The 144,179-nt window shown below is 38.8% G+C and overlaps 2 protein-coding genes and 1 long non-coding RNA gene across 5 annotated transcripts; 2 read left to right on the top strand and 1 right to left on the bottom strand.

Annotated features, from left to right (window-relative positions):
- Window positions 1-14,957: 14,957 nt before the first annotated feature.
- LOC102959165 (pregnancy zone protein-like) lies at window positions 14,958-59,860 on the top strand. 2 transcript variants are annotated; one of them, XM_015542908.2, is made up of 36 exons: window positions 14,958-15,040; window positions 17,139-17,322; window positions 18,037-18,190; window positions 18,349-18,401; window positions 19,451-19,471; window positions 19,941-20,109; window positions 21,370-21,454; window positions 23,564-23,687; window positions 25,031-25,145; window positions 26,961-27,070; window positions 29,207-29,368; window positions 30,217-30,444; window positions 31,943-32,006; window positions 35,874-36,016; window positions 39,442-39,591; window positions 42,499-42,663; window positions 44,874-44,964; window positions 47,723-47,882; window positions 48,262-48,490; window positions 48,797-48,923; window positions 49,126-49,247; window positions 49,473-49,524; window positions 51,714-51,797; window positions 52,313-52,489; window positions 52,779-52,866; window positions 53,511-53,667; window positions 54,054-54,128; window positions 54,417-54,600; window positions 55,026-55,249; window positions 56,084-56,302; window positions 56,456-56,586; window positions 56,961-57,051; window positions 57,743-57,811; window positions 58,144-58,246; window positions 58,623-58,664; window positions 59,307-59,860. In XM_015542908.2, exons 1-36 carry the CDS (start codon window positions 14,958-14,960, stop codon window positions 59,327-59,329), a joined length of 4,458 nt encoding a protein of 1,485 aa, XP_015398394.2. In that variant the 3' UTR covers window positions 59,330-59,860. The 2 variants fall into 2 exon arrangements, with proteins under 2 accessions (XP_015398394.2, XP_042847676.1); XM_042991742.1 differs by lacking the exons at window positions 14,958-15,040; window positions 17,139-17,322; window positions 18,037-18,190; ... (2 more) ...; window positions 19,941-20,109; window positions 58,144-58,246 and having other exon boundaries at window positions 21,375-21,454.
- A 15,173-nt stretch (window positions 59,861-75,033) lies between these two features.
- Window positions 75,034-122,270, top strand: LOC102959444 (PZP alpha-2-macroglobulin like). The gene is made up of 36 exons (XM_015542907.2): window positions 75,034-75,173; window positions 80,439-80,622; window positions 81,756-81,915; window positions 82,094-82,146; window positions 83,163-83,183; window positions 83,442-83,610; window positions 84,227-84,311; window positions 91,058-91,169; window positions 91,489-91,603; window positions 91,754-91,863; window positions 92,725-92,886; window positions 94,760-94,987; window positions 95,240-95,303; window positions 98,450-98,592; window positions 99,163-99,312; window positions 103,233-103,397; window positions 103,888-103,990; window positions 107,665-107,800; window positions 108,446-108,674; window positions 109,563-109,689; window positions 110,111-110,232; window positions 110,917-110,968; window positions 111,932-112,015; window positions 112,297-112,473; window positions 112,751-112,838; window positions 113,944-114,100; window positions 114,452-114,526; window positions 114,941-115,121; window positions 116,011-116,234; window positions 117,785-118,003; window positions 118,168-118,295; window positions 119,303-119,393; window positions 120,078-120,146; window positions 120,900-121,002; window positions 121,480-121,521; window positions 122,083-122,270. The coding sequence occupies exons 1-36, from the start codon at window positions 75,088-75,090 to the stop codon at window positions 122,103-122,105; spliced, it is 4,437 nt and encodes a 1,478-aa protein (XP_015398393.2). The 5' UTR covers window positions 75,034-75,087; the 3' UTR covers window positions 122,106-122,270.
- LOC107180729 lies at window positions 94,473-125,193 on the bottom strand. 2 transcript variants are annotated; one of them, XR_006219778.1, is made up of 4 exons: window positions 125,043-125,193; window positions 123,676-123,731; window positions 95,094-95,285; window positions 94,473-94,510 (listed from the first exon to the last, which is right to left on the bottom strand). It is a non-coding gene; the product is annotated as an uncharacterized LOC107180729 (long non-coding RNA). The 2 variants fall into 2 exon arrangements; XR_001511488.1 differs by lacking the exons at window positions 94,473-94,510; window positions 95,094-95,285 and adding an exon at window positions 118,010-118,091.
- Between the last annotated feature and the right edge of the window lie 18,986 nt (window positions 125,194-144,179).

Raw genomic sequence — 144,179 nt, 5'->3', positions numbered from 1 at the left:
ACCGACTGAGCCACTCAGGCGTTCCTTTATCTACTTTTTCTAGACCCATGGTCTGTTCGTTCCAAGCCTTTGGTCCCAGTCCTATGGAGATTATATCTTTGCATTCTGCTCTCTTGACAATGAGCAGTTTTCGGTTTCACTTTCTATCCAATTTTTTTAGTACATCATTTAATAAACTGAGTTCTTTTTTAAGTGTGTGATCCTCCTTCTTCATATTTAATACTGTTTCTTTTTCATACTCCCCTTTATAAATATTTTTATTCATCTTCAAATGGGTAGGATTCTTGCCAGACTCCGGGGCTAACAGGCATGTAGATTTCCCTTGGCTTATTGCATTTGATAAGCATATGTGTGGGTTGAAAGCCCTTCTAAGAGCAATATCTACCCGTCACTTTGTTGTCATTAGCACTTACCTCAATTCCTAGTGGTCTACCTCAAATCTTTCATCGAAGGCAGTGTTTGTTAAACTAAAGATCACAACGTATTAACAGAGCCTGATATCACTTTAGAAAATCACACCTAAAAATGTCGATGTGCATTGCAGGTAACTGTGTAATGACTGCTTAGCCATGGCTGTTTTCAGTTGTATGTATGTGTTCATGCATATGTGCGTAAAATGCGTTTCTTACTGTGGTCATAGTCACAATTGTTGAAGAGCACTGCTCTTGGCTGGATGTGCTCTGCTAAAATCGGTTGATCCCTCAGTCCCACTGCCTGTTTCTCGAATCTTTTGAAAGACAGGAATGTAACAAAATTTAAATCCACCGTCTGACGCACGTGTTTGTCACACATCAAAAGAGAATAAAACTTTCTCTGATACTCTGGCATGTCTCTCCTTCCCTATTTCCTCAACGCTGCTGGCCCTGGCCTTTGCAAAGACTGCTTTTCAACACAGTGATAAAGGATTAAATGCAATGGACAGCGTCCACAGTTCAGGGATAACTAACTGTTCCATATTATGCTTTCATAGGACCCTATATATCTAAACAAGGGAGAGGAAAGGAGGCAAGAATAAAGTATCTTTCAGACTCCTCTCAGGTAGATGGAGCCACTGTATCTGTTTACAACCCATCATCACCACCATCTGTGAATTCAGTGGAAGGAAATCATGATTTACTATTAGTCTTTTACTTAACTTTTTTTTTTTTCCAAACTCGTCTGTTTCATGCTACATATTTCTTGGAGAAACTGCAGTAAAATTTCTAGTCTGATGACATTTGAAAGCACTTATTTTATTTTTTTAATTTCTTTTTTTTAACATTTATGCGTTTTTGAAAGAGTGACACATTGTGCGAATGGGGGAGGGGCAGAGAGAGAGGGAGACACAGAATTCCAAGCTGGCTCCAGGTTCCAAACTGTCAGCACAGAACCCCATGCGGGGCTCGAACTCATGGACCGCAAGAGCATGACCTGAGTCGAAATCAGCTGCTCAACTCAGGTGCCCCTTTTTTGATTTTATTTTTAAGTTTATTTAATTATTTATTTTGAGATAGAGACATCACAAGTCGGGGAGGGGCAGAGAGAGAGGGAGACAGAGAGAATCCCAAGCAGGCTGTGGGCTGCCCCCACAGAGCCCGATGTGGGGCTCTGACTCACGAGAAGGTGGGATCATACCTGAGCCGCAACCCACAGTCTGACACTGAATCGACTCAGCCACCCAGGTGTCCCCAAAAGCACCTATTTTATGTATTTAAAATTGTCACTGCCTGTTTTATGTATCATTATGTCCACTTTTCTTCTCTCATCTTTTTTTCTCTTTCATTTTGTGTCCTTTGCAACTTGTGAAAGAATTTCAACCTCAAATGGACCCAGAAGATCCAAAAGGAAATATCTCCTGCGTACGTGCTCTGCACTTAGGAAAACAACGTGTAAGAACTACGGGGCTGATTTTCCATAAGTGCCCGATTTACAGAAAACTGATAACATTGACATCATCTGAAATGATAGGGAATTGGTCAGGGGTTACCTTGTGTGACCCTCATGATGTGTTGATTCACCTACAGTGTCCAGACACGTGAACAAGAAACGCCCCCGATCAGGTGGGTCTCACCAAAGAAGCCCAAGTGAACTGCATTTGGATGATTGGATTGCTTTTGTCCACTGGGGGAATTTTCAAAGCTGGTCTCTGTTTTTATTTAAAGAGATTTTGAGTCAACTCTCCCCTCTTGATCCCCTGCTCATAATCACAATGGTAATATCCACTTCCTTCAGGATGCATACGCTTCTGCCTTTAGAAATAATTACAGGACAACTGAAGCACTTAAGGCCCTCCCCACACACACTAGTTCTTACCCACAACTAATGAAAGGGCATATACTAAATCAAGCACTTAGAAAACATTTACGCTCTGGTAGAACAATCTTTCCACAGTCCATTCCAGATGAAGACACACATCACAACTTACAGCCTGGAAACTTTTTCTATTGGAAAGACAGCTCCAAAAATACTCTTCAACATCACTGGCAAGGCCTCTACCAGCTATTATTATTAACCAATCTCTGTGCACCCAGACTTCAAGGCACACACTCCTGGATTCATGGGTCACACCCCAAGTAAACCCCACATCTGCATGGACTTGTACACCAACTAGTGACCTGACACTGAAAATTTCTGGGAACTGAAGCAGACAGCATCTGAAGTAGACAACTTATCCGAGATATACAGACCAGACCTGTATAACTTGACATTTTTTTAAATTACTCTATGCTTAATATTTCATCCCATTCAGGACTTCCATTGATCTTTCTCTAGTTTTCCTGACATTCTTTACTTTCGCTTTAACACATCATTTTATCCCTACCTTACAGAAACTCTGATTCTGCTACCTTACTGATTATTGGATTTGTGCCAGAGCAAATAATGCTCATGATGAACCCGAATTGTGGCGCAAATATTGTCTTTAGAAGGATGGCGAAACCTATCTGGCAAAGATAATGGATCTTCCTGTGGTAACTTTGAAACCATTCATGTCCTCTTTCTAGAAGTCTGGCACTAAATATTATGGCTTTCCATTGGGTTTCCCTTACTCATAAAGGGATACCCTCACTCAGGTCTGGACTCTTACCCAAAATCTGTTTTGAAAACGATTATGAAAGTGGAAACACTCTAGGATATCTCCCACTAACTACTTATAACTATGTTATTTTATATAACCTAAATAAACATGAGGGAAACTTAATTCAACTTGCTTCTTCCCTAGATATCTTTTTCCCCAGATATCCAGACTTCCAGCAAAATCTTACTGATATTACATCAACTCACTTGTTACTTCAGGTCTATACAAATTTAAGATGTTCACATAACCATTCCCATAATGCTAGTAAACCAGATTATCATATGCTCCATGTAAATGATTCTATTTCTGATCATGCTATTCTCTCATTTTAGGAAAAAGAATTTGGTCAAAGGGACCCAATTATGCTCGACTATGCTTTATGCTTAGAATACATTGGATATTTCTTTTTATGTGGGAAAAAAAAAGGTATATTCTATCCTTTCCCTTAATTGGAAGGGACATTGTGGGATCATTGCCCTCACTCCTGATGCCAAAATTAGAAACCCTCTTTCCTCTATTGCTTATATATCTAATCTAGAGTCTTTCTCCTATCAACTTAAAAGGACACAGCAGAGCTGGGAAGTTTATAATTTTGAGTGGATATCTACAAATAACCCTATAGAAATGGTTTGGGGCATGCATTCTCCAGGGACTTTTGAGCTTGGATTGGAGTAGCAGACCTTGAAAAAGCAATCTGTGGTCTTTCTAGAATCATGTCTACCACTTTCAATGCTTCTGTCTGAGCTTTTAACTACCAACAAGCCCAAATAAGCCTCGCAGGAACAAGCTTTACTACAGCTTTAGGCTGCAGAGCCCTAATCCTGCTTAGCAGGGGGGAGCATGTGCCCTCCTTAGAAAGTAATGTTGTTTTGATGTCAGTAACCTGGAAAAAATAACACAAGCACTAAAAATAATGAAAGACACTATCGGGCAGAATACTGCCTTCTTCTGCTAGCGGAAGTTGGCCAAACTCTTGGAACCTGGGACACGTTTGATCTACTAAGCATAGGCAATTGGGCAAATTGGCTGAGAAGTACATTTTAATCACTAGCTATCATTGAGGTTTTGGTCATCAGTTTACTTGTTTTCTTAAATCTCTATTGTTTTAGTAAGCAAATGTCTTCTTCCCAAATGTAGGTACAAATAAAATTCTTTCCTTTTCAAAGGCTTTTCCTGGAACTCAACTAACCATGGAAACTAAACCATACACCCTAGAGGGACATAACTGGGATTCTTCGTTTTCAACCCTCTTGTTCAAATAAGGCCAGTGAAATCCCATATCATGTTCCTCCTCTGTGGGACAAGATGCGAAAAGATGGTCCTTCTCAGCTTCATGGAAAAAGACCCCTGCACCTGAGAACAGCCCTTCTCAGCTCCATGGAACATACAATACAATCTGCATTGTATACAAATGAATACAATGAATTGTAACAATGAATACAACCAACATTGTTTTCTATGAAAGATCTTGATCAAAGGAGGAAATGGGGGGGGGGGGGAGAAAGGAGGAGAGGGATATGAAAGAATTTGTAAATGGAAAGTGGAGAATGGAAAGTCTCATGTATGTGCCCTCAAGGGGAAAAAACATAAGGAATGAGAGAGAGACTGATTTCCCATAAATGCCTGATTTACAGAAAACAGATAATGTGGAATTTTCTTAAATGATAGGGAATTAGTCAGGGGTTCCCTCTCATGAGCATTGTGGAAATTTTTGCTTATGGTTTCCAGAGACACGAACAATGAACCGGGTCAGGACAATCTCACAAAAAGCAGACTTGAGCTTTATGTGTATGATTGAACTGGTTTTGTCTGCTAGGGGACTTTTCAAAGCTGGTCTATGTTTTTCATTCTAAATGAATTCTCCCCCTTTCTATTCCCTGCCCATAAATGCAGCCAATCCCAAACCCTCAACAGTAGCTTGCTAGAGTTTGTGTGTCCCGCAATGCGATTTCTCTGTTATTCCCAAATAAATTCATCTTTTTTGAGCCTGCCCCCGTTTACTTCTTTACTAGGTCGACAATTTCTTTCTATTTTTTACTACTTTACCTTATATTTCATATTTGACCTTTTTTCTTTAGCATACATCTATTTTCTTCTTTTTCAGTTTTCACTTAACTTGTTCATTGTTTTAATAGTTTGTTACACTATTTTAACCATGTCTCTATTTATTTCATCTTTTCATGGACTTATCCATGTTTTGCATTAGAAAACGTTATCCTGAAAGCACAGTTGTTTCAATTTCTGGACTTTTCTTCTCACAATCTCAAAAAAGTTCTAACTTCCTTAATAGTCACTCTGTTATCTCACTTGCAACTTCCCCTTTCTCAATCCCCATGCAAAAAATTTGAAATTATAATTCTAAAGATTTATAATCCAAAATCTGCACCACGATCCCATGATACTCACACATCAGTGACCACTGTAGTGTCTTTTTTTTTTTCCCCACTCCACGTGTAGTCCAATTCTTCCAAGAGAACAAATGAAATATAAAATACGTAATATCTTACATAGGATCATTCAGCACTGATTAAATCCTGAAGAGGCATTACTGCATAATAGGAAAGAGAGATTACAATTTATGAGAATCTTCAAAATAAATCTCAGATTTAACCGTTAAGAGTAATCAGCTTACTTCCAAAAGCTTCGTGAGGGTTGCCTTCCCTGTTTCTTATAATCAATTTGTCAGTTGATTTGCCAACAGATAATTAAGAGTAAGAACCTATTTCTGTTACTCTACGTTTTTGGAAAATAGAGTTCCATCTTTCTGTTTCTGATTTGGTGAAAAAAAATAATAATAATATCATAAATACAATAATACAATAATAACGTTGGATTGATTTCTCAGGCAAGATGTGAAATGAAACGCATAAGAGGCTCTTCTGGAATTTATTTTAAACACTTAAAACTTTGGGGGCCTGGGTGTCTCGGTCAGTCATCCGACTCCTGATTTCAGCTCAGGTCTTGACCTCAGGGTGGTGAGTTCAAGCCCTGCATTGGGCTCGGTGCTGAGTGTGGATCCTAACTAGAAAGAAAGAAAAAAAGAAAGAAAGAAAGAAAGAAAGAAAGAAAGAACAAATAAAGCACAAATGACAAAATAAACAGTTTTTTGAAAAAAAAAAAAAAACAACACTTAACAACTTTGCAATATTGTGCTGTCTCAGAATCTTGACTCTGATAAATCCCCACAGGAATCTGTGGAAAATCTGGAAATCCTGCACAAGGAAATGGAGGGTGGAGAGGGGATGATCATCCATGCAACTGCCCTTGCCTTGCTTCCTGGCATGAAAAGTTTCAGCAGGCCTGATGTTCTCAGAAGTCTTCGATGGAAAGATAGCAATTCCTCTGTTCGTGGATTTTCCTTGCCCGAAGGAGGGACATTTGCCCTGATGCAATTGCCCCATCCTTGAATACAACCTCGTAGTTGGAGAAGGCGCCTAGGGCTTCCCAACATCTGTCCCTCTGTCCTCTAGCTTGGAGCTCCTTTAGGAGATCTGGGTAACTAAAACATCCCTTTTAAAAAGATTTTCAACCTAGAACATCTGTCTCTGAAAACAGTAAGCTTATCTTTTCTGAGTAGTTCCTTAAAAATGTATGCTTATTGGGGCGCCTGGGTGGCTCAGTCGGTTAAGCATCCGACTTCAGCTCAGGCTATGATCTCACGGTTCATGAGTTCGAGCCCTGCATCAGGCCCTGTGCTGACAACTCAGAGCCCGGAACCTGCTTCGGATTCTTTGTCTCCCTCTTTCTCTGCTCCTCTCCCACTCCTTCTCTGTCTCTCAAAAATAAATAAATAAATGTTAAAAACAAAAAAACAAAAAAACATTTTTTAAATGTAAGTTTATTGTCTTCTTAGAAAATTGCAAAATAGCATCTCTCAGACTCACATTTTCGTCTGGAAAAAAATCAGCGTTCAAAGATTGTTATGTTACTCTTAGTTATTGCTGTATAAAATCATTTTATTACAAAATCAATCAGGAAAACATGTTTATCACTGAAACTGACCTTTGACATCGACTCTCCGGTCATTCACTGACTATGGAATAAGCTACCTGGACTCAAAAAAGAGTTTTATATCATTTTACAAAATCTTTATTTTCATACTACCTCAAAAATATTATTACATAGCAATATTCCACCATCAGAAACAATAATAAAGTGGAAGAGTGCAACAGAGAACTGCCTGTCTATCTTTCTTCCATTAGCTAATATCTTAACCATTTAAAAACATGCTTACAAAGGGGCACCTGGGTGGCTCAGTCGGTTAAGCGTCCGACTGCAGCTCAGGTCATGATCTCATGGCACATGCGTTCGAGTCCTGCGTCAGGCTCTGTGCTGACAGCTCAGAGCCTGGAGCCTGCTTCAGATTCTGTGTCTCCCTCTCTCTCTGCCCCTCCCCCTGCTCAAGCTCTGTCTGTCTCTCTCAAAACTAAATAAAAAATTAAAAAGAAACATGTTTACATGTACAAGATAATGTATTTTTACCCGTGTCCTTAGCAAAAAGGAAGGACTGTTGTGTTCTGTTGATAAAAGTATGTAATTGAATCTTGTTAATTGATTTCTTGCAGAAAGACAAGTTTAACAACATATTAGGTAAATCTTAACTCATTCTCCTTGAAATATTATTGTTCCATATCAAATATATACATACAGTTCAATGGATTCCTTTATAATTTTTATTTATTTTGTAAGAGAGAAAAAGCAAGTGTCACATCTCATGGGCCCATGATTCTTCATTCATTTACTCAACAATGATTGAACGCTTGCTGTTATTGGATATGGTTCCCATTCACAAGGATCAGTGATCCACAAAACTGCATTTAAAATGGCAGTCTACCCCCTATCTTGTGGCATTACTGACCTCCCTTGTTCTGCTAGGAACTGCAAGCATTAAGTCATTATTGAATAAATGGATGAAGAATCATGTGCCCATGAGACAGGACACTTACTTCTCATTGAGAAGATGACGGGTGAGCAAAAGCAGAAGAGAGGAAGTTAGCCATGTCAGTATCTGGGAGAATACTGAAGGGTGAAGGGAATAAAAAGCACAAAGTCTTTAAGGCAGGAAAGCTTCTAGGTTCTGGAGGAAAGCAAGTGCCGTATGGCTAACGCAGACAAGGTAGAATCAGCAGTTTGGGCGTGAGGAGACTGGGGATCACAGGACCGTGGGGGAGGGTTGTGCGGGCATAGAAAATGGCACGCTCCTGAACAAAATTTCCAAAGATTATTCAGAGGCAGGAAATTGAGCTGCATCGAACGTTATTTTGCCACTGGGGCAGTTTTTAATGATGTCCATGAAGAAAATACTACTGCCATCTAAAGGAGGAATCACAGCTCAGCTGACAAGCCCATTGGCCTGATCTCTGAATCATCATGGTGACATTAAACATGAGTCTTTCTAATAAGACCCCCCCGAAAAGCATCTTCTTTATATTCTTATTATCATTCACCTTGCTTCTCAAAATCTGACTGGAAATCCTTAATGGATAGAAATGTGTCCTTTATGCTCCCGAATTTTCCAGCTTGCTCTCTACTGTAAGGATAAAAATGTGTCCTTTATGCTCCAGAATGTTCCAGCTTGCTCTCTACTAAGCCAAGTATTCACGGGGAGAAAAATATATATATACCCCAAATCAGCAAGTTACTATAGAGGATAAATTATCACAGCCAGGATTTCTGGTTCTTTCATCCATTAAAAGCATCGCTATGAATGTCCCACGTGTGTTAATACAAGTTTCAAGTTTATTCTACACCTGGCAATGCTTCTAACTCTACCCCCCTACTCCACGTACACTAAGGTGGCAAGGACACTCATTCACATCCGCTCACGGTTGCTCAATGTTCTGTAAACATACTTTTCTTTGAAAATAACATTGGTTTAGAGCTATGTCCAAAGGTAATGATGTCTTTCATAGAGTTTTTTTAATAGCTTTATTTTAAGAATTGTTAAAAATGTATTTGTTCAATTAACATTATATCAGCATTGGGGCACCTGGGTGGCTCAGTCGGTTGGGCGGCCGACTTCGGCTCAGGTCATGATCTCGCGGTCCGTGAGTTCGAGCCCCGCATCGGGCTCTGTGCTGACAGCTCAGAGCCTGGAGCCTGTTTCAGATTCTGTGTCTCCCTCTCTCTGACCCTCCCCCGTTCATGCTCTGTCTCTCTCTGTCTCAAAAATAAATAAACGTTAAAAAAAAATTAAAAAAAAAACATTATATCAGCATTATCAGTGATACAAAGTCGACTTTTCATGTTTACTTACTCTCCTCTAGTCTTCGTTTATGTAAATATTTAATGCCATTATTAGAGCCATAACTTAGCTTTTGTTCTCTTTTTCATGTAGCAGTAAATAGCAGTAATAATTTACATGTTAACTAGTGTAATCCAATCATGCAGGAATTATTGTCATTAAGTCAATGTTACAGGTGAAGAAGCAGAAACACTGAGAGGTTGCGTAATTTGCCCAAGACGGCACAGGAAGTGAGGAACCTGGGATTTCATCCCAGACGGTTCGGCAAGTGAGTCTATTGTGTGAACCCCTGTGCTGTCCTACCTTAAGTCCAGTTAAAATATTCTCACATTGTATTTCAGATTTCTTCTTTTCCAGACACTTTTCTTGCTTATATGAACATGATTTTAGCCAGGAAACGCTGTCAAATTATTTTATTTATTACTGCATTCAACAAATATTTATCAAGTGTCTATTAAACTGATGCTTGGAATTCCGTTACTGTATGTTCTTTCATGTGAGTTTAGTGGCTACCTACTATTACAAATTGGAATGCTGGGACACTGATCTCTGACCTTAACATTTGGCTAAAACCTGCCATTCGGGTTCAGCCTTGGTCTCAACCTATTTCAACATCATTTCTGGATCCCTCAAATTGTGCATGATCAATAATCCAATGGTCTTTGTGGGTCATAATTATATAAAATCATTATCACAATGTTGATAATATAATCCAAGTATAATTTGTGGATCTATTTTAATATAGGAATTTTCACTTACAGTTATATGTATTTTAGACCTATCTTGCAGTGGAAAACTTCTTGCTCATCTCTTCCAAAAGGACAAATCAAAATATTGATATTTGCAAAAACTCCCTTGAGACATCAAAGCCCACTGTTGACCTTATTCATCCATCTGTCCTAAACATATTCCTGGTATAAAAAATATAACATTATAAATGGGTAAATTAGGCTCACTTTTGAATTTTCTGTACTCACACATTTCATAAGGGTGGGTGGCAGATATAATGACAACTTTTATGTAAATCCCCACCTCTTTTCTGCAACTCTTGTCAATGTCTATTGCCCCTGAGAGTTCTGTAGGAATAAAGCAGAGAGCATGGGAAGAAATACTGAAGCCTGGTGTCTTCATCTAGGCAACAAATCCCCAGCAAGACCCTACCTTATCTCAGAATTTAGAAGTCAGACAATTGCCACAGGGATGTATATTTATCGGTTTAAGAGAATTAAAAATGAAGCAATATCTGTCCTATCAGAAATGTTTCATTCGACCAATTATTTTGACAATGAGGACTGGCTTTGCAAAATTAGCTTATCGGTAAACATTTTCTAGAAATGTAATCAGCTAAATGTGTAAGTCATCATTTAGAAAATAGGTTAAAAAATTTTATAAAGTTTTATATTTTAAAAGTATAATTGAATTAATATTTCAATTTTCCAAAATTTCTTGAGTATATTAAGTGTGTGTCTTTAAGTGAGAAAGTAACCATCAGTAGCCATTTATAAGTGCTGATAAGTCTTTTTCTAGAGACTGAATATGAGGATGATTCTAATGGCTGAGTTCCAAATTCTTTAGCAATTGACCTAGTTTCCAGTACTTTGCTTTCAACAAAATTAAGGAGGCTATTTTTTTTTTCAGCTGATAGATAATTAAAATTATATTTAATGATGATTATAATGTGACTTTTGGTTTATAACCTAGATGCCTAAATAATTAAATGATATTGTTATAATAGAACTTCTCTCATATTTGTCTCTTTATGTGAAAAAGTTGCCTTGGTGTCTACACCTTTATGACAGAAAACAGAGCAGGAATATTCTAGAATAGAAGTAGAATAGGATTGGGGCGCCTGGGTGGCGCAGTCGGTTAAGCGTCTGACTTCAGCCAGGTCACGATCTCGCGGTCTGTGAGTTCGAGCCCCGCGTCAGGCTCCGGGCTGATGGCTCGGAGCCTGGAGCCTGTTTCCGATTCTGTGTCTCCCTCTCTCTCTGCCCCTCCCCCGTTCATGCTCTGTCTCTCTCTGTCCCAAAAATAAAAAAAAAAATAAAAAAAAAATGTTAAAAAAAAAAAAAAAGAAAAAAAAAAAAGAAGTAGAATAGGATCAGGTTGCCTGCATGGCTCAGTCAGTTAAGTATCGACTCTTGCTTTCAGCTCAGGTCATGATCTCATAGTTCGTGGGTTCAAACCCCACATTGGATTCGCCCTAACAACGTGGAACCTACTTGGGATTCTCTCTCTCCTTCTCTCCCTGCCCCTCCCCTGCTCATGCTCTCTCTCTCTCTCTCAAAATAAATAAATAAACATTAAAAAGATTTTTAGAATAGAATAGAAAAAAACAGGAAGTAAATAAAGAGTGGAAACTTGTCTCAAGCAATAAGTAATATTCATCCAAAGATAAAAAATCTGATTGGGGGAACCAGATGGATGAAATATACAATTTCTTTCATTAAGAAATTATTTTCATACAAAATTTTATCTCTTGTGTTTAACATTTATTAAGATTGTAGTAGATATGTATGATCTTGATAAGTAATGTACTGATAATATTTGTAATGATAACTCAACCCAAAAAATCGTATTCCTACTCAGAACCTTATAGCTACAAAAAACTTTTTTTATAATTCTGATTATCTTTAGTTATAGAAATGAATGATAAGGTATTCATTAAGGTGTATTGAAGAATAAAACACCAGGATAAAATTATGTGGGGAGTTAGAATGGAAATACAAGATCAAGAAGAAACAAGATTGATGTAAAATTTCCAGCTGGTAACAAAGGAGTTCATGTGTGTTTTAAATGGATGATGACTATACCAATAAATGACTGCGGTATTCACATTTCACTGCATGTATTTGAAAAGCGATATTACAGTTTTATTTTTAAAATATCATTATTTATAACATGGTTTTTGGCATCTTGCACATGATGAAAAAGTTTTAAGTTAAAGAAGTGTGAGGATTTATATGTTTAATAAAATTCTTTTAAGGAATATAAGAAAAAAGGTTGAAGACCAAAGTGTATAAAAGCCATCATTGAGAATCCTGAGAAAGAATTATTTACAACATATAATAAATATTTTAAGTGTACCTAATAAAATTTGCAATTAAAAATCAAAATGATAGGGGTGCTGGATGGTTTTGTCGGTTAAGTGATTCACTCTTGACTTCAGCCCAGGTTATGATCTGACAGTAGTGGGATTGAGCCCCGGGTCGGGCTCCATGATGAGCTCCAGCCTGGGCTCTCTCCCTCTCTCTCTCTGCCCCTCCCCTGCTCATTCTCTCCCCCCCCCCGCTCTCTCTCAAAATAAGGAAATAAACTTAAAAAGAATCAAAATAATAAAGTTTTCATGACACCCAATATGTTCTTCCATTCTCAAAGTTCAAGCTATGAGTTTTGCTTCATCCAAATATGGATTTTTATTTTCCATTATTAGGCATTTGGCCAACATATAGGGTTGTTGCACATCCAAAAAGCTTAATTATGCCTGGGGAAAATAACATGGAGACCTCTTAACATCATTTATTATTTATTATAAGTTAATTTATCCCACATGAAGTCTGTAGAGTGTAAAAGTATTATTTATGACAGTGCAGGAGTGAAGGAGGAAAGCACTGAGGAGATCGGTAGAAAAGAACATAAAGATTCTAGTGAGGGCACAACCCAAAATGAAACAGAAGAGATTTGTACTCATTCAGCAAGCATTTACTAACTACTAAGGGCCAGGACAATGTGTTATTATGGTTTATTCTATTTGACTTGGCATTATATCTCCCATTGAATTTATTACCCTCCTTGAAGTTTTAATATCTTAAATATCTATAGTTTTACAGTTCACAAGAAGTGCCATGTAAATTATCTTCACTTCTCACTCTTTCAGATTATTTACAAAAATGTATGTCAAAAACAAAATATACTTCATCCACAGAAATGCCTGTTTCTCATCACATCATATTTTAGAGTTTAAATTGATTCTCTATTCAAAACATGCACACTTCATTTCGGGTGGTGTTAAATTCATGTAATAGTATGGATCTTTCATATTTTCAGGATTTCTTACAAATAGATTCTAACACCGGAATAGCTCTTGGGAAATCAATAGGATGCTGAGTCACTATTGATAAGATATTTTTATATTGCTCAAGGTAAAATTAAACAAGAACGTTCATCAAATAAAGGTCATTTCCTTAGGGAATAAAATGAATTAATTGGCTTTATAGTCTAGATGTTCAGTGAACTAAGAAACAATAAGAATGTATTATATGGGTGGTATTCTAATGAACTACTATTTTCTTTATAAACAAACATAGGGTTACTATAAAACGCAAGCTTTAAACTGCTAAACAAGGGAGAGATTGTCTTTAGAGTTATTGTGTTTAAAATCCTGTGATAAATTTCACTTCTTTGTTTCACCAAAGAACCATATGTATCACCCAATAATTGCACTACTAGGCATTTATCCACGGGATACAGGTGTGCTGTTTCGAAGGGACACATGCACCCCCATGTTTATAGAAGCGCTATTGACAATAGCCAAAGTATGGAAAGAGCCCAAATGTCCATCGATGGATGAATGGATAAAGAAGATGTGGTAAATATATACAATGGAGTATTACTTGGCAATCAAAAAGAAGGAAATCTTGCCATTTGCAGCCCTGTGGATGGAACTAGAGGGTATTAAGCTAAGTGAAATTAGTCAGTCAGAGAAAGACAAATATCATATGACTTCACTCATATGAGGACTTTAAGATACAAAACAGATGAACATAAGAGAAGGGAAGCAAAAATAATATAAAAACAGGAGGGGGACAAAACAGAAGGGACTCTTAAATACACTGAACAAACAGGGGTTGTGGGAGAAGGGATGGTCCAGATGGGTAGGGGCATTAGGGAATCTACTCCTGAAATCATTGTTGCACTATATGCTAACTAACTTGGATGTAAATTAAATAATAATAATAATAGATTTAAAAAAACTTAAAAAAAAATAATAAAGAACCAGATGGGATAAAGCTTGTTCCCTGAACTACCAAGAAGATATTTAGGACATGTGTTTACATTAATAGCTATTTTTTAAAAAATGAAAGTCAAGAATATTCACTGAGGGACACCTGGGTGGCTCAGTCGGTTAAGGATATGACTTCTGTTCAGGTCATGATCTCACGGTTCACAGGTTCGAGCCCTGCATCAGACTCTGAGCTGTCAGCTCAGAGCCTGGAGCCTGCTTGAGATTCTGTGTCTCCCTCTCTCTCTGCCCCTCCCCCACTTGCATTCTATCCCTCTCTCAAAAATAAATAAACATTAAAAAACCTTTTTAAAAAGGAATATTAACTGTTTTCATCAAGTCATATAATTTATTTTGCTTCTTCTTCAAAATAGGTTAGGTACTGATTAATAATCAGAGACAGTGTAGCCTGAAAGTAATATTTTTCAAGGACAGAACATTTGAGAAAGCGGATAAAAGAATACTGATGGTCATAGAAATAATCTGGAATTGATTTTTTTATACTGGAAGTAGTTAATATGTTACAAAAATAAAGGGTTAGCAGTTTACTTTCACTGCCCATCAGGTAAAATAAAAACCAGTGATTCTAGGACAAGACCAGAGTTCAAGGAATCAAGGGGCTCAGATTCCTGTTATTTCCTATTTCTCTCCACACCATGAGGAGAAATCAGCTGCCCAGTCCAGTCTTGATTCTACTTTTCCTGCTTCTTCCCAGAGATGCTTTCACTGCTTCAAAACCGTAAGCAACAACATTTTCAGAAAATTCTGTTGTCCTTCTCTTTCCCATTGTTTTATCTGCTTCTTAATGTCTCTCTTATTTGTTTTCTGATTTCCTGTGAATTTATCGGCTGTTGAAGGGGCTTAGAAAGGTCAATAAGTTGTTATTGGTCATGTGGAAGAGGCATCCTCTAATTCTAGAAAACACAGAGACATGGGGCAGTAACGTTTACGAAACATTCACCGAATAAGAATACAGAATTATACAACATTTATTAAATAATAATATAGAACTCCTGCCAAAAAGAAAAAAAAAAAAAAAGGATACATCCTTCATTGGCTCACGAAAAGGGCTGCAGTGTCCATCCAGTGTGAAATAACTCAATCTCTGTATTTTCCCCTGGTCAGAGATCACCAAGATGAATACATGACTTTCAGAGAAGCCAGGATTTTTGTGTCAGATCACTTAAATTCTTGAGCAAACCCGTAGGGGCTGGTGTTTAGATCTTGGGAATACACAGATTAACACAATGTGGACCCTGTCCTCAACACTTCACGGTATAGAGAATAGAAAAAGTGTGCAGGGAAAGGAATACAGTGCAAAACCAGAAGCTAGCCTTGCGGGATTCTGTGAGAACAGTCGCAGAGAAAACTTACCTCCTCCTGGAAGCTGTGAGCCATATAAGGGAAGGGACGTCGCCTAAGTCTTCAGAGAGAAACTTGTTTGGAAAGAAGTCTTATGAAGCAAATAGAACTTATCCAGATAGACAAGGACACTTCAGGAAGAGAGAGAGAGAGGCATGGACAACCAGAACATTGCAAAGTGAAGCATGTTTGGTGGTAGTAAATGGTGGGCGAAACAACTGGAAAGTGGTAGTTTTTCTGGGTGTGCATGTTAATATATTTGGTGACTAGCCTCGCATGGCTCGATCGACTCCGCTTCCCTCATCACAGAGTGAAAGAAAGAAAAGAGCCAACATTGCTTCTGAAATAGTACTGAGAAGCAATGCCACTCCTCCTTATCCATTAAATATCATCTATTTAGTGTCCTAGAATAAAGAAATCCATATCGCCCACATGAAACCCAAGACCACATGTAGACAGGTTCTTAAGGCTTTCGATGATAATTAATGGGTTAATCACATTTTGTTGTTGCTCAAACAAACAAACAAACATTGTTTTAGCTTCATAGGCATAAAATTGACAAAATTATGAAATATTTAAAAAGTACAACGTGATGGTTAAATTTACCTATATACTGGAAAGATTCCTCCCATTGGCTTAATTCACACATCCATCTCTTGAGTATTTATTTACTCTTCCTTTTTGTGTGTGTGAGAACAGTCTAATTCTCCTTCCAGCAGATTTCATTCATGCAATGCAGAGTTATCAACTGTAGTCACTGTGTCACACATTATATCTTCAGACTTTATTCATCTTATTATAACTGAAAGTTTGTACCCTTTTACCAACTTCTCCCTATTTCCTTCAACCGCGCCCCCTACCCTGCCCCACCCCTAGTAATCACAAAACCATTGTCTCTTCTGTTTCTGTGAATTTGATTTTATTTAAAAGGGTCTATATAAGTGACAGCATGCAATATTATCTTTCTCTGGCATATCTCACATGTATATATTTCTTTAGAGAGGGAGGGAGAGTGCACATGAATGGGGGAGAAGGGCAAAAGGAGAGAGAGAGAGAGGGAGAGAGAGAGAGAATCCCAAGCAAGCTCCACACTCAACACGGAGCCCAACACAAGGCTCAATCCCACCACCCTGGGATCACAACCAGAGTCGAAATCAAGAGTTGGATGCTCAACTGACTGAGCCACCCAGGCACCCCTGGCATATTTCACTTACAATGTCCTCAAAGCCCATCCATGTTGTTGCAAACAATGGGATTTCCTTTTTTTAAGGGTGAATAATATCCCATTATACATCATCCCATTTTCTTGATCCATTTCCAAATTTCAAAGCACATAATGATTCATGGATTGCTTATCCATAGCTTAGGAATAGTTCTATGATTGGTGATTACAGAAAAGATTATCTAGAAAACAGCCACAATCATGACGTCTTTTTAACCTTTCCATGGTTGACCCGGAGCCCTCTTCTCCACAGGCAGTACCTGGTGCTGGTCCCATCTCAGCTGTACACTGGGGTTCCTGAGAAGGCCTGTGTCATGCTCAATCACCTGAATGAGACGATGACACTGAACATAATTCTGGAGTATGGAATGCAGATCAGTACCCTCCTCACCAAGCTGGTGACAGAGAAGAACTACTTCTCCTGCAGCCCCTTCATTGTCAGTAGGACTCTTTGGGATATGGAGGCTCGTTAGAGAAAGAGCGTATTAGCTGATGCCTTGTATTCTGACCCCCAGCAATAAAAAAGCATAATGAAGAAACACATGAGAAGTACAAAGTGAAAGTTTCTACTGAATATGCTTTCATAATATTTACAAACAGTCCTAGTGCAATATATGAAAAGTAATGGTAGTTATAGGAAAGGTTTCATTGGCTCCTACAATTCGGAGATGAATAAAGGCCATGCCATTACCCATTACAAACACTGAAATTCATAAATTTAAGTGACTTATTTAAGATCTCACATGTGATTGATGGTTAATGTACTGTCCTTCTAACTTTTTGCTACATAAGGTATTAAATAGTTAATCACACTGGCTTACTACCAGTGATAATATGTAACGTTGACGTTGACCATTGGAAAATAACATTTGATAATTACTTCAACGCCATCATACTGCTGTGGAAATTAGAGTTTGTCATTGCCTTCACTGTCATGACTATTTGAAGACTTAGTTGGTTTTATTTCGGTGACATTTTCCCTTTAAATCAACAAAGTGTTCCTGTCATGTTACAGAAGCGTGAGAGTCTATAATTCTTGACTTATCCCTTACTAATTCTCTGGGACTAACCAGAGAAAGAACAAAGTCAGAAAGGCTGAGACATTCAGACATGGGTCTGGGCAGATTTTTCAGTGCTTTTCTGTTTTACAGATTCCAAAGCTGTTCACTTCCTCAGGGTTCATTACCGTGGAGGTGAAAGGGGCAACCCAGGAATTCATAAAGAAGAACATAATACATGTAAGGAGAGCAGAGACCGTTGTCATTGCCCGAACAGACAAACCCATCTACAAACCAGGACAAAAAGGTATAAGGAACCAAGCTGGCAAGAGCGACTTTAAGGGGTGGGTGTGTGGATATCTATTACTTTATTCTGCAGTCATGAAAACACAAGCATGCTGTTATCTGTGTTACTGCCTTGGATTCCCGCAGTAGGGTTTCATGGGGAAAATCTCTGTGTTTCAGTGAGATTCCGCATCGTCTCTGTGGATGTCAATTTTCACCCTGTGAATGAAACGGTAAGTCTCCTGACAGTGGATGAGTGTGGGGAAAACAAGCACAAACTTAAGGCCCATTCTTTTGAAAAACATGAGACCAATATGATCTAAGTGGTACCACTGCTGGAGAATGAGATCAGTTCATCAACCACATTATCAAAATAAAATATTCCGTTGAAATTATCTTTTTAAAGAGCCCAGTCATTTTGGGGGTGCCCAGGTAGCTCAGTCTGTTAAGCGTTCAACTTCAGCTCAGATTATGATCTTGCAGTTCCTGAGTTCAAGCCCTGCCTCAGGCTCTCTGTTGTCAGCCCAGAGCCCACTTAGGATCCTCTGTCTCTCTCTCCGCCCCCCTAACCCCCCTCCCTTCCTCTTCTGCTCCCGTGTGTGCACACACTCTCTCTCTCTCTCTCTGTCTCAAAAAATAAACATTTTAAAAAATGTTTTTTAAATGTTTATTTATTTTTTGAGACAGAGAGAGAGAGAGACAGCCTGAGTGGGGGATGAGCAGAGAGAAAGGGAGAGGCAGAATCTGAAGCAGGTTCAAGGCTCCCAGCCATCAGCACAGAGCCTGACACGGGCCTCAAACCCATGAACTGTGAGATCACGACCTGAACCGAAGTTGGATGCTTAACCAACTGAGCCACCCAGACGCCCCAAAAATAAATAAATATTTTTTTAACCCCAGTAACTTTTATTAAACAAAGGAAAGTAAGTGAACTTGATTTCTCTCTTAGAGAGATGGAGAATTTCTCAGAGATAAATTTCATCTGCAAAATAAACTCACTCTTTTGACCTTTCTACTTAAGTGTAGGTTTCCTCCATTGTACATTATTTCATAAAAGGAAAGTCATGACTTCTCAAGAGATATATATGAGAACTAAACATGTAAAACTAAACTAAACATGTAAAATGCATGTGAACCAAATTGGGGCACATTTCCTTGTTTGGATAAAAAATATATACAGACTCACTTCCCCTGATCCAGATAGGCTATCAATGCTGAGATCATGGCTTTCTTTTTCTAACCTCCATCCCACACTCATACTATCTTTTTTTTTTCTTTACAGTTCTCAGTGGTTTATATTGAGGTAGGTAAGATCTTATGCATCTCCGTTGGGATGTGAACTTACTACAAGTTAGGTTCCACTGCCTGTCCTGCCTCCTCCCTCCCCTCTAGCACTCCACCAAAACTAAACACTGTTTTCCCTATCTATCTTAAATCCTCTGGAGACTGGGTAAGATGTAAATGAAAGAACAAAATCCCCTGAGATGATACAATTTAGTGACTTTTCCAGTATTTCTAACCAAAATGGATACCCGTTGTAATCTTTAACATCTCATAGCTAGTAACCTTGATGTCCTTTTCTGAGCATAGAATTCCTAGAAAACTTTGTTCACTACCTTTGATTTGTAGCAAAGTACCTTTGATTTGATTTGATGTAGTCAATTTGCCAACTGTCTACTATCCGACTCCCAATGTGCCCTCCCTGGAAAGCTGCCCCTCTACTCAAAATACCTATTTCAATGGTTTCTATGAACTCATGTTTTTACCTATAGAATCCCAAAAGGAATCGAATTTTCCAATGGCAAAATGTCAGACTGCAAGGGGGACTCAGCCAGCTCTCCTTCCCACTCTCGGTGGAGCCCACCCTGGGTACCTATAATATTATGATGCAGAAGGAGTCAGGGGGAACACTACAGCACTCCTTTGAGGTGAAGGAATATGGTAAGAATTCTGCATGTGCTCGAGACATTTATGACATTAGAGTATTTAAGAGCTTAAGAGTTTTTATACATAGGTACAAGCAAAAATCTAGCATATAGTAGGTGAAAATTAGCAAGTTTTTTATTTATCTAAATATTCACTAAGTGCTTTTCATGCGCTATCTTGTTTAATCCTCACATCACCCCTCTGAGGCAGAGACTGTATTATCCCCATTTTACAAATGAGTACATGAGTACTAGAACTGTTAGTAATTTACCAAAATCACAGAGCCAGCAAGAGGCAAGAAATATTTTATTAAGTCCATTTGACCCTATTCAATCAGAAATTGTTAACCAATACAATAAATATGTGCATGCATCTGTTGATCTATATCTTATAACTGAGGGTACCTCTGGGCCGCACCTATGACCTAGACCTATACTACTCCAACCAAAGTAGTCAGACGTTGAAGCCACCTTACCAGTTATCAGTTATGTGGATTTTCTCATGCCAATTGAACGTGGGTGAGGAGACTTGATCAACAAAAGCACGATTCCCCAAATTCACCAGACCTGCCACGGGAATTATAGAACAAGGATCTCTTGCAGGAACAGCTAATCTTACACAACTGTGAGAGAGGCCGGAAAAGTAAGGGTCCAGCAGGAGGAGCTAATGAGTCAGAGGAAATTACTAACCAGTTCTCCGGAAGCATGGGTGGGGACAAATAAGTTAGCACCCGCAAGGGTCCCTTCAGATGCCAAAGTGGACCCCCAAGGGCCACCGCCATAGAAGAATCTATGGAAGGCCGTACGTATACATATCTCTTCATATCCACTGCTTCAGTATTTCTGTAGTCAAGCGTCTAGTGGTAGATCTTGGGCCTCTATCAGTCAGCAGGACTCGCAGCTGGGAGGAAATGGACACAGAGAAGGACAGAATTAGGACAAATTGGAATCAACTGGCTTCTCTGTACCTTTCACCACATCCAACCATGTGGATCTTTAGAGACTCAGGGTGCTTCTTTCCTTCCGTCTTTGAAATCTTAAACAAATTCAGAGGAGATGCTAGGAAAGGTAATCCCAGCTTAACCAAGTTAACGCAGGACAGACTACCCGTGGTCGGAAACACATCACCCTCGTCAGAGGTGGCTCTGCTGCTCCTTATTGCAGTTGACATCATTTCATGTGATCTTACATTATAAGGTTCTGTAATAGAATCATTACTAATACTTGCGAGATATCCCGCCCACCTTCATGTCTTTCTCCCTTCTGTTGACAACAGTTTTGCCCAAATTTGAGGTCCAAGTGAAAATGCCCAAGGTTATCGGCTTTCTAGATGAAGAATTTGTGGTATCCGCCTGTGGCCTGTGAGTTACATTTTTTTTTTCATTCCAATTCTATTTCCCGGTTCTATTTGCATTGGTAACTGGACTTCAAGGTATTTTAATTCGAGAATGACTTTCTCCAACTAGGGAGCATGAGAGGCAGCATAAGACATCCTACTAATAATAAAAGTATTGCCTGACCCCTGAAAATGTGCAAGACCGTGTTTTAAGTGCCTTGCCCCTGTTAACATTTATTCTCACACTAACCTTGTGAGATGGGGATAGTTATCCTTAGTTTGCAAATGAGGAAACTATAACACATAGAGGATAAAAAAAACTTGCTCAAGTTTCTACAGATAGTAAATGACAAACTGGAATTTAACCCAACAGTCTGGCTCCAGGGCGTGAACTCTTCACCCCTATCCTATATTCCTTCTGCAATTAAATAAAAAAAAAAAAAATCTAGTTTCATGAAACTTTCTACAACCGAAATTGAATGCAAGATGTCCAACTCAAGGTCATGCTCATGCTCATAAATTCTGTGTTAATATGTGTCATACAATCCCCATTTTTTTATTGCCCCTGATTTCCTAAACTATGGGAAATCAGAAAAAAATTAAGAACTTTTCTTAAGTAGATATATAGATATATAACGTATAGATATATAGATATATATAGATGTATACATGTGTCACAGTTATTTCTTCCCTGGTTACCTTTTGGTGTAGTAAGACACTCTTCACGTGTACTGAAGAGACACTTTACCTCTTGGTTTTGAAAGCAGTGTGAGGATCATCATATCTTCATCTTTCTCGCCAGTTTTGATGCCATAGATCTTTCCCTTAGAAGGGGGAGCACTTTCAGTCAGGTTTAAAGATTCCTCAGAGTGAGAGTTAGTAAATCATTTATTGCTTTATCAGCATTGCTAGAAACTGGGGTGGGGAGGACTATAAGAAGAGGAGACTCGGGGCCATCGAAGCCAACTGTCACCTACCCCACAGTTTTGGCTAAAGCAATAGGTCTCAAACTTAAGTGAGCAGCTGGATCTATTGAGGTGATTAGCTAAAATGTAGTTTCCTTGGCCTCTGGAGATTCCAATCATGAACCTAAGGAAAGATTGAGGACTCCGAATCGCAATACCTATCTCAGGTAATTTCAGGGTAGATGGTCCACGAAGCATACGTTAAGAAAGAACAGACTAACCTGGCTTCACATCATATCTTCATTCAGCCTGCTCTGACACATACCACAGAATGGTTAGTTTATAAACAACAGAAATTTGTTGCTCACAGTTCTAGAGGTTGGGAACTCCAAGGTCAAAGTGCTGGCATGGTCACATTCTGGTGAAGGTTCTCTTTCTTGCTCATGGCTGGTTGGCTTCTTGCCATGTCCTCATATGGTGGAAGGGGCAAGTGATCTCTCTGGAGCCTCTTTTATAGAGGCACCAATCACATTCATGAGGGTTCCACCCTCATGATCTAAGCACCTCCCAAAGACCTCACGCCTAATGCTTTCATCCTTGGTGTTTAGGATTTTCACATACAAATTTGGGGGGTGCAAACATTCAGAGCATACCATAGCATATCCTTCCTCAGATTTGGCAGAATCAGACTAAGTCATTATGATACTGTTCATTTATAACATTTCTGTTCGATAGCTAGTGCTTTTGAATATTCAAATTTCCAGTTAAGTTCTCATTTATCTTCTTAAAATATATACGAATTAGAGATGACTTAGAAATACACCATCTACAGACCCTTAAATTTTTCCCCCAAACAATTTAGGAGGCATTGTCAAAGGTGGAATTATAACTTAGATAATCTGATGGCAGAGAAAGAAGGAAATAAGACAGAGTAAAACCCCAACTGGAAAGGAGGAAAGATCTGAGAAAAACCACATTGTTAATTTTTCATTTGGAGGTGTTTCAAAAAGTTTCAGTAAGTATTTTCTCTTAGAGTTGTAGATGTATATCCACTTGGATAATTAAGACGGTTTCAGAACAAGTGCTTCTAAAGAACAAATTCATATGGAAGGAATTACGACAGCTATAGATGAACAAGATGGATATACGAATGGATCAAATTATGTGAAAAAATATCTGAGTTATTTATATTAAACATATTCTCATCTATAACTGCTTGACTGTCATAGATACACATATGGAAAGCCGGTCTCTGGTCTGGTGACAATTAATGTATGCAGAAAATATTCACGATACCATTCCAACTGCCATGGAAGATATTCACAAAAGATCTGTGAAGAATTCAGTCAACAGGTATATGGAAACCACTCTCCCCAGGACACTAACAACAGATCTTGTTTTCTCAGGGATTCAAATGCAATAAGGAATATCATACAATAGAATACAATATTGTATTGTGAAAACAGTATAACAAAGAGTAGTGTTTGAAATGGTCCCCTAGGAAAAAATGTAGAATAAGGGAAACATTGTAAGATTGCCTGGCAACGTTAGGAGGTTTCTTGATAGTTGGGTTCATGAATTTATACTGGTATTTATGCGGCCAGCAGAGAGTGGCAGTGAGTGGGCCCTGTAAGGGTATGGAAAAGAAAGCTATCAGAGCTGCAGAGAGCAAATGAATGAAAGGCTAGGATGATGAATATGATAATGAATGTCAAGACAAACATCAATAAGCAACATAAACATGAGAGGAATTTAGTTACAAAACCTTTAAAATATCAGGCATAAGGGATGAGTTTTTATTTTCAAGTGAGTAAATTAAAATACGATTAAGTAAATTAGACGTAAATTAACTATGATTACATTTTATTATGCAATGAATATTTTCATGGAGATAAATAAAAAAATGAAAACAAATCTTTCTTAAGGTATGGATCCCAATATTTAGTTGGGAAATCTATTATAATGATTCATATATTCAATGAATATATGTTTTTATTAAGGTCCTAGACATGGAGAAATACAGTGAAGAAAACATAATCCTCAGTCGATGTTTAGATGAAGGTGGTCACAGAGGAGATGTTACATCTTTTTTTAATTAATGTTTTATTTATTTATTTTGAGAGAGAGAGAGAGAGAGAGCAAGGGAGAAGCAAACAGAAAGAGAGAGAGAGAGAATCCCAAGCAGGCTCCACGCTGTCAGCACAGAGCCTGATGTGGGGCTCGAACTCACAAACTGTGAGATCATGACCTGAGCTGAAACCAAGAGTCAGATGCTTAACCGACTGAGTCACCCAGGCGCCCCAGAGATATTATGTCTGAGCTGAGTTTAGAAGAGTAGTAACCGTTAGCCCGGATAAGAATGGGAGCAATAACGTCATCGTCTGAGGAACAGCATACGCAGAGAGGCAGAATTACAAAATACGGTGGCGCATTTGGAAACTAGGAAGTTTAATTGGGCAGAAGCAGAATAGGCTTTCAGAAGAGGAGAGAGAAGCCAGAGGCAATGAGTAACTCGATTAATGAAGAAATATGATGTCTTCTTTGGCTTGGGAAGGGATAAGCACCTGAAAGATGTTCAGAACATTTGTAAAATCTCCTTTGGCAGGAAATGTGGAGCACAAAATTTTCATAGATTGCTAACTGTTTTTTGTGGCAGCAAATCAGAGGACCCAGGAATTCTCTTTCTTTCCTTTCAGGCAGACGGTAAAGGCTGTTTCACACAACTCGTACAGACGAAAATATTCCAGCTGAGACAAAAGGGGTATGACATGACAATACAAGTGGAAGCCAAGGTCAAAGAGGAAGGAACAGGTTGGCATTGTTTTTAAATATTGATTAATTCATTAGGTTACTAGTTTATTACCCTTTTTTCAAGGTTATGTATGTATGTGTGTGCATGTGTATGTATATATGTGTGTGTATGTGTGTGCATATATTTATAACCATAATAACATTTTCACAAGAAATGTAAAAACTAGGAGCCCCTGAGTAGCTCAGTGGGTTAAGCATCAACTCTTGACTTCGGCTCAAGTCATGATCTCACGGTTGGTGAGTTCGTCAGGCTCTGCACTGACAGTGTGGAGTCTGCTTAGGATTCTCTCTCTCCCCCTCTCTCTCTGCCCTACCCACACTTGCACTCTCTCTCTCAAAATAGATAAACATTAAAAAAAAAAAAAGAAATGTAAAACCTAAAGGCCAAATGAGCATGAAGAGAATTAATTCTAATAGAGAGGCAAAGTTTATAAAGTAGCATGTGGGCTGATTTGTACAGAATGGATAATATTTTGAAAGCTAGCAATGGACTGAGAAAAAAGCATGATTCACGTAAAATAAATGTGTTTGGTCTCAGAAGGATCTGAAAATGCAGGTAGGGGCTAAGATGTGTAAAAAGTAAATCATATGCCAAAAAGGTTAGACTTTATTATGAAAAGCCTTGGATATCTTCAGATATATTGGAGTAGAATGTTCTAAATAAATTGATATTTTAAAAATACAATTCTAGCAAACATGAAGGGGACAGGCTAGATGAAACAATTTTAAGGTATCACAGTGTGATACAGCAGATTATTCAAAATGGCTTCAAAGATTACAAATCTGGCGCCTGGAAAATGGAAATGCCATTAACCAAGATAAGGAGTAGATGTGAAAAAGTTATGGTAATGAGAATGTGTCAAAGATAATTAATTATAATCTGGAATACCAAAGTAGAATATGATTCGTTCATCCTCAAAAATAATTTTAAAAGAAAACCAGAGCAAAATCAGAACCATAAATGTATATCTGAAACAATTCCTATTGTATCTATACCCTTGTAAGGGTAAATGCAATTGTTCTGAAAGAGAACTCACTTAGCTTTGCTAAATTGAGGCTAGAGGCAGACAAGGAGAGGCCCAAGGACAGAAATAACTACATTTAGGACATAGTATCAAATCAGTCAGAATAATAAAATTAGAAGTCATAGGGATGGGGGGAAATAATAAAATAGAGTTTCTTAGAAGACACTGGAAGGGTTTCAGTGGTACTGATGTATGAAGTATTTCTGAGAACTCACTTGGATGAAGTCTGAGATGAAAATACTATAGTGGGAGAAAATAAGGGATCTTTTAGACTTTGATAGAACAGTGCTTTAGATGATGAAGATAAAACACAGATTACACTTCAATAAATGGAAAGGCACCAGGTGTTGGCTATACCTTGCAAGGGCCATACAAGTGAAAAGAAGGGTCTTTCTGGGTAAGAGGTTTGTGATAGAAAATAAGCATATTTTAAACATGATTCCAATGTAAAGAATCATGTTGCATGCAGAAAGTCATGGGGAGAGGGCAAGGATCTGAGAGAGATGGAAACAAAAATGGTGCAAGATCACAGAAGAGGTGAGGAGCTTAAGAACGTAGAGCAAGTAGGATACTTGCGAAACCAGAGGAATTGGGGAATGAGGTAAAATAATTTTTTATACGAACGTGAAGCTAAGGTCATGTTGCTTATATTTTCTAAGTGTGAGAAATTCTAGAGAGGAGAAGATATAGAATAGAGATAGTAATTTGTTATGATGGAGTGAAGCTGGCTTGGAGGTAGGAGGTGAGTTGAATATATAGAACAGTTCAACCTCGCTTATTTCTTTTTCAGAGTTGGAATTAACTGGGCATGCATCATGCATAATCACAAGCACCTTAAGCAAATTGAAATTTACAAAAGTGGATACATATTACAGACATGGGCTCCCTTTTTTTGGACAGGTAAAATATCTTTTCAATAGAATCATAATTTGGGGGATGTGGCCTTTAAGAAAATGAATTTTTGTACCCCAAAGTATAATTTGTTATAAAAATAAATATTTATTTTGAGTGAGGAAAGAAATTATGGCAAATGACAAACTTAAAAGGCAAACACTATCACATGCAGAAAAATAAAGCACACTTACTAACTTCTAACACACCTCTAGAATACATTTTTCCCTGTGTAGTTTGACTGCAGACTCTTTACCTGTTTATAAACAATGATTTTGTTTTATAATTTTTTAAAGATACTCTTTCATCTAGATGATTGAGATTGAATTTTTCATATTGATAGTTTTAAACACATTTTTGTCAGCTTCAAAGATCAGTATCGGTAATCACATTGGTAAATTTTCAGACTGATATCCAGCTAAGTAAGTAAGCTATCAGTTTTCTTTCATATAAGAGATAGAAGTTTTCTGGACATTTAAAATTTTCTTCTTTAGTAACTAATCTTTAACCTGACAGTTGATAGACAATTTCCTTATTTTAGTGATGTTGTGAATTGTATATTTTCTTCATTTATTGCAGTATTTTGCATCAAATTGGCAAAAAATAAATGTATAGATGTGGTTGTGTAAGACCATTTCAAACCAAGAGGAGTACATGAGCAAACTGAGGGCTTAAAAGATGAATATGACTTGGTCAGAAATTTAAGAAAGAGGGGAGAATGGCCAAGGCTCTAGGTTTTAAATAGCTTTTAAAGACCAAGGAAGCGGGGCGTCTGGGTGGCTGAGTCAGGTGAACGTCCAACCCTTGATTTCGGCTCAGGTCATGATCCCACAGTTCATGAGATCGAGTCAGCGTCAGGCTCAGAGCTAACAGTGAGGAGCCTGCTTGGAATTCTTTCTCTGCACCTCTCTTGCTTGTGTTCTCTGTCTCAAAATAAACAAATTTTTTTTTTATTTAATTTAACCAAATTATTTTAACTGAAGAGCGAAGAGCTAAGAGGTAGCCAGGGTGACTGGCTGAGATAGAAGATATAACTGGATGGACTGTATAGTTGTAGGTAAGCCAGAGCAGCCCTTGAGGGCCTTTTAGAATAAGCTCAGAATTTTGTACTGAGGAGTTACTAAAGGTTTTAAGGAGAATAGCATGATCAGTTTAGCTGAGGCAGTATAGAGAATGGTTTGAAGCCAGCAGGAAGCAGGAAGAGGGCGAACTGTGTAAGATTCAATAAAATGGTATTGGAAACCAGACGGAGAAAAATATTGTGTCCTGTCATCTGAGAAAAGAGGTAGAGTTAAAATAAAAACAAAGCTTTTCAGAATTGCAATTTGGGAAACATGGATTTGGGCAACAATTCAAATAGCCTGGCCTGCAAAAACAAAAATCAACAGTTTTTCAAGACAAAGGGGAATTCTAGTACATGTCTTTTATGAGGAATTTCGATTGGCGTTGGTGGCAGAAGACTAATCTTGACTGAATGTAAGCGGTTACTAAGGATATCATCGAGCAAAATCTCCTGTAGCAGGTGGCAGGTGTTCGGGCTGAGTTTGGTCCAGTTCCGAAGTTCATGGTTCTTCTGCTGAGGACCATCAGCCTGAGTGCCTAAGGCACTCAGTGCCTAAGTGCCTAAGGCTGATCTCCCTAATGGCCTCCCAGCTCCATTGTAAACCTTTTGATAAGAGACCTCATTTTATTTCACCTTTCACAGGTTTTAACTGGAATGGCAGCAATGAATCTAGAGAGAAATGAATAGGAATAAAATGCGTTCAACAGGGAAAGAGATAGCATTTGGCCAATGGTTAGATACAGTCAGTCAAAGAGAGAAAAATGATTTAAAAAGAGAAGAAAAAAAGCCTATGGGATAAATAGAAGCACCATATACTGAGACAGAGAACAGCGGGGAGGAAGAAAATTGGGAAAGGTAATATCACGAGTCCATTCTGGGATATTCGCAGTTGTTTCAGGCTCAGGGAATATCTATATAGAAAAGCCAAATAGTCTAGAGCCCAGAAAACAAGTCTAATTTTCAGATTCTAAGATCTTCGGTAAATGACAGCAGCCACGAGGTCAAGAGGTGAATGCAACAAAGAACGGAAGATGCCATTGCCACGTAACCCTTGACACCAGCTATCTCTTCCTCACTTCTAGGTTCTTCTAGTCAATGAGAAGGATCAGCCAATCCCCAATAAAACTGTAGTCGTCACTGTGGATGGAAATGCATATCATTCCAACTTTATCACGGATGACCATGGTTTGGTAGACATTTCCATTAATACCACCAGGTTCACATCTTCTTCATTCACAGTTTCGGTAGGTGGGAAGGGGCATCTGGGGCTGCAAAAAGATTGCTGAGGCTGCATAATTTAAGGGTATATGGGAAGCATGTAAATTCTACGGAAAAAGAAATGGCAACACAGAGGAAAATAGAAATTAAGCAATGTGGAGACCTAACTCAGAAGAAAACATGATCTGCCAGAAACCTTTTACTTTAGATTGACTCCATTTACAACCTGCCGTAGACATTTATTGGCTCATCTTGACCTTCCCTCGTAAAATTCAATGTTTTCACAATTCTGTTACAGATTAGATTTTCTTGATTTCTTCGATGTGCCGCTATTGTTTGTTTTCTGTAGAAGGTTCAAATAACTTTATGCAGTTTATAGGCATAAGGGTATTAAGAAAAAGTAATTGGTCTTGACTGTGAGTGAATATCATCTACTAAATCAGTATGGCACAAGCATGAATAAAGTTAAGGAAAAGTCACTCACAGATTATGCTTTATTTGGGAAAACAAACTATAATGGAGCCAAATAAACATGGTTCACATAAAATCTTTAGTAAATGAGGGAAACCCTGGGTGGCTCAGTCGGTTAAGCGTCCGACTTCAGCTCAGGTCATGATCTCACAGTCCGTGAGTTGGAGAGCCCACGTCGGGCTCTGTGCTGATGGCTCAGAGCCCGCGTCGGGCTCTGTGCTGATGGCTCAGAGCCCAGAGCCTGCTTCTGCTTCTGTGTCTCCCTCTCTCTCTGACCCTCCCCCGTTCATGCTCTCTCTCTGTCTCAAAAATAAATAAACATTAAAAAAAAGAATCTTTAGTAAATGACAGAGTGACCAACACGTACATAATGTATTTTCAAGACCTTTATTCTTTCCACTAGGTCACTTACAAAAAGAACACCCGCTGTTTTGATAACTGGTGGCTTGAAGAATATCATATGCCAGCACAGCACACTGTAAAGCGTATTTCCTCCCCGAGCAAGAGTTACCTACACCTTGAACCCGTTACTGGTACTGTGGCCTGTGGACAAATCCAGGAGATCCGGGCACACTACATCCTGAATGAACAGATTCTAAAGGATGAAAAAGATTTGACCTTCTATTATTTGGTAAGAATAGAAGTACCTCTTCCTTATTACAAGACCTCAAAAAGATTGAGTTCTTATCGAAGTGATACGCTTTGTAAGACATCAGTGAAAACCTTTTCTTGTCCTTGTTTTTATGCTTGAAGAGAAGTAGCTTCCTAATACATTATCAATGCTTTCATTTCTCATTTATGCTCTGGTCTCCACTGGAATTTCTAAGCTTTTTTCTGAGTTCCAATGGAAAATTATTGAAGGAGAGAGGAAAAAGCCAGGGAGAATGCCTTGTTAGACAAAAATAATGTTTTTCTTAGAACTCAATAGATAAATAAGCAAAGGGCAAGAAATCAAGAACTTATTCAACAGGAAATAAAATTATAAACAAGCTTCTGGAAAATATTCAGTTTTGACATTAATTGAAGAAGTGAAAAATAAAACAATAAAGCAGTAGCAATACACCTGTAAAGCTTCTAAATAGTTACAAACCTTATGACCAATGTTAAATGAAGGGAAAAAGGGCATTGACAGGCATATCGTAAATTGATATGATACTTTTGAGGCCAATAAACCTATTTGTGCCCTGAGATTAAAAATATAATCCCAAACTGGCAGTTACTCAGATAAGTCACTTTTAGAAAAAAAAAAAAAAAATTACATGTAAGAGACTGTGTATAGGAAGATTAACTGTAGACAATATGTTTTTAATTTTTTTAATGTTTTTATTTATTTTTGAGAGAGACAGAGACAGAATGTGAGCGGGTTAGGGGCAGAGAGAGAGGGAGACACAGAATCCGAACCAGGCTCCAGGCTCTGAGCTGTCAGCAAAGAGCCCGACGCGGGGCTCGAACTCACAAGCTGTGAGATCATGACCTGAGCCAAAGTCAGATCCTCAACTGACTGAGCCACCCAGGCGCCCTGTAGACAATATTTTTAAAAATTCTATTGAAAAGTTTTTTAAAAAGTTGACAGTAAGTCAGAATCTTAGTTTTATTGCTTGTTAGTTACGTGACGTTGGGCAATTTACCTGATCTCGTTTGTAAAGACAAACGTCAATCATCTTACCTGAATACTAGGGATGAGATTTATACCCACTTCATGGGAATACTGTGCACATTAAATAAAATCCTATAACTAAATAATTTAGCTCAATGCCTGGCACAAAGAGAGTGTCAATACCTTTGGCTTTTTAACAACAAAGAATACTTACATATATTTTATATCTATCTGCTTTTAGTACATATTGCCTTGTGTATGTTTAAAATATTTGTTGAAAGAATATGCAAATTTGAAATATCAATATTCAAGAAAAATAGCAAATACTAAATAAAATACTAAAACATTGCAAAACATGTATTTGTTATTTAAAGTATGTAACTCTACATATAGGAAAATACTGAAAGAGAACTTTAGTGTTCAAAACTTCTGGGTTGCAGTAGTGAGATAATTTATTTATATATTTTGAATAGGCTCTTGTGAGTTTAATATGTGCCTTTTAAAACGATAATGGATATCTTTCCGTCTTCAGATCAAAGCAAGAGGAATCATCTCCCGATCAGGAATCCACGTGTTGTCCATTGAGCACGGAGAAAGTAAGTACTTCCAGGATTTCCCCCTTTTTTTTTTCCTCTCGTATACTCAAATTCTGTACATTTTAGCAAGACGGAGCTACTTTTACATTTTACATTTACATTCTACAGAGGTCATGGTCTCCAACCTTCTTCCATCAACCAAAGACGAGGATAAGCTAATACAAAACAAATAAACATTTTAAAGGTTGCGGGGGGGGGGGCGCACCTGGTGGCTCAGTTGGTGAGGTGTCCGATTTTTTATTTCAGCTCAGGTTGTGATCTCACAGTTGTGAGATCTAGCCCTGTGAGACGGAGCCTGCTTGTAATTGTCTCTCTCCCTCTCTCGCTCTCTCTCTCCTCCTCTCCCCCACTAGCCCTCTCTCTCTCTCTCTCAAATAAATAAACATGCAAAACGATAGCATACTAGGTTCATTTTAGTCCATTTAGTAATTTCTCTTATTTTTGTAACATTTCTATATTTTAAATTTTATTCCTAAAGTAAAATATATTCATTTTATAATTAAATGTTTTAAAATGCATATATTTTTATTAAAATGTTAATTTTATTAACGTATTTATTTGAAAGTGCAGAAAATCACCAAGGAAAAATTTTACTGTGTACGTCTTTGAATTCATTTCCTATTGCTGCCGTAATACATTACCACCCACTTTCTGGCTTATAACTGCAAATTTATCATTTTATACTTCTGTAGGTCAGAAGTCTCACTGGGTTAATATCAGGGTGACAACAGGACTGGCTGCCTTCTAGTGCTCTAAGGAGTTACCCGTTTCCTTGCCTTAGAACCTCCTGCATTCCTCAGTTTGTGGCCCCTCTGTCTTCAACCCCGGGAGCACTTCATCTTCAAATCTCTCTCTTACATTTCTGCCCCCTTTTTAAAGATCACTATGATTCAGGGGTGCCTGGGTGGCTCAGTCGATTGAGCGTCCGACTTCGGCTCAGGTCATGATCTCACAGTTGTCTCTCTCCCTCTCTCTCTGCCCCTCCCCGACTCATGCTCTGTCTCTCTCTGTCTCAGAAATAAATAAACATTAAAAAAAATTTTTTTTTAAGTAAAGATCACTATGATTCCATCGGGCTCACTTGGATAACCTAGAATGATCTCCCTCTCTCAAAGTCCTTGACGTAATCACATTTGCAAAGTCCCTTTTGCTGTGTAACATAACATGTACACAACTTTTTCAGATTATGATATCTTTGGGGAGGACGTTAATCTGCCTACCACAAACTGCCCTCTGGCCCCAAAGATTCACATCCGTCCCATGTGCAAAATGCACTCACCCTATCCCAACAGCCTTAAAAGACTCCATCCTTTACAGCATTAACTCAAGTCCAAAATCTCATGTAAGTCTCATCATCTCAAAAGTCCCAAATATCATCTTATTGTCTAAGTTAGATATTGGTGAGGCCTTAAGTGTAACCCTTTCTAGGACAAAAAGAGTTATCAGTCCCAAGAAATTTTGAAAGCCGTTTGGACAAACAACGTTAGGTTTCAGAATACTGCTTAAGCTGCATCATACAAGTATTTGCATGTGATATTTTCATTTGTGCTCAGTTCGAAACATTGTCAGATTTCCCTTTTAATTTCTTCTTTGGACTCTGGGTGAGTCATAAAATAAGTATGTTTTTTAGTGTCTAAATATTGAGGTATTTTTCAGAAACTTTTCTTAGTGATTTCTACCTTCATGCCATTGTGGTCATTTCTTTTAAATTTACTGAGACATGTTTTATGGCCCCACATATGGTCTATCTTGATAAATGTTAGTATTTCTATTCTTCTGCTCTTCAGCGTTTTCTAAATGTCATTTAAGTCAAGTTGGTTCACAACATTTCTATATCTTATACGGCACTTTCCTTCTGAATTTTCTTGAATCACCAACATCTCTCGATTTCTGTTATCCCAGGAAGGATAATTAACCTTAAAAAAAAGGGGGGGGGTCTGTTCCAAAAGGTAAATACATTTGGTCTGTTTATTTGTTACATGTCCCTAGGCTAAATCTCATAAATAGCTTCCTTTTTTTCTGTTCATTTGATAATTATAAGCTATCATTTTACAAAAACAAAATAAAAATAAAATAAAAACTTTTATTAGCAGCATATTTAGGAATCAAAAAGCTCATTCACCCAAGGTGAATCAGTATATGCAGGAAAAAAATGAAGAGTACCCATTACAAAAATTAAAATATGTTTGTCTTTTACCTTTGAAACCCCATTTCCGTGTCCTTGGCACGGAGTGGGCACACAAGAAATATTTTTAAAGTAATTCATAAATAAAGGATAAGATATCTCTTTGTCTACAATCTGTGGTAGCTAAACTTTATTTGAAGTTTACATATTTGAACTATATTTGAAGAGAACTAACTTTGAAAATAATATAGCTTCCTGTCCTGATATATCTCTATAATAAGAGTTTTGGATAAAAAGTCCATGCCCTCAAGATGTTGTTATGCTATTTTTTATGTTTATTTATTTTTGAGAGAGAGAGAGAGAGAATGCGAGCAGGGGAGGGGCACAGAGAGAGGGAGACACAGAATCCGAAGGAGGCTCCAGGCTCCGAGCTGTCAGCACAGAGCCCGACGTGGGGCTCGAACCCACGAACTGCGAGATCATGACCTGAGCCGAAGTTGGATGCTTAACCACATGAGCCACCCAGGCATCCCTGTTGTGACACTTTTTATGTGCTCTTTATATGGTTTTAGTATTATGGTTTCAAATTACTTTATTGAAGTATAATTAACACACAGTGTTATAGTAGCTTCAGGTGTCCAATATACTGGCTTGACAATTCTTTACATTATTCGGTGCTCACCACGATAAGTAGAGTCACCATGTGTCATCATACAATGTTACTACAATATCATTGACTATATTCCCTAGGAGATCTGGCCATTAGCGGCAACATGGATGGACATAGAGCATGTTATGCTAGATGACAGAAGCCAGAAGTTTCGAATTTATTTTGACCCTGCTGTTTCCGTGCTTCTTCACCCCAAGCTGCCCTCCAACTTTCTAAAGACACGGGAAAGCTATACTTTTGAAAGAATTTCCTGCTACCCAGAACTTAGATCATTTACTAGAAAATTAAGTGTGGACATCACATAAGCACTATGCAATGCACACAGAAAGAAGCAACTAAGATAAATATAGGCAATTCCCTGATAAAACTCAGATTCACACCTGGTTTTGTCGGTAATTATTCGTACCCGTATCTCTGCGGTATTGAAAATGGCCTGAAGGTCAGATGAGGTTGCGTTCTTTGCCTTTTCTTCGTGCATATGACAGGAATTGTGTTGATGTGGATCAGAGGTAGAGGTAATTAACGATATCTAGAAGTTCTTCCCTCTTGATTTCTTTCTTAAGAAATCTTTTTTTTTTTTTCCTTCCAAGATGTTATTCAAATTCAAGTTAGTTAACATATAGCGGAGCCACTGGCTTCAGTAGAATTTAAGTGATTCCTTACTTCCATATAACACCCAGTGCTCATCCCAACGAGTGCCCTCCTCGATGCCCATCCCCCATCTAGCCCATCCCCCACCCACTCCCCTCCTACAACCCTCAGTTCGCTCTCTACAGTAGAGTCTTAAATCTTTTTTTCAATTGAAAAACAGAAAGGCGCATTAAATGCGTTTTTCGACTTGGGCAGAGGAAATGCACAATGTATCCTACACTTTTCCGGAAAAACGTCATTGGCTCAGCATGTCCGCACTCAACACAACTGCATACACGATGGTGTAAATGCAAGTCTTCTCTTCCTTTAGTGTGCTCCAAATGTTAGAAGGAGTTAAGTCATTAGAGGGTCTCTTCTGTATAAAGTTGAGAACTCCTCCCTCTTCCTAATCAAGTATCTTGAACGTTTTCTTACTCTCCAGTGAAAGGAGTATTTTCCTTCTCCTTTCGAGTGGAGTCGGACATCGCTTCTGATGCCCTGTTGCTGCTGTATGCTTTTTTGCCTGATGGAGAAATTATTGCCGACACGGAGAAAATCAACATCGAAAACTGTTTTGCCAATAAGGTGAGTCACCTGTATCAGCAGTCCTTTTATTCATCTCCCCTTTTGAAGGGCGGAAAAGACAGATGTCGTGGCCGTTTCTAAAACTGCCATATAGTGTTCCTGGAACTTTCCTCCAAAGGACATCCAGAGGCCGAGAGTGATGCCATACCCTGAGAGGGCTGGTGAAGAAGTTCAAAGCAGGTGGCCCTAGACACACAATGTTTGACAAGTTTCTTGTTTTATCTTAAAATTCATGTGCAATTCAAAATCTATTCTGTTATACAACCTGAATAGTTTTAATCTTGACGTTTCGTTCCCTAAATTTTCAGTCAAAAATGATGTCTCCCGAGGATGTGTCCATTTTATCCCATCATACCCCCGACGCACCTCAGTGTGCTATTGCAGAAACCACTAACTCATTGTGAGTTTAAATTCAGTTTGATAATACAGAACAGGGGTATATGTATGTGCCCCATGTTGAGAAACACAGCCTGGGCACTCTAATAATGACTATAGCATAAAAATATAACATACTTGCAAATGGAGTCTTCTCGTGTTTCCAAAGAATATATAGTTGTAACAAGAAGCCTTTATCCCAACAGAATTTGGTGCTTAACATGAACAATCAGAGAGCATCCACCAACTTCACTTATCTTTTTAAAAATATACCTAGGACTCTTTAACATGAATTTTATGAAGATTCAAACTATGCAAGGTACCTGGGTGGCTCAGTTGGTTAAGCATCCGACTTTGGCTCAGGTCATGAACTTGCAGTCCGGTGGGTTCGAGCCGCGAGTCCGGCTCTGTGCTGACAGCTCAGAACCTGGAGCCTGCTTCAGAATCTGTGTCTCCCTCTCTCTCTGCCCCTCTCTGCTCATGCTCTGTCTCTCTCTCTCAAAAATAAATAAACATTTAAAAAAATGTTTTTAAGAACAAACAAAAAACTACACATTTAGGGGCGCCTGGGTGGCTCAGTCATTTAACTGCCTGACTCTTGATTTTGGCTCAGGTCATGATCTCACAGTTCATGAGTTCAAGCCCCACATTGGGCTCTGCAATGAGAGCGCAGAGCCTGCTTGGAATTCTTTCTCTCTCCTTCTCTTTCCACCCCTCCTGCACGTGCCCGTGCTCTGTCTCTCAAAATAAATAAGGAAACTTAAAAAAAAAAGAAAAACTATGCTTTGATAGCAAGTGAACATTTCTGCAATGCGAACTACATTAGATTATCTTTTTTAAAAAACATATAATGATCTAAGAAAAATACACAATGGATTCTGATATAAAATTTTAATTCTATCGTACTAAAGAATGCTAGTAAACAGGACAGGTGTCCAAGGGCATAGTTTCTTCTGCTCTATTTGGATGTTCTTTGTGTTCCATGTGAACCTAGAAGAGATTCCTGTCTCAAACTTCAATGCCCTTACTGCTAATCGTGGGTAGTTGGTTGTTGGTTACACCTTGGAATGGCCACGTTATGCTATAGCTTTCGGCACACTTTGCTTATTCCAGCAGGGGTTTCTTGCTGGTAGAAAACAGGTGACCATTCCTGAGTAACACCAGAAAATTTCCACAGAGGAGTGCAAGCCCCTGGATATCATTCTCAGTCTCTTCATATCAAATATCTCGTAACTTATTCATCACGAGTAGAGAGACGCTGTGAAAACCAGAAAAGTATTTAGAAGAAAGGTGACTATTTTCATTTACCACCAGCAGTTAGAAAAAAAGAGGTATTAAAAAGTTAAAAACTGAGGACCTTAGAAGGTAGATAGCCTGGCAGGCTGATGAACAAACAGAGGCAAGAACAGGCGGAGAATGGGAGGGAAGAACCAAGTCAGTCTGAGATGTGTGTTCCCTCAAACCAATAATATACTTCAAGTATTCTCTTCAGTCTTCATTAGGATAGAGAAAAACTGTTTTCTATCCAAAATTTGTATCTCTCTTTCTTACTTTAACAATAACAGATCTAGTATATAGGTTAAATACCACATAACACTTTGCCTGTCATTCTTAACTGGATTGAATTATTTACGAAGGATAACATTGATTAACTCTCTCTCTTTCACAAATAAATAAACATCAAAACAAATTTTTTTAAGGGGCGCGTTAGTGATTCAGTCGGTTAAGCATCTGACTTTAGCTCAGGTCACGATCTCATGGTTCGTGAGTTCGAGCCCGGCGTCAGGCTCTGTGCTGACAGCTCGGAGCCTGGAGCCCCCTTCGGATTCTGTGTCTCCCTCTCTCTCTGCCCCTCCCCTGCTCATGCTCTGTCTCTCTGTCTCAAAAAATAAATTTAAAAAAATTTTCTTAATTTAAAAAATAAATAAACATCACAAACATTTTTAAAGGATAACACTGATTAATATGGATAAGTGCAGACTCTCCAACTATGCCTTAAAATCCTTTGTTTGTTCGCGTATCAGTAAAGCATTTTACATTTTCTAATGTAGTCACTTCTTGATTAATAGTCGTTTCGGTGGATTATAATGCAAATAATTCATGTGTTCATTTGAAATAGGCACTCACAAACATGTTTTCATACGCTTAAATTTTCTGAAAACAAAAACAAACACGTTTAAAACAAAATTCTCCATACGCCATGTTTTCATAATATAGTGAACTACAGTGATGAATACTTCCTCATTTTGAGAATAAATCTATTAATTGTTTTTCGTGTAGCTCTCATGATACACGAATCCAATTGTTACATTAATTCACAGACCACATAGCGGGATGATCACGGTTAAATTCAGCAACGCAAGTGAGATATTATTTTAACTAAGCATACTGACATTTCATTCCAATCCAAATCACCTTGCCGTTCAAGAACCTGGAAAGTTTCCTGGTGCTACTACAGACTCTAGATTCTAAATTATTTTCTTTTCTATATTGAATATAAAATAAAACTCAGACTCTGCTCCAGAAATATTTACAGAAACATGAAGAACGGATAGGTTCACTTATCAGTGAGTTTCTCCCGGCCGAAGCGGCCCTGCACCCCTTTAGAATGTCAGACGACTAAGACTGCGACCTGGAGGAGGCTTCAGGTGGTCTCAGAGGTGGAGCGTGACTTTTCATGGCACCGTGCAAACTGTGCGCATTCACCACGAAAACACCGCACGGAGATAGGTCAACTGCATCAGAGTATGTATCTTTGTTAGCAGTGTGCGCTCTTTTTCCCGTCGGGGATTCTGTCTCAATGTGATCAAAACCAATGTACATTTCACCAGCTACACGAGGACCAGGAAATCTCAGTGAACTGGAGCTACATTTCCAATTTACCCCAGAGATCGTTCACTGGTAGTCCCTACCAGTTCGCACCTCTTAAGCCTGCTCCAAAAAGGATGAAGGGAAACCAAGCGTAGAAAGAATTAGTCCTCATCTGGGGTAGAGGTGTTGAGGCTGTAATACTTAGAACATTTGCTGTCATAATCATATCCTTTTTACAGGTCAATTTGAGCTTCTCCTCAGCCCAGAGCCCACCGGCCTCAAACATCAACCTGGAGGTCACAGCCACTCCCCATTCTCTCTGTGCCCTCCGTGCGGTTGACCAGAGCGTCCTGCTCATGAAGCCTGAAGCTGAGCTCTCGCCTCGTTTGGTGAGTCCCCTTTCAGCCTTGGATTTCAGAAAATGCACATATGCTAAGACCAGTTATAACTGAGAGGACGTATCCTTCAGAGTGTCAGGCATACTCTGGTAAGTTATGTATGAATTGGACTTGAATTCAGTTCCACAAAAGACATTGCGCCAGGTGCTTAACATAATCTGCTCTCACTTCATTCTCTCTCGTGATATATTCTCAGTGAGGGAGCAATATTGTTCCCCACTGCATTCACCGCCTAGCACAGTACTTTATGAATAAAAGGTGCTCAACACATTGTTAGGAAATCAACACATGAGTAATAATTCCTTAAGGTGGTCATTATTACCTTAATTTTATGAATGAAGAAAACACAGCTATACAGATAAAGCCACTATAGAATATATTAAAATATAATATCTATTATATATAACGTATATAATATATACTATATATAATATATATTATATAAATTATATTATATACATTTAAATATAATATATATAATTTATATATAATATATTATATATATAATAACATATTTAAATATAATATATATATTATATGTTATTATGTTATATATATAATATATATTATATATAACATATATATTATATTTAAATATAAAATATAATATACATCACATAAAATATATGTATTACACAAAAATATTATATAGTATATATTATATAGAAATATATATTATATAATATATAATATAATTTATATAATATATATTTATATTTATATTATATTTATATAATATACTATATTTATATTTAATATAGATTATATATAAGTTATATTATATAATATAATTATAATAATTACAATAATAATATAATATATGTTGTTTATAATATATAATAATTATAATTATATATAATATATATTTATATTTATATTATATTTATATAATATACTATATTTATATTTAATATAGATTATATGTAAATTATCTTATATATAATATAATTATAATTACAATAATAATATAATATATGTTGTTTATAATATATAATAATTATAATTATATATAATATATATTATATTATATTTATATAATATAATATATATTTATTTATGTATACATAAATATATAAATATAATATATATTTATGTATAATATATTATGTAAAATATATAATATATATTATATGTAAAATATATAATATATATAAAATATATTTTAAGGGTGGAGTTTGAATCAAATCTCATTCCATGCCACCTTTAATGCACCACATCAAGATAGTATGTGAAATGCCTGATTTTTCAGCTTCCCCTAAAATCTCGGTGCTTGCTCACCGGTTTGAAGTATGGACAAAAGAGAGTTTCCATTCAAACTTGTCTTTTACAGATGTCTCTTGTAATAGAGCACTTTCAAAAAGGCCTTATAGTTTACTTTCTCTGTCTGTTTATTTATGTAACAAATCTTCACTGCCTCTTCCCTAGAGGCTGGATCCTGCTCTGGGAACAGGAGTTCTAATGGTAAACTTTCAGATGTCGGTTTTGACCATCTTAGACTAACGGTCTTATGAGGCATTAACATAAACAAGTAAGCAACAAAAACATAAACATATAACAGTTCCCAATTTGGGTGAGGATAGTGAAAGAAATAAAAAAGATGCTGAGATAAAGAAAAAAAGAGTTGGACATTGTTTCAAGTGGTGATTGAGAGTGTCTTCTCATGGTCAGAGAATGAAGGAAAAAGGACAAGTATTATGAAGAATAAGGGCAGCGCGCCCAAAGGGCTTGAGGTCAGAACAAGACTGGAGTGTTCTAAAAGGAAAAGGTAATAACCTAATAAGTAATGGGGAGAGACGAGGATGCTAGAGACTGTAGGTAAAATGGAAAGTAAGGAAGATTGTGACGAGCTGTGTTAGCCTGGAGTGGAGTTTGGAGGTGACGGCAAATGCTATGGTAAATCTGAAGAGTTGTAAACAGAAGAGTGCCAATTCCGATTTATCTGTTAAGGAGATCCTGTTTGCTGCTGAGCGAATGAGAGCAAGAATGAAAGAATGGGAACAATTAGTAGGTTATTGTAGTAGCATAGGCAAGAGGTGAATGCAGCCACATTAGAAGGTCTGCGTGGAGGCCTGTGTTTATTTAATGGCCTGGGTACTATGTGACTGAGCAGGTGGCCTGACACCAGGCTCTGGGCAAAAACTGAACTGCAATTGATTTATTTCTAGGTTGCCTGGGCACCTAGTTTTTGGTCAAGCTAGAGTTGGAACTAAAATAGTAGACTAAAACAAACAAAAACAAAAAACTCAGTAAGAGTTAAAAAGAACTTAATCATAGAAAATGGGAAAAGGAATGAATTGGGAATGTACGGAAATTATTTCTGACTGTTGGGATTATGAGTGGCTTTTGTGCTCCTGTCACACTTCGCTATGCTGTCCACATTTTTGGCTTCCTTTTAAAAGCAGGCATTTGGGGGGCACATGGGTGGCTCAGTTGGTTAAGCATCCAACTCTTGATATCGGCTCAGGCTGTGAGCTCATGGTTGTGAGATCGAGCCCCATGTTGGGCTCCACACTAGGCATGGAGCCTACTTGGGATTCTCTCTCTCTCTCTCTCTGCCTCTCTCAAAATAAATCAATAAACTTCAAAAAAAAAGATAGGCATTTGGTGTAGGAGACAGGAGACGAGTTTTATTCTTACTCAACCAAAATGGGCTCTGAGACTTTGATCTATTAATTTCATTTCTCTATGTATTAATGTCTTTTGTACAACAACAGGATTAGGATCCCTAACATTTATTATCTCCCCATGATTTGTCTGTGGTTCTTTGTATCATTGGCATGGGAGTATTCAATAAACACCACAATCTTTTAAATCCCAGATTGAACATTATCACACTAAAAATGAACTTAAAAGGCAAGACAAAACAAGAAGTTTCCCTTTGTTCTCTCAACTTTGCAGGTCTATGATTTGCTGCCACCAAAGAGGGTCCCTAGCCTTACACACGGAGGTCCCCTGAATGCATATGGTGAAAAATGTATCAATGCAGAAGACATAGTTCACAATGGAATTGTTTACACACCAAAGTGGGCCATAAAAGAGGATGACGTTTACAGTGTTTTTGAGGTAATTCACCTTCCCAAAAGTATAAACAACATTGAGTTTTAAGTTTTTGTTGAAGTGGAGAACAAATGGGCTTCTAAGCTCTAGAATCTGATCCTGCACCCCCCCCCAAAACAAAGCTAAGCTTAACAGAAAAACACTGAAACCTCAGAAGCACGGAGAACTTTGTACACATACGGATATTCAATCATCAATGTATCTCGCACTCTTTAGCGCAAGTGGTATGCTTTTAGGGCCCACAGCCTCAACCAGGTTGATCCCAAAGCTGTTTACGACTGCCATAGCCCCCTCAGCAATTGTCAGAGATTCTAGCAAAACATAGAAATGTTTCATAGAAACATAGAAAACTAGTGTGAGCATAGTGAAACATTTTCCACAGTGAAAGGTGAGTACCTTATTGGCGGCCATTATCGTCAGTCTGTTGCACAATACATACAATGTTGAATAAATAAATGACTGAATACACAAAGTATAATACTTTCATCATCTTTACTGCAGTAAAATTTCCGGGAAAACTGAAAGTAGTCTTTCACAAAGAAAAGATTTACAAAACTTGGGTCGGAATGTGAGCAGGCCTGGGGCAGGTTACATAAAATGCCTAGCTTTCAGATTAACTGTAACTAGACAGTGTTACGAAGGGAGAGTTTGTCCAGCTTTGAGATGAAGTCTTATCACACGACCAAAGAGGGCTTAAAACCCTTATTGTATCTTGAGGAAACGTGCCCTTCTTCCGCAGCATAGCGGAGAGCAATTTAAATCTCCTTCTTCTAGAGCCTCCGGGATCTTAAATCAGTTGGTGAGAGAGGGGTAGGTAGAGGACTCTTTAGGCTCATTAGCTAACTGTTTAATCTTTAAACATTTGCTTCTGACTTCTTTCTCCCTATTTCATGTCACTGCCACCACTGATAACTGTGTCTCAGCCTCGCACAGTTTCCCGCGTATTTGGAGGCAAGACAGCGAGTAGTATTTCCTGGTGACAAATAGTGAGGAAAGAGGCCTCTGGGACCAAGTGGACTCGAGGAATCAGGCTACTGTAGGCATCTGCATGTATGTTTTGGATGCAGAGATTCAAGATGCTTGCAAGAAAATGAGAAAGAAAAGAAGCAAGACTAAATTAGGAAAGTGATGGGCTGAGCATAGATATTTAGGGAAAGACACATTTTCCAATAGAACTTAAACAACACAAAGTGTAACTAACTGTGAAGAAAAATCTCCAATGTGCAGCCGTATAATTTCAAATGAAAAGAAACATAAACAATTATTCTGTGCACACACACACACACGCGCACACACACACACACACACAATATATATTTGTTTGGAGAAACAAATATTAGTTGGTTGGAGAAAAGGAAGGGAAGATAAACATACAGGTCAAAATAGTTTCTTGGATGCAAAAGATAATTAAAGAGGCATCAGCATATAGCAACAAAATTCAGAAATAGGAATCAGTAGAATCAGGGTTCTAATCCCAACTCCTAGTCACTAACTGGATGAACTGGACTGTCTGTGACTCCGTTTTCATATTTGTAAAATAGCTCTCTTCCTTTTTGTGTGGCACTTTCATGATGATCCTATGGGCTATATGCATGATAATAATGAAAGTGTGATCATGTAGGGAAGGAAAAATTCCTCCTCTGCGCCTCAGGGTGTTCCGGCTGGACTAAGAATTAGATTTCCAGGAGACAGATTAACAGGAGAGAAAAACGGTTTTATTACATGCTCTGGGGGCCCAATAATGAAATTGAGACCTAAAGAAATGAACAAACAGGAAGCTTTTGTACTTTTTAGCCAAAGAGAAGACAAATTTGTGGGAAACTGACAGGATAAAGAAAGCATGTTCGGGAGCTTTAGAATTCTAAATGGAATTTGGGCTGAGGTCATAGATTAAAAAAAATAATAACGGGGTTTGTTTCTACAACATTCTTGGCTTTAAAGTTCCTATCTCTGGCGATAAGGATTTTTATTTTCCTTACCTTTTCCATGAAAGGGTACCTTTCATGTGGGAGATTTATTTACTGCTGTGAGGAAGACAGAGGAGGGATTGAGTGTCCTTGAACCAAATGTTTCCCAACTAGCCTCAATTCAAAATAATCAATATGCTATATTCGCTTTGGGCAGCCTGCTCTTGACCCCTACAGTACAAATGTAAGAAAAGATCCCATTCTCAGGATTGGATTGCCAATATGCTTTAATAATCCATTTTCTTCCAGTCTGCAGGATTAAATATTTTTACCAACTCAAAACTCCACAGTCCATCTTTTTGTTGGCTGCCTCCGCCATATCCTATAGCCTATGAAGACGGTAAGGGGGAGATACCTTTGCCTGCTAGGATAATAGGGGAAAAAAATGATGTTTTGCTGGGGTGGGGTGGGATGAAAAGTTATTTTTCTGAGTATTGAATCTTGTGACTCTTGTGAATCTGCAGCGACTTCTTGGTGAGTTTTCTTCAAATAACACCCCCTCCCCTCCAAAAAGAAACAATTTTTAAAGCAATTATCGTTTCATTTTTTTTACTCTGTCTCTGAAATCAAAGTTGACTGCCTTTTTGTCCTAGCCTGCAGTAGTCTTGCGATTTCAAATCCTCCTTATCCAGTGTGGGTTCAACACCTCAATTAGTCAGCATAAGACAGATTTTACTGCAATAACAACCAAACTCCCACAGCTCAGCAACTAAGATGATAACATTTGCTTTTCTTTGTTCGCTCACACAAAACTGCATATGCATCCAGTAGCTGTCCAGAACGGCTCCCCCGCAATCAGTGAGTTAGGGGTACCCTTTCTACTTTCATCTTGTGACTCCATTTCCCATGTGCCATCCAAGACCATTACCATGGGAAAGGAGGGAAATGATTATTTTGTCCTGCTGTGGAAGTGGGATATCTGCCCTTCCTGAAAGGAAGGCTGAGAAATGTGAAAGATTGTATGGACATTAATTGTCTCTGTCATCTTCTTTTTATGAAAATCAAAGTGACTTTGATATGTTGAATGAAATAGAATAGCCCAACTTTTGGCAGTTAGACTACTGGTCTCCTTGTGTGTTTCCAGTATACCTGGCAATGAGGAAAATTTGAAAAGATTCTGAGTATTCTTTTCTATTGCTGTCACGTTTAGAGAAAGTTTTCTCTACGCATTTGTATATCCACTAGTCCTACTTTCTAATAAGAATGTTCTAGTATAAAGTGTTCCTTAAAAATAAAATAAACACGGACTTGACTACAGTAGACATTATTTACCTAAGAAGACAAAGAATAAAGTTCTAGTTGGCAATAGAGGAGCAAATCAGAATATTCCCTCAACAGAAAGAAAATTCTGTATAGTGAAAAAAGCAGTGTGCTAAGGGCCAAGGGACATGTTCTTATCTGTGTGGTAGGTCATATGGGACTTTCCAAATTCACAGACTAAGGCTCAACTTCTTCAAATCTGAAATCAGAATGACAACATCAAAGTTACTGAGCATGTGTTGTGAGCATAAATGAAAAAATATAATCATGTTGCCATGAATAGTATGTTTAAAAAAATAATTGAAAAGAGGGGTGACTGGGTGGCTCAGTCAGTTAAGCTTCTGACTCTTGATTTCAGCTCAGTTGATGATCTCGCGGTTCGTAAGTTTGAGCCCCGCATCGGGCTCTGCACTGGCGGTACAGAGCTTGCTTGGGATTCTCTCCTCTCTCTCTCCCTCTCTCTCTGCCACCCAACCCCCTCAAGATAAAGAAATAAACCTAAAAAATAATAATGATAATAATAATAATAATTGAAAAGCACTATTACTTTATTTTCCTATCCCTCTTAATACCAAGTGTGTATTTTCTTTCCAAACATAAGAGAAAACATGCTCATAGAATGATCCAGAAAACCTAAAAACAGAGTAGTGTCATTACATTCTTACCCCAAATATTCTGTAAGACTCTATGCAAACTTTGCATTTGTATTTGTCACCTACCCATTCTTTCCTTTTCCTTCTCAGTTATACCACCTTATTCTTGTGCCTCATTATTTCATAACGAAATTACTTACAAACTACCCTAATTTACTTTTCTTGCCTCCTGTCCTTCTTCACGTCAGTCTATCCTGGATACTGTGAAGGGCACTATCACCCTTAAACGTTGCTCTTATCATGTCACTTATTTCCCATAGATGGTCACCATTTCCAGAATTCATAGAATTATTGTACTTAAGGTTTTAAAAAGGCATGTTCCACTATATTATTTTATGTGTATGTAAAATATATATCATATTTATATTTATATATTTACACCTGTGATCTTTGGATCTTCTGATCTCTAGAGTGTCACTTTTATTTAAATCAAGCTAACTCCTGCATTAACAGATCTACTTTATTTGCCCTAATCTTCCTGGTACTTCATTATATAACTACACCTACTGTTTACTCAACAAACCCTCAAAATAGACATCTCACTCCCTTTTCCCTGTGGAGCATCCCTTCTGACCTCTGTGTACATACTTTTAGAGCCCTTTCCTTCAAATATCTCCTCGATTCTCCTTTGTTTCTCATCTTTCAATGATCATCTAAAATTCTACTTTGGTAAAGTCGTTTCTGGTCACTCCCAAGTTAATTTTCTGTCCTTTATTGAGTTTCTGGGGTCTATAACATCCTCTACTGTATTCTAGTGTTTGTGTCCCTATCTCATTCACTGTCAAGGAAAAAAGCGTTTCTTAAATCCTTTCTGTAGCTACTAGTCATTCTTCTCGTTCAGTTCTCACTGCAAGTGGAGAACACGTGATCATCCTTTCAGTGTAAAGGCACTATTGGGTGTGTTATTCCTCCCTTCGCTAGTTGAATAATCCACAGAGAGCTACATTTGTTTTCATTTCTGGATAAAAATACATTTACCTCCAGACTCTTTGAAGGAGATAGGATTAGCTTTCCTAGAGAGCAAATAGGTAAGTGAACAAAGTAACAAGCTGATAGGTTAAATTGCTCTGATAATGAACATTCCCTGAGCAAATGACCTTATTCTGCTTGAGAAACTAGGCAACACGAAGAAATTCATGATAAAAATGAGGTTTCTGTTGGGCCCTTCGTATTGTCTTTCCACAGCCCTTCCACAAGTCTTACCACAAGTAGCACCTGGTGTTGGGGGAAGAGCTCAAGCAATAACAATGAATGAGAATGTTCCAGCCATGGTAGAACATCCCAGGAAAGAGACAATCCGAAAGTACTTCCCTGAGACCTGGATCTGGGACTTGGTACCCCTCGAGTAAGTTGTGTGTTGCCCAGAATTTAGTTTAGGAAAAGATGTGACTCCTCCTCTTTGATTCTGGTGTTAGCATTGGTTCCTGAGCCTTTCAGTGCTGTTCCATTTCTTTCCGGTAAACATTTAGGCTCATAGTTCATTGACCTCGTAGATCAGCAATGCAAATTTTTTTCTAATTTCATCCTGAGATATCTAAAACAATGGAAAGTGGGAAGCTACCCTTGCCTCTAAAAAGAAAAGAAAAACTTCCAGAGACCTCCTGAGGAGTCCCAAGTTTGGCATTGGCCACACCGGGTTACTAAGATACCCCGCTCTAGAATCAGCTATGGCCCGTGTTAAAAAATGTGTTGACTCACAGTGTTCCTCTTTTTTCCTTCTCCAGTTTATCAGGTAGAAGTGAGTTGGCAGTGAAGGTCCCTGACACCATCACTGAGTGGAAGGCCCATGCACTCTGCTTGTCTGGAAACACAGGGCTGGGTCTCTCCCCCATCATCTCTCTTCAAGTGTTCCAGCCCTTCTTCGTGGAACTCACTCTCCCCTACTCTGTGGTTCGAGGAGAAGACTTTACCCTCAAAGCCACCGTGTTCAATTATTTGTCCCACTGCATTCGGGTAAGGGCCCTTCTCTGGGAGCAAGCAAGAGTACAAGGAAGGCACCCAGTCGCCACTCATTATCCCGGTCTCCTACATAATCCCCCGGCAAATCATAGCTGAATAATGATGTAGGCTAATTTTGGAATGGAATAGGTGCTAAGAGCAAAGCTACCTGGCCCGTCCAAGGTGGTAACGTTATATTTGCTTGGGGTTCTATATTTTCTGTGTATTCCTAAATTCAGATATTATTTCCACCTGATTCCTTCTTCCCCCCCCCCCCGCCCCGTGTTCTTTCTCACACTTGTGGGCGGGTATGGGGTTCAGGTCAGTGTGCAGCTAGAAGCCTTCCCTGACAACTCGGCCGACCTAGTGAGAAAGAATGAAGCCAATCACTGCGTCTGTGGAAGCAGGCAGAAAACGGTGTCCTGGACTGTGACTCCAAAGTCACTGGGTGAGTGAAAAGGTTGTTGGCAACTCCCACTTCCTGCGTTGTAGTGATTTGCTTTCCACCCTGACCCTGACGTGGGGTTTTTCCCTCCTCCTTCAACCATGATGCACTGAAAGAAAACCATTATATCTCCTGGAGAAACTTAAAAAGAGAAACCATTCAATATGGAATCACTGTTTAACTCCTTAAGGATCTTATTTTCCAGGCAAGGTGAATTTCACAGCTACCGTGGAGGCCCTGCAGTCTGAAGAATTGTGCAGCAACGAGGTGCCTACAGTCCCGGTGGTTGGGCAGAAGGACACTGTAGTCAAGCCCTTATTAGTTGAGGTACGTGGGTAAACTTCCTGAGTCTCAGAGGCCTTATTATATTATATAGCATTACCTACTATGTATGTGAGTGCCATTTCGTTCCCAAGAATAGAAATGGATCTGCAACTCAGTGTCTTACTAACATTTTCTCCTCTCCTTTAGAGTAATTGGGTTTTTTTTTTTCTTCTACACTCAGTATGACTTTACTTTTTCACTTTTTTTTTTTTTTTTCCCAACGAAAAGCCTGAAGGAATAGAACAGGAGGAAACTTTCAACACACTCCTCTGTGCATCAGGTAAGGGTCAAAAGTAGACAAAATTCTCAAGTTCAGCCACTCGCGCCCAAGTGTAGAGTTGTAGAATGCCATATGCGGTATGGTTTCCTCTGGAGAAAAAATATAACATACTCTCCCAAGGGCAAACCTCAGGGCATTTGATTCAGAATGGTCTTTTCCAGATGAAGACTCAAAGAAGTTAAAAGACTTACCTAAAAGCTTCCGGCTAATAAGGAGAACCAAAGCTGATGACCGCAGAACAGGATCCTTTCCAATGCACCTGCGTTTATCAAACTTCTCCCTAAATAATTTTCAAAGTATTGAAATACCTGTGTGGCAAGAGTAGTCATTATTCAATGACTAGCTTAAATGTACTCAAATTTAACTTACTCATGTAAGTCATTTGAAGAAGAACTTCAGGTCACTAGCATGTATAAAAAACCAATATTTTACTAACACTATCAACAAAATGATATAAAAATTACCATGAAAATGTTCAACTCTGCACCATCTAGAATCATCTTGAGAACAGTGCTCCGTGTGCAGATCTCTCCTGTAGGTGAGCATCCCTTGATAATCTCATTCAGTCCCAGAACTTGAATAACTTGAATAACTCCAGCTTTGCACTGGAGACAGCAAAGTGTACAACTTGGGTCCACACTGCTTTCTTAATTCAGACTCGTGTATTCAGCTGCCCACTTATCAACTCCACTGACGGGCCTGTGGACTCATAGGTATTTCAAAACCAGCATGTTCAAAACTACACTTCTCCTGGTTCCCACAAACCTGCTCCTCCTGCCATTTTTTTTAAATCCATCTCAGATGATAAAAATCCCACTCTTCTACTTGCCTGAAGGAAAAATTTCATAGTCATCCTTCACCATTACTTCCTTACATTCCACACCCAATCTGTTTTCAACTATGATCGGCTCCACCTTGACATTTTATCCAGAATCTTCTTACTTATCGCCATGTGCACTTCTACTCTAGTCTTTTCTCTCCTGGATCATCTCAATAACCTCCTAACCGGTCGCCTGGCCACCTGCCCTTGATCCCTGACAGCAGGAGGGATTATTTAAAGCACACTTCAGATCATGTGCCCCGTCCGTTCAGACCTTCCGAGAATTTCCCATGTCCCCAAAAGTTACAGCCTATTCCTCCAATGTCCCCTCCAAACCCTCACGATTGCCATGACTTCATACCCTGTGACTCTCTCCCTCACTCACCCTCCTCTGGGCACAGTGGACTCCCAGTCTGGTCTTGGAACACAGCCAGCATACTCTAATCTCTGGAGTCTTTTCGCTTTGTGTTCCTTTTCCCTGGAAGTCTCTTCCCCCAGATATGTGTAAATCATATCCCTTGACATCCTTCAAATCTCCGGTCACCTATGATTTTATTGAAGAGAGGAGCTTACTTCACACCAGCTCTGTCTTTGCTTTGTCTTACCAGCTGTCCCATATTATAAACATTCTGCTTTAATTTTCTCTATAGAACTTCTTTTTTTTATAAATTTTTTTTTTAACATTTATTTATTTTTGAGACAGAGAGAGACAGAGCATGAACAGGGGAGGGGCAGAGAGAGAGGGAGACACAGAATCGGAAGCAGGCTCCAGGCTCTGAGCCATCAGCCCAGAGCCTGACGCAGGGCTCAAACTCACGGACCGCGAGATCGCGACCTGAGCCGAAGTCGGACACTAAACCGACTGAGCCACCCAGGCGCCCCACTATAGAACTTCTTAACGCCTATCATACTAAATATTTGTTTGTTATCTGATTACTCCCATTAAAATGAAAACTCTGGGAAGTCAGGAATTTTTTTTTTTTTTTGAAAATTGTTATATCATTGCACTTGAAGCAGAAGCCGGTATATTGCGTGCACTTAATGCATATTTATGGAATGGAGGTATTTTTTAAAAAACATTCATCATATATATCAGCATAAGCAGTTAAGGGAAGAAAATAGTCATAACATAAGGCATGTGCTCAGAAGGAAATCGGTACAAATTTAGCACAGACATATGTTAATATGGACTTCACTGCGAGATGAACCATGACTTTAGGAGAAACTTGGACGGCATCAAAGAAATTATACAGTGATCCAGAGAAAGGACAGGTGGGAATTTGATCAAAAAGGGGAAGAACTTGAAACAAAAGTAGGACATTGCTCTCTTGTTGTCCCTCCCTTATACATATTTGTCTTCTTTCATTAGAAACTGGAGTGTCTGAAAAGCTGTCACTCAAAGTTCCTTCAGATGTGGTTGAAGGATCTGCCAGGGCGACATATTCGGTTTTGGGTGAGTCTGCCAGCCCGAGGCAAACAATTTTCCATCTCACTATTCTTGTGCATGCAGCCTCACTATCCACAGTTAAGACATTGGCTGTAGGCATTCGTTTGAGAGAAAGAGTGCTAAGCTAAGAATCGCATTGGGTATTAGTCAGAAGGGGGCTGAACAGATGTTGTGCTACCTTGACACACTCTAAAAAGTACCAAGGGTCACCTCCCGGTGCCCTCATCTTCAAGAGACTGACTAGGTGGTGAGGCATCCTGAAAGTCGGTTTTTACCGGACAAGTTGTTCATCAGAAAAGATGGCTCCTGCCATTCAGTTTTTTCCATCCTTGAACCACTGACTTTATTTTTCCCACTTTTCTCTATCCTTTCTATTTCTTGTTTTTCTTCGCCTCTTATGCTTTCCTGTCCTTCTCTCCATAAGTGATTTGACCTCACACTTTGCTAGTAATCTATCTTCCTATCCCAACATAGACCAGCTCTGAGTGCCTCGGATTTTTTTTTATGTTCTCATTCCCCAGGTGACATACTAGGTTCTGCAATGCGAAATCTTCAGAATCTTCTCCGGATGCCTTATGGTTGTGGAGAGCAGAATATGGTCCTTTTTGTCCCTAACATCTATGTTCTGAACTATCTGAATGAGACAGGACAGCTGACGGAGGATATCAAGTCCAAAGCCATCAGCTATCTTGTCAGTGGTGAGAGATTACCCCGAAAGGAGAAATCTTAACTGATTCCCTAAATAGCTCTTTCACTGAACTCCAATCAGTTTCTCCTTGGTTAAGATTTTAAAAAATCACCGTTGCCACGATAACCAATCAAATGTCCCACTATACCTCCAGAAAATTCAATGGCATTATCCAGTCTTGGAGATATCTTGATAAAATGGTAGTTTTCCTAAGATTCCTAACCAAGTTTTGAGGAAAAGACTGATTAATTCTCCAATGTTTCTGCTGTTTCCTAAACCTATGAATACTTCCTTTTCAGGGTACCAAAGACAGTTGAATTACAAGCACAAAGATGGTTCATACAGCACCTTTGGGGATTATGATAGTAGAAGTCAGGGAAACACTTGGTAAGATAATTATTTCCATATGCTCACTGTGGATTCATTCTATTTGGGAATTCTGGAAATATTGATTCTCTGATACCTGGAGTTGTTTCATGGAATGCGCTATCCTTTAAAACTCCACAAGCCTGTCATCACTATCGTGTGATCTCACCAATTCATGTATGAACACTCACCTGTAAAATAAAGTAAATAGTAAACAGCAAAATAAAGATCCCCCAAAATGGAAATATAAGGCAGGAAGCATTGTAATGTGAATGGTAAAAGAAGCTTCTATACTGTGTATTAAGGGAAGGAAGAGGGAAAGGACAGAAAGGGACTGTGATGTGATAAAGAATCATTTAGGAAATGGCAGTTTGGGTGATGGACAGCGTTGTCAGGCAAACATTGTGCACGAAAAAAAAAGTGAAAAAAAAGTGGAAAGTTCTTCATCAACTCTGAAGAAACCAGTTAAGTCGAGAGATTCAAGAAAGAACTCAGATAGTTGCTGCACAAACAAAAGAATATTTAGCGTGCATGTGTCCTGTCCCCACCAATTCCCCCAATGGTTGCTCCCACTGAGTTGTGAAGACCAAAGTCTGAATGCCGTTGCCCAAAATGAGCTTTGAACGTGAGATGGTCCTCATGTCTGTCTCTTCTGTGCTGGACAGGCTTACTGCATTTGTGCTCAAGTCCTTTGCTCAAGCCCGGTCGTACATTTTTGTGGAGAAGTCGCACATCACGGATGCCCTCACTTGGCTCTCACAGAAGCAGAAGGAAAATGGTTGTTTCCAACGCTCCGGATCACTGCTAAACAATGCTATTAAGGTGGTGCCATTAATTTTGTTCTGGTCCCTGGAAATAGTCACATGTAGGGACAAAGATACTCCTACTGATTCCTCAAGTCTCGGTGACATAGATTTGAGGTAGGGCAGTAGGTTCTAAAAGCTTCTGCAACCTGACAACAAATCAGTAGTTTTTTTAGGGAATTAAAATAGTGTGCGAAACGCCTCAGCATGTTACTAAGAGTGAGGGTGAGTGATTTGGAACCGATTTAAGAATTTTAGGGTGGAGGAGAAAGAGGGGAAAATCAATCATACTGCACAAGAAAAGATGCTTTCTGGTGAAAAGTGAGCAAGGGGAAAAGTAGAGTTAGCCAACTCCGGCTAATGAATATTGGAATGTTTGAGTATCTCTGCCTGTGATCTTTACAGGGTGGGGTAGACGACGAAGTGACGCTCTCTGCCTACATCACCATTGCTCTGCTGGAGATGCCACTGCCTGTCACTGTATGTACCAGCACAGTCCCTATATCCTGTCTCACAAATATAAGGAATACAAATCACGAAATTATGAATCTCTGAGGACAATGAGTCGTGGTTTTTATGTTATTTAATTTTGGTATATTTTCACTGGCACATAAAAGACTAGATACTTTTGGAAGCCGCAGAGGAAATTATTCTCGGGTCAGAACCGTGATGTTACGTGACACATGGAGACTATTAATCCGGTGTTAGCCTGGAGACCGTTCATTAGCCTGGTTGTGCTAGATACAGATCTTTTTTCATCTGCTTTAGCACCCTGTTGTCCGCAACGCTCTATTCTGCCTGGAAAGTGCCTGGAGATCCATCTCAGAGTCAGAGGCCCAAGGAAATCTTGTCTACACCAAAGCATTATTGGCCTATGCCTTTGCCCTAGCAGGAAACCAGGCCAAACGAAGTGAGCTGCTTGAATCACTGGACAAAGATGCTGTGAAAGAAGGTAAGAGCTGCTACGGTGAAAGGAGGTAGAATTTACCTCCGGAATCACCAGTGATCAAAAGAAGGAAGAGAACCTATCATGACTATAGTACATCACATATATCACATTATATTATTATAATGATGATAAAAATAATTATCATTGATCCAACGCTTCAATTCTGTAGGTGACATGGAATATTTTTTTCAGTTCACACATTATAGACTCTGCAGCCCGACCTCTAATATCACACCAGTATGTAATAGACACAAAGAAAAAAAACTGTGATTTACTGGAAACGTAAATTGGCAAAGCGTTGCTTGATTGGTGATTACTATTTTTACACCGGCTCACTACTACGTGAGCTCTAACGCTAATGAATATTCATGAATCAGATTTAAAAGTCATTCTTTAAGTTGAAGATCATACTCTTTTCCCTTTCAAAGATGAGTCGATCCACTGGCAGCGTCCTGGGAAAGTTCAAGAAATTCTGTCGCTCTATTATCAACCCCGGGCTCCTTCTGTTGAAGTGGAGATGACCTCTTACTTGCTCCTTGCCTATCTTACTGTTTGGCCTACCCCATCTTCGGAAGATCTGTCTGTGGCTTCACGTATTGTGAAATGGATCACCAAGCAACAAAACCCCAATGGGGGCTTCTCCTCCACTCAGGTCTGTGGAGAGGCCCTGGGAAGAAAAATAAATACCTGACTACATATGTAGACACAACCATATTCTAGGAGTTGGATAATTGGATAATATTTCTAATTCATACTTTCTCCATTCCTCCATCAGCAGAAGGGTTCCAGCCCCCTGTCTTAATATATTCATTACTGCGCTGCCCTTTGTACAGTCTTTCTTATCTTCTCTCCTTAGTGGACCCCCAACTGTAAAATAGATCAATCTTTTTAACGCAATATTTCATAAAATTACTTCCTCGTTAAAATAAATCTTTTTTTCACCCAAAGACTAGAATCGTCTAATATTTTATGCAAAACATTTCCTCTCCCCAGTAAACACGAAGACTCCTATCTGCTTGGGCTGATCCCTTTGCTTTTTTCTGGAATTGGCTCCCTCCTTTTTCTGTGTCTTCCCACCCTGGTAGTCCCTGATGCCCCTCTTCTGTCTATATAAACCCTTCTCATAATTCATCCATACTCTTATGTCTAACATTCTTCACAGTCTCCTCTATCTAGCTCCGATTTCTTCCTCTTTCTTCGAATGTGTACACATGTATTATTATATAAATTTATAAATTATCGAGAAAGCCTCTGCTTTATGTCAAATATCTGGGTCGAATTTCCATGTGTTGAGTGTAAATTACTTGAATGGGGAAACTTTTTAATGTCCCCCCCCCCACCACCAAGGACATAGAATAGTTTATGATTAATAACAGGTCTGCGTTTGTCACTAAATAACTCCGAGAGAGAGTAGGGTTGATATGATTTACATCCAGTATGATTTTGGTACCTTCTCTCCCATGATTTCTGCCCCATCTCTTTTCAGGACACAGTGGTAGCGCTTCAAGCCCTGTCCAAATATGGAGCCGCAACATTCAGTAAAATGGAGAAAGCTGCTGTAGTCACTGTCAAGTCTTCGGAGACCTTCTCGGAAAAATTCCAAGTACACAATGCCAATCGCCTGTTGCTTCAGGAAATCAGGTTGCCAGAGATTCCAGGGGAGTACAGCACGACCGTGTCAGGATCAGGATGTGTGTACCTCCAGGTGAGACTACCAGGGTGTAAGGGAAAAGTCTCAAGAATTAGATACGAACCTCCAAATGGAAAAAGGCATGTGGGCTAAGAAGAGATATGAATCATCTAGAAGAGACAGACTATTAAAGTGCAAAGATAAGGGATGTTTTTAAATTTGTTCTAGACATCCCTGAGATATAATGTCCTGCCCAAGAAAGAAGGGAAAGTTCCCTTCGCTCTGAAGGTTGATACTCTCCCCAAGAATTGTGATGGCGTAGAAGCTCACAGGAAACTCCAGATTCACATCAACATTAGGTAAATCCTTGTGTAGGTAAGACCTTTCGTAGAATATTGAGAAACCGATTTTCTTGTGCGGGGAACTTCCGTTGTCCAAGATCACACATTGTGAATGTGTAATTCTTGCAATATTTACTAGCGAGAAAATGTTCTTCACTCTTGCTGAAAAGCCTTAACATTGAGAACATGATGTTGCCATGCCTGCGGAGTGTGAGTTCATAATGGTGGGTTTTCCAAAAAACAATAGCAGAAGCAAAGAAAGTAGATGGGGAAGCTGCGTGGTGGTTCAGGATAGAAAACACCAGAAATAAAAGAGAAGGGGAGACTTCTGTCTTGAACAAACTCCAAAGGATTTTGTTTGAATGCCTTCTCCCGATGCCTTGACTTTGTAGTTACACTGGAGAACGACCAAGCTCCAACATGGCCATTGTTGACGTGAAGATGATATCAGGCTTCATACCTGTGAAATCATCAGTGAAAAGGGTAAGCCCTATATCCCTTACAGATATCAAAGTCATGATAAATACTGGCATTTGTGCTTGTCAATTTTATTTTACCGATTCAGTTTTACTTTATTTTACTGATTCAATTTTCAAGAGGTACTCCCTCAAACTTACTTCTCTAGAGTGTGCTTACGTCATTTTAATAGTGAATCATCCCTCTTATGTGGTATCAGGTATAAGACGTAAGTCCTAGACATGGTGAATAAGGCTCCAGCAGGCCCGGAGACATCTAGATATGTGGAGAGGTATTGAATTATCTTCCAATCATGTATGTTAAAAAGGGAAAATATATCACATATATACACATGTATATGATATAAAAAGATGCCAGAGAGAGAGAGAGAGAGAGAGAGAAATGTGATACTCTCCCTTTTTCTTTTTATATGTAAAGGATAATTCTCTCTCATATATTATGAAAATATATATGTTATGGATAGATTAGTTAGATGACAGATTGACAGGTAGGTAATAGATAGATACAGAGATACAGAGGTATAAATAATGGTAGATAATATAGAAAGGGCTTAATACATATTACTATATTCCTGAAGAAATCACAATTAGCAATTTGGATGTTTCCGAGCAGCCCATTGGATCATAAATACCTGAAAAGTACTCTCAGCCTGGAATTTCCTCATCTCATATATCTGCCTTATGGTCTTGATCAACAGCTCCAAGAAAAGCCTCAGATTCAAAGGACTGAAGTGAGCACCAACCATGTCCTGATTTACTTTGAAGAGGTGAGATTCTGTAGACTCTGCCAGATCCGGGAACACTACTAGAGGTTCCAACACACCAATCCAGATCCTAGATAATAATGTTTTTCAGACACACAGGTGAAGGAGGCTGAACCAGTCAACAAAGTTCAAGCTTACTACATTTCACTGTCCATAGAATCATCTTTTTTGTCCTTCCTGTATCTGTCACTGAGTCTCAAAATGCCATTCTCTCCAAAGGTTTTGTTACAGACGGATAGCGTAACCATAAGATTTGATGATATCGTAGGAAGAGAGGATGGTAACTGGTAACTAAGTTCATCTTGGATTCCAATTTGGTTTTCCTGTCTCTCCAGCTAACCAATCAAACCCTGAGTTTCTCCTTCTCAGTGGAACAAGACATCCAAGTAAACAATTTAAAACCAGCTACTGTAAAAGCCTATGATTATTATGAGACAGGTAAGTGGGATTCATACATGCTGAACCTTAAAAAGAAAGAACTAACCTGGTAAAGGGTCACCTTCACTGAAACAAAACTGCGCAGTCTTTCCCTGGAGGAAGAAGTGAGTCTGCGGTCATTGGATAGGTACAGCTCCAATAAGAAGAGCAGGGCTGCGAAGAGGGCTACCCGGTGTCCAAAGAAAGACAGCCTTCCATTTGTGAAACCTGGCCCTGAATTCTGTATCCAAGCCTAACTTCTTCTTCCTCCCCTCTCCACCAATCCTACATGGTTTAGCACAGAAGTTCTTAGTTTACAGCTTATTTATAAGTAACTGCCCAGATGCCTGTTTACTGGAGGTCTTCACTCTTTCTGTCTTCTCATTTTGTGTTTCAGAGGAATTCACTATTGAAGAGTACAGTGACCCCTGCAGTGCTGGTAAAGTATAAACAGTAAAATCTAGTGCCAAGATGAAAAAAAAAAAAAGCACCTGTCGTCTGCATAAGGCTGTTGCTTGAGTCTATCCTTATCATATTATAAAGGTCCATGGTGTGGCATTTATGAAGCAAACTGTTTCAAATGTATTATCAAATTTCTCAGTAAGAAAAACATGCATGTAAAGTATAATTTCTGAATCTGGGAGTACTTGTTTGCAGATGAATCCAGGAATTTGCCACATATGAAAACTAAATCATCTAATATTTAGTTTACATTGTATACCCAATGGTGATATATTTGTCACCTATGACATTTTTAGGATGTTTCTGCACTTATACCATTTAAGGTCAGGAAGTTTTTCCCTGTAACCATCCATATAGCACAGCATAAGAGATAGGACCTACAAGATTTTCCCTTAGGCTGGTCAACGGTGTTCATCTTTGACAATATAACACTTGCTTTGAGACCTTCAGTTTTCCATTCTAAAATTGGCGGGGGGTGGGGGGGGGACAAGAACATCCCTATCATTGACAGTAATTAAAATTTATTACATTTGAATATTTATGATTGAAATATGAAAATTATTCCTTTAGTAGATGACAGAATTTCCTTAATTTTCCTACCTTTTATTCTACTGTTTAGAATCTGAACACAGAAGTGTTTAAAAATGGAAACTTGTGGACCTCATCAGATGACCTTCTCTAGCAATGAAGAACAAAGATTGATCAGCAGAAAATATAGAGAAACAGGAGACAGGAATCGGAATACATAAAATTTGTATGTGGAATAAATTTATGACGTATACACATCTACAATTTCTTTTGTTCTTTATCAATGTTACATTTCCCTTCTGAAATCTGTATCTATTCCCCATAACATTTTTAAAAACACTATTAAAGCTCTACAAAAAGCTGCACTCAAAACACTATAGATAAATCAAAATGGAATTCCAGTAAGTGCTCAGATAACCCACAGGAAGGTAGGGTAAAGAAAGCAATGTTTCCAAATATTGAAAACATCCAAAATGTCCATCAGTAGGTGAATGGTTATATTAACTGTGGTGCATTCATGCCGTGGAATACTACTCAGCAATAAAATGGAACAAACTACTGATTTACACAATAATTTGAATAGATCTCAAAAATATTACGCTGAATAGGGGCGCCTGGGTGGCTCAGTCGGTTGAGCGCCAACTTCGGCTCAGGTCACGATCTCACGGTCCGTGAGTTCGAGCCCCGCATCGGGCCCCTGTGCTGACAGCTCAGAGCCCGGAGCCTGTTTCAGATTCTGTGTCTCCCTCTTTCTGACCCTCCCCCATTCATGCTCTGTCTCTCTCTGTCTCAAAAATAAATAAACGTTAAAAAAAAAAAAATATTACGCTGAATGAAAATACAGCCAATTTCAAAAGGTCATAGTGCATGTTTCCTTTTGTCTAACATTACTGAAATGACAAAATGATAGAAATGGAAAACAAATTAGTGGTTTCCAGGGGTTATGGATGGTAAAGCAAGGGAGAATTGGCATGACTATAAAGGGCTAGCTTTAGACAGATCTTTGGGTTGATGAAATCCTGTGTGTGTTTCCTTCACAAGTAAAATTTTTGAATTTGTGTAGCTTAATAAAATACAGCTTTTAATAACTATTATGGCTGGTCTGTCTCATTTCTCTGTTTGCATCTTTTCTTTGCAATACTGTTTATTATTTACTCCAGGTAAAACTTTAAAATCCTTTGTGAAGTTAATTATCTCCCTAGTTTTACTGGGTACTATTTAGTATTGCATTTAATATTAATCAATTTCTAATGATTGTGAAAGTCAACATTTTATGATATTTAGCCTTCCCTATTCAGACACAGTTTATCTTCATTTATTCAGTTCACAAGAAAGTGAATTCTAAATTTGATTTACTCTCTGATTTTGGACTAAACTACAAAGTTAAAATTAGAGGTTGACTTCATAAATATATATAGTGTGATAAGTTAAAAGCATGAAGTGTGACGCCTGGGCGGCTCAATCAGTTAAGCACCCAACTCTTGATTTTGGCTCAGGTCATGATCTCATGGTTTGTGAGATCCAGCCCCATGTCAGGCTCTTCACTGACAGAGTAAAGCCTGCTTGGGATTCTCCTTCTCCCTCTGTCTCTCTGCTCCTCCTCTGCTTGTGCTCTCCCTCTCTCTCAAAATAAATATTTTTTAAAAATAAAAATAAAAAATAAAAGCATAAAACAATGTATATACATGGAGACAAATTAAAAGATAAATGCAAGAATAAGGTTACGAGGGGCTCCTGGGTGGCTCGGTCGGTTAAGTCTGACTCTGGCTGAGGTCATCATCTCACAGTTTGCGGGTTCGAGCCCTGCATGGGGCTCACCTGAGAGTGCAGAGCCTGCTTGGGATTCTCTCTCTCTCTCACTCTCTCTCTCTCCCCTCCCCTCCCCAAGCTCATGCTTTCTCTCTCTCTCAAAATAAATAAATAAACTTAAAAAAAAAGAATACAATTACAAGATAATGAAAGACTAGAAACCGTTGAAAGATTTTAAAGCGAGAGAATATTTCAGACTTGCATTCTGAGAGTTCAACTCCTTGGCAAAGGGAAGAAAGGAGCTTTTGCTGATGTCCAAATACACAGGCCATTTGTGCACAGCCAGGCTATCTTCTTCACGCCTGATCACATGGTTTAGCACACATATCTCTCTTCCACACTTCTACACACTTCATATAAAACAAACTAAAAGATTATTTTCCTCTCATCTCCGAATCAGATCTCTTTGAAAACAAAACCTGGGAGCGCCTGGGTGGCTCAGTCGGTTAAGTGTCCGACTTCGGCTCAGGTCACGATCTCGCAGTCCGTGAGTTCGAGCCCCGCATCGGGCTCTGTGCTGACTGCTCAGAGCCTGGAGCCTGTTTCCGATTCTGTGTCTCCCTCTCTCTGTGACCCTCCCCCGTTCATCCTCTGTCTCTCTCTGTCTCAAAAATAAATAAACGTTAAAAAAAATTTTTAAAAAATAGAAAGAAAGAAAGAAAGAAAGAAAGAAAGAAAGAAAGAAAGAAAACGAAACCAGTATCTTAATCATGCCTGCGGCCTATTCACTTAACACAGTGCTGTGAATATCGTAGGCTCTCAGCAAAACAAAAGTGTGACGGAACAGGTCCCTGAGTGAGCCTGTTCCCAAACGTGGGTACATGCAAGATAAATGGAGTAACACAAAGGTGTTGGAATACATCAGGAAAGAAAATGCACTAGAAAGATCATTTCACCCCAAGCTGAGTTGAATTGCTTAATGTGTCACAAATGTGTTACAGAAAAGATTTTCATACTTTTCCCAAGTCAAGTAGATGAGGAGAACAAGGAATTTGGCTTATTTATGAACACCTTAAAACTTGTTTAAAAGTACCTTTTATGCATTCACTGAGCTCAAAGAGGAAAATTAGCGCCTCTGGCTTGCAAAACTAGCTGTCAGCAATCACCAAAGGGGTAAAGACACATTATCTCTGTTGTGGGTTGAATTGTGTCCCCCCAAGAAGATACATTGAAGTTCCAATCCCTGGTACCTGTGAATGTGACCTTATCTGGAAATAGGGAATATCTGTAACTGGAAATACATCTGCAGATGTAATTTTGATGTAAGTTAAGACGAGGAGCACCGGGGTGGCTCATTCGGGGTTAAGCGTCTGAGCTCAGGTCATGACCTCGCGGTTTGTGAGTTCGAGCGCCACATGGGACTCTGCGCTGACGGTTGGGAGCCTGGAGCCTGCCTCAGATTCTGTATCTCCCTCTCTCTCTGCTCCTCCCCTGCTTGCTCGCGGTCTCTCTCCCTCTCTCTCAAAGAAATACACAAACAAACATACATTAAAAAAGAAAGGTGGAAATTAAGATGAGATCAGACTGTGGTAGGATGGACCCTTTATCCAATACTACTGTTGTTCCATAAGAAAAGGTGAAGATACACAGAGGCAAACATGCACAGAGGGAAGACGATGCCAGACTTGCAGGAAAAATGCCACGTGGTGATGGAGCAGGGACACAAATACCAGGACTGCTGGCAACCAATGAAGCTAAGACAATGGCACGGAAGAGATTGCCCCTGAAAGCATTTGGAAGGTGCATGGCCCGGGTCGGTCAATACCTCGATTTGTGACTTCTAGCCTCCAGAACTACGAAAGAACAAATTACCATTGTTTTAAGCCACCCAGTGTGTGGTAGTTTGTTATGGCCGTTGTAGGAAACTGCTGTAATGTCCCGGGGTCTAGTTTTTCACGTCTGGCTTTCTGCCATGTTGACAGCTTCTCTCATAAAAGATGAATCAGTTCTTGTTATTAAAGTTCTCCAGGAGGAAGTTCTTGTAGATTTCTCCTGTGGTCATAAGGAAAATAAAATGATCCAAAATAAAAATAAAGGAATCCATGGGTCATTCATATTACTTGACTTCAAGGCACATTTGGGTGAAAATGCTGGCAGATTTTAATCGGTTCTGGTACACTCCCTCAAGAAATATTTGGTACTTAATACAACACAAAAGTACTGTTGTAGACCTTTCTTCTTCGTGATTCTAAAAATATAAAGAAGTCACTGTTATTTAAATGGTAATAGTGTGCAAAATATCCTTACGCTTTTCACTTAATATCCTCAGGTATTTTTCTTATAAAATTGAGGAATCCGAATTCATGAGATAACATTAAAGAACACTCAAGCCACTAAATGCACAAGCTGTGCAAGGATTCACGTTATGGTTGAACAAAGCTTCGCCTGAAAAAATCTGTACCAAGATGTAATGTGTACTTAATCTGACAAAATGAAACTTGTCATGTTCAGTAAATGATCTTTGATTACCCAAACTCTGTTAATATATAAGCCACACAAAAGACTTTCATCCTCAGCAGGCTTAGCTATCATTTGGCCTAAAGGTTCTCTCTTCAAAGACAGTGAGCAGCCGAATATAAAATTAAACTGCCTCTTGATTATCAGATATCGAAAAAGAAAAGATTAAAAATAAAAGGGAATGCTTTTCCCAATTTGTGTAAAATAAAACAGCACCCTCTCTGTAAATTTTTTTATAATTTATACTGGGACTCATAGATGGATATTATTAACTCTGGTATCTCCTTATTTTACAAACTGTCAAAGTGTAACTTTCAAAAAGAAAATATATATTCATATACTTGTAACTTATATTCTGAGGCAACTATAAACTGAACACAGTGTCTAAGATCTTATTTAGCCTATTAATTAAGTAACCAGTAAAATGTTATAACAAGTCCAAAAAGCTAGGAAACTTACAAACAATTTTTAAAAAACTGTTAGGAGAAGAATGATGAGTTACGTACAAAACTAAATAATGTAAAATAAGCCATACAATCTTAGGGGTTATCTGTTCCACTGGGCAGAAGTTATTTGCGTGTGTACCTAACAAAAATCAACAAGTAACCTCACTGAGTCTAGAGCCTTTCATTTGTAGTAAATAATGAAACGAACTAAGCATATGCCCCTGGATAATCTTTAAGTGGTCCTTGACCCCAAGTTATATAGAAAGAATGTGCTACTCCCCATTTTTGCCTTACTGCTGAGTTTCTGATAGTTTTTCTGACGGTCTCCCCTCTATAAAATTATTCTTGATTAAAAAAAAAAAAAAAGAAGTGACCATCTTATTAGGTTTGTACTCATTGTTTTCACAAGTGCCCGGGAAGGTTAATGAGGGTTAATGTAGGCCTCCTTGGGTTTGTCTGAAAATCTTGAGCCTTCAGTATTAAACAGCTATTAAGGCCACATAACTAACTTCTGTCCAGCAGCTTTCATAAGGAATCTTGGCTTAGACTTTTAAAAACCTCCATGACTTATTATTTCACCTATAGTACCTACAACGTTAGATGAATTCCTCTCACCTAAAAGTCCCCCAAATTCTGGGGCGCCTGGGTGGCTCAGTTGGTTAAGCGTCCGACTTCAGCTCAGGTCACGATCTCGCAGTTTGTGAGTTCGAGCCCCACGTCGGGTTCTGGGCTGATGGCTCAGAGCCTGGAGCCTGCTTCCGATTCTGTGTCTCCCTCTCTCTCTGCCCCTCCCCCGTTCGCTCTGTCTCTCTCTGTCCCAAAAATAAATAAACATTAAAAAAAAAAAAATTAAAAAAAAAAAAAAAAGTCCCCCAAATTCCAAGATCTTTGGCTTGCCAGGGAATGATCTTGTTTATTCTTGTGAGATTGAAGCCCTATAAGTCAGGTACCAGGTCAGTTTCACGAGAGAACTTTGTAGGCACCACTGGTATTTCTCAATAGCGAACGTATCTTGTCTGATTAAATGAGAATTATTTTCAAATATCATTGCTCCAAGTATGACTTGATTACACAATCAACCTGTGCAACTATATCCACGTTAAAAGAAAACAGCAAATTCTTATTAAACTATGCAATCAATGTTTGCTGTGCAAAGTATAAAGATTCAGTCAAAGTATGTGTTTGAATTCTAAGGTTATCAGTGGGAATCAGCTATCATCTTTAAACGTTTTGTTTCCATCCACGGAAATAAAATCTGCTAAATTAGGGGTTGGGTATAAGGTAAAAAGAGTGAGAAAAAAACTTTTCCTATATTTGTTTAAAATACAACATTAAAATAATACCTACCTACCATATTCCAAAGAGAGAACCACATTTTAATTTCCCTCTTTGGTTTAGTCAATCCTAGTAATTCTCATTCTGCTTGATCTTAAGTCAAGCATTGTTCTCTCCTGGAGTATATTTGTTTCTAAACTGAAAAGAGTCCCAGAAATCTTGCCTGATCCATTAGGACAGTCTGAAAGTTGTCTAAGGAAGAACAGCTTAGAAAACTGTATCCAAGAGTCTGTTCTTTGAAGTACCAATGTCCATAGTATCTAGTAGGGAACTTTCCAGAAGCATTCAGCAAGCATCAAGCAGCAGACAACTGCTTGATGGTGAGATAAGTTAGTTTCTTACAGTAACTTATAATGTCATAGTGAAGGAGAGAAAATTTCTCATAGGCATACTTCACATAGCTTTTGCTCGATGTTTTCATAAAAGTGAGAATATACACGGACAATGAAGACATTGACAAATCTCCAGTATCTTCACATAAAAGCTACAATTTCTGAAATATTTATATTGACATTTTGCCTGTGCACATTTAACCTAGAGAAGGCTGAGGATATCTTCCAATTTGATCATTCTTCTCAAGTAGGTCTTACAACAACACTGCTAAGCTAATTAATAAAGACAATGAAAAATATCCTGACTTTATAATTTCCTTTTAAAATCAGGATGCTATCTGAGGCAAGCAAAAGAAAGTGGCCAGATTGATTAAATAGGGGAAACTAGATTAAATAGGGGAAAGAATACATTATTACTTATTACCTAATCAAAGTGAAAATATTTTCAAATTAACATAGAAGAAGAAAGATAACATGATTGCAAAGTCAACACAAAACAGAAAAAAATATTCCGGTGCAACACACTGAATAACTGCTATCTAGACACGTTGTAACAGAAAATAAGTAATATTCTCAACCATTGTTGAAAACAAAATCTACTAAATTGAGGGTTAGATATAGCATAAAAAGAAATAAAAGTAACTTTTCTTATATTCATTAAAAACACAATATTTAAAATAATGCCTACTATATTCCAAATAAATAATCACGATTTAATTTCTAGGACCACTATACCATTAACAGAGAAAGCCTAATTTTAGTTTTGCATTGATATAAAATTTTGCAGTAAATGTTTTACAAGTTTTTAAAAACTAATAAAGCCATCAAACTTGAGCTAAGAATAACATCAGCAAAAATGGTGGAGGAAGGAACTCCAAAATAGCAAATGTTCATGAATTGAAAGACTTACATATTAATATAAAATATATTGCATACAGTAATAAAATATTAACATATAAATTGTATTTTACTAATTTATTGATATTAAGATGGCAATATCCCCCAAACTGATCTGTAGATTCAGTGCAATCCCCACCAAAATTATAACTGCTTTTCTTTAACAAATGGACAGGTTGACCCTGAAATTCATTTGGAGATGCAAGAAACTCAAATTAGCCAAAACAATATCGAAAAAGAAGAACAAAGAAGAAAGACTCACAATTCTCTATTTCAAAACTATTTTCAAAACTAGGTCTAGGATCCCAAACACATAAAAACCTCTTACAACTCATCCGTAAGAAAACAAATTAAACGGGGCGCCTGGGTGGCGCAGTCGGTTAAGCGTCCGACTTCAGCCAGGTCACGATCTCGCGGTCCGTGAGTTCGAGCCCCGCGTCAGGCTCTGGGCTGATGGCTCGGAGCCTGGAGCCTGTTTCCGATTCTGTGTCTCCCTCTCTCTCTGCCCCTCCCCCGTTCATGCTCTGTCTCTCTCTGTCCCAAAAATAAAAAATAAAAAAAAATAAAAAAAACGTTGAAAAAAAGAAAACAAATTAAACTATGATTTATTTAATTTATTTTAATTTATCAAATTAAACTACGATAAAGAAGTTAAATAGAAACGTCTCTAAAGAAGATATGCAACAGTCAATAAGCTCGTGAAAATACGCTCAGAATCATTAGTTATTAGGGAAATGCAAATCAAAACCACCATGAGATACCTCTTCACGCCTGGTAGAATGGGTATAATTAAACAACAACAACAACAACAACAACAACAAAACAGAGAATGACAAGTGTTGGCAAAGATGTGGAGAAAACGGAAGCCTCATTTACCAAAGAGACAAGGCAAAAAGCCGCATGCAGCTGTCTGGGAAACAATTCTGCGGTTCCCCAAAATGTTAAACAGAGAGTTCCCATGTGACCCAGCAATTCTACTCCTACTTACATACCAGAGGCAATTGAAAACATATATTTGCACAAAACCGTTTACACAGCTGTTCAGAGAATTATTCATAACAGCTAAAAAGTGGAAGTGACCCAAATGTCTTATCAACTGATGGATGAATAAATAAAAGATAGTACAGCTGTACAATAGAGTATCTTTCATCCATATGAAACAATACTGATATATACCACAGCACAGATGAACCTTGAAAATACCTTGCTAAGAAGCCAGACACAAAAAGCCACATAAGGCATTATTCCATTTATTTATTTGAAATGTCCAGACAAATCCATAGAGACAGAAAATAAGTTCGTGGTTGTCAGACACTGAGGAGTAAAAAATTGGGAACAGGTCCAACGTTTCTTTTGGGGGTAATGGAATCTTCAATAATTAGATAGTGGCAATGATTGCCTAACACCACGAATATCATTTAACTGTACATTGGAAAATGGTGACTTTTGTATTATGCGAGTTACATCTAAATAAAAATTTTTTTAAAAATGTGCCAGCTATGGAAAAAGTTACGTTGCTTTTTCCAGATTCAATGTTATAAATGAGGGTGAAAAAAATCATTTCCTACAGACGTTATTCCACATTCATTGAGATTTTTTTTCTTTCACTGTTCTATTTCACATTATGAAAGAACCAGGCATTTTTTTTTTTTTTGATGTTTTATTTATTTTTGAGAGACAGAGAGAGACAGAGACAGAGTACAAGCAGGGGAGGGGCAGAGAGAGAGGGAGACACAGAATGTGAAGCAGGCTCCGGGCTCTGAGCCGTCAGCACAGAGCCGGACACGGGGGTTCGAACTCATGAACTGCGAGATCATGACCTGAGCTGGCTGAAGTCGACGCTTAACGACTGAGCCACCCAGGCGCCCCAAGAACCAGACATTTTAAAACAAAAAATATTCTCTTTTTTCCCTCGGAAAACAAACACGCCGCTCATTACTCTGCATAATTGTGTTTATTCTGTTCCCAGAATAGTCAAAACCATCCCTGATTATGACTTTTAGCCCTATATACGGAAAAACAACGGCAAGAGAGATCATTAAGTTACCTTCTGTATCTCGCATTTTCACTGGCTAATAAAGCACTCAAGAACCATATAATACAATTTTCTATGGCCACACATATCCTTTTTACAACGTTTCAAAGTTTGGAGTTGTAAAAACAAGGAATAGGAAACAAGCAAGGAAAACGTGGCTGATGTGAAAAGAGACCAGCTATAAATAACTCAAGAAATAAGAAATGAACTCATGGAAATACAAAAGAAATCAGCTAATGGTTGAAGCCGTAGTTCTGACAGAAATAAGATGAAACGAACAACTTTATAGTCAGATGGGCGGAAATCACTCCCAAGGCAGAAGAGAATAATAAAGGGACACAAAATATCAAAACCAAGTTAAAGGGCAGAAAGCACCGAGGGGAGTCAACACTTACTTCCGACACGATGAAACACTAGCGCAGGCTGTTTCTTCCTCCTTCCAAACAACCCGGGAGAAACAATATAAGCAAAAGAGAAACATGGGTTTTAGGAATCAACAAAGTATCAGAAAAACCTGGAGAAATGAATGCACTCTGGAACTGTTGAGGAACTGGCAGGGGGGCGGGGGGGGGGGGGGGAGGGGGGGTTGGTAATCAACGAGAAAGGAAGCTGGAAACGGCCTGACTTGATAAATTCAAACACAGTTATTTAAATGCTGCCCTTGCCTTTCTTTCAAGTTGGTTTGGGATGGTCATTATCCCTTCACAGAAATCGGCAGCAAAATCCTAGAGTGAAATCCTGTTAACCGAAAAGCTCTGTAAGTGTAAAGATGAAATCAGATGTGGAATAACCAGCCGCCTCGGGCATTTGCTTTTCCGGTTTGTCCCCCTGTGAACCCTCAGAGCTCCAGGGAGATGATCTCTTTTCTTTTCTTTCTTTCTTTTCTTTCATTCTTTCTTTCATGTTTATTCATTTTTGAGACACAGAGCGTGAGCAGGGGAGGGGCAGAGAGAGAGGGAGACACAGAATCCGAAGCAGGTTCCAGGCTCCGAGCTGTCAGCGCAGAGCCCCATGCGGGGCTCGAACTCACAAACCGGAGAGATCTTGACCTGAGCCGAAGTCGGATGCTTAACTGACTGAGCCACCCAGGCGCCCCAAGAGGATCGGTTTTCATTGCTGTCTCCTTAAAGATATAGAAATGTAAAAAGTATCATTATTACACTATGTGTTAACCAACTTGGGTTTAAATTTTAAAAAAAATTAAATTAAATTTTTACAAAATGTAACAAGTAAAAGTGATCAATGGCGGTCCTTGATGACTGGGGATTTCCTCCCAGGACTCTTTCTCTCCCCAAACTTTACACTCACTCTCCAGATCACACACAGGATCTGATCCTTGGCTCTTCCCCAATATATAATACGAGACAAAGTATCCCATTTATAATAGGCTCACAGCCAAAATAACAATAAATTTCAGCTGTTCAAGTCCTATAAAAGAAACACAACAGGGGCGCCTGGGTGGCTCAGTCGGTTAAGCGTCCAACTTCCGCTCAGGTCTTGATCTCAGGGTTCATGGGTTTAAGCCCCACATGGGCCTGTGCAGCGCACTTCAGATTCTGTGTCTCCCTCTCTCTCTGCCCCTCCCCTGCTCACATTCTCTCTCTCTCTCTCTCTCTCTCTCTGAAATAAACATTAAAAATTTTTTTAAAGAAACACAACAAACTGATCAACATATATTATCTGAAGAAAAATTATCAGAACGAAATACCAATATAAAATAAGCCTAATGAAGTAGACAATAAAAGGTATACAAAATGTAAATTAAACACAAGAAATCATAACACCAAAAAAGTGGAAATATTAGATATGAATACGTAGTGTTTGAAATTTCTGAGATTACCATCCTGATGTGTAGAACTGAAGCAAAAAATAATGAGCTTAAAGGTGAAGTTGAGGAATTTTGCAAGAAAGCAGCAGGAAAGTTTAAACACATAGAAAAAGTAAACGGAAAGCTAAGTAATACGAAAGATTGAAGTAAAAGTCTGAACATTTACATCTTCCACTTCATAAGATGAAAGTAAAAAGGAAAAGGAAAAAAGTATGAAGAAGTAATGAAAATAAATTTCCCAGCCTCAAAAAAAAGTAAATAACTACACAAAAGAGATAAAAAAAAAAAAAAAAAAAAAAAAAAACCTGGACACATACTAAGCTTTTAAAATGTCTAAGATAAAGAAAAATTCTAAATGGTTCAGGAGAAAAAGACTAGGTACAGGTTCTCAACAACACTGGACACAAGAATACAATGGGATAACAGGTTAAACCACTAAGGAAAAACTTCACATCATGAATGTTATGTCCATACAAATCATGACTCAAATGTGAGAACATAAAAATCTTTGTAGGTGTGCACAGCCTGGGAAGTTTTGCTAGATAAGAGCCCTACCTTGAAAACTATTCAAGAAAAAGTTTGCAAGCAAAACAGAGAAATAAACCAGAGTATGCTATAAAAGATTTGAAAGTTGGGGCCCTGGGTGGGTCTGTCACTTATACATCTGACTCTTGGTTTCGGCTCAGGTCATAATCTCATGGTTTCGGGAGTTTGAGCCCCGCGTTGGGCTCTGTGCTGACAGCCCGGAGCCTGCTTGGGATTCTCTCTCCCCCCCTGCCTCTGCCCCTCCCCTGCTCACACTGTGTCTCACTCTCTCTCTCTCAAAATAAAGAAGCTGTTTATAGATTTCTTTAAATAAAGTGGGTAAAATCAAAGAAACTTGAGAAAAGTATAATTTTGGATCAAGCAAGGTACAATCAAGGAATCCAAACCACATGATAATTTGAACAGGGAAGGTTTAAAATAAAGTATTAGAGGGGCACCTGGGTGGCTCAGTTGGTTAAGCGTCCGACTTCACTCAGGTCATGATCTCACAGTTTGTGAGTTTGAGCCCTGCATTGGGCTCTGTGCTGACAGCTCAGAGCCTGGAGCCTGCTTCGGGTTCTGTGTCTCCTTCTCTCTCTGCCCCTTCCCCACTTGTGCTCTGCCTCTCTCTGTCTCTCCAAAATAAACAAATGTTAAAAAAAATTAAAACAAAGTATTATAAGCAAAAACAGAGGGTTGGGATAATAAGAAATTATTTAATACAGAATAAAAAGAACTCTAAAAAATACAGGAATAGCAGGCCTATGGAGCAGACACTGTGGAGCCCCTATCCATGGGCTGAAATAGCGCACCAAGGAAAAGACAGATCTAAAGTACAGCCAGAGAAGGAATTCCCGGGGTGCCTGTGTGGTTCAGTTGGTTAAGCGTCCTTCCTACTCTTGGTTTCCGCTCAGGTCAAGATCTCACAGTTCGTGAGTTTGAGTCCCGCATCAGACTCTGCACTACTGGTGAGGAGACTGCTTTGGATTCTCTCTCTCTCTCTCTCTCTCTCTCTCTCTCTCTTTCTCTCTCTGCCCTTCCCCACCTCCCATGCACTCTCTCTCTCAAAATAAATAAATAAACTTAAAAAAAAAAAGACAAAAACAAAACACACACACACACACACACACACACACACCAAAAAACAAAGAAGGAACTCCTCAATGCTGAATACTAACCATTGTTGGAGAGGGAGCGATCCTGGCCCCCGGATGATAGAGAAGGTTCACTCAGGCTTTAAAACCAGGTGACAAGGGAGGGTGCTGGGCTGGTGGCACTCTTGCTACGAAGACCTTCAGAAGGTGTTGGGAAAAGTCACCCACAGGTGACTGCTGTCAATGGGACACTCTAATAGCCTCGAGGTGCAGAACCCACTGGCATTGCTGAAGATGGGTATTAAACATATCATGCAAACTGCAGGAATCAAGACGCAGCCATTAAAATTATACGAGCATAAGTGGAAATAAATTGCAATGCAAAACAAGTATCACCTTCCCCTCTCAGCAACTGACAGAGACTACAGGGAAAAACAACAACAAAATATCAAATGAATAAGCTCCCCCTCTCTCCGTCTCCCTTTCTCTCTCTTTCTTTCTCTTTCTTCCCCTCCCCCTTCCCTCTCTCCCCTCTCTCTCCCTCCCTCTCTCTTTCTGTCTCTTCCTCTCTCTCCTTCTCTCTCTTTCTCCCTCTCTCCCTCTTTCCCTCTCTCTCCCTCTCCCTCTCACTCCCTCTCCGTCTCCCTCTGAAAGATAAAAAGAAAAAGAAAACAAGAAATGAGTAAGCTCACTACATGTATGTGAGGGAGATTACTGGGGCAAGAATGAACAAAAAGACCAGCGGTCAGAAACACAGAGTTCAGAGATAGTTCTATGCAGATATGAGACTTTAAAAGACCTTACAAGTGGCACCACAAGTCAACGGGGTTTAAAAAGATTGTTATGGGACACCTGGGTGGCTCAGTGGGTTAAGCTTCTGACTCTTGATCTCAGTTCAGCTCTTGATCTCAAGGTCGTGAATTCAAGCCCCACATTGGGCTTCACTCTGGGCACAAAGCCTACTTAAGAATAAATAAATAAAAATGGGGCGCCTGGGTGGCTCAGTCGGTTAAGTGTCCGACTTCAGCTCAGGTCATGGTCCCACGGTTTGTGGGTTTGAGCCCCACTTCGGGCTCTGTGCTGACAGCTCAGAGCCTGGAGCCCACTTCAGATTCTGCGTCTCCCTCTCTCTCTGTCCCTCCCCTGCTTTTGCTCTGTCTCTCTCTCTCTCTCTCTCTCTCTCTGTCTCTCTCTCAAAAATAAATAAACGTAAAAAAATTCTTTAAAAAAAAAGAATAAATAAATAAAGTTATTAGTAGAAGGGGCTAGGAAAATTAAAGGTTAAAAACATAACTTGGATCTGCAAAGAATACCATATACAAAGTGAGAATACAGTTAGCTTGCTGAAACACTTGTGAAAAGTCAAACTATAAAATTAACAGAAAAGTCAATTTGGGGCTGGGAGGAAATATCTTAAACCAAACTGCAAAAGCATAAATCACTAGGAAAAGAAGCTGAAGTTGATCAGTGAAACATTAAGAAATAGAGGATACTATGGAAAGAGTTATAGATGAGAAAAAGAACAAAAATGTTTATAATGTCTAAAACTGACAAGGAATTGGTATGTAGATTTATATGAGAAATTCCAGCAAAATCAGCAAGACTGGGATAGCAACTATAATTTTTCAAAATGAGAAAGGGGGTGGGGGACGCCTGAGTGGCTCAGTAGGTTAAGCATCTGACTTTGGCTGGGGTCATGATCTCATGGTTTGTGTGTTGGAGCCCGCGTCTGGCTCTCTGCTCTCACCTCTCAGTGTGGAGCCTGCTTCAGATCCTCTGTCTCCCTCTCTCTCTGCCGCATGCCCATGCTTGCTCTCTTACTCGCTCTCAAAAATAAACATTTAAAAAAAAACAAAAAAATAAATATGAGAAAAAGGAAATGAACAGGCAATTTACAAAGTATAGCCATAGTTAAAAAACAAACCAAACCCTTGAAGTCATTGTTAGTCGGATAAACACAAATTCAAACAATGATGCAATATCACTTCCTACCCATTTATTTGGCAAAATGTAAAGACCAGCTGTTGGCAGAAGTTTGAGATTATGAAAATCCTTACGCACTAGCTGGTGGAATCACAGTGTGTTACAACCATTCTGGGGAGTAATCTGGCAGTTAAGTACACGCGGCAGATCGAGCCATCCCTCCTCTGTGCGTGCATCCTCCAACAAGTTTCACCTACGTCTCTAAGGAAACACGTTAAAAAGACACTTATCCATTAATCGGTTGATGGACATTTAGGCTCTTTCCATATAGACAGTGGAATACTACTTGGCACTGAGAAAGAATGAAATATGGCCTTTTGTAACAACGTGGATGGAACTAGGGAGTGTTATGCTAAGTGAAATAAGTCATACGGAGAAAGATACCATATGTTTTCACTCTTATGTGGATCCTGAGAAACGTAACAGAAGACCATGGGAGAGGGGAAGGAAAAAAAAAAAAAAAAGAGGTTAGAGAGGGAGGGAGCCAAAGCATGAGAGACTCTTAAAAACTGAGAATAAACTGAGGGTTGATGGGGGGTGGGAGGGAGAGGAAAGCGGGTGATGGGCATTGAGGAGGGCACCTGTTGGGATGAGCACTGGGTGTTATATGGAAACCAATTTAACAATAAATTTCATAATAAAAAAATTAAAAAGATACTTATCAAAGCATTACTTGTGGTGTCGGGGAGATGGAGACGATCTTGATTCTATCACCGGGCAAGTGGCAACATAAAATTTGGTTGGCCATGACCAAAAAGTGCTGCGCTGTAACAAAATAAACTGATTTACTGTATGTATAACACGGATGAATGGTTTAGAACTAGTCTCTCACCAGGAGCTCTGCCGTCAAAGTAAAAAGAAAGTTCATGACAATTAAATATGAATTTCATCCTCTGGAAATGCCCCAGAGCCGGTCAGAGGTTAGCCTTGAGGGTAATGAGGCAATCACTGAGAGCAATGACCTTTTTTAGGGAAGCTCTGCCCACCTCTGAGTGCTATTTGGAAGCCTTGGGGTGGAGCTTGTTTGCAAATAGCAGCCACAGAAAGCCTGGTAAATTTAAGACGTCTCAAGGGACCAGGCTGAAGGCAGGGAGTTGGGCATGATACAGTCCCTGCGCTTTGTCCCTCACTATGGAGAAAGGCAGACCTCCTCGTTCACGTTTCCCGCTACTTCTCCTTGTCCTGCTTTCTACCAATGCTTCAGACTCTGCAGAACCGTGAGTCTCTCTTAGAGTCCCCTCCTCAAGAGTCCGTTCTTTATCTGTCTCTTCTTTATATCTTTGCTTTGACCTTCCCATTAAATGCTACCCTTCCATTTCTTAGGATACCTTCCAGTCATAAGAGATTACTCATAACTGATTATTTTTGTCCTTTCATTTTAATTTTTCTCATTGGATCATCACAGTCATAAATAGGGTAAGTAGTCACGAGAAGGGGTGATTTGGTCAGACACTGAAACCTCAGATCCCACCTTCCCAGAGTCATTCTTTAGGACGGAAAGTGTTGACTATAAACACAGTTAAAGTGTTGGGGCACCTGGGTGGCTCAGTCAGTTAAGCGTCCGACTTCAGCTCAGGTCACAATCTCACGGCTCATGAGTTCGAGCCCCGCATGGACCTCTGTGCTGACAGTTCAGAACCTGGAGCCTGCTTCAGATTCTGTGCCTAGCTCTCTCTCTGCCCCTCCCCCCACTCACACTCTGTCTCTCCCTCTCTCAAAAATAAACATTAAAAAAAACAACAAAAAGAGTTAAAATGTACAGTGGGGTGCCATTTAATTCATATTGTAGGTCACACATGCAGAGGGAGCATGGGTCCTTTTCTTTTTCTTTTTCTTCTGTTTTTCCAATAACTTACTGAGTCCTCAGCAAGAGACCCCGGTGACGAATCAGTCAGGGAGAGGGGCAAGGAGTCATTTAAAACTAGTCAGTTGTAAAGTTGGTGGAATCCAATAACTGCAAAGCTTCTCTTCCACCTCTCCCCAGTTCCTCCCCAATAGTATCTAGATACTAGATACGGCCTCCCCATAGTATCTAGAAGGTTGTGATCTCCATTCCTTCCTGGTGGAGAAAAAGGCTCAGAGTCTGAAACCTGAGAGTTTTCGTTCTTCCTCGGCCATTGCTAATCTAGCCTCTTCTTACCTGCCAGCATTCATCACTTGAGTCTTCAGCCATCTGGTTTGTCTCAGCTTGCTTCCTTGACCAAGAAGTCCCAGAAGCCCTCTCTGGCCGACTCTGATCCACCCTCAGCTCTTTTTTTATGCTATAGAACCCCGAACTTGTCACAGCATCCTTCCTCCAATCCCTTGACTGTTCCAATACAACCTGTATTGCAGAGTCACCTCTCCCGTTTGAAGTTCAGACCCCTACCCACTCCCCTCCTGACTGACGTAGCTACATCCCAGATTGATCATGGCAGCCTCCAGAGTCCTAAACGTGCAGAGGCATCAAAGGTCAGAATGCTGGCCAACTCACTTTCCTTTCTTCTTCAAATCCCTTCAGTGTACAATCTCCCAGTAACCGGTCAGCGTACGTTTCTCTCCCATCACTCCTCTACCCCATCTCCAACTATGGATGGTACCACCAGCCATATGGTACCACCTCCCACTGCATTCCACCCAGAGAGGATCTGGAAATATGGCGGCGGGGGGGGGGGGCTGTTCAGATTTCTGCGTGGAGGCTGGATGGATGAAGCAAGGGGCATTTATTGGGGTCGGAAATGTTAAGCGGTCTGTGTTTTCAGTCCAACACAACGCAGGATGACTCTGCCCACTGAAAACTGTTGCTTTACATCCCATCCACCATTTGATAAAGAACAATAAGCCTCATGGCCTAGTTGTCATAAACAGAAGAGGTATCGTCTATGTAGAAGACATTCTGCGTCGCTCCAACTTTATTAGCCCTCGATGCGATAAATCAGAGACATTACCCAAAAGCCCGGGTGACTGTTCTCCTTTGCCTTGGGGCAGTGAGCTTCAGAGTCATGGAGGTTTCAGGAGAACATGACGAAAAGAGAAAACTAAAAGTCCTCTGTTTAATATTTGCAAAATTCAGTCACTCCTACAAAGGCAAATATTTAAAATGCCAACACTCATGATTAGGTAATATTTTAAGGGTTTAATTGCTCACTTACAGAGGAAATCTTGGGCAAATTACTCAACCTGGATGGGTCCCAATTTCAATATCTATTAAATGAATGCTCAAGAGCCTTTATGAAATAGTTGTTTGAAATATCTGGTGTATATGGAATTACTTTTTAAATTATGATATCAAACAGGCTTATAACTAATAAGAACAAAAACAGTATATTGAATAAGTTATTATACACTCATGCCCTCTTTCCTATGAACATCAAAGAACTGGAGGAAAAAAGTGTGGACGAGGAGGTAAAAACCGATAATTTTTATAAGTTATCACATTTTTGATAAATGTGATTTACATTATATATATACATATATATATATATATATATATATATATACACACATACACACACACACACACACACACACACACACACACACACACATATATATAGTTCAGAGTAGATTATTCAGGTCAAAAACTACCCAGATGCCAGAAAGGGATTCAATGAGAGGTACCATCTGAATTATTATGGACAAGTTATTTAACTGCTCTGAGCTTCTTTACTTTAGAACAAAACTTTAGCACTTATCCAATAAAAACACCTGAGACTTTAATGAATTTTTTTAAGTTTTTGTTTACATTTCAGTTAGTTAGCATACAGTAAAATAGTTTCAGTCGTGGAATTCAGTGATTCATCACTTACATACAACACCAATGCTCATCACAAGAAGTGACCTCCTTAACACCCATCACCTATTTAACCCATCCCCCCCAACCTTCCCTCAATGTCAATCTATTTTTTTTAATGTTTATTTTGATTTTTGAGAGAGAGAGACAGACAGACAGACAGGGTGTGAGTGGGAAGAGGCAAAGAGAGAGGGAGACAGAATCTGAAGCAGGCTCCAGGCTCTGAGTTGTCAGCACAGAGCTTGACGTGGGGCTCGAACTTGGGAACTGTGAGATCATGACCTGAGCCAAAGTCATTCTGTTTTAAATGTTGGATCCTGTGTGTGTCTGAATCGTAGCTCCCAATGTGCAATGTTCAATATATTACTTCATAGTTTAATTATAAGTGTTTGTTGGTAATTTGGAGTGATTTGCCCTTGAAGTTTATTAAAAGAGAGAATATGTGCAGATTTTTCTATTTCTGCACAAATGTCATTGGGGTTTTGATAAGGATTGTATTGAATCTGTGTATGAGATTTTAATTATTAAAGAGCAGATCTAAAGATCCATGGCATATAGTTTGGCCAAGGAAAAACTTAAAACACATACAGCTTGATGAATGCGTTGGAAGAGACCCCTTGGAGAATGAGAGAACCAAATCTGACTACCAGATTCCACAACTAAACTGTCTCTGTTATTCTCTTCTGTGAGTCTCATACCTATTAATTCTGAAAAGTAATAAAATAGTGTTTCGTGTGTCAAATTGCCTGCTGTTTCTTAAGCGTAAGAGTCCATGTTGGAGGTAGAAGGGAAAGGGTAGTAAAACAATATAAGAAAAGAATAGCCCTGGTTTTTTTTTTCTTAATGTAAATTAATGCCAATAAATTAAGGACTTAAATCTGCAGCTATTGAATCACTAAAGTTTTGCAAAGTCACATTTTGTGTATGATTTATTGGTTTAGTGAGTAGGCAGAGCAGGCAGTATCTTACTGTTGCGTATTCAAATTTGGGAATTGGCGAGGGTCTCACGTTTATCATGAACATACAAAATATGATGCATGTACCACACAGGATTGTTAGGAGGCTTAATACAGAGACCGCTTAACACAATTCCTTGCAGGTACCAGGCACTTAGGAAACACATTTCAGCCCATAGGGGTTCAGGCTATGGGGAGATTATATGGCGTCGAATGTTTCATGAACAGTTTTTTGGTCAAATGTGTCACTTGGGAGGGTTCCTGAAAAATGGCTAGAATTGTGATTGGAACTATCCGGAGGGGGAGGGGGGTATGTAAGAATATAATAGATAAAGGAAACGTATCAGTAAAGTCAAGAGTGTAAACTCACAAGGGTGCCGGGCTGGCTCAGTCAATGGAGAAAGTGATTCTTGACCACGGGGTTGTAAATTCAAGCCCCATACTGGGTGTAGAGATTACCTAAAAACACAACCTTTAAGGGGCACATAGGTGACTCAGTCATTTGAGCATCCATATTTCGATTTCGGCTCTGGTCATGATCCCAGGGTAATGGGATCGAACCCTGAGTCAGGCTCCACCCTGAGCTTGGGCTCTGCTTGCGATTCTCTCTCTGGCCCTCTGTCCTCTCCCCCACTCACACGTGCACTGTCTCCCTCTAAAAAAATAAAGAAAGTAAACTCACACAAAAGGTTGCCCATACCTCTGAATAATTAAATACATTCAATAATTAGCATAAAAAAGACTGTAAAGTAATACGTTTTGTATGAACTTGGTTTTTTAATAAGATAATTTATTGACCCATAGAGGTTTGACCACGAGGATATATTTATGAACGTAGAAGTATTAATATCAATATATTAATATTGATTACCTCAAGAGGGTGAGGATGAAGGAGGATGTTAATCAAGTGCAATGTGTCCTTGTGAGTGCATGTGTGTGCATGCAAATTAATAACAAAAATTAAAACTTGTTGACAAAAATACCATCGATTTTGGCTAAGGTATGTCTGAAGAACCTTAGAGAAACAGCAAATACATTACGTCTTCAGTACCGCTGTTACAAAGAAAACGATTTCACTGAGGTTTTTCCAGATGAATGTATTCAGTCATGGTGTTCATGCACAAGGGATGTTTATAGAGACAGAATTTAATGTAAATCTTTTTATAAAGTGAATAATCATCAGCAATTTGTTATATATATGTACTTTTATGGGTATATATTCAGGAACTCGGATATTAATGTCCTTTAATACAAAGAGTGCACATAAAACTATAACATCCTTGAAGCCAACTGCTGATATAGGCTGTGCGGGTGAGGGACTACTCAGGAGTGAAAAATAGAATTCTTATGCCTGGCAGCGATGAACCTTCCATCATCCTGTTCTTTGTTCATTGACACTTGGTATGGAATCAGTCGTAGCAAGAAGTACATATGGTTACGGAAAACACGTTTATGGTTGAAAATGCTTGTTAAGGGGCGCCTGGGTGGCTTGGTCGGTTAAGCGTCCGACTTCGGCTCAGGTCATGATCTCACGGTCCGTGAGTTCGAGCCCCGCGTCGGGCTCTGGGCTGATGGCTCAGAGCCTGGAGCCTGTTTCAGATTCTGTGTCTCCCTCTCTGCCCCTCCCCTGTTCATGCTCTGTCTCTCTCTGTCTCAAAAATAAATAAACGTTAAAAAAAAAGAAAAAAAAAAAAGAAAAAAGAAAATGCTTATTATTCCCCATTTCTGTCTCTGACTCAGCCTTCTCTCCCCAGGCAGTATATGGTGCTGGTCCCCTCCCTGCTCCACACAGAGACTCCTGAGAAGGGTTGCATCCTTCTGAGCTACCTGAATGAGACAGTGACTGTAAGTGCTTCCTTGGAGTCCCTCAGGGGAAACCAGAGCCTCTTCACTGACCTGGTGGTGGAGAAGGATTTATTCCACTGCGTCTCCTTCACTGTGAGTACTATTTGCCTGTCCTTGTTTGATACGTTATATCGAATCATGGTGACGGGAGCTGGTGTTGAATCTGCAAAGAACAACTTTAAGAATGTTAGTGAGCTGGGGCACCTCGCTGGCTCAGTTGGTAGACCATGTGACTCTTCATCTTGGGGTCACGAGTTTGAGCCCACGTTTGGATGTGGATCCTTTAAAAAAATACAATATTTTTTTTAAATGTTGGTGGGGACTTCATAACGTATGAAAGAGAGTGAGTTTTTAGCTACTAAGAAACAAAGCATGGAATTTCCATCCACAGAGGAGAGAAATATTTTTCTGCATGCCAAAGTTCAATTTAAATTAAAAATTCTATTGGCCATAGAAAGCATGACTTAGTCAAAGAGATTTTCTTTTCTTTTCTTTTTTAAATAAAGGTTGTTTATTTATTTTGAGAGAGAGAGAGAGAGAACCCCAATCCCAAGCAGGCTTCATGCTGTCAGCGCAGAGCCTGACACAGGGCTCGATCTCATGAACCATGGGATCGTGACATGAGCCGAAATCATGAGTCGGATGCCTGAGCCACCCATGCGCCCTGACTTAGTCAAAGAGGGTTTCTAATTTTGATATGTAACCATCTCTTTAAGGTCAGAGCAAGCAATACCTAGAAAGAGATTATACAAAAATTTCATGGTAGGACAGCAGAATTTTGTAGCAGAATTTTTCTCCTATGGCGAAATGTTAGGTGTCTTTGTCCTCTGAATGTATTAATAGTACCAGAAACTCCAAGCAAACATCCAGTACCTCTTTGAGGTCGCCCTCTTTGTGCTTGGGATACTCAGCTCCCATATTCTCCCATATTTTTATAAAGATGCTTCTTTCCATTCTTTCCGCATAGATTTTGCTCTGTTAAAAGGAGTGTGATTTAATCACTAGAGTTCCAGGTTAGCTCTCTGGATATTTGGGTTCCACTGACGGCTGTTCTCACTGACATACCTCTCCTATATCTTATATTATTATCTTCATTCATGTCTGGCAAAATATTTATACTTACCTAGCCCTTGGTGAAGCTGAGAGAGAGGTAGAAAATAGTCATGGATGAAGGATTCAGAGAAAGAAGACTGTGCAACTCCTCGGTGGTATTTTTTGTTGTTCAGCTCCCAAGGAGCTCCTCCTTGTCAGAGATGGCATTTCTCAGTGTCCAGATAAAGGGACCAACACAAGACTTCAGGAAGAGGAACACAGTGCTGGTAAAGAATGCTCAAAGTCTGGTCTTTGTCCAGACAGACAAACCCATCTATAAACCAGGACAGACAGGTATGGAGGGAAATTCTACTACTGGGGCACTACTGAGAAGGAGAGGCCACCCCAAAGCTGGTTTTCCAGCCAGGCACCATTAATTATCCCCATCTCTTAGCCTCCTGCCCTATCACTCACATGACCTGCCTTATCATATCATGTCTGAGTCTTATCAGAGTATTTCTTTCTTTTTTAGTAAAATTCCGTATTGTCTCTGTGGATGAAAACTTTCACCCCTTAAATGAACTGGTAAGGATCTCAGTAGTTACGGTTTGGGTTGATGGCAGGGATGGGAGGAGGGGATGGGAGTACTCACCCAAGCAGGGGCAGGAAGGTCCAGGAAAAGCAAGAAGATGAACCACATTCCTTTTGGAAACTGGGATCCTGCCTCCCTACAGATCTAGAGTCTTCTGGAAGGCATTACAGAGGGGTAAACGATGGAGGAAGCTGTCTCTCTTATAACAGTAATTAATCAGCTCAACAGTAGTCAGCTACATTTATTGCTGTGACCATAATACATTAAACATAATGAAGAGTAAAAAAGTGAGATATTATCCATATCCATACTCTCAAGGAGTTTATGATTACTAAAAGCACAGAGTTTCACTGCTTCTGAATATATACGTAATAGACAATATTATAATATGGTAACAAATACATATATATACTATATACACATGTATTTGTCATAGATATTAACACATAATATAATATACAATATATATCACATGTAAAGATTTCACTTTTGTTAATTGGGTGATCCTTCCTCCAACTAGCTTTCAACAAGGAAAGAAACAAAGCTGCTGTAAAAATGCAATTTTTTAAATTAGGAAAAAATGTCCTTGGTTAACTGTTAACCAAAATTCTTATTTGGTCTAAATCATAATGACATATCACGCTATTAATATATAATTTATATAAGTAAGCAATATAGTCATATTCTTTACTTACAGGTCGTAAGTACCTTAGTATTACTGATTAAAAATATGAGTAAATTAATAAATATTAATAAAACTTATTCACCAAAAATATTTTTCCGGGAAATGGCAACACAATGATTGTTGTAGAAATACGTTATTTATGCTTTTCACTTAGAACTATTTACTAGTTTCCCTGAACAGTTCTAGCTCTTTAATGTTTCAGGTTAAATTTTGTTATAACTTACTACAGAATCCATTTTCCCATTTCCCTATTTGATCACAAGTCTGAAATCATAGTCTTTGGTGAAATTCTAATCACATCTCTTCTTTCCTTTTTTCATATAGATTCCACTGGTATACCTTGAGGTAAGCATCAGAGTCTTGTATAAAGAAATCAGTGCATTTAAGAATGGAAGTGCTGATACTCCTGACAGATGAATTACTATTAAAAAAACAACTGTCAGATCTAAAATCCCCTGCTCCCAGATGTCAGGTTTACTCTGTTTTATCTTCCTTCTGTGTTTATCTCTTCTGAAGGCAATGCCAGTTACCAACCCCAAAGTCTTTTGTTCAAGGGCTATCATAGCTACATGATTATTCTCCATGCTCCCTGTTTCCGTCTAGGACCCACAAGGAAACCGTGTTGGACAATGGCAAGGTGTCAAGTTGGAGAGTGGCCTCCAACAGCTGGCCTTTCCCCTCTCGTCCGAGCCCATTCAGGGCTCTTACAAGGTGGTGGTACAGAAGGAATCAGGCAAAAGGATAGAGCACTCCTTCACTGTAGAGGAATTTGGTATGGATTATGAACGATGAAAAGGACATAACATTTTGTTTCATACCAAGCATTCATTTAGATTTTTTGAATTCCGTGTAGGTATGTTGAACTTGGATTAGAATCAGCTTTAGCTGTTTGTAAAGTCATCGTAATTCTGTGCACCAGAAATTCACGAGAGTCTGATTTCCAGTAGCAAGTTGCGCTTTGCCAAGTATAAAAATTCTTATTTCAGTGGAACCATCATCATTTGTTTAGTGTCATTGACATCTGCTCTCACCACGAAGTCAGTTAAATTTTGCATGAGTTGTTAAACCTTATTATCTTAAAGTTGGCACATTGAAAAATGCATCTATAAGAGACTCTTAAAAACTGAGAACAAACTGAGGGTTGATGGGGGGTGGGAGGGAGGGGAGGGTGGGGGATGGGTATTGAGGAGGGCACCTTTTGGGATGAGCACTAGGTGTTGTATGGAAACCAATTTGACAATAAACTTCATATATTGAAAAAAAAGAAAAAAAGAAAAATGCATCTAGGCCTTCAGGATATTATTTTGGGGAAAATTATAGACATGAAAATATTTGTATTTCCATTAAATATTTACCAACCTCCCTATTTCCATTATCTCTACCAACAGTGCTTCCCAAGTTTGAGGTCAAAGTTCAGGTGCCAAAGATAATCAGTATCCTGGATGAAAAAGTGAACATAACAGTATGTGGGATGTGAGTTAAATTTCTTTTGCCTGAAATTTCAGATTTTGCCTCCATTTGAGTCATTATTTAGCTAGGTACCTAAGTACAAATTAATTTTTAACTGAATTAAAAAACATTTCAATGACTTATTTCAGCTGCTTATTATTAAAATTTTCAAATATGCAGAGGAATAGAGGACACCCATAATTATGATTTAACAACTAACACCTTTCTATATCTGCTACATCATTTTTTTTTTTTGCTTTAACATTTCAGGATAAATTACAAAGATCATTACATTGTCCCCTTGATGCAGCACTATGTACCTTTAAAAATTATTGACATTTCCTGGGGCGCCTGAGTGGCTCAGTTAGTTGAGCGTCTGACTTCAGCTCAGGTCATGATCTCACGGTTTGTGGGTTCGAGCCCCACATCAGGCTCTGTGCTGACAGCTCAGAGCCTGGAGTCTGCTTTGGATTCTGTGTCTCCCTCTCTCTATGCCCCTTCCCACTTGCGCTCTGTCTGTGTCTCTCTCTCTCTCAAAAATAAACATTAAAAAATTTTTTTTAAATAATAAAAATAAAAATTACTGACATTTTCCTACATAGTCATGATGTCATTATCATACTTAACAAAATTAAAAGTAATTTTCTAATACTAATTCTTATTTTATACTCAAGTTCCCTCAATCTTTCTAAAACTGATTTACTCATTACTCTTGATTACTATGACTCATATGTACTCCTTTTTTCCAACTCTCCACAATGGAAATTTTTTTGAATGCAAAAGTTAACAGAATAGTAAAATGAAAATCATGTACCCATCATGATTACCCATGGACCATTACACAATAATGAATTTTTGCTTAATTTGTCCCATTTGTTCTTTCCTCCCCCTTCCAGTTTTTTTCCCTAATATTTTTTAGCAAGCCATGGGAATCTATAAATATCTTAAAGTTTTAAAAGTCTGGAACCTCCTTTTCTCTCCAGGATGTTAACTTATTGGAGAGAGCGGCCAGTTGGCCTGTAAATATCCCTTTTGCTGGATTTGCCTGAAATGTCCCTTTTGCTGGATTTTTCTCAATGTCGGAATGAGACATTGAATTAATTTTAATTTCTCCTCTGACCAATTTTAAGAGGATCCTTGGAGTATTTTCTTTTCTTTTAATTCATTTATTATTTAATTTACATCCAAGTTAGTTAGCATATGGTGCAACAATGATTTCAGGAGTAGATTCCTTAATGCCCCTTACCCATTTAGAACATCCCTCCTCCCACAACCCCTTTTTGTTCTCTATATTTAAGAGTCTCTTATGTTTTGTCCCCCCCTCCTGTTTTTATATTATTTTTGTTTCCTTTCCCTTATGTTAATCTGTTTGTCTCTTAAAGTCTTCATATGAGTGAAGTCATATGATTTTTGTCTTTCTCTGACTGACTGACTTCACTTAGCATAATACCCTCCAGTTCCCTCCACGTAGTTGCAAATGGCAATATTTCATTCATTTTGATTGCCAAGTAATACTCCATTGTATATATATATATACACCACATCTTCTTTATCCATTCATCCATCGTTGGACATTTGGGCTCTTTCCAGACTTTGGCTATTGTTGATAGAGCTGCTATAAACATTGGGGTGCATGTGCCCCTTCAAAACAGCACACCTGTATCACTTGGATAAATACCTAGTAGTGCAATTGCTGGGTTGTAGAATAGTTCTATTTTTAACTTTTTGAGGAAACTCCATACTGTTTTCCAGAATGGCTGCACCAGCTTGCATTCCCACCAGCAGTGCAAAAGAGATCCTCTTTCTCCACATCCTCACCAACATCTGTTGTTGCCTGAATTGTTAATGTTAGCCGTTCTGACAGGTGTGAGGTGGTAAATCATTGTGGTTTTGATTTATATTTCCCTGATGATGAGTGATGTGGAGCATTTTTTCATGTGTCTGTTCACCATTTGGAAGTCTTCTTTGGAGAAGTGTCTATTCATGTCTTTTGCCCATTTCTTCACTGGATTATTTGTTTTTTGGGTGTTGAGTTTGATAAATTCTTTATAGACTTTATATTAACCCTATATCTGATATGTCATTTGCAAATATCTTCTCCCATTCTGTCAGCTGCCTTTTAGTTTTGCTGATTGTTTTCTTCTCTGTGCAGATGCTTTTTATTTTGATGAAGTCCCAATAGTTCATTTTTGCTTTTGTTTCCCTTGCCTCCAGACACGTGTTGAGTAAGAAGTTACTGCAGCCAAGATCAAAGAGGCTTTTGCCTGCTTTCTCCTCGATGATTTTGATGGCTTCCTGTCTTACATTTAGGTCTTTCATCCATTTTGAGTTTCTTTTTGTGTATGGTGTAAGAAAGTGGTCCAAGGTCATTCTTCTGCATGTCGCTGTCCTGTTTTCCCAGCACCACTTGCTGAAGAGACTGTCTTTATTCCATTGGATATTCTTTCCAGCTTTGTCAAAGATTAGTTGGCCATACGTTTGTGGGTCCATTTCTGGGTTCTCTATTCTGTTCCATTGATCCGAACGTTTGTTTTTGTGCTGTTGCCATTCTGTCTTGATGATTACAGCTTTGTAATATGTCTTGAAGTCTGGGAGTGTGATGCTTCCAGCTTCAGTTTTCTTTTTCAAGATTGTTTTGGCTATTTGGGGCCTTTTCTGGTTCCATACAAATTTGAGGATTATTTTTTCTAACTCTGTGAAGAATGCTGGTGTTATTTTGATAGGGATTGCATTGAATATGTGGATGGCTTTGGGTAGTATCAACATTTTAACAATGTTTGTTCTTCCAATCCAGGAGCATGGAATATTTTTCCTTTTGTGTGTGTGTGTGTGTGTGTGTGTGTGTGTGTGTGTCTTCTCCAATTTCTTTCATAAGCTTTCTATAGTTTTAATTGTATAGATTTTTCACCTCTTTGGTTATGTTTATTCCTAGGTACTTTATGGTTTTTGGTACAATTATAAATGGAATCTACTCCTTGATTTCTCTTTCTGTTGCTTCATTACTGGTGTATAGAAATGCAACCGATTTCTGTGCATTGATTTTATATCCTGCAACTTTTCTGAATTCATGGATCAGTTCTAGCAGTTTTTTGGTGGAATCGTTTGGGTTTTCCGTATAAAGTATCATGTCGTCTGTGAAGACTGGAAGTTTGACCTCCTCTTGGCTGATTTGGATGCCTTTATTCCTTTGTGTTTTCTAACTGCTGAGGATAAGAATTCCAATACTATCTTGAGTAACAGTGGTGAGAGTGGACATCCCTGTCGTGTTCCTGACCTGAGGGGGAAAACTCTCAGTTTTTCCCCATTGAGGATGATATTAGTGGTGGATCTTTCGTACATGGCCTTTATGATCTTGAGGTATGATCCTTCTATCCCTATTTTCTTGAGGGTTTTTATCAAGAAAAGATGCTGTATTTTGTCAAATGCTTTCTCTGCATCTACTGAGAGGATCATGTGGTTCTTGTCCTTTCTTTTATTGATATGATGTACTACATTGATTGTTTTGAGGATATTGAACCAGCCCTGCATCCCGGGTGTAAATCCCACTTGGTTATGGTGAATAGTTTTTTTAATGTACTGTTGGATTCAGTTGGCTACTATCTTGTTGAGGATTTTTGCATCCATGTTCATCAGGGAAATTGTCTATAGTTCTCCTTTTTAGTAGGGTCTTTATCTGGTTTTGGAGTCAAGGTAACGCTGGCTTCATAGAAAGAGCTTGGAAGTTTTCCTTCCATTTCTATTTTTTGGAACAGCTTCAAGAGAATAGGTGCTAAGAGACTCTTAAAAACTGAGAACAATCTGAAGGTTGATGGGAGGTTGGAGGGAGGGGAGGGTGGGTGATGGGCATTGAGGAGGGCACCTGTTGTGAGGAGCATTGGGTGTTGTATGGAAACCAATTTGACAATAAATTTCATATTTAAAAAAAAGATACAGAATAGGAGCTAACTCTTCTCTAAATGTTTGGTAGAATTCCCCTGTAAAGCCATCCAGCCCTGGACTCTTGTTTTTTGGGAGATTTTTGATTACCAATTTGATTTCTTTACTGGTTATGGGTCTGTTAAAATTTTCTATTTATTCCTGTTCCAGTTTTTATTTACTTTTTATTTTTTTTAATGTTTTATTTATTTTTGAGACAGAGACACAACAGAGCGTGAGCAGGGAAGGGGCAAAGAGAGAGTGAGACACAGAATCCGAAGCAGGCTCCAAGCTCCGAGCTGTCAGCACAGAGCCTGACGTGGGGCTCAAACTCACAAACCGCAAGATCATGACCTGAGCCAAAGTCGGACTCTTAACTGACTGAGCCACCCAGGCGCCCCCAGTTTTTATTTATTTTTTTAATTTTATTTATTTGGGTCCTTTCCTTTTTCTTTTTGATCACACTGGCTAGTGGTTTATCAATTTTGTTAATTCTTTCAAAGAACCAGCTCCTGGTTTCATTGATCTGTTCTACCGCTTTTTTGGCTTCGATATCATTGATTTCTGATCTAATCTTTATTATTTCCTGTCTTCTGCTGCTTTGGGGTTTTATTTGTTGTTCTTTTTCCATCTCTTTGAAGTGTAAGGTTAGGTTGTGTATCTGAGATCTTTCTTCCTTCCTTAGGAAGGCCTGCATTGCTATATAACTTCCTCTTATGACCACCTTTGCTACATCCCAGAAGTTTGGGGCTGTGGTGTTAAATATCCAGTAGTGGAATTATTGGGTCATATGGTAATTTTTTGAAAATCTTCCATAGTTTTCCACGGTAGCTGTACCAATTTACATTCCCACCAATAGTGCACAAAGATTCCTTTTTCTCCACATCCTTGCCAACACTGGGGTATAATATTCTAAATATGTTTCTTAAGTCCATGTAGTCTAAGATTGTTCAGTGTCACTGTTTCTTCTTGAATTTCTGTCTGGATATTCTATCTATTATTGACAGTGGGGTATTGAAGTCTCCTACTATTGTTGCATCATTGTCTGTTTCTCTTTTCTGTTCTGTCAGTGTCTGCTTCTTTTTTTAAAAAAATTTTTTTTAACGTTTATTTATTCTTGAGACAGAGAGAGACAGAGCATGAACGGGGGAGGGGCAGAGAGAGAGGGAGACACAGAATCCGAAACAGGCTCCAGGCTCTGAGCTGTCAGCACAGAGCCCGACGCGGGGCTCGAACTCACGGACCGTGAGATCGTGACCTGAGCCGAAGTCGGACGCTTAACCGACCGAGCCACCCATGCGCCCCGAGTGTCTGCTTCTTATAGTTAGATGTTTTGGTGCTGGATGCATATATTTTTATAATTGCTATATCTTCCTGGTGAATTGACCCTTGTATCATTATACAACTTCTTCTTTGTTTCTTGTGGCATTTCTTGACTTAAAGTTTATTTTCTGTGATGTTAGTATAACCACCCCTGATCTTTTTTGGTTACCATCTTTATGGAATATCTTTTTCTATCCCTTCACTTTCAGCCTATATGTGTCCTTCAGTCTAAAGTGAGTCTCTTGTATACAGCGTATAGTTGGATCTTGTATTTTTATCCATTCATCCCCTCTATGTTTTTTTATTGGATAATTTGATCTGTGTACGTTTAAAGTAATTATTGATAGTGAAGGACTTACTAATGCTATTTTTGAAATTTTTTTCTGTCTTGTAGGGTTCCCTTCTTCTTTAACCTTTTGCATTTACAAATAGCTCTTACAGTTCATTTCAACCTTGAGAATTAAAACTCATTTCCTATAAATCATCAATAGAAGAGGGAGCATACAGGGTACAAAAATATGCCCATCTAAATATTATATACCGGAAGCATCAAAGGATCTGGACCTTTGCCTCAAGGATCTTCCTAACTTAATGGCATCCTAGTGCTGATATCTGTATCTTAGAAAGGGGTTTCAGAATAAGTTGCTCTGATTTTATTTGAAGTGATATTGGAAGTATTTACATATAAAACTAATGCCCAAAGCAAACTGATTATTAATTATTCCATTTTTATCGAGAAAGGAAAAAAAAACTAATAGAGAAATAGAGTGCACACACACGCACACACACACACACACACACACACACACACACAATTTTGTTTTATATGCCCCATGGTTGTTTGGCTTTATCAGAGCTCTCTTTCCTCTCTTTCTCTCTCTCTCTCTCTCTCTCTCTCTCTCTCTTTCTGTGTGTGTGTGTGTGTGTGTGTGTGTGTGAAAGCACATTATGGTGTTAGCGTTATTATTTCTATTATTTATTTATTTCAATTCTATTTATTATCTAAGTTTCCCACTTGGTATAAACAACAAGTTTTGATTTTATAATGACAGAATAAAAAGAATGATAAAAAAAATAGGCTACAAGGAAGAAATTTTTCTAAATGTTTATTTATTTTGAGAGAGTGTGCAAGGGGAGGGACAAGGAGAGGGGGAGAGAGAGAATCCCAAGCAGGCTCTGTGCTTAGCACAGAGCCCGGCACAAGGCTCAGTCTCACAACTGGGAGATCACGACCTGAGCTGATATCAAGAATTGAACAGTTAATCGACTGAGCCACCCAGGTGCCCCAAAGGAAGAAATTTTTTAAATCCCGAAGGAAACTTGTTTGTACATGGCAGCACAGTTTCAAATGCCTTAATAAGTAGTACCTCTTGATAAAGATACTTTCCAGACATATTTCAACTTGATATGAGCCCAAAATGATAGAGAAGTACAAGGAACTGCAAAGAGTATGTGTTTGATCTGTGGTGGGTTGATGTAGTGGAAAAGGTAGATACCCTTCCTCAGTTCCTGATTTGTTTCTTACATGACAGATACACCTATGGGAAACCTGTCCCAGGACTTGCAACTGTGAGCCTGTGCAGAAAATTACTTCATCATTCTAATTGCCAAAAGAACGAGTTCTGTGAGAAATTCAGTCAACAGGTTAGTCTACAATGTTCTCGCCAGGGACTATCATTGTTGACAATAGCTACCCTATTTTACTAACTAGAAAGAAGACATCAGAGCAAGCTTATCCCAATATATTCCCCACCAAAAAAAAGAAAGAATTTCTATTCTTAGTCAATAAAATTCTCATTTTGATGACTAACCCTTAGAGAACAGATGTGAATATTAAAGGCCAACTAACATGTTTAACCCAAAGAAATTGTCTCGGCATCAGAAAGAAAATGATAAATTTAGTCTCGGTCAGTATAGTCTTAATCAGTATGGGATTGATCAATTTTTTTTTTTCCTCTCTCAGCTCGACAGCAATGGCTGCATCACCCAACAAGTAAACACAAATGTACTCCAGATTAAAAATATGGGTTTTGAAATGAAACTTAAAGTGGAAGCCAAGATCAGAGAAAAGGGAACAGGTGTGAACTCCAAATTAATGTGGGGAGTGAAACCATAAGCATTGGTTTGTTTTCCATAACAAAACAAGGGTCATAAAGAAGGTGGAAGGACATGAATTTTAGGACTAAAGTAACTTCCAAGAGTACTTACTCTTCTCTACATATTTTTAGACATAGTACTTACTGGAAACGGGACCAGTGAAATCACAAATACTGTAACCAGAGTCAGGTTCGTGAAAGTGGATTCACACTTTAGACGAGGAATCCCCTTCTTTGGACAGGTAGAGTATATTGCAATTCACAAATAATGAAGTATCTAGTTGTACTTACCGTCAGGGCATGATGATGTAGCCTACATGTAGTTAGCGATATCAATTAGACCCAAAACATGAAACCAAGAAAAAGGACCTTCCTTTGTAAGTATCACCAATAAAATGTACAAACACATATGACAGTATTTTGAGAATCGGAGGTATTATTTCTTTTTAGAACATGTAGCTAATGAAGATTCTTAATGTGAATGAAGTAGTGATTATGTCAAACCTTCTCTACCAACCATCTTACAATAAATATATTTCTGCCATTATCCAGCCAGCTTCAGAATTTTAAGAGAATTTCTCACAAATCATTCTCAATTATGGCTGCGAGTATCCTCCTTTATATCCGTCGTTCTATTTAGAAGTAAGTGGATAAGTGGTTTTATTTTTAGGCATAGGACCTATAATAGCATATATTTCATGGCCATTATTATTAAATTATTCTCATGCCTAAGGTATACATTTTCATTTTAAGTAATAATTTTACCCTTTTTATAGTCACTTATAATTATTCACCCATTTTATAATAATGTATTTAAAATAACTTATAATTCTTCTCAAAAAGAAACACTTTTTGGGGGGCTGCTTATGGGGTTTGTCTGCAGAGACGAAAAGGACATGAGGATCCAAAAACAGAGTAAAAAAGTGAAAGAAATGAGGATACAGTGGAAGAAAATTTGATTTTGTAGTAAATATGGAAGGGTTGTTTTAGAGGTTGGCTTTTGCTTTTTTCATTCAGTTATGGCAGCAAAGGAATTTGTTCCCATGTGTTCTGTCTTCTCTGAGTATTACCCATATAACTTATCAAGTACTTTTCTTCTCTAGGTGCTTCTGGTGGATGGGAAAGGTGTACCCATCCCCAATAAACTTATCTTTATCTCTGCAAGTGAAGCCAATTATCTTTACAATGCAACTACCAATGAACAGGGTCTTGTACAGTTTTCCATCAATACCACTAACGTCTTGGCCAACAAAATTTCTGTTGTGGTAAGTATGAAAGAAAAAAAAAAAACCAGAGGACAAAGAGACACCTCGGTGACCATTATTTATTCAAATACGAAGAAGCATACATTGTATTTAAGAGATAGGAATGAGAAGCTGTCCAACTTAGGGATAAACTTGGGAATTAAAATTTTCATTTAAAATAACAAAGACAGGGGCGCCTGGGTGGCTCAGTCGGTTAAGCGTCCGACTTCAGTTCAGGTCACGATCTCGCGGTCCCTGAGTTCGAGCTCCGCGTCGGGCTCTGGGCTGATGGCTCAGAGCCTGGAGCCTGCTTCCGATTCTGTGTCTCCCTCTCTCTCTGCCCCTTCCCCGTTCACGCTCTGTCTCTCTCTGTCTCAAAAATAAATAAACGTTAAAAAAAATTTTTTTTAAATAAAATAACGAAGACATTAGAAGAGATACTATAGAAGTGTCTGATCATTTCATTCACATTACCTTTAAAATTTTATGTATCATAAAAAAAAATAAAAATAAAAAAAAATTTTATGTATCATGCAAAAAAAAAAATGCATATAGGATTTGGTCCTGAACAATATCAGTTCCTCAACAGGTGAGTAATTCATGTAATTTGTTTTCTGTTGTTTTTCTCTATGTCTACTCAAATAACTTTAAAAGTGATTGGAACCCCCACACATTCTTCGTATATATTGCCTAATGATGAGGATAAAAAGATTTCTGTAACTAAAAAGACTTTGCTCTTGTAAGCTCAAGCAAAGAAGTGGTAAAAAAAGATAATGATTTATTGATTCCAGGTTAGATAAATAGCATTTAAATTATTTCCATTTCCCAATGTTGACATGTTAATTCAATTTAAAATATGGAATGAGGGGCGCCTGGGTGGCGCAGTCGGTTAAGCGTCCGACTTCAGCCAGGTCACGATCTCGCGGTCCGTGAGTTCGAGCCCCGCGTCAGGCTCTGGGCTGATGGCTCAGAGCCTGGAGCCTGTTTCCGATTCTGTGTCTCCCTCTCTCTCTGCCCCTCCCCCGTTCGTGCTCTGTCTCTCTCTGTCCCAAAAATAAATAAAAAAACGTTGAAAAAAAAAAATTTTTAAATATGGAATGATGCTTAATGTTTTCTATGTGATAAATACCTGCTCTTCCTTAGGATTGAAAGGATGAATAGAGTGTCCCTATATTTGAAACTCTACAATCATAGTTACAATTATTAGTATGATATATTTCAGGGCAATCATAAAAAAAATAGGAACTTTATCATGATAGCAAATACAAAGGTCCACAAAATACACCTAGTAAATTCAGAAAAAGAAAGGGTGTGTACTCATAAAATAGCTAAGGAGCAACCACTGCGGGGGCAATAAATAGAATTATCTCCTAGACAACATTTTCAAGGTTTAAAGGTCCCAAAACTACAAGGGCTTAAAAATCCAAAGTCATAGTAATGATAAGAAGCATAGATGATAATTGGCTGGGATTATTTACAAACAACTTTGAAGCCCTTACAGTTATAAAATATTACATTAATACATACAACATAATTTCAATTAAACCAATTTACAAGGCACTTCTCTTATCTAAAGATTTCCTTTTATGCTTGTTAAGACTACTTGCCATTCTCACTGGGACGCCATTGTTCCTCCGGCCTTGCGCTACAGAAGAGAAGATAAATCAATGACGATTTGGCAAATTCAGGGCAAAGGAGATTAATTTCTAAATATTTCCTGTTAATCGCTGCAATTTGAGAGGCTGATAATTTGTTTATTCGGTGGTGAACAGGGATGAGGATGATGCACAGTATATGTTAGAAGGGAAGACACAAAATTTTAACTGTTCGTTTTGGTGGGAAGCTAAAGTGAAGAACTATCGAAACAATAATCTTTGTTTTTCTGTTTTATCAGGCCTTCCACGAGCAAACTAGCTTTTGTTTTAACTTTGTATGGTTAAGAGAAGAACACCAGGGTGCTCAGCACCTTGCGAGGCACGCTTTCTCCTTCAGCGGGAATTATGTTCACCTGGAGCCTGTGGCCGGTACCCTGCCCTGTGGCCAAACTCAGATTATCAAGGCATACTATACACTCAATGGGCAGGCCCTTGGGGAACCAAAAGAGCTCATTTTCTATTACCTGGTAAGGATAAGGCTACAAAATATATTTGGAGTTCATCGGTAGACGAAAGTGGTTAAAAAGCCAGGAATGTAAGAATTGCCTGTGCACCGCCATCTTGCTTTCTTACCCATGTTCCCCTTGATTCTTCGATTTTCAGGCAGTTGATTCTCTCTAGCAGAGATTCAAGGACAGAAAGCAGGTCTTGTGGGGAGTACGATGTTGAGAAGTGTGTTAGGCTCAAAAGGTTGTTTTCGTGTTGGTTTTTCATTTCAGTTCATGGCTAAGGGAAACATCATCAGATCAGGAACACATGCTGTGCCTGTAGAGCCGGGAGACAGTGAGTATCTTCAAATCCGTTCCCCGCCCCCCATCTCCTTCCCAACACATCCAGCTTTACACTTCAGTGACAGTTCACAAATGGGGAAATTATTCTCATTATCCCTTGTAACAAGGACACCAAAGAAAATATAGATTCTCCTTATGACTCTAGCATTTTTTTACTCAACACAGTCAACAGATAAATTTGATTGCCTACTATGTGTCAGGCATTCTGCTTGAGTCACACTTTTTTTCTCCCAGTCTGTCTCTTCCAGCTGATACTTAAATTCCAAAATTCAGAAAATCGAAGCTTCCTTCTGTTTTTTAACCCTAACAATAAACGTGTATTGGCCATCTTTAACCTTAGTATTGCAGAGGAGAGAGTTAGGTATCATGGAGAATTTTTTTTTTTCCCTGATGTGCCAGACTCTGGGCTAGGCTCTCTTGTCTCTGGGAAGGCTCACTCCCTTCAGCACTTAATGAGAATGCATACAGTGCTGCCAGCATGAACTTGGGAACCTCACACGTGAATCTGAGTGCACTTCATTAATAAGTTGTGGGAAAGGAAACCAGGATTATTTTCCATTCTAATCAAATCATGTCAAGATTTAAATCACCGAGAAAAGAGCCCATGAGCATGCTCATAATTAACTAGAATTAAGGCAAATATTTCACCAAACTCCACTGCACCCCAGAGCTAAACGTAACGATGCTTGAAATTATGATTTTCTTAATAGTTTCCTCCCCTATCACGCTGGAAAAATAAGACATCAATTATATTTTTATTTTTCCATATTGAAACAATATTGGAGAAGGTTTAATTTAAAAGAAGTTACTAATTAGCACTCTCACTAATTAAAAATTATTTAGGGGGCACCTGGGTGGCTCAGTCAGTTAAACGAGGGACTCGTGACTTCAGCTCAGGTAGTGATCTCACGGTTTGTGAGATCAAGCCCCTCCCCCCCCATCGGGTTCTGAGCTAACAGGCTACTTGGGGTTCTCTCTCTCTCCCTCTCTGCCCCTCCTTTGCTCACACTCTTTCTCTCAAAATAAATAAACATTTTTTAAAAAATTGAATTAAACATTAAAGAGTGCTGCCAGCTTTGAATATCATTTATCCCAATATTTATATAGGGATACTTTGATGTACAGAATGGACCCCACGGTGTGCATTATTTGCCTTCCATGCATTTTGTTGCCTGCTTTTCTATTTTCTATTTTCTAAGACTGCAGTGTGTAACCATTTATAGAAATAGATGACGGCCTGAAAACATTATGTGCTGATCTGATTTTTTTCCTTTCTTGACATTTTAATTCGTGCATCATTCAGAAAAGGAAGACTCTCTACATAGTAGTAGAGAGTTTATTAATTATTTACTCCATGAAGGTATCACAAAAATGTAATGAAATTAATTCCGCCAATAATTGAAAGGAATTTCTTTATATAACCAAGTGAATTCACAAGTATTTATAATAACACTATTTTAACCACACATTGTTATGTTATTAATTATCAATTTGTTCTTCATAAAGACATACTGCAAATCCTTGACTCTAGTAGATAAAAGAACCAACTTTGTTCAGAGTTTGTCTAAATTCAACCTTTTTCATTGCTTACATTTAACTTACTCATATCATTCTTTTCTTATACTATTCTGCAGTTTTGATATCAAGGTGCAAATAACTAATTTCAGAACAATGTCTGAGTCTCTTTTAAGTGCAGAATTCAGATGTTCAGTGACCAAGCCTTCACAAAATTCATTACTTAAAGGTTACTTTCTTTCCAGTATTCCCTGGGGGAAAAAAAATCTGCCATAATTTTTTTTTCTGTTTTTGTGATACTTCAACCTACTTTTACCTACCATGGTTCACTCCAGACACAGCAATACAAGGGTTGAAATCACCCTCTTTTCACAGCAAAACTTTCCTTTTTAGGGATCTAAGTTAAAACTTGATCCCTCCAATGAGACAATAATACGAATGCCATGACACTGCCTTGGCCATTCCAAAGGACTGAGGGAAGGGGGGAAGTGAGTGGTCAAATGGACATCGCATTTCAGATTTCCAACATGAGAAAGTTCTGGAGATTTGTTTCACAACAAAGTGAATATCCTTAATACGACTGAACTGTACACTTTAAAATGGTTTAACATGGCTGGGGAGCCTGGGTGGCTCAGTCTGTTGAGCATCTGACTTCTGCTCAGCTCATGATCTCGCAGTTCATGAGTTTGAGCCCTGTGTTGGGCCCTGTGCTGACAGCACAGAGCCTGGAGCCTGCCTCAGATTCTGTGTCTCCCTCTCTCTCTCTCTGCCCCTCCCCCGCTCACACTCTGTCTCTCTCTCAAAAATAAACATTAAAAAAAATTTTTTTAAGAAAATAAAATGGTTAACATGGTGAATTTTATGTTATGTGTGTTTTTTACCACAATAAAGAAGACATGTATTTGGAAAAAAAGTAAGCCCTCTGATTATATCTTACAAATTTTAACTCTGAGAATCACCTCTGGCCTGAAATGGTTTCTAAAAGGAATGGTTTCCATTCATCATGTAAATATATGATATAGATACTCATATATAACATATATAATAAATTGCTTATTGTAAAGTTTTAAAAATTTTTTTGAATGTTTATTTACTTATTTAGGGAGAGAGAGAGAGAAAGAGAGAGTGCAAGCAGGGGAGGGGCAGAGAGAGAGGGAGACAGAATCCCAAACAATCTCCATGCTGTTGGCACAGGGTGACGTGGGGCCCAATCTCGCCAACTGTGAGATCGTGAGGTGAGCTGAAATCAAGAGTCAGACACTTAACCCACGGAGCCACCCTGGCACCTCCCTTATTCTATCATTTTTGATTGAGCCCAGCAGCCTTTATGAAATATTCTTTGTACACATATATATGTAGAAAAACGTAGAGCTACTCTAACTTAAGTTGCTTCCAGCCCTAGTTAAGTGGAAAATCAGACACAGACATGAGTGTAAGGGACTTTCACTTATTCCACAGTTGACGTTGCAAAGGGGAAAAACAGCCTGTTAATTTCACCAGATAATTAGAATGGCGTTAAAGAGACTACGCCATTGAAGGAGTAGGCACAGGTCTAAACTGGGTAAGATCTAACACTAGTGCTCTGACCCATGACCATCTTGTCTCATTCTCTCCACGTCCCAGGGACAGGCAGCTTTTCCTTATCCTTCCCTGTGGAGTCGGACGTTGCTCCCATCGTCCGATTGTTCATCTTTACTATTTTACCGGACGGAGAAGCTATTGGAGATTCCGAGAGTTTTGAGATCGAAAACTGTCTAGCCAACAAGGTGAGTGTCTTCGGCATGAAGTGACAACACCAAGAAATGGAACTATAGGCATCCTCCGTTTGCCTCAGAGAAAACTGAGCCCAGAAAATGAAATTAGTTGCACACAGGATCCCAGCCAGTTAACGGCAGAGCGAAACCTCCAGGCACCTAGTACAATAATTTGTCAATTATGCCAAAATGCTACCAAATTGCTACCACATAGCTAAAACATAGTCCAACCTTGTGTCCGTGGCGCCCTGTCCACTAATTCAATTGCGTGAGGTATGTAACATGCTAAGATTCCAACATTCCAAAAACCTTAAGGACAGACAGAAATACCTAGAACCGCCTTATAATGGGTCAGAGGTAAAGACGGGCCTCTAAATATCAAACAAGCTACGTATCCCTTATGAGCTACCAGTTGTCCCTTTAGGAAAAGACTGAGCCATTGAAGGAACCTTTTCAACAGCAAAGGGAACTTGGGAAAATAGGTTCCTGACTTTAATGTAAAGATGACTCGGGAAATGTGGGTGACGGCAGGGTCCCAAAGGTCGAGGAAGCACTGACTGACTTTTCCCTCTGCTCTCACAGGTGGACTTGAGCTTCCGTCCAACACAGAGTCTCCCGGCCTCACATGTGCATCTGCGAGTCTCAGCTTCTCCTCAGTCCCTCTGCGCCCTCCGTGCTGTGGACCAAAGCGTGCCGCTGGCGAGGCCCGAGGCTGAGCTGTCCCCGGCCTCGGTGAGTTCCCAGCAGCCTCGTGGGTCAGGAAGGGCCGCGTAAGGGACCACAGGAGGGTTGGGGGGGGGGGGGGAGGGGGAGGAGAAGCCCCTCTTAAGAGTAAACTATGATGGGGCACCCGGGTGGCTCAGTCGTTTAAGCGTCCGACTTCAGCCCAGGTCAGGTTTACGGGTTCGAGCCCCACGTCGGGCTCCGGGCTGACGGCTCAGAGCCTGGAGCCGGCTTCGGATTCTGTGTCTCCCTCTCTCTCTCTGCCTCTCCCCTGCTCATGCTCTGTCTCTCTCTCTCTCTCTCAAAAATCAATAAAAAACATTAAAAAAAATAAAAATAAATAAGCCATTTTTGGTCAATGCAGTAAGCTTTTTAGACAAAATTGATATTTGCAAGCCTAAGCCATTTACCTCCCAGCAGATCTATTTATCTCTCTAGAGTGCTTCCGATCTGTGAAAATGGTAATAAGTGATTCGCAAGTTATTTTCAATTCAGAAAAAAGTGACCTACTCCAGCTTTGTCAGCAAGGATGAGCCCCAGACTACCTAAAATTTTAAGGTCCTTCTTTTTTTTCCCTAGAAGTGTATTAATTAATAGTGGTGATATTGGGGGTATCACATTGGTTTTGATTGCTATCATTGTCGTCATCATCATTATCACCAGCTTGCAGGCCTACTATGTGCTAGGTCTGTTTTAGGAGCTGGGGAAATCGCAGTAAACAATCACAGTCTTTGTCCCTTACAGAGGTGTCGTTTTAGAGGGACGATAATAAGAAATTGCATGTGACTCCAAAAAATAAAAAGGGAAAATATGGTCAGTAATTAGCATCAGGTGAAAATACTTTCAAACATGCGGTTTTTGAAAACTATCAGAAGTAGAGGAAAATTCAGAAACCGCTTTTCTAACCTATTTAAAACTAGATTACTGGGGGCACCTGGGTGGCTCAGGCAGTTGAGCATCCAACTTTGGCTCAGGTCATGATCTCATGGTTCCTGAGTTCAAGCCCCACATTGGGCTCCGTGCTCACAGCTCAGAGCCTGGAGCCTGCTTCGGATTCTGTGTCCCCCCTCTCTCTCTGCCCTTCCCTTACTTGCAATCTGTCTCTCTCTCTCAAAATAAATTAACATTAAAAAAATAAATAAATAAAAACACTAGATTACTCATCTTTCGAAAATGCTCAGCATGATGCAAGAAAAATGACATGTTACTGGAATTTGATCATTGTCAAAAAGTTATCAGTGGTGAATTTTATAACCTTAATTGCCTTATGCATGAATGTTTAAATAGATTAACTCATTAACTTGCCTACCTGGGACTTATTATTATTTGGCAATACTGGAGGATAAATCAGTAATATTGAAGTTTCTTTTGGTTTTCTTCTGGTTTCTACTTCTCAAAATTCATTTGTAGGTATTAAATTTTAAAACTGTGGGATAACTATATCAAGAATCACTGTCTTGTTTCTAATCATCAAAATTAACATTCTTCGGAAAAAAGGGTATCATAAAAATTTTTTTCAACCTTAGCCTTGTATTAACAGGTCAAAATATCTCCTCATAGCATCATAATTATTAGAGAAAAAGACAGATTTCTCTTACTACAGTTTTCTATTTGAATTAGAAGATGGCATGATGAAGTTAACCTGAAAAAAAGGGACTTATTCTCTCTAGGTGCCTTCTTTGGAGAAATGCCTTTTTTTTTTTCTTTTTTACACTCTGTATTTGCGTAGTCTATTCTGAGCTGTTTTTCAGCTCAGCTTGTATTGAACAAGTTTAGTCTACTTTTCAATATTTTTGTGTTTATCCTATTTTGTTTAGTTCTATAAATTTAACAGTCGATTCAATTGCATAACACAGCTTTCAACATTATAGAGATAAAAAAAAGGAGTATGAACATAATTGGAGACTTGGGCTCTTACAGTTGTCTTTACGTCACTTGCTTTGACAATAGCCTGGAAAATATTCGTTCATCCAAAACAGATGGAGCATGCTCACTTATGCGACCATTTGGTTCTCCTACTCAAGAACAAAGTAAATAGGTAAAGAAGTTTAGAGAGTGTTTGTGGTTAGTTATCAAGTGCTTCATAATGATGCTCCCCAACTGTGTTGGTGTTAAACAATAAACATGTATTGTCATTCGCACTTTCTGTGGATTAGGAATCCAGAAGGGACTTATCTGGGCTAAGTGACTGGCTTGTGATCGCACCTGTTCGTCAACATGGCAACATGTTACTAGGGCTTGGCTGAGGTTGGAAGTCTACTTCCAAGATGTGTTGCTCATACAGTTGTTCCTCACCACACTGACTGAGTGTCCTTGGGGTTACCTGAGTGTCCTCTCAGCACATGGCAGGTGATTTCCTCTAAAGCAAGTGATCCAAGAGACAGCAGCTAAGGCTGCAATATATTTTATAACATGGCCTTGGCATTTACACACTATCGCTTCCACAAAATGTTATTAGTTATAAGGACCCCTGGGTGGCTCAGCCGCTTAAGCCTCCGACTTCGGCTCAGGTCATGATCTCGTGGTTTACGGGTTCAAGCCCCGCGTCAGGCTCTGTGCTGACAGCTCGGAGCCCAGAGCCTGATTCGGATTCTGTGTCTCCCTCTCTCCCTGCCTCTCCCCCCTCACGCTCTGTCACTCTCTCTCCTTCAAAAATAAATAACATCAAAAAAAATTTTTTTTTAATGTTATTAGTTATAGATGTCAGCCCTATTCATTACGGGAGGAACTACACAAGAACACAAATACCAGGAGGTAGAGATTACTGGGGGCAATTTTGGAGGCTGTGTTCACAGTTTGCCCTCTGACTCCCAGTGACCTATTACCTTCCCACATGTAAAATACACTCACTTTCCTCCTATGACCCTAGAAGTCTCATTCCCAAATTAGGCCCAGGTACAGTTGATGTTCCTTGGGCGTTGTTCCTCAAGTACAATTCCTCTAGCTATGAAGACCTTGACCTAGCGTGTACTTAAGGTGTTTACCTCCACACATTCAGCATACAATGGTGGAACTGACATACTGATACTCCTGTTCAAAAGGGGAAACAAAGGCACATAGGAGGTATTGGTCCGTGGCAGTTCTGAGATCCACCCAAAGGCTGAAAGCCCTTTGATTAGGACTCACTCTTACTCCAGCCTAGGAAATAAATATCCAAGCCCCTTGGCTCCACCCTACGGATTCGTGGTTCTTTCATTTAAGTCATCCTTCTTCAAAAAAAAAAAAAAGGTGGCCTGAGCTTGCCATTGTGTAGACATTGTTCTGTTGAATATCAGTGATATTCACCTATGTACCTATGTGGTTTTTCTATCCAAGAACAAAGCTATATAGAAATAGAAGCTTAACAGATTGCAGTAATTCCTACCTAAATTAGCGTATTTTTTTCTTTCCTTTTTTTACAGCTCATTTATTTATTTTTGAGAGGGAGAGAGAATCCCAAGCAGGCTCCATGGTGTCAGCACAGAGCCCCACACAGGGTTCAAACTCATGAACTGTGAGACCATGATCTGAGCTGAAATCAAGAGTCAGGCACTTAACTGAGCCACTCAGGTGCCCCTAAATTTGTCAGGTGATTAACTATTCATCAAACACAGAGACAGTTCAGATCTTTCTTTATTTGGTCTAGTTTTACCTCTAAACACTAGAATGAATTTTTCAGTAATCCTTGGTAATTTAAGTTGTATAATCCTTGGAAACATTTTCCCAGGTAGGTTTTATGTCAATAGAACCACAAAAATAAATAAATTACAAACATAAAACACTGATAAAAATAAACAAACAAAAATTTTAACTTCTCTCTAAGGGACCGACTACTTCGAGGTACTCAAGAAAGGACTGATGGTGATTCTTATCACATTTCTCTCAGTTCAATGACTATTTCAAAAGAAAAACAGGTAAGAGCTCTGTCTTTGATCGCCCCTCTGTTCCAGGTATATAATCTGCTAACGATGAAGGATCTTACTGGTTTCCCTGACAAACTGGACCAGCAGGAAGAAGAACATGCAAGTTGTAGCGATCCTTATATCATTGTTAAAGGAGCCATCTACATTCCCCTAGCAAGTTATGATGAAGAAGATATGTATGACTTCCTAAAGGTAAAATCCTTATTACCTGTTAATGTACCGGCTTATGAACATTTTTATGTTAGTAAAACTATATATATATAGTTTTATATATATAGTTTTATATATATTTACATACACATTTATATATTTTTATATATTTATTTATAAATATAAATATATAAATATACATATATATATATATATATATATAATTTAGAAATATATAGTTTTAGAAAATGTTTAGCCTAACAGTTGATAACTCAGAGACAGGGCTGGATCCAACCTCTGCCATTTCATTGAAATATTTTAGTTATATTTAATTTGCAAAAGGCCATAAATTATAAAATCTTGATAAGCCATAAAGTATTATAATTTTACCACTCTTTTATTGAGTCTGTGTATCCCTAGGGAATTAATCTAACATTAAGGCTATCGGGGTTACATAGGGAAATTTCTAAGGAAAATATATTTCATGGATTCTAATCAAGTTTACAAACCTATTGAGTCACCATTTTTACAGGGTATGGGATTAAAGGTGTTCACCAACTCTAAAATCCGAAAACCACGGTCGTGTTCAGTGATCCAACCACCTGCAGGAGCAGAAAGGCAAGCAATGTATGGAGGTAAATAGCAAGTTGCTTTCAATTTTGTATAGCATCCAACGATATTACTTTGCCAAAAAAAAAAAAATGTAAAACGAGATAGATAATGTGGCCTTATCTCCATTTGATACATAGAGAAACTAAGATTCAGATGTTTCTTGCTGAGATCATTTAGCTGGTAAATGGCATAGACAGAACTGACCAGTTTGTTAAAGATCAGCCCGATATTTTATTTTATTTTATTTTATTTATCTTATTTATTTTGAGAGAGAGAGAGCACAAGCAGGGGAGGGGCAGAGGGAGAAAGACAGAGAGAGAGAGAGAGAGAGAGAGAGAGAGAGAGAGAATCTTAAGCAGGCTCCACTCTCATCATGGAGCCGGATGCAGGGGTCGATCTCTTGACCATGAGATCATGATCTGAGCTGAAATCAAGAGTCAGCCACTTAACCGACTGAACCACCCTGGAGCCCCTACATGAATCAGATATTTCAGGGCACAAAATCAGATGAAACACAAGATTCTACTATACTATAAGAAAGGAAAATGTTTACCATGTAAGGAGAGAATAATTCTAACTACGGAATCAGGAGACATTTTTAGAGATGCTATATCTTAAAGAATAGAAAGGAAGAGAACAGGCCTTGCTGGTGAAAAGAAATAATGTGAAGATGGCAGAAATATCTCCTAATCCAAAGCCAAAAGAAAACGAAATAAAACATCAAAGGAAGCAGCCTCTTTCTACACCCTTCACTTTCCCATTAAAATACATGTTTTAATCCCCAGATCTGTTTATACTTACAGCCCATTAACCAAACCTTTTTCCTCTCTCTCTCTCCCATGATTCTGTCTTTTCTTCCAAAATATTCTTGATGTATATTGTTAATGAAGATGAACATCTTCTGAGTTTTGTATTTACGAATCAGAGGTTTTATGTGCCCAGTGAACATGACAGATGGCTTTATTGAGATATAACTGATATAGAACATTAAATAATTTTAAGGAATACAATGTGTTTATCTGATGCACTTATATATTACAAAATGATTAACACTATAGCATTAATTAAAATTTCTGTCACCTCATAATTTCCATTTCTTCTTTTTTTTCTTTTAAATTTTTATTTTCATTCCACTTAGCTAACATACATTGTTATACTAGTTTCAGGTGTAGAATTTAGTGATTCAACACTTCCGTACATCACCCTGTGCTCATCATAACAAGTGCACCCGTCAGTCCCCAACACCTATTTAACCCATTGCTTTTCCTCCCTCTTCCCTGGTGACCATCAGTTTGTTCTCTATAATTAAGAGTCTGTTTCTTGGTTTCTCTCTCTCTCCCTTATTTTTTTCCCCTTTGCTTGCTTGTTTTCTTAAGTTCCACACATGAGAGAAATCGTATGATATTTATCTGTTTCTGACTGCCTTAGGAGTACTACTCATCCATTAAAAAAAAAAAAAAAATGAAATCTTGCCATTTGCAACAACATGGATGGAGCCAGAGAATATAATGCTAAGTGAAATAAGTCAATCCATTTCTTTTTTATGGTTCTCAGCACTTTTCAAATGGAAAAACTGAACCCAGAAAGGTTAAGTAACTGAAGCCGTTAGGATGCCACAACCAGTAAGAGATGAGATGGAGATTCAGATCTGGCTGTTTGACTCCAGATCCATGTTTTTTAACCTCTACACTATTCTGTCTCTCAAAGGCTTTAAGGTGAGAGCTTGCCTGGAATGTTCTAAGGGTAAGGAAACCAGCATGGTTGGAACAGAGTGAATAAAGTGCAGTTGGAAAGAGAATAATTTGTGGAATAATTGAGGCCAAATGGTATAGGGCTTTGTAGATCATTGTAAGAATTTGACTTTTTACTCTGCATGAGATGGAAAGATTTTCAGAAGTGGAGAGTGACGTGATCTAATATGTTTCTTATAAGGATCACACTAGATACTGAATTTAGAAGAAAATTAAGTTTTCAGTTTTTATGCTTTTTTTGTTTGAAAGTAGCAAAGGTCAAAAATGAATACAAGAATTACAAAGCTAAATTGAGTGGCCCTTTCACAACCATGAACAGAATATCCAGTTGAAAGTATTTTGTGATCAGCAGTGAAATAGAACGTAAGTGAACGTGTCCAGGGATCAACACATTTCGATGAAGTCAGATGGGAAAAAGAAGCAGAATAATAATAATAACGACCACAATAACATTTCGTCTTGGGAAATGAATCTAAAGGCATTTAACGTAGAGTGTATGAGTTGTGACAGAGGAAGAATAGAATTTTAACATACACACTGTGAAAGGATCAGTAGAGAGTTGAAGTTGACCTTGAGAATGAGACAATAAGGAAGGTACAGTCATCATCCAATACATGGAGTTAAAATAACACATTAAGCCACTGTTTGTTGACTAGAATAGCTGGAGAAGTTGAAGGGTCTTTGACATCTGTAGCAGAAACGAGAAAATAGCTTCTTTAGATGCATCATCCATTTAGATAAATTTAAGTACCAATAACAGATTTACATATTCAATGTAAGAGTAAAAACAGAGACAATAGAGCAACATCAGGGAGAAATCAAAGTCAGAGACAGAGATGGCTACCACGTGGAAGGACTTATAGGAAAGAAGTTGTAGGATATTAATTAAAGAAATTACTGTGGATGCTTTTTTACAGTTGAGAGAGATATCAAAGGAAAATACCTGGAAATGTTTTTTTTTAATTTATTTTTTTAATTTTTTTAAAGCCTTTTTTTAATTTTTTGTAATCTTTATTTTTGAGAGAGAGACAGAGTACAAAGAGGGAAGGAACAGAGAGAAAGGGAGACACAGAATCCGAAGCAGGCTCCAGGCTCTGAGCTGTCAGCACAGAGCCCGACGTGGGGCTCAGACTCACAAACGGTGAGATCATGACCTGAGCCGAAGTCGGACGCTCAACTGACAGAGCCACCCAGGTGCCCCATGTTTTGTTTTGTTTTTTAATAAATATTATTTCACAAGGCAATTCTGAAATATCACCTGGGGTGCTTGGATGGAGAACCTAAGCCAAACTCAATTTATAAGCATGACCTCAGGCACAACAAGGATCAGAAAGCTTTCATGTTTAGTTCTCTATCCCCTCACTTTTGTAAATAATTTCTCTGTCTCTGTCGTAGCAAATGGAACCATCTTTCTATGGCATCTTGAATTTTTCATTTCTCCTTCCCAAGACATAAAGAGAAGAAAATCTAATGCTCTAGCCTTCTTATCAAGAGAACAATGAGTTTACAAGCTTCATTATAGTGCAAAGAATGATGTTATTAAATTCTATTCACCCATTGGTAACTCAAACAATTGAACACATGTTGCCCGAAGAGAGTTTTGCATTTTCTGCTCAGTCCTTCTTATGGAGGAAACAATACTCTGTGACCTTGAAAACCCACTATATCTCTCACAAACTATAAACGCATGTCCAAGTTCTCTTGCTCTACGAGCCTCCACTCATACAAAATTATGCTATCTCTAGGGTACAGGGAATTTCTACCTTTAACAGAGACTCCTGTCTGCTCAAAGAATGAGGGCTCAACAAGTTATTTCCAAAGTTCTACAACCCTTAGGAGACCATCTGAGCAGGAAAAGTGAAAACTTGGTCTTCTAACTCTCATGTATGCACCATGAATGGATGCTTTTTCTTTAACTAGATTGTAATTTTCCTTTATTTTATCAGTGGGAATGGCAGCGAGTCCATACAGTCCTCAATTTGACGCATATAATATAATGCCCATAAATAATCCAGAGCCAGTCTCTGAAACGGTACGGACTTATTTCCCTGAGACCTGGATCTGGGAGTTGGTGGCCGTGGAGTAAGTAATTTCACTCTCCTCCATTTGCTGTGGGTGAGCCAGTGAGAATCCTCCAGCATTTTCAACTCTAAGATAACCTTTCTGAGAAATTCTAAATAATCATCTTAACCTCTCATCCTTTCGGGATAGGTCTAAGGAAATGCCTTTATTATAGAGGTTTCAAATATAATATAAAAATATATTTTACTTTATAGGTAAAATTTTCTCAGAGATGAGCAATTCTGAAATAACTGTTCCTGAGACTGCCAGAAAAGAGACATGGGTGCTAAAAATATCCAAATGCTAGACTGCCTAATGCTATGGGGGGAGCCTTCCGTAAACAAGACTGGAACGCGCGCATAAACAAATCAGGCTACGTAAATGTAATGGTCTGTTTGTTAGATCGTGATTCTTAAATATGCTTGTTTATGGGATTGTACAACAGTGAGGGACATCTATGGACCAAACTGAATCACATGCAAGTATTTTTCTTTTAAGGTACAGACATGTTGATAAGGGAAAGAGGCACCGTTGAGTACCTTCTATTTTCCCAACTCAGTTTCCCGATACATAATCTGGTGTACTCGTGTGGACATATTGATTCTCGCTTGAGAAAAGATGTTTCACCTGCTTACTTTCTGTTCTTCACATTTCTATCCTCCCCAGCGCATCAGGTGTGGCTGAAGTGGGAGTAACAGTCCCTGACACCATCACGGAATGGAAGGCAGGGGCCCTCTGTCTGTCCAATGACACTGGACTTGGTCTCTCTCTTCCCGCCTCCCTCCGCGCCTTCCAGCCCTTCTTTGTGGAGCTCACAATGCCCTACTCTGTGATCCGCGGAGAGACCTTCACGCTCAAGGCCACTGTCCTAAACTACCTTCCCAAATGCATCCGGGTAAGGAAAATGAGGGTGAATTGAAACGGGGGATAGAATCAAAGACTTCTTCGGTCGGTCAGCTCCCGATTCCGTTCCCAAGACTGTGGATAACACTGGGAATTCTGCCCTAGAACTGCAAATAAATAGTGCTAAGCAGGGCAGAACCTGATCAGGAAGATAACACAATGACCTTTGGGCTACAGGTACAGGATCTCCAAACCACATACTTTTAAAAAGAAAATTGCCCGAATCTGGCCGAATCCTTTAACACAGGATAGGCTTTTTGCCAGGAAAATTCTTGATGCTGACAGAAAAAAAGTCAGTTTTCTTAATTCCATGAGTGTCATCCTTCAAGTTCTTATCTCTAAACTCCCACAATATGCTTGTAACTTCTACAGCATGTATTTCTTTGTAAATTTCGTCACGGTTTTGTATATAGATTATCCCCTTTGTAACACAATATCCTCAAGGTCCGGAAGCTCTTAATTTGCTCTGTCTTGTATATAGTAGACAGGTGATATTTGTTGAGGGAAGTGGGAAGAAGGGAAGAAAGAAGTCAGGAAGAAAATCTACACGGGAGGTAGGAACCAACGGGTAGAACCAGTAGGTAATGCTCCCATGGGCAATCTTCCATTGCGGTTTTCCCCTCCCCTCCACTGTTGCTATACCTGCAAATTTCTCCAATCCACCCTAATGCAAAGGCCAGATCCTCCTAGTAAGGAATCATTCTTGCTTTGTATCACTGCCATTCTTAAACTCCTCAAAGCATGCGTGGACTTACGTGACATAATTTTTTTCTCCAAGTCCCAGTCTAGTGCAGCATCTCATATGTGGTCCCAGTTCTGTGCATTCATTGTCTCTCCATATTCTGACCATTTGTTTCTATGCCTCGCTTGCAAATGATAGGTCAGTGTGCAACTGGAAGCTTCCCCAGCCTTCCTACAATCCCAGAATGAAAAGGGAGAGGAATCTCATTGCATCTGTGCAAATGAGAGGCAAACCCTGTCTTGGACGATAACTGCCAAAACACTGGGTGAGTGACGTTCCCCCAAAACGTTCTCCGATCAACAAGCGTGGCAGGTATCCTACGTACATCACGTTCTCCTTTCTGCTTTCCGCAAATATAATTCCGTAAGGTTAGTTTGTCGCTTCTTTTGATTTCTACCCCCAGCGGCCTCCCAGTACTCCCACTGCACCTGGGTCCCATGATCATTGTGGCTTGGGCACAGTGGACATTAGCCTTGGGGTCTTTTTCAGCTTTATTTCCCACTTCCGGCCAACAGTAAGGTTAAAGGGCAGCCCTTCAAGATGATGACAGAGCACAGAGTCATTTTCCGGGGATAATAATAGCTCAGTGGTAGACCATTTGACAAGCACACATTCTCAGCTATTAGGGATGGCGTGGACTGCTCTCAAGGTGAACGTGCATGTTTTTCTACGTTTTTCTGTTCCAGGGAGTGTGAACTTCTCGGTGAGTGCAGAGGCAGTGCCGTCCCTTGAACTGTGTGGAAATGAGATTGCTGAGGTCCCTGAGATGGGGAGAAAAGACACGGTCATCAAAACCCTGTTGGTGGAGGTAGGTCGGTCCGGACCACTTTGACATATTTTTCTGAGACCCTAACAATAACAACAATGAAAAAATATGGCCATATTCTTGAGATAATAAAGGGCAATTATACCATACTCACACAATGCCCCTGGGAAGACTAACAGAATTTCCTGTCCTAAAAGTTTATGGGAGTCGGTTAGGCACCCGACTCCTGATTTTCGTTCACGTCGTGATCTCACGGCCATGAGATCGAGCCCCGTGTCAGGCTCCACAATGTGGAGCCCGCTTAAGACTCTCCTCTCTCTCTTCCTCTGCCCCTCTCCCCTGCTCACTCTCTAAAATAAAATAGAATATTAAAAAAAAAAGTGTTATAGTAAACTTTGCTAACTAACCTTGTTAGCTTATTGTAAATACTTTTTTCATAGATTAATTTAGAACTATTCTCTTTTCCTGATCTCTACCTCTCTTCTAAGATTCACTTATTTCTCACCCCTTGTACCTTTGATTCTCTTTCCTTATTATCCCTCCTTTCCTCCTCTGCAGATCTCCCTGGTTTTTCGAATTGTATGGATTTATAGTAATTTGATAATAAGTGGGATGTGAAGATTGTTTAGTGTAAATTCCAGCCTTCAATGCAATGAATCTACGGTTGTCCCTCAAAAACCTGGATATTTATCCATTTTCTCCTTTTTTTTTTTTTTTTTACTCCAGCCTGAAGGTATTGAGCAAGAAAAGACTTTCAACTTTATGATCTGTGCTTCAGGTAACAGTCAGTCTTCATAATCATAGTGAGAATAACGCCTCACAGGGATATGTATGTCAAGTTACAGTGCAAACTCAGTTCACATTTAGCCTTTACCTCCGTAGCCCAGGGACTGATCGTGAACCAGTCAAGACATAGTAGCTTAGAGTGTCATAGTTTAGGTAGAAGGAGAGGAAAGTCATGATAAGTTTGAATGACAATAATATTCCCTAAAATAGTTGATGATGAAATATGTGGCACTTTGTACTCATCTTACTAAAAAAAATGTTTTTCATGGCAAAGAGAAAACCCGTTTTACATCGGGAATTTGTCATATCACTAAGAAACACCTGTACCTTGCAAATTACATTACCACATTCGTATTAGCGCTACGTCATAGTGTGTATGACACTTTTCTTGTCACTTGAGAAGGACCATTTTAAAATATAAACTCAGAGAACAATAAAAGCAGAGAATTGTACCATTAAATCAAAGAACTGTACACCCTCACCAGTTCCCAGGCTCCTTTGAGAGAGCCACTATGCACGGCAACACAAAACATAGCAAAGTGAGAGGGGAAAGGACTCTAGTAGTCATACAGCACCAAGAAGAGCTGGACTATTAAAGGTGATCTCACCATAAGCCACAGTCCTTATCCCTTGGACCCCGAGTCCCTGAAGGAGACATAATTACACTACTGCTGAATATAATAATAACAACCATAATAACTGCTCACGTGTATTGAGATTCGACATGTTGCAGAGGCTGTTCTAACGCACACGTGTTTCGCATGCATTCTTCCTTAAATCATCATATGAGCAAGTTAGACGATGAAGAGGTTAAGGAATTTGTCCAAGGTTTGTAGCTAGTAAGTGGCAGGACTGGTACCATATCCAAGCAGGGTGGCTCTGACCCCCTCCTAACCACTACATCATATTGCGGTAAGAGATGCCATCTTTTGATATGGGTTGTCTGTTTCCAAAGGCACTGAAATATCTGAGCAGTTATCTCTGAAGCTCCCACCTAACGTGGTCAAAGAATCGGCCAGAGCCTCCTTTTCAGTTTTGGGTGAGTCAACTTGCACCCAGAAAACTTGAGACAAAAGATCAGCCATAATACATTTTTTTCCATCTATCTATCTATCTATCTATCTATGTTTGTGCTTGAAATCTCAACTTATTGATAGTATCTATTTCTATTGGGATTCTGGAAGTCTCACTCTCTAAATAGAACTTTTCCCTTGCCTAAATGATAGTATCTATACTAAATAGGAAAATCACTTGTCTTTAATAGTGTGAGCTACTTACGAGCTGAAATTACTCTGACACCTAATCTTTCACATCCCCCAGGTGACATATTAGGTTCTGCTATGCAAAATATACAGAATCTCCTCCAGATGCCCTATGGCTGTGGAGAACAAAACATGGCCCTATTTGCTCCGAACATCTATGTTTTGAACTATCTGAATGAAACCCAACAGTTGACCGCAGAGATCAAGTCCAAGGCCCTTGGCTATCTTACCAGTGGTGAGACAAAGACGAGTTTACTTTGTTACTCTAATGAGATTTTTTCCGATTAAACTTGAATCATATTACCAGATATTAAGCTAATGATGGTGATTTTGGGCGAAATGACAACTTTCCCAACATTTGATAGGATGTTGTGTTGTGACATATCCATATCACCATGACAGATCCTATGCACAAGAGACCGTACAATGTCTGGGGCTTCTGACCAACCTGCACGTATGGGTGGCTTGCCTTTCTGTAATATTTCTTGAACTAATTGAACCTTTCATTCCAGGTTACCAGAGACAGCTGAACTACAAACACCAGGATGGTTCCTACAGCCCCTTTGGACAGCAATATGGCAGGAGCCAGGGCAACACTTGGTAAGAGAAGAAAATCTGAGTCTCAACGATGAGCTCACAGCATGTACATATGTTAGCCTATTTAATTCTTACAACTACCCTGTGAAGTGAGAGCCGCTTCATTTTACAGAGGAGGAAATGCTATACAACATGGATAAATAAATGTCTCTGGTATAAACGGCTAATAGGTGGCAGAAATGAGAACACTTGGAACTTGATTCTTTTTTATATCTAATATGCCAAGCGTCTCTTCTTTCTCGTGTTGCTAAGAGACCATTGTAAGTTTGTGGTTTTTCCCTCTTAAGTTGTTGCTTAGCACTGAGAGACACTAGAGACAGGCAAGAAAAACCGTGGCCATTCCTCACTGAGTGTCCTTTACTAACTTCTACTAAATGATTCTCTCTGTCTGTCTGTCTGTCTCTCTGTTTATCCATCCATCGTGGTCAGTCCATCCATCTATCTTCCATCTGTCCCTCCATCTATCTACCTGTCTGTCCATCCACTCATCTATTTATTTTTCTATTCATCCATCTTGAAGAAGTCAGACCACAAAAGAAAACGAGAGGAAATCAATGACCCAGAAAGTGGTGGAGAAGCTGGGCGAGGTGAAATATTTACTGAGGCAGGACATTAAAAGCAGTTCATTAGACTATTAGCTGCATAAGAGGAGGTAAGAAATCTGTGAAAAGAGCCTGGGTAGCTCAGTCGGTTAAACATCCGACTCTGGATTTCGGCTCAGGTCAAGATCTCATGGTTTGTGAGTTCAAGCCCCACATCAGCACAGAACTGTCAGCACAAGCCCACTTAGAATTCTCTCTCTCCCTCTCTCTCTGCCCCTCCCCTGCTCAAGCACTCTCTCTCTCTCTGTCTCTCAAAATAAATAAATAACTTTAAAAATGGAAATCTGTGAGAAGAAATAAATACAGAAAGTCCAGAATGTGAGAGCAAATATCTCAACTGCCCAAGAACACTAGGAGACACCTGAATCTCTGAAGTGACACAGAAATGCTTTAGGAAGTCAGGACCAGTTGGTAATGCATTCGACAACAGGTTGCGATGAAACAAAAAGAGTATCGTTAACAGACAAAGTCTCCAGACTCTCAGTGATAGTTCATTGACTCCTCAGGCTCACAGCCTTTGTACTGAAGACTTTTTCCCAGGCTCGAACCTACATCTTTATCGATGAAGCACACATCACCCAAGCCCTCAGCTGGCTCTCCCAAAGGCAGAAGGAAGACGGCTGTTTCAGGAGCTCTGGGTCTCTGCTCAACAATGCCATTAAGGTGAAGTGTTCTGAGTACTTGTCCCGAACCTCACAATGATACACACATGCTAACATTCCTCCAAAGGTGATGGGAGGAAAAAAGGCACAGAGGGGTTGCAAAGATGAAGTGCAGTATTTTGTGAGAGGGCATCAGGGAAGGAATGTTAAACCTGAAGATGTGAAACCTGAGAAGAAAGAAATGGTACTTTGCATGAGGCTGTTAATTTGCTTGATAGAGACAGATACTGAGGAGAATCTCCATGAAACAGCAGAAAAGAATATACTAACATCTTAAAGTAGGATTAATAAAAATTCTCTCTCTCTCTCTCTCTCTCTCTCTCTCTCTCTCTCTCTCTTCCTCTTTACACAGGGAGGAGTAGAAGATGAAGTGACCCTCTCTGCCTATGTCACTATTGCTCTTCTGGAAATTCCTCTCCCTGCCACTGTAAGATTCACCTCAATTCCACTTCCTACCATGAAAACTACAACCCTGATGCCTGAACACGCCCTACAAAAAGCCAAGTCTCAAAGTTCCCTTCGCTCAATGTGGAGGCATTTCTCAGCTCGCAGAGCTCTGTGGTTAATCCAGCAAAGGGAACTTATACTTGCCTAGCAACGCCCTCAGGCTATGTACAAAACTCATCCTAAACACTCAGGTTCTGTAGACTTACTCTTTTAAGACTTAAGTATAAAGCTAAGAGATTTAAAACACTTTTTCAACATCAAAATCGTGGATATCCGGCTGTCTACCTGGCTGGCTAACAGCCGTGAATGACATCTGTCACTCGATGTCCAACCCAGGGCCCGCTCCATCCGCGACTTGCCCTAGCTTGACATCATTACCTCCTGGTCTTTGCAGCACCCGGTTATTCGCAATGCCCTCTTCTGCCTGGAGTCTGCCTGGAACACAGCAAAGGAGGGGACCCACGGGAGCCATAGCTACACCAAGGCGTTGTTGGCCTACGCTTTTGCCCTAGTGGGAAACCAAGACAAGAAGAGAGAAATACTGGACTCTCTTAGGGAGGAAGCTGTGAAAGAAGGTGAGAGCGAATGGTCAACAAATGTCCCCCTCCTCTTCCCCTGACACTGCAAAAAGAGAATTGTGTTCCTGCTGAAAGTAACAAGTCTCCTTATCCAACTCAGGTGTTATGAAATCAGAGCACCTCTCATAAAAATGTCGTCTCTGCAATGTCATACGTTATACAGTGTGTCATGTAGTAGACAGTGCTGCAGGTAAATTGTGGAAGTTTATTCCTCACTGCGACATATATATGTATATTTTAATTTATATATATTTCCCATGGTATCTGCCTGCTTGAATGAAATTATACTCGAATGAAAAGAGGCACAACAAAAAAGCCATACTCAGGGAAGTGCAATAACATTTTCACAGTGTTTTTATCTCTATTTGCAAAAGAGATGATCACAAAAAGTCCTCTGGGATCAATGCGTAGGTTTTATATTCCAATTTATCCTCCAGTTTCCACGAAATATCTCAAGCAATAAGGGAACTCTTTTGGGTGCCTGGGTGGCTCAGTCGGTTCAGCGTCTGACTTCAGCTCAGGACATGATCTCACAGTTTGTGAGTTCAAGCCCCACGTCGGGCTCTGTGCTGACAGCTCAGAGCCTGGAGCCTGCTTTGGGTTCGGTGTCTCCATCGTTCTCTGCCTCTCTCTCTCTCTCTCTCAAAAATAAACATTAAAAAAATTAATAAAAATAGGATGTTCCGTGCTTTGTCCTCCAACAACATTCTTCAACTTAGCCCCACAGGACTAAACCAAGCTTAGTATGGAAATGTGACTCAGGGAATTTGTGGAGCTTGTGGCAGAGAGGACCGTACTCCATCCCTGTATTATTTTCAGCTACCCATGATACAAATGTGTTTTCATGTATCATCTGCGAATCATCATCCTTTTTCTTACCCTTAAGGCAACTCAGTCCACTGGGAGCGACCTGAGAAACCCAGGGCACCAGTGGGGCCTCTTTATCAGCCCCAGGCTCCCTCAGCTGAGGTGGAGATGACGTCCTATGTGCTCCTCACTCACCTCACGGCCCAGCCCGGCCCGACCTCCGAGGACCTGACTTCGGCCGCGGGCATCGTGAGCTGGATCCTAAAGCAACAGAATGCCCACGGGGGCTTCTCCTCCACCCAGGTCTGTGGTTCCCAAATAGTCTTCTCTTCCAGATTCACTTGGCAGATGGGAAGCTTGAAAACAGAACAGTTACAAGGAAAAGAGAAGAGACCATTAAATCATGGGGAGGGTTCTTTAGGGATATTTGAGGACAGTGGGAATCTGAAGGAAACAGACCTGAGACATTCCCCCAAAACGCTTTTCCCAAGTGCTGTGTTGACACCCTATCCATGTGGCTAATGACCATGAACATCAGCCCTCTCTAAAGCTTACACACATGGGTCGCTGGCCACACTCTAGACTAGGGTTTTTGAATATCGGTGCTCCTGACATGTTGGGAAAGATAAACACTGTTGTGAGGGGCTGTCCTGGGCACCAAAGATGTTTAGCAGCACCCGTGTCCTCTCCCCACTAGATGGCCCATAGCACCCCACCTACTCTCAGTCGAGATAAGGTAAAATCGCCACTGGATAAGACACAGTGTCCTTGGCTCCTGTAGGATTCTTCCAACAAGAAATCCTCTAAGGTGAACCAGAAAATTGTGTGATTAAAAGGAAAGTGACCGAGGCACCTGGATGGCTCAGTAGGTTGAGTGTCTGACTTTAGCTCAGATCATGATCTTGCAGTTCATGAGTTCGAGCCCCACATCAGGCTCTCTGCTGTCAGCAGCACAGGGCCTGCTTTGGATCCTCTGTCCCCTTCTCTCTCTGCCTCTCCCCTGCTCATTCTCTCTCTCTCTCTCTCTTTCAAAAATAAATAAACATTAAAAATTAAAAAGAAAATAAAAGGGAAGTGACCAAGTAGAGTTCACTTTGATCTCCACAGAATGATTGAGAAGTTCTAGCCAGCCTCTCCACGCCTTTCTGCCTGCCCTGAGAAATGTGTTCTCCCTTTAAACCAATTTTTGTTTTCAAAGCTGAAGTTCTTGGAATTTTCTTTTTTTCCTACCACAATTCTGGAACTATTTTACTGAGGATATGAGTGATTGTGTTAAATATCCAGGGAATCTGGGTTTTCCCTCCTACAAAGCTCTTTCAATATTTAGGATGTACATAGTGGGACTTTTATTTTTCAGAGAAATTAGGTGTGGGAAGTGAAAATACGCTATATAAAAGTGGGAAAGAAACTTGGGAAAGTGCAATGGTCTCATATCACTACTCGCAGCCAATTTCAGTCACTCTTCTACCTAAATTAACACCATTCACTCTTTTTCCTAACTTGTCAATTTTAGACCCAATCTTGGACAGCTATAGCCAGGAGCACCATTGATGAGAAAGGGTAGGCCGTAATCTCTGGACATAGGGGAATAGTCCCTTAGGACAAACCTAATACAAGTGAAAACAAATTGCCAGGCTAATTGGCATCAGAAATCTTTTATTTCACTTGCGGAAACTGTAGCATAACTTTGATGGTGCCTGAAAGGCAGAGAAAAAGGAAACACAATTAGCAGATGTATACTTCAGGGGGAAAAAGCCATCATCCCCTTGTGGTAACCCACACAGACTTTGGGGGCAGTCCCTGCTACCAAAAACTCACTCTTTGGGGGTGGGTTCTCCACTCCTCTCTTCCAGGACACGGTGGTGGCTCTCCATGCCTTGTCCAGATATGGAGCAGCCACATTCACCAGGGCTGAGAAAGCTGCACGGGTGACCATTCGGAATTCACAGACATTTTTCACGAATTTCCAAGTGGACAAAACCAACTTCCTGTTACTGCATCAGGTCTCATTGCCAGAGCTGCCTGGGGAATATGCCATAACGGTGACTGGAGACAGATGTGTGTATCTTCAGGTGAGACTCAAGTTATGTTGGAAATTTTAACCTTACCGAATGAAAGAGGAGTCCTGGTCTCTCGTTTCTGAACATGGAAAGGGCAAATCTGGAGGAGTGAAATGATGAAAAAGTGAGGCGTTCCAGGCAAAGAGAGAAACTGATGGTGCATTGCCGTTCCACAGGCATCCATGAAATACAATATTCTTCCAGAGAAGGAGGACTCCGCATTTACTCTCAAAGTGCAGACTGTACCCCAAACTTGTGATGGACCCAAAGCTCACACCAGCTTCCAGATCTCACTGAGTGTCAGGTAAGACTTGTGGCTGAATCATACGATCCTGAGTCTAAAAGCTACTTGGAACCATCAGTATTTAATAATATATTTTGAAGCTATGCTAGTAGGTGGGTATAATTTAAAGCTGTTATATCTACTAATGAAGTTAGCCTTCTATCACCATGAAGTGATTCTTTTATTTAGTAACTTTTTTTGTCTTAAAGTTTCAGTAATACTTCCAAAGCCTTTAAAAGCAAAGTCTGGTCTTAAACTGTCAAATAAAAAGTGTGGACTATTCGAATGTTAAAAATTCCCTACTTTTACACTAATTTTTGTTCAACGCATCACTGAAGAGTAAATTATTTTCCACAAAGATTTGTACTTTAGGTTGAAGAAAGTCTTCTTTACCTCTTCTGAATGATTATATTCTATTTTATTATTTTTCTAATCAGATAAATAGCAAATGCTAATATTAAAGAGAAGTATAAATTGCATATAAGATATAGAAATTGCCCTATAATAACCCATCAAAAACTTATAGGAACCCTAAGAAAACATAGCAGCAATAGAATACTATGTAACTAATATTAATGATATTGATATTGTAAAACAAATCTTACTTGCATAAAAGTATAAAAGTCTATCCGATCTTACAACACTTTGGAGCCTCTCTGGGAGACATGCTACATTCAAGTTAATTAAAAATATTAAAGTAATACCTACTAAATAACAAACATATAGATGAAGTGTCCAAAAACTATCATGTGTTAACAAATGCAAACTACTAAGCTCCATTCCCAAAGATTCGGATTTGATAGTTTGGGACTGGGGCTTAAACATCTATGATTTTAGTAAACAGTAGATCTGATATACATTCAGGGTTCCAAACATCAGTGTCATACATGTCTGGGGAACACAGATTTCTAGGAGTCATAATGTCACAGAAAACTTCAAGAAGATAGGTTTATGGTAGGTCTTGAAGGAGGGACTCTGGCTTTCTTTCACATACAAAGCCCTTACTCCTTTTCCCTTTGACACTATAGTTACACAGGGAGCCGTCCTGTCTCCAATATGGTGATTGTCGATGTGAAGATGATATCTGGTTTTATCCCCTTGAAACCAACAATAAAAATGGTAGGTGAATTTTAAGCCTAGTAAATTTCATACAAAGGATGCTCTGTATATTCAAACTAGAAGCCTACCAATAGCAAAGCCTTATCATTATCATCCTGCCCCCAAAATATTTTTCTCAAACCCAGGAAATTAAATTCAATAATTGTTTATTTGTCTCTAAGCCGAGGGACTTGTGTGATACCAGAGAAACCCAAGAGGAGTCCCTGTCCTTAAGCCATTCGCAGTCTAGTTAGGGAATTAAAGCACATGGGTTCAAAGCTGTATTTTACTACAACAATGCAAGAAAGACAGACTTTGATTAAGTATCAGATTGGCTGATATGCTCTCAAACATTTGGCAATGACAGAAGCAATGTGAATTAGAATCATTAAAGATGCCAGAGGGTCTAATGTGTTATTTGGATATTGAAGCATGATGGAAATCCTGATCTGAAAATACTGGCTTCCTTCTCATCACACAAAGCCAGATGATTTTTTCATGGTCAAGACATGATAACACTGAAGCCTGTATCCAAATGTGATTTCCGCCCCCCCGCCACCCATGTTTTATATCTTTAATGTACCCTGGCTATTTAATCATGAAAATGACTTATAAGAATCCTCTCCTTGACATCATTTGGACATTTGTCCCTGACTACAATCTTCTCTCATATGCTAACTTTTTAAATTTTCTAATTTTCTTCAGCTCGAAAGATCTAGTCATGTGAGCAGGACGGAAGTCAGCAATAATCATGTCCTCATTTATGTGGAACAGGTAAGAGCTCTGACATTTTGGCTGAGACTATACATCATGGTGGTCTTTTCAAGTGGGTCTCTTCATTAGAAAATAAGTAATATGAGGTAAGCAGTAATTAGTAGCACCTTTCCAGAACGTTCGTTTATTCTAAAAGAATAAAAGTCTCCTTTTAGACCCATGGAGTGTTCTGCTCCCTTTAATTATGTTCAAATTGGAAAATGAATATGTCTATGAAATTGCAAGTAGAACATCAATGAACAAAAAGGTTATTGTGTCTGTTATTTCAAAGACCTCCCCCCAAAGAATAAATGTACGATAGTGGTTGATTAATGATAGTGTAAACATCCTGATACATCCCTCTATAAGATAAAATAAAATGTAGACTTCATGAATATCTTCAAATCTGACTATAAAGCAAAGGGAATGTCTTATCCAGTCACACAAAAAGAATAGCTTGATAATTACAGATGTTACGAAGCCAAGTCTCTGCATCTTGGCAAACCCTCACACAGGCCCAGAGAGTTAATCTCATAGATAAGCCTACCAGAGAATGTAGATTGTCTCAGCTATTTAGGAGAAAATCTGGGGAATTTTGATCACAGTAAAGTGTTTCCAAAGTTGCATGTGAAATCCATCTTGTCACCCATAAATGTTTGCTCACCTAAAAGACACCATTGCATGAGGGTCAGAGAGCAAAGAAAGAATATAATTTACTCAAGGAAGAGGAAGGACACTTTCTAGACTCTTCATTCCTCCCACTTGTCCTTTTAGGTAACAAATCAGACACTCAGCTTTTCCTTCACGGTTCTGCAAGATATCCCAGTAAGGGACCTCAAGCCAGCGATTGTCAAAGTCTATGATTACTATGAGCCAGGTAAGTGAGAAGAAACTGAAACAACTAAATAAGTCTCAACCCAGAGCCAAGAAATAGAATCCGTTGTTACAACAGATCCTGGTTTTAGTCCATTCGGTCAGTGCTACATCTGTTTGTCTCTTTGCTCTAAGATACATATTGTAGCAACTATTAGTGGAACAAATTCATCACTATCTACTGAGTCAGAAACTTAGAAATTTAAGAAGAAAGATAATATCTGGACACTGCTCTCAAATATTTTAGAGACGTAGGGAACATAATCCACATAAAAAGATAATGTAAAGAGGAAAGGCAGTTTATGACAGGTGAATGTTTGAATATAGATATTTTAACTATCCTGTTCAACACTTGTGTATTTATGTAGAGTTTTGACAATCCTGATGTGTACTTGTCTCCAAAAGTAAAGTGAACAGACTTAGTATGGGCTCCTGTTTATAGATTTGTTTTTTGTCTCCTTTCATCCAACGATTCTTTCAGATGAGTCTGCCATTGCTGAGTACATCGCCCCCTGCAGCATAGGTAAGAGGTCACACGCCAGGACCACCCTCATTCCGCATGAACTATGCTCCCTAAAGTTTCTTCTAAATTTAAAATTCTCTACAAGTCTTTTCCTAGACCCAAGACAGTTCACGTGGCACATTCTCACACAAAGAGAAAACCGTGGCCTCTCCAATTTCAGATAGCCACACCGTTATCAGTAAAGTCAATAGGTTTTGTTTGCGTGTTTGTTTGTAGGATAGCTATCACGGACAGGCAACATTTTACATCACAGTTAATCCGTCCCCTTCAGCCCAAGGGACAACTATTTAATTCTCCTGCCAAATCTAGCCCAACATCTATTTTTGTAAATGAAGTTTTTATTGGAACAGAGCCACGCTCATTGCATTATTTTCTACAGCTGTTTTCATATGTTGAATAGTTATGACATAAGCCACATGGCCTGCAACATCCAAAATATACCCTTTACCATACGCCCTTTCATAGCAAAAGTGTGCCAACCCCTGTTCTAGCCCAGGCTCAGCCGAGGGAATGTTCCTGAGGAAACCCCACCACCTTCCTATGTTTCTCTTCCCTCCATAGATGCAGAGCATGGCAATGTTTGAAGACCGTATTTAGGCTCCATATTTTGTTGGATTCCCTGTCCTATACTTCTGTTGAGAAGAAATGGAGTCGTTTGTCTCTGTGAAACAGACATCAAAGAGGCTTGTTGAATAAATATATGTTTCTGGGCAAGCTATCATTTATTCAATCGTTCATTTATCAAATATCAATTACATGCTTACATGAAATGTTATGTTGTTTTAAATAATGTGAAGAATACAGATGTGTAACATCTGCTGATAGTTCAGCTGTGGCTATTGCATATAAAGTCGAACAGAGAATAACTGAAAATAGTTTATGTTCTGAGAAATCTTAGGGAAAAAACTCATTCATTGGTCTAGGAAGCCTTTGTTTAGACGGAGGTAAGTAAGTAGTATTGATTAGTTAGGCATAAATATTTTTGGAGAGGAAGCAAGAAATGTTTATCTTCGTCCTTAAGAAAGTCCATCAGTTGGGGCACCTGGGTGGCTCAGTCGGTTAAGCGGCCGACTTCGGCTCAGGTCATGATCTCGCGGTCCGTGAGTTCGAGCCCCGCATCGGGCTCTGTGCTGACAGCTCAGAGCCTGGAGCCTGTTTCAGATTCTGTGTCTCCCTCTCTCTCTGCCCCTCCCCTGTTCATGCTCTGTCTCTCTCTGTCTCAAAAATAAATAAACGTTAAAAAAAAAAATTAAAAAAAAAAAAAAGAAAGTCCATCAGAAATGGACTTCACAGGAGACTAAAGTGATTGGAGTAAGAAAATGTGTTGGTGACAGGCAGTATTGTGCAGTGGCTAAAATCTAGACACTGGGGCCAGACTACCTAGAGTCAAATTCTGACTCCATCCCTGTCTCACCAGCTGAATGACTGGGGCTGTTACTCAACTCTCTGCTTCAGATTTCTCACAAAGAAATGGGAATAACAGACCCTATCTCAAAGTATTGTTATGAGGATAAACTATTCTCATGGAAGAGGGGAAAGAGAAAGAGCTGAATCAAGCAATGGCTCAGAAAACTTTGGCTCAGGGGCACCCGGGTGGCTCAGTCGGTTGGGCATTGGACTCCTGATTTGGGCTCAAGTCATGATCTCATGGTGCAGTTCGTGAGTTTGAACCCCACATCGGGCTCTGCACTGGCAGAGCAGAGCCTGCCTGGGATTCTCTGTCCCCCTCTCTCTCTGCCCCTCCCCTGCTCACTCTCCAGTTCTCTCCCTCAAAAGTAAATAAACATAAAAAAAAAAAAAAAAAGCTTTGCCTCAAATGTGGTGTATATAACTTTCATTTGCATTCTATTGGCTAAAGCAAGTCACATGACCAAGCCCAACTTTAATGGGGCACTCAGTATGTTCTCACTTACCCCCATGGGAAAAGTCGCAGGCCACGGGGGTCTCTCCTGCCACCAAAAATGTGCTGCTTTAGGGAACGGTGATGAAGGCAAAGTAAAAATATTCCTCTTACCTTTTTCAGTGCATCTATTCTTGGATTCTTTCCCAACAGTGGGCCAGAACTTCCCCATTGGACTTCCCAACTCCCCCCAGGGTACTCTCATAACTGCTAAAATCCATGTTCTGTGGAGGGTAATGGTGGAGAACTCTTACCTGATACCCCCTTTCACTTTCAGCCCTACTGTGTGTTTCTTCTTGTCTTCAGCATCCTTTAAAAGGGGTTGAGAAAAGAAAAGGAGGGAAATGGATGTACATTTTATTCAGAAGCCCAATTATCTTTCAATTGTTGTCCTCTTTATCAAAGAATTCTCAACCCATAAGGGTTGGAGGAATTTTGTCTATTTACTTTTTATTTCTCTCTTATGTGGGTCTCCTCCTCCTCCTCCTTCATAGGAAAATTCAATATTGATGTAATTTTATATTTGCATAGCATTTTAAACATCTCAGAGACTTTTCTATGTTTTCTAATTTTATCTAAACCCATTTTGCAACTCATAATGAAATAATGTATCTAAGTCTTGAACACCAATGATTGCTAACATCAGAAAGAGAGAAATAATTAGATATTCTGTGCATCCTGATGCATGAATATAATATTTCCCATGAAGTCGCATTGCCAAAAAAAAATGAAATCTAATTCTCTGTTCCTGAAAAAAGACTAGAAACAGTGTGAAAAACCATTCTCCTTGGCCTTCCTCAGAATCAAGGCACAGTGTTTCAAAATGGAAAATTTAGAAGAAATCTTTAAAGATGACCCAAAAGATCTGAATTCAAACGCGAGAATTTGGTAAGAAACAGAGGTTTCTCAATCACAGGGATTAGATGGGAAGACAAGAGGGAGGATGGGAGGGCAGGTCAGCCAGGAGGCTAAGAAATCCTTTCCCTAATCCAGAATGCTTATTTATTTCATCCTAGGTTTTCCAAAGAGAGAAGAATAAACACAGTTTATTCGTAATTTATCACTACGAATTCTGATCCCTTTCTTATGAGGTCAAGATCCACTTTTACATAAGGAAAGGGAGAAGTAAGAACCAGAGATTAACATATTTTTCCAACATTTTACAGTTCCCAGAAAAAGAGTTAAGTCTTTTAATGCTAGGGCTCTTTATTGAATCCTAGGATTAAATTCCCTATTTCTAGGACCATATTTTTGCTTGCACAAACAGGGAAAATATATGTGTGGGACAGTAACGGCATTATCAAATAGGGACCAAAGAAGAAATCAGGGAGATGGTAAATTTTTCCATGAAAATCATGACATGGGACCCAAGCACCAGAAGTCTCTGCATGTTTTTATCCAATAATGTGAGGTTATAGAGATGTACATGTAAAAATGGAAATTACCAAAATGATAACTAGCCTGTTCTCTCCCTTTATTTTTTCCTTTCTTTTTCCCCCCAAAAGACATATATATATATATATATATGATATATATGATATATTCCGCCCCCAAAATATACACACACATACACACACACACACACACACACACACACACAAACACATACACACACACATACCTGAACTGAAACTCTGCATGTTCATTCTGCTTCTCCCAAAATAAGTGAAATATTTCTGTTTCCCAGCTTCCTTCCCTGAATAACATGGAAGGGTAACTTATTGAAATATGAACTGGTGTTTTGTTTTCACTCCTCAAAAGGATTTGCAAAGAATGTGATCTGTGCTGATTCCGATCCCTTGTTTTTCCCTTCCCTATTTCAAAGCCTAGCCAGGACCTTGTGTTCTTTGGCCTTAAAAGAATTTTCAAGGTCAGAAGTAGAGGTTGCTTAAAGATAACTATGTGAAAGCCCTGCCTATCTGAGCAAATCACTCTAGGCGCTCATGAAGAGAAGAAAGAAGTCTTTTGCAGGGAGGGAAGAGTAGGAGCCCAGCTGGCAGGGAGAATCCAAAACCAGGAGGTGGGTGGAGGTTTGTGTGACCCGAGATAGTGGGCATCTGGGGTCCTCTCCCTCATTGCACCCAGGGGAAAGATAGGACCTCTGAGTTAAATGACTATGTGAGGTCACCCTGAACCAAAGAGCTCCCAGTCTCAGCAAACATTCTTGGGCCCAAACGGCCAGGCTTCAAAGGGGCTGAGGGGTTGGACAATGGCACAGTCACATCAAGAGTAACCATTTCAAGCGAACAGTAAAGCAACCTTCCCAGACATTTTGCTTTACAAATCCCAGTGTGAGAAAAGCTCTAATAAAAACTGAGATTAATTCTCACCCAGAAATTTGGAAAAATGGAAACAGAATTAGATTTCATTTAAAAAGTGGTATACGTTTTGAATGACACGGTTTGTGGTTCCTAATTCATATCTGCTACAGCAGTAAGTGTTCTTAAAAATTGTCAAAACTTCTATTTCCTTACCCCAAAAGTTGAAATTTCTTATTCTTAGTTACCATTATTGTGAAACCACTATGACTAATTCAAGGCCTAGCGTAGTCAGTTAATTCCTTCCTTCCTTCCTTCCTTCCTTCCTTCCTTCCTTTATTTCTAAGTAGTTAATTTTCTTGAGTTATGATTGACATACAAAAAAGCCATATATAGTTAACGTATACATCTTGATGAGTTTGAAGATATGTATGTATATACTTATGAAACCACCACCATATACAATACCATAGATGTGACTGTCATCCGTTTCTTCCCTCTTTCTTTTTTGATAAGAACATTTAATCTAAGATCTTCTCTTCTAAGAAATTTTTAAGCACACAATATTGTTAACTATATGCACTATGCTCTACAGATTTCTAACCTTCTTCATCTTGCGTGAATGAAACCATATACCCCTTAACCAACATCTCCCTGATTCTCCTTACCCTCAGCTTTTGGTAACACTACTCTCTGCCTGTTGAGTTTCACTGTTTTCGATTTCTGATACAAGTAAGACCATAGAGCATTTGTTCTTCTGTGTCTGGTTTCTTTCCTTTAGCATGACGTCTTTCAAGTTCATCCATGTAGTAGCAAATGGCAGGATTTCCTTCTTTTTTAAAACTGAGTCTATTCCACTGCGTGTATACACACATTTTCTTTATTCTATTGTCTATAGACAGTTAGTTGTTTCCATGTCTTTGTTATTGTAACTAATGCTGCAGTAAACATGGAAGCTCACATAGCTCTTTGAGATCCTGATTCCAATTATTTTGCGTATATACCCAGAAGTGAGATTGCTGGATCATGTGGTATTTCTATAAATACCTGTTTTCCGTAATGGCTTTACCAATTTACATTTCCACCGACAGGTATAAGGGGTCACTTTTCTCCACATCCTTCTAAACACTTAGCTTTTGACTTTTTCAGAATGGCTGTGCTAACAGTTGTGAGGTACTATCTCATCGTGGGTTTGATTTGCATTTTCCTGATGATTATTGATGTCGAACATCTTTTCACTTACCTGTAGGCCATTTGTATGTCTTCTCTGGAGAAATGGTCTTTTGCCCATTTTTAATCATTTTTTGGTGTTGTTTTGGGGGATTTGAGTGGCAGAGGGGTTGTTCTGGGGGGCTGTTGCTATTGAGTCATGTGAGCTCCTTATTACTTTGGATACTAACCCTTTATCAGACACATGATTCGTGAACTATTTTCTCCCATTCCACAGGCTGCCTTTTCACATTGCTAATCATTTCCTTGGCTGTGCAGAAGCGTTTTTGTTTGATGTTGTCCCATTTGTCTGTTTTTGCTTTTGTCGCCTGTGCTCTTAGTGTCATATCCAAGAAATCATTGCCAAGACACTTGCTCTCTGTTTTCTTCTAGGAGTTTTACAGTTGTATGCTTAAGTCTTAATCCATTCTGAATTGATTGTTGTGTATGTGTAAGAAAAGGGCACAACTTTCTTCTTTTGTATGTAGATTTCCAGTTTTCCCCACAACATTTATTGAAGAGACTTTCCTTGCCCCATATGATCTTGCTCCCCTTGTTGAAGATCAATTTACTATAAACGTGTGGGTTTGTATCTGCGCTGTTTTGTTCCATTGGCCGATGTGTCTGTTTTTATGCCAGTACCCTACTGTTTTGATTTCTGTGGCTCTGTAATACAGTTGGAAATCAGGAAGTGTGATGCCTCTCATTTTGTTCTTCTTGCTCAAGATTGCTCTGGCTATTCAGGGTCTCTTATGGTTCCATACGAATTTTAGGTTTGTAAGTGGGCAATTCTAATATCTTGTGGATCGGCCTTTCACAGAATTCTTACTTTAGAAATGTAGGAAAGGTGGTGAATGAAAAGACTTCTCTTAATTTTCCGTATCACATTAGTAGTCTTTGTGTCTATCAGAGAACATACAATAGTTGCTGAAGGAGAAAAAAATGAAGAGAAGGAAAAAGTGGGTAGTAAACCCCTATCTTTGGAACTTTCTCTCTGTGCTCACTCCATGGGCATTTCACCCAAGGTTTATGCTTTAAACACTAGTGCCATCGGTATGCTGATAACCTCCAAGCTTTTATGTAGCGTGGGCCACCCTATATAACTATGGAGTTGTAAATACAACTGTCCACTCAACAACTACATGTAAATGTCTGTTTGACATTATAAACCTATGACATTCAAAACAGAAATCCTGACTTCTCCCTTAAAAAAAAAAATAGAAAACTGCTCTTTCCAGAGCCTATCCAATATCGATAAATGGTAAATTCATTCTTCAACTAATCAGACGAAAACCTTGGAATTGCTATATCATAGCAGCTCTACCTCCAAAATATATCTAGAATCTGGTTACTTCTCATTACTTCCATTGTTATCTCCCTAGCCCACGCTGGCTTTATCACTTACGTGGATTATTGAAGTAATTTCCTGACTGATAGCCCCCAGTTTAGCACCTCTGTCCCCACAATGTATTCTCTAAAGTAACAATCTTTTTTTCCGAACTTTTTAACGTTTATTTATTTTTGAGAGAGAGACAGAGACAGAACGTGAGCAGGGAAGGGACAGAAAAAGAGAGGGAGACAGAATCTGAAGCAGGCTCCAGGCTCTGAGCTGTTAGCACAGAACCCAACACGGGGCTCAAACCCATGGACCGCAAGATCATGACCTGAGCCGAAGCTGGACGCTTAACTGACTGAGCCACCCGGGCGCCCCTAAAGTAACAACTTTCCAAGTGATCCACAAAATACTTCAAATAGCTCAGAATAAGAGACAAAGCCTTGGAACGGCTTATGGGCCCCACACGATCAACATCCCATTCTCTACCTACTACCGTCTGACTTATATCCTACTCACTTCCCTTCAGTCACCCTGTTCCAGCCTTCCCAGCCTCCTTACTCTTCCTCAAACACCCTCCCGCCACACAATTCTGTTTCATGGAATCTGTATGTTTTACACCTTCACCTTCTTTAGGTCTTTGTTTAAATGTCATCTTGAAGGAGAAGGCTCCAACACAAAGCACATACACAAAGTATATACACACATGTGCACACACACACACACACACACTCCCTGTCCACCTTATCCCGCTTTACTATTATCCACAGCACGAAGCACCATATACCTACCATTTGTTTACAATTTTTCTCTCTCCTCAAGAATAGAGCTCCACCACGAGAATAGACTTTGTTTTAGTCACTGACATGTTCAGAACCTAGAACAACGCCTGTATGCAGTCAATAAGTATACGTTGAGTATCAGTCCTGCTTGAGTTTGAATGCTGATTCGACTACTTATAGGTCATGTGCTAATCAACTCAATATTTCAGTTTTCTTATCTAAAAAAGAGAGATAGGGGCGCCTGGGTGGCTCAGTCGGTTAAGCATCCGACTTCAGCTCAGGTCATGATCTCGCAGTCCGTGAGTTCAAACCCCGCGTCGGGCTCTGTGCTGACTGCTCACAGCCTGGAGCCTGCTTCGGATTCTGTGTCTCCCTCTCTCTGACCCTCCCCCATTCATGCTCTGTCTCCCTCTGTCTCAAAAATAAATAAACGTTAAAAAAAATTTTTTTTAAAAAAGAGATAGTAACAGTCCCGACTTTGTGGTGTTGTTTTTAAAGTGCAAATTATATAATTCGCAATAAGAATTTGTTCAGCAAGCTCAAAAACTTAGCTTTAATTAATTAATTAAAATAAAATACAACTAGGGACGCCTGGGTGGCTCAGTCTGTTAAGCGTCTGACTCTTGATTTTGGCTCAGGTCATGATCTCCCAGGTCATGGGATCGGCCTTGTGACAGGCTCTGTGCTGATAGGGTATGACTTAGGCATTCCAGTGGAAATACTAGATTCTGTAAAATCCCAAAAGAGGACCGATTCAGCTATCTGCAGCTGAAACAAATAACACAATAATAAAGACTGTCACCACTAAAAATATATGGCCTCATAAAAAGCCCAATTAAAATCACAAATTTCAGAAAAATGAGTGGAAGACAAAAGTAGGACAAAAACAATAAGGGCAACAAATGTAAAACAGTAGAAATTATCATAGGTATTAACTCAGCTATATCAATAACAAACCCATTAGACGTCAATGGTCTAAATATACCAGTTAAAAACAGGTTGGGATGCCTGGCTGACTCGGTAGAGCATCTGAATCTTGATCCCAGGGTTGTGAGTTCAAGCCCCATGTTGGGCATGAAGCCTACTTTAAAAAAAGGAAGAAAGAGAAAGAAAGAAAGAAAGAAAGAAAGAAAGAAAGAAACAAACAAACAAACAAACAAACAAACAGAGATTGTCAGAATGGATCAAAAAATAAAACCCAGCTATGTTATCTTCAAGAAAACATAGGGTTATCTTCAAGAAAACATTCAGTGTTTCCTGGATGGCTCAGTCGGTTAAGTGTCTGACTCTTAGTTTCAGCTCAGGTCATGATTTCAGTGTCATGAGATCAAGCCTCAACTCTGGCTCCCTGCTGGGAATACAGGTGGCTTAAGATTCTCCTTCTCTCCCCTCCTTTACCTCTCCTCCCTCTCCACTCTCTCTTAAATAAATAAATAAATAAATAGAAATCCACTTTAAATATAAAGACACATATAAATTCAAACTAAAGGAAGGGAGAAAGACATAGCATGCCAACACTAACCAAAAGAAATCAGGAATAGCTATATTAATTTCAGATACAGTAGACATCAGATCGAGGAAAACTATCAAGGATAGAGAGAACCATTCCAGAATGATAGAGGGATCAGCTCTGCAAAAGAGTAACAGTTCTTACTGCGTATGTGCCTAACAACAGAACACCAAAATATATGATGGAAAAACTGATGAATCTTCAAGGAGAAATAGACGGATCTACTACAATAGTTAAAGACATTAACAACACTCTATCAGACATGGACCGTTACAGCAGGCAGAAAATCAGTAAGGATGTAGTTGAACTCAACAGCATCATCAATCAACTGGATATAATTGACATCTATAGACGACCTAATTCCAAATCAGCAGAATACACATTCTTCTCAAGCTCACATGAAATATTCATCAAAACAGATCACATTCTGGGCCACACAATGCACCTTAACAAGTTTAAAAGGATAGAAATCATACAATGCTTGCTTATAAACCATGATGGAATTGAACTAGAAATCAATAATAGAAAGATAACTTGGAAATAAAATACTTGGAGATTTAAGAACATATTTCTAAATAATACATGAGTCAACAAAGAAATCTCAAGAAAATTTTAAAGTATTATGAACTAAATGAAAGTAAAAATACACCTTATCATAATTTGTGGGACACAGTGAAAACGGTGCTTAGATGGAAATTCACCGCATTGAAGGCATATTCTAGAAAAAATAAACTCTTAAAATCAATAGTCAAAGCTTCCATCTTAAGAAATCAGAAAATGAAGAGCAAATTAAATCCAAAGTAGGCATAAGGAAAAAAAATTATTTAACAACTAGAGCTGAAGTCAATGAAACTAAAAAGAGGAAATCAAAAGAGAAAATCAGTGAAACCAAAAACTGCTTCTTTGAAAAGATCAATAAAATTAACAATCCTCTTTAAGCTAACTAACAAAGAAAGATGACCCAAATTACTAATATCAGAACTGAAAGCAGAGACACTACTAAGATCTCATGGACCTCAGAAGGATAATAAAGGAATACTATGGACAACTCTCTGCCTACACACTTAATAACCCAGATGAAACTAGCCAATTCCTTGAAAGACACTTCTGAAAAAACTCACAAAAGTAGCAATGGACAATTTGCATAGGTCTGTATCTATTTTAACAATTGAATCAGTAACTAATAACCTTCCAAAACAGAAACCACCAGACCCAGACAGTTGACTGGTGAATTCTACCAAATATTTAAAGAAGGATTTATACCAATTCTCTATAATTTCTTCCAGAAGATGGAAGCAGGGGACATACTTCCTAACTTATTTTATGAGCCCAGTATTAATTTGTTACCAAAACAAGACAAACACATTATAGGAAAACTACAATATGCAGTTTGAACTACAATATGTAGTTTGTACATATGAACAATATGTCTCATAAGCATAGGTACAAAAATTCCCAACAAAGTATTAGTAAATCAAATCCAACAATGTATAAAAGAATTATACACAATGGCTAACTGGGATTAATCCCAGGTATGCAAGGCCAGTTTAATATTTGAAAATCAATTAATCATCTCATGAACAGGCTAAAGAAGAAAAATTACATCGTCATATTAGTCTGCATAAATGCAGAAAAAGCATTTGAAAAAACCCGATACCCATTCATGATAAAAACTCCGGAATAGAGAACTTCCCCAAGTTCATAAAGAACACTTACTAAAAACCTACAGCCAAGATCACACGTAATGGTGAGAAATTGGAAATTTCCCAGAAGATCAGAAGAAAGGGAAGGATATCCCCTCTCATCACTCCTCTCCAACATCATCCTGGAAGTCCTACCTAATACAATAAGGCCAAAAAGAAAAAGAAAAAAGAAAAAAGAAAAGAAAAGTTATATGGACTGCGAAAGAAGAAAATAAAACTGTCTCTGCTCAAAGAGAACATGGTTGTTTGTGTAGATATGTGAAGGAATCAGCAACAAAAAACCCTCCTACAACTAAAGTAAGGTTGCAGGAGACAAGGTGAATATAAAAAGCCAACTGCTTCCCTATATTCCAACAATGAAGAAGTGGAATTTGAAATTAAACACACAATACCATTTACATAAGCACCCCACCCAAAAGTGAAATACTTAAGGTATATATCCCACAAAATATACATAAAACCTGCGTGAGGAAAACTATAAAACTCTGATGAAAGAAATCTAAGTGCTAAATAAATGAAGAGATGTTCCATGTTCATGAATAGGAAGATTCAATATCGTCAGGCTGTCAGTCTTTCCAACTTGATCTCATTACTAAATGCAATCCCAATCAAAGTTCCAGCAAGTTATTTTGTGGATATCAACAAACTAATTCTAAAGTTTATATAAGGAGGCAAAAGACCCAACACCATATTTAAGGAAAAGAAGAAGGTTAGGAGGACACCTCCCACCCAACTTTGAGACTCACTATAAAGCTAAAGTAATTAAGACAATATGGTATTGGGGAAAGAAAAGACAAATAGATCAGTGGAACAGAACAGAGAGCTGAGAAATTAATTCACATGATCTTTCACAAAGGAGCAAAGGCAATATAATAGAATGGACAGTCTTTTCAACCAATGGTGCTGGAAGGAAGGGAGGGAGGGAGGGAGGAAAAAAGAAGAGAGGGAAGGAGAGAGGGAGGAAAAAAAGGACAGGGTCCAGACACAGACCTTATACTCTTCACAAAAATGAACTGAAAGGGTATCATAGATCTAAATGTAAAATACAAAGCTACAAAACCCCAGAAGATAACATAGAAGAAAATCTAGGTGACCTTGGGTATGCCAATGACTTTAGATATAACACAATCATAATCCATGAAAGAAATAATTGATAAACTGGACTTCACTAAAATTAAAAATCTGCTCTGTAAAAGATGCTGTCACAAGCATCTGACCCACAAGCTCAGTTTTTGATGTTTAAGATCATCCTCTAAAAACAGCCAAAAACCATTCCTTCAAGAAATGCTGATTCCAGGTTTGGGGAAGATAAATTATAAGATGAGCCTGAACTATCCTAGACCTGGAAATAAAGAATTGCTCAAAGAATGATAAGGACATGTCACAGGACGCAGAAGCCAACTTAAAAAGAGTTTTCCTGGCCAAATGGGGGACAGTTTGAGCATTCAGATAATGGTAGTAATAACGTATAACCCATTAAATAAAATAGGAAACCATGGCTCCATATTGGCATAAACAAATAAATGAATACATTGAAATTTTGATGAGTCTGGGAGTACATAAAATATTTTTTAGTTATAAAGGAAAAAGAAAACATAGACCGGAAGTCTGGCCCATACCACCTTAATCAAGTGACCAAATTTAACGTTGCCCAAAATGGGAAAAATTGAAACATATGCCACCTGATAGGTTACAGTAAGAGCACAGTATCACTCTGGGACATTCCTATTAAAGATGGAAATGTCTTGTAGAGATCTCTACTTGGATGTCTCCTAAACACATCAACTCAACTCTTGCCCCCTCCTTCTTACTTTTCCTCTCCTCCTACGTCAACCGTCTTGGTAATGACAGTATCATGACTTAATGAATTATATTTACTCCCTCTACCTCCATTCTAGATCCTAACCTGAAGCACCATTATCTTTCACCTTGTAAGAACCTTCTTTCTGATCTCTTCCCTTATCTTCTTGGTCTCTTAAATCCATTCTCTACATAGCAATCGTGGTGTTTTTTGGGTTTTTTTTTTTTAATGTCGATAAGATTATACCACTCTTTTGCTTAAATGCTTTTAAATGACTACTCACTACAATTGGAATAATATCCAATGCCCTTCCATGATCCAGACCTTTCTCTTCAAACTCATGTCACTTTCCTCCCTGAACAGCAGGCTCCATTCACACTGGCTTTCTTCCATATTCTTTTATTTTTTTAATTTATTTATTTTGAGAGGGTATCGGGGCAGAGAGAGAGAGAGGGAGAGAGAGAATCCCAAGCAGGCTCCACACTGTCAGTGAAGAGCCCGATGAGGGACTTGATTCCATGAACCATGAGATCATGACTCAAGCAGAAATCAAGAGTCAGACGCTTAACTGGCTGAGCCACCAGGTGCCTCTCTTCCATATTCTTAAGTGCTCCAAGGACCTTAGTCTTTCAGGCGTACTAACCCATCTGCCTGGAAACCTCCTGTTCTCTAGTCTTTTCCTGGCTAGCTCTTACTCAGGGATCAGCTCAAATGTCACTTCCTTTTCTGGATACCTGCCCATCTGTCTCCCACATTGCTACTAGAATGATAGCTCTGGAGCACAAAACTGATCGTGTCACTTCTCCACTTTAGAATATTTTGGTCTGAAGACCTCTACCTTAATGCCATATCCCTACATTCTGCTTCCTGCCTCCTCCTCTGTTCCCAATTTCTCCTCTCTTTCTCCTCACACGTGGCCTTGACTGTGTGCAGGGCATCAGAGAGACCACGCCTTTCACACCCCCATGTTGTCTCCTCTTTGCACTCTGTCAGCTGAAGAACTTCTACTTTTCCTTCTAAATTCAGATCCATGGGTATCAACCCAGGAACTTTTTCTCTGTCAGATTTAGGTGACCCCCTACGCCTTCCCCAACTCTCTAGATTTAAGTCCTTCAAGGCACTTGCTACATTGCGGCCTCATCATTTATTTACTCATCCATCACTCACTAGATTCAGTTCTGTCAGGGCTTTTTAGCTTCAGGAACTACAGAACATGTCATGTAGAGTAAGTATGCAATAAATGATGGCACAATGAGGGACTTTTTTTTACACAAAGTGCCATGTGAATCTGCACAATTTGTTTTGTTTTTGTTGTGGGTCCATAAATTGTGCAGCTAAATGTCAGAAAATTGGAATGAATGTGTTCAGGGTTCCACCAACTTTTCAAAAGTCACTTAGCTTATTTTCCTTACATTTTTTTAATTTATGTTTTTTTTAAATGGGTAGCAGTCATGTGGCTCAAATACCAGAATATAAGAAAAGATACACAGTGAAAAGCTGTCTCCTCACCTTTCCTCCCGATTTGCCTACTTTTCATTCACTCCTCCCTTTAGGCAACCCCTTTTCTTAGTGTTTTATGTAACCTTCCTAACTGCCAATACCCAAACAAATATGCTTATTAATTCTTATTTCCACCTTGTTAACATAAAAGGTAACATAAACTCACATTTTATTTTCCCACCGTGTATCTTAAACAGGTTTCCAGATCTCTGGGGATTTTCTTTTGCAGCCTCACAGCATTACAGTGTATGGAGGTCCCATATTTTTATTAACCAACTCCCTTCTGATGTAAATTTGGGCTGTTTCCAGTCTTTTGCCACTACAAACAATACTGCAACGAATAATCTTGAACCTACATCATTTTGCAAGAATGCTAGTAAAACAACAGATTGAACTCTTAGAAATATAACTGCTGAGTCAAATGATTTGTGCAATTATAGGGTTTTTGTGATTTAGTTTTGATAGATGTTTTCTATATTGGCAAACACTGCTGCATATTAATTTTACGTCCAGCTAACCTACTGACTCTCCTATTGTTTGATGTAGTTTCTTAGTTGGTTCTCTTCTATTTTCCAGGTATAACTTATCTCGTATTCAAATAATCATCATTTCACATTTTCCTTTTTTTTTTTATTTTTTTTAACGTTTTATTTATTTTTGAGACAGGGGGAGACAGAGCATGAACAGGGGAGGGTCAGAGAGAGGGAGACACAGAATCTGAAACAGGCTTCAGGCTCTGAGCTGTCAGCACAGAGCCCGACGCGGGGCTCGAACTCACGGACTGTGAGATCATGACCTGAGCCGAAGTCGGCCGCTTAACAGACTGAGCCACCCAGGCGCCCCACCTTTTCCTTTTTTAAAGTTTATTTATTTATTTTGAGAGACAGAAAGAGGGAAGGAGGGAGAGAGAGAGAGAGAGAGAGAGAGAGAGAGAGAGAAAGCAAGCAAAGCAGGGGCAGAGAAAGACAGAATCCAAAGCAGATTCTGCACCGTCAGTGCAGAGCCCAATGCGGGGCTCAAACTCACAAACCGTGAGATCATGACCTGAGCCAAAATCAAGGTGGACATTTAACCGACTGAGCCACCCAGGCACCCCTCACCTTTTCCTTTTATTCTTAATGCTCCTAGTTTACTTCATTTGTATTTGCTGAAATGTGTAGAGCAAACTTAGAATAGTAAAGATAGCATTTTCGTCGTCTTTCTGACTTACTGTAAATACTTTGTAAAGACACTATATATGTATAATTATGCATGTATAATACTATATAATTATGGAATTAACCACTCATTCCTCTTTTACTGTGCTTTTATAAAGAGTGGATATTGTTTGAATCCCTTCCTACCTCTACAGAAATGAAATCAACTTGATCATGGTGTAAAATCAGTACTCCTTTAATGTGCTGTTGGATTATGTTTACTAACTTTTCAGTTAAGACATTTTATCAGTGTTCCTGAGTGAGATTAGTGTCTCTCTTATCTCTTCCAGGTCTGGATATCAATGTCATGCTCAGTTCATTAAAAAAAAAGAAAAAAGAAAAAAAAAGTTTGAGTTTCTTGTTTTTGTGTACTCAGAAACAATCCACAAATATTTGAGCATGTTAAGTGACATAATTAAGGTAAGCTGCAAATGCCTGGCACATAGCACCTATAAAGATTAGCTATTAACCAATTTTCATTGATTCTAAGACACACATCTTTTCACATCTCCAAAATCAGGGTGTGTTTTACAATCAGTAGAAATTCGTAATTTAATTAGATGAGGTTTTTTTTTTTTTCTTTAAATAGTAGCTTAGATAATGGTGTCCTTTATATCAATGATGTCTTACAGGTGATAAAATGCAGTCATATAACTTCTCTCCACTGTGCTCATCGATATTAAACTACTAATTAAGTCATGTTTGGTATACTTCAAATCCATCTTTTTCCCCCTCTTCCCACTGTCACAACCTTACTTAAGCCCTCATTTTCTCTGACTTGAACACTGAAATAGCCTCCTGGTTGGTCTCCTTGTCTCCTAAATTGCTCTACTCCAACGCGTGTGCCCCCCTCCTACCAGAGTGATTGCGTTTCTGCCACAGCCAACTCATTTCACTGTCTACAAAATTGCCTGTGGAATGAAATCTAAATTCTCCCTTATGGCACAAAAGGTTCTAACTCTCCCTGCATATTACCTAACCCCCATGTTGTTTCAAAACCCGTGGTTTTCATCACACCGACCTATCTACCTAGAAAATATTTTGCGTCTGTCTCTGTATCAGCTAGGAATCCCTCTGGCAATAAATAACAGAAAAGCAACTAATAGTTGCTTAAACAAATAGGAAAGAAGTCCATAGGTTGACATTCCAAGGTTGATGCAATTGCCCAATAATGCTGGCCGACACCAAGGCCTTTTCTATCTTTTGGACTTGCTTAGCATGCAGACCTCCACCTCCTCCTATTGCTTCATCATATCAAGATGGTCACCAAACCTTCAAGCATCACATCCATTTTCCGTACAGGAAGAATGAGGAAAGACATTTATTGTGTGACCACTGAAACTTTCACTTTTTATTACGAAGACAAAAGTTTTCCATAAGCTCCCAGCAGCTTTCCACTTATATGTCGTTGGTCAGATTACATCGAGCTAGACCCACAGCTTGAAGATGGCTAGGGAGAAGGATATGCAATAGTCTGCTTGGCAAATATCTTCTCAGTTTTTGAGACTGAGCTCAAGAATTATATCTCAGGAATTTAGGGTATATATAGATGTAGACAGATATAGATATAGATGATATAGATATAGATATAGATATAGATATAGATATAGATATAGATATAGATATAGACATAGACATAGATATAGATAGATAGACAGATGATAGATATAGATATAGACATAGATAGATGGTAGATATAGATATAGATATAGATATATATAGATGATAGACATAGATAGATAGATATAGATATAGATATAGATATAGACATAGATAGATGATAGATATAGATATAGATATAGACATAGACATAGACATAGATAGATATATTCATCATTAAATGAATATTAAACACCTAGTACATACCAGGTACTGTTCTGTCCTAGACACTAAGGGGATATAGCAATGAACAAAATCCTTCCCCTTGCAAAACTCCTATCCTAGCATTACCCTTTGATCCAATATGTCTACTTCTAGTAATTTACCTTACAGACTACTCTTCAAAAACACAGATGTTCATGAATGCTATAACTAGAATAACAAAAAAAAAACATTGAATATCAATATGGCATTGATTAATTATAATACATACATATAAGGTAATTCAAATGAATATATCTCTCTTGATATAGATAATTATGTTGACATGGGTAGTTATCTACAATATATATTTTAAAGGAAAAAAATTATAGAGCAAAATGTATACTATAATAAACCCACACTTTTATTTTTCTCTTTTTGACGGAGAGAGAGATTGGGGTGGGGGGGAGAGAGAGAGAATCCTAAGCAGGCTCCACACCTCAGTGCAGAGCCCAATGTGGGGCTCAGTCTCACAGCTTTAAGATCATGACCTCAGCCACAATCCAGAGTCAGATGTTTAACCAACTGAATCACCCAGGCACCCAAATCCACACTTTCTAAAGAAAATCCCTAACAAAATTCATGTGGAATCTCAAAGGACTCTGAATAGCTAAAATGGCTTTGAAAAGAAGAATCAGTTTGGAAGACTTGACTTCTTAACTTCAAAAATATTACAAAACTACTACAGTAATCAAAACAGTGTGATACTGGCATGAAGACAGACAAATAGATCAATGGAAGAGAATAGAGAGCCAAAAATCAAATCCTCATAAATGATCTTCAACAACAATGCCAAGACCACTGAAGAGGGAAAAGATAATCTCTTCAACACATGATGCTAAGAGCTGGATATCGACATGCAAAAGAATAGAGTCAGACCCTCATCAAAAATTAACACAAAAATGGATTTAAGAAATAAATGTAGGGCCTACAACTATAAAATTCCCAGAAGAAAACAGAGGGGGGAAGCTTTATGATATTGAACATGCCAATGATAATTGCACTACCTCAAATTTAAGAACTTTTGTACATCAAAGACATGATCAACAGAGTGACAACATCTATGGAATGGCAAAAATATTTGCAAATCTTATATTTGATTAGGGGTTAATATCTATTATATATAAAGAAATTCTACAGCTCAACAATAAAATATCCAATAACAAGCTTTGTTAAATGAGCAAAGATATTGAGGAGGGCACCTTTTGTGATGAGCACTGGGTGTTGTATGGAAACCAATTCGACAGTAAATTTCAAATATTAAAAAATAAATTAAAATAAATAAATAAATAAATGAGCAAAGAGCTTGAATAGACATTTCTCCAAAGATGATATACAAATGAATAAACACACCAAAAAATGGCAGCGTCACTGGCCATCAGAGAAATGTAAATCAAAATCACAATGATATATTATCTCGCACTCATTAGGCTTGCTACTATCAAAAACAAACACACAAACAACCAAAACGAAGATATGGAGAAATTGGAACCCTGTCCACTATTGGCGTCATTGTAAAATAGTGCAACTGCTAAGAAGATCATAGTGGTTCCTCAATTAAAAATAGACCTACCATATGATCCAGCAATCTCACTTTTGGGTTTATATCCAAAACTATGGAAAGGAAGTTCTCAAAGGGATATTCGCTCATTCATGTTCATAGCAGCGCCGTTCACAATAGCCAGAAGGTAGAAGCAACCTAAATGTCCATCAACGAGGGAATGGATAAACGAAATTCTATACAACGGGATCTCATTCAGCCTTAAAAAAGAAGGAAATCCTGCCACATGTTACAACCCAAATGAGCCTTGAGGACATTGTGCTAAATTAAACAGGGCAATCACAAAAAACAAATGCAGTGTGATTTCACTTATATGAGCTATCTAAAGTAATCCACAGAAACAAAAGGTCAGGTGGTAGTCATCAGAAGCTGGGGGAAGAGGCAAAAAAGACAGTTTGGTGGGTATAGAGTTTCAGATTTGCAAGAATAAAAAGTTCTGGAAATCTGTTTCACAACAACGTGACTATTCTTAATGCTATTAAACTGTAGGTTTAAAAATGGTTGAGATACATAACATATAGAGAAGTTGAATCCCTATGCTGTACATCTGAAACTAACGTAACATTGTGTGTCAAATCTACTCAAATAAAAAAAAAAATTTAAGTACTATAAAAATGGTTAAAATGGTAAAAAAAAATCCATATCTGCAGCTTTATATATTTTATTATTTACAATATTTATAGACTAGAGCTGTTTGGAGTGGCAGCTCATGTGTTATTTTCTATTTTCTCCATGCCTATATATTTTATAATGAGTGTGCATTCTTTTCATAATCAGAGATATATTTGAAAAAATGGAATAAATTAAACGTTACTTTCTTGGGGCGCCTCGGTGGCTTGGTCGGTTAAGCGTCCGACTTCGGCTCAGGTCATGATCTCACGGCCCGTGAGTTCGAGCCCCGCGTCGGGCTCTGTGCTGACCGCTCACAGTCTGCAGCCTGTTTCAGATTCTGTGTCTCCCTCTCTCTCTGCCCCTCCCCTGTTCATGCTCTGTCTCTCTCTGTCTCAAAAACAAATAAACGTTGAAAAAAAATTAAAAAAAAAAGTTACTTTCTTCTCTTCAACTCTCTTCTTAAAAAATAGTGACCATTTATCTGTGCTTTCACTGTCACCAATAGAATGTATGATGTTTATTGAATGAATTAGTGAATTTATCATCAACTAATGATGATGATGATGAATAATGCTTTCAACAATCTATTTAGCATCAACTTGAGAATTAAATTTAATATGGTTCTTTATTTAATAAATATAGTTATTAAATTCCTATGATGTACCAGACTATGTAATTTTCCAGTAATTTAATATTGTTATTTCTTGAAACCATCTTTTAATGAAATCAGAGAAAAAGAAAAAGGGCTGATAACATTAAAAAGCAAGCCACCTAATGAAATGCTATAATAAGCCAAGATAACACACACCAGCTGTGGAGTTTTCTGGTAGTTTGGTTTTACAAAAGAGCCTAAATATATAGTGAAGTGAAGAGATTTAACATCCTTCAAAAAGTGTAACTAAAAGAGCGAAATACCTTCTGAAAAATTACCCCAGCCTCTGCCAGAGAAAACTGGTGGGAGAACAACTGTCTCTTCACTTAGAAAATATTGCATTCTGGGGCACCTGGGTGGCTCAGTGAGTTAAGCGTCCAACTTCAGCTCAGGTCATGATCTCACAGTTCATGAGTTCAAGCTCCACGTTGGGCTTTGTGCTGACGGCTCAGAGCCTGGAGCTTGTTTTGGATTCTGTGTCTCCCTCTCTCTCTGCACCTCCTCTGCTCACTCTCTCTCTCCTTCAAAAATAAATAAACATATAAAAAAAATGTTGCATTCGTACCAACTGTAAGAATATTCGTGGTAAGTTATACATTGTTCTGAAGAAATTAAGAAGCCTATATAAGGATCTGGTTCATGCAAATATGAGCCAGAGGAGAAAAGCAGAGAAAAACCAAAATTTTGTCTCAAAAGGTCCTATGTCACATGAAGAGACATTTCATAGAGTAGATTTTGTCATAAACGTGAAATCTTAATAATTATTATTCCTTTGAAATAAAGCTTCAATGGAATATATTGTTTACCTAACCTTTAAATGAATTATAGTAAAAACTTTCTTAACTACACCTCACTTAAAAGATTCACCAGATAATAGGGTGGAATAATCATTGGAATCTACTCCTGAAATCATAGCACTATGCGCTAACTTGGATGTAAATTTAAAAAATAAATTTTAAAAAAATCACCATATAAAATAATATCACCCATTTCAAAAAATGAAATCAGTGAAATATTGAATGCTTATAATTAATAATCATCCCTATTATCCCCACATACTTTTATTCCTAATAGTTGAGTTCTGTGCTTACTCGGAATTTTTGTAGTCAGTGCCAAATCTGTTATGCAGTTGCATTATTAGAATTATAAATTTTAGTAATACATTGCATGATCTGATAAATACAAATGTGAAAAAAGAAAAGAGTTCCAATTTTTATATAAATGCCTACATAATAAAGGAGAAAGATACCAAATAATCTAGCTGTATTACCTCCAGAAGCTAGAAAATAAAGAACAAACTAACCCTAAAATTAGCAGAAGGAAGAATATCATAAAGATTAGAGCAGAAATAAATGAAATAGGGAAAAGAAAAACAATTTTAAAAATCAAAGAAATTATGAGTTTTTAGAAAAGATCAACAAAATTGACACACCCTTAGCTGAACTACTTAAGAAAAAAAAAGAGGACCCACATATCTGTAAGAGAAGATATTACAACTATTCTCATAGAAATAAACGATCACAAGAAACTATTATAAACAATTTTAAACCAAAAATTGGAAAACGTAGAAAAAAAACAGAAATTCTTAGAAACCTACAAATTACTCAACACCCAAAAAAAGAATAATTCAAATAAAAAATGGGCAGAAGATATGAATAGACATTTTTCCAAAGAAGACAACCTAAATGTCATCAACAAATGAATTGATAAAGAAAAGCTGATATACATAAACAATGCACTGTTGAGCTAGATAAAAGCAGCAAATCCTGCCTTTTCTGAGGACATGAATAAACCTTGAAAGTATTGTGCTAAGTGAAGTGTCGGAGAGAGAAAGACAAACACTGTATAATCTCACTTGTACATAGAATCTAAAAAAAATCCACACTCGTAGGAACAGAGAGAATCATTGTCGCCGGAGGCTAGGCGTGGGGGAAATGGGGACATGTTGGTCAAAGGGAACAAACCTCCAGTTACAGGAGGAACGAGTTGTGCAGATTTAATGTACCACATGTGGAGACACTTAACGATATTGTATGGCCTATTGGAAAGTTACCAGGAGAATAAATCTTAAATACTCTCACCACACACACAGACACACACACACACACACACACACACACACACTGGCAATTGTGTGAGGTGATGGAGGTGTTGACAGCCACTATGGTGTTAATCGTTTCACTATATATATAGCAAATCATCATGTTATATGCCTTAAACTCACACAATGTTATAGGTTAATTACATCTTGGTAAAGCTAGGGAAAAAAAAAAAAAAAAAGAAAATTGTGGAATAATTTCCAAAACGTTAAAATATGTTAGCAATCCATACCATACTTTTTAACGACGTGGAAAAGCTGCATCATGATGTCTAACCAATCAATAGAGTTTTGGGCCTCCGGGGCCCGATTTAATAGCCCCAATCGGTCCTACAAGACTGTGCCATTGCTACCCCTTCAGACACCCGTAGCAAGCCAGGCTGTTACCTAGGCTTCTGACTGCAAATTGGAAGTTCCAATGGCCCCTTCATTGGGTTAGATTAATTTTGCTAGAGTAGCTCACAGAATTCAGAGATACGTTTTACCTACTAGATTATCAGTATATTATAAAAGGACATAACTCAGGAACAGCCAAATGGAAAAGATGCATAGGGGCAAGTGATGAGGAAAGAGGCATGGAGCTTCCATGCCCTCTCTGCGTGCACCGTTCTCTTGGCCCCTCCACATGTTCAGAAGCTCTCCAAACTCAGTCCTCTTGCGGTTTTGTGGAGGCTTCATTACAC

The sequence above is a fragment of the Panthera tigris genome, chromosome B4 (assembly GCF_018350195.1).
Source record: "Panthera tigris isolate Pti1 chromosome B4, P.tigris_Pti1_mat1.1, whole genome shotgun sequence".
NCBI classification, from domain to species: Eukaryota; Metazoa; Chordata; class Mammalia; order Carnivora; family Felidae; genus Panthera; species Panthera tigris.
The sequence above is the reverse complement of the archived record's forward strand: the minus strand, read 5'-3'. Positions and strand labels throughout refer to the sequence as shown.

What these genes read in the sequence shown, in the direction of transcription:
- LOC102959165 (XM_015542908.2), top strand. Translation starts at nt 14,958, where the DNA reads ATGAGGAGAAATCAGCTGCCCAGTCCAGTCTTGATTCTACTTTTCCTG. An exon ending in ATTTGTCCCACTGCATTCGG is followed by an intron (nt 48,491 to 48,796) that starts GTAAGGGCCCTT and finishes TATGGGGTTCAG; the next exon opens with GTCAGTGTGCAGCTAGAAGC. An exon ending in TCCTGATTTACTTTGAAGAG is followed by an intron (nt 57,812 to 58,143) that starts GTGAGATTCTGT and finishes CTGTCTCTCCAG; the next exon opens with CTAACCAATCAAACCCTGAG.
- LOC102959444 (XM_015542907.2), top strand. Translation starts at nt 75,088, where the DNA reads ATGGAGAAAGGCAGACCTCCTCGTTCACGTTTCCCGCTACTTCTCCTT. An exon ending in TTCACCCCTTAAATGAACTG is followed by an intron (nt 82,147 to 83,162) that starts GTAAGGATCTCA and finishes TTTTTCATATAG; the next exon opens with ATTCCACTGGTATACCTTGA. An exon ending in TGAAACCAACAATAAAAATG is followed by an intron (nt 119,394 to 120,077) that starts GTAGGTGAATTT and finishes AATTTTCTTCAG; the next exon opens with CTCGAAAGATCTAGTCATGT.